Here is a 110,656-nt window from a genome sequence, read left to right on the forward strand (position 1 = left end):
CTAATTCATGTTACAGCCTCTTCAGGGTTTAAAATTCTATCAATATTTTACATTTATATCTGAACTTTCGTATGTACTGATTTCAAAACATCAACCTTCAAGAAGTTAATCTTGGTTAATATCTATCATCAACATAATACTAGTTGCTAATGTATATATAGTATATTCAATTTAATTTCAAGTTGCCAGGCTGACTCTAGCCTCCAGTAGAAATTTTATATACCATCAACAACAAATGGTGTAATAAGGGAAAACTTTGAGTTTGTCCCTTATTACCACATTTTTTGTTGATTACTTCTTACCATGAAACATTTCATAAACAAATTTGAGCTCATTTTAAAGGTCTTTACAAGAGCTATTGCATGGCATCTCGCCATCTCCCCCAAAAAAATCCATATGCTATTCGTAAGGTGCCAGACACAAAAGAAAAGCATCACAAATTACCTCTGGGAACATGGGTAATTTAGGACACTTGAAATAAAACTAAATTTTAAAACATTTGAAGTGTGCAAAGTGTACTCATCTACTACTAACAGTACAGTACACTAAAGTTCTCCTCTTCCTTAGTAGATGATATAGATGTAGAATAAATGGAATTTTCTGTGATTTGTACTTCTTTTCCCTTTATTGATATATTATCAGTATTAAAATCACTTGGCTGCTTAAGTCGCAAATTTACCAGGAATTTAAAAGCAAAGAAAATAGCCAAAAATTTCACCATTTCTTATAAGAGAAAACGTTTCGGAGTCCAGCTCCATCGTCAGTTCAAAACCTAGAACTGCTGGCAAATTTTATAGGCAAATTGACGGTCTAGGCATGGGTCTTCCTCTCGGCCCTACCTTTGCTAATATTTTCATGTGTTACCACGAGGCTACATGGCTGGAAAATTGTCCTATAGATTTTAAGCCAATTTTCTACAACCGATATGTAGATGATACATTTTTACTTTTCAAACATCCCTCTCATGTGGGCCGTTTCTTTGATTATCTTAATCGGCAACACAAATCCATCAAATTTACTATGGAGCTTGAATCCAACAATAGTTTATGCTTTCTTGATTGCAAGGTCATAAAATCCAGTGGCTGTTTCCAGACATCTGTGTACAGAAAATCAACGTTTACCGGCTTAAGCACCAGCTTTTTTAGCTTCTGTTCTTTTTGTTTCTGTTCTTTTTGTTTCTGTTCTTTTGTTTCAAAACATACTTGAGCATCCCCCTCATTCAGCCGTACGTATTCATGCCGAGCAGTGCAACGTCCCGGTGTCCAATAGTGATTTTAGAGTTTTAGCCTCCACAACCGGTGTTTCTGACCTATGAATTTTAGAATCATTATATATTTTTAAACAGAAACCCAGTATAAATGCTGCATTCAGTTCCTATCCTCTACAAATTGTAAATAGATAGTACTTTCTCTACATGTCATCTCATTTTTATTTCTGTTATCTTCGATTTTAGTTCTAATGTCCTCAAGTTTAGGTGAATTGTTTGAATGTGAATTTTAGGTTACTAATTGCTTGTACCTGTGTTCTAGGTTTTGAACTGACAATGGAGCTGGACTCCGAAACGTTTTCTCTTATAAGAAATAGTGAAATTTTTGGCTATTTTCTTTGCTTTTAAATTCCTGATATATTATCATATCCATACATTGCCATATTATTGACGTGATATTACCATATGTGTGTGTGGTTTTATTGCCCATCCTGGTAGTGATGGGCACACACAAGATAAGGGAGGGGGGTGATATTACCATATCTATTACATACTATTGATCATTGACAACAACCTTGTCCACTGCAAGCTTCATATCAGCAGCCATTGCATTTCTTCTATTTCTGTAAGCTTACAAGACTGGGCTTGTAATTTTGCCCCATTTTAATTGAGTCAAAAGTTAATTACTTTTTTAATTACATAGTTTAAGTTAATTACTTTTCATTCTATGTTGCCCTGAGCGCAATTCTATCCATGACATTAAATGAGCAATTTTGTGATGACCATGATGCATTAATTTTTTTGTAAGTAAATGTTATCAAAATGTTAATCAATTTTGTTATAACTGGAGCCTTTGCTAACTGAAGTTCTACTGTAAATGCATTTTTGGGGGTGCCTAGTATTAGCCTGGGCGTGTCCCTTATTACCACGTCTTGCAGAAATGGCTGCTGATTTGTTTTGGATTGAGGTACAAAAATTGCATCAATGAAGTTTCAAAGCCAACACCTGTCTGCAACATATTAACTTTGTTAAATTTCTTAATGTGGCAAATCTTATTTTACTACAGACCTTAGCAGAAGTACCATCAAATGGGGTAATAAGGGACGGGCGGGGTAAATCGGGACAGTCGTCCTACATTCCATAAAAATGTAGCAGCTAAATGAATTGGAATATTGCAAAACTAAAAAAGTTCAACATTTTCCTATCCTATCCTAAAAAGTTCAACGTAAAGTTCAACATTTTCCTATCCATGTAGCATAAAACAAATTAAGAAATCATATATTCAATACTTCTAAAAAATTACTGAAAAAAGTGTGTAAAGTGCCTCTGCTAAGGTCTGTAGATAAACAAAATTTGCCAAAGTAAAAAATTTTACTTACATAAAAGTTACACACATGTCTTGGCTTATAAACTTGATTGACTGAATTTGCATACGTATCTCATTAAAAAAAATGGCAGCCATTTCCGCATGACGCCATAATAAGAGACAGCCCCCCCAGGGTAATAAGGGACGCCCCTAAAAATGCATTTACAGTAGAATCTCAGCTAGCAAAGGCTCTAGTTAACCAAAAAATCAAGTAACATTTACCTTGCTCAGCAAAACAAATTCATTTAACAAAAAATTAATGCATCATCAGTCATCACCAAATTGTGCATAGAATGTCAGAGATAGAATTGTGCACCAAGCAACATAGAATGAAAAGAAATTAACCTTAACTATGATTTAATACTCAAAAAAATATTATGGTTGTCATCAAAATATTCCTTTCTGTTTCATGTATGTTTTCACAAATAGCATATGGAATTATTTGGAGATGCCATATGATAGCCCTAGCACAGAGCTTTAAATGAGCTTAAACTTGTTCATGAAATGTTTAATGGTAAGAAGTTATTAACAAAAAACACTCGAAACTGTCCCTTATTACCCCATTTGACAGTACCATTTCAAAAATGTCACTTTTGAACATTTTTTTTCAGGGATTTTTTATAGCTTCTAATTATCTGATTTTTTAACTTCCTTTATGCTACATAGACAGGAAAAATGTTAAGTTTACACACCATTTTTAGCTTTGCAATATTTCAATTAGTTTTGCTGCTATACCATTTTGCACCATGGCAAAGAACTGTCCCTTATTACCCTGCCCATCCTTTACTACCTCATTTGATGGTAATTACTAAGACATAAAATGATAAACATAATTGAGTAAGAAATTTCAAATAATGATTGATTAGCAAAGGAATAATTTTTTATTATTTAAATGCAACAAAATATATTCCTAACAATAATTTGCCAAATTAGAAAGGCATAATGTTCTAATATTCAGTGCAGTAGCAAATTAATGCAACTCATGTTCAGAGTGGACTGTGGACTGTGGAATTTGGAAGGGGCAATGCATAAGCACATGGCCAATGCCCAAGGGCTGAGTCAAGATCAAAAAATTCATACCTTATACTTATACTAAAGTCTGGTGGCTTAAGAGTGACATTTTTAATCAATTTGTAATTTCACAGCACTACAGCAGTGATGGCACAGTTGCACACTTTCATTATCAATTAGACAGGAGATACTTCATCCAGCAAGAATCTCATGGCCCCAAAAATGTTACGCAAAGTACAGTAAAAGGCTCTCAGCTTAGGAAGTAGATATGTTCCATGCCTAGACTATGGAGTAAAGGAGATTAATATCTGCCAAACATCTAACTGAATGTTCCCATTATTATTATACCAGTCCAGACCTAACCTAAGCTGACATTTTTGGATCAACTTAAAGATTTAAACAACACAAGATTTAAGCCAAGATTTTACACATGATATAGTCAAATGGGGTAAGACAGGATCGCAGCCTTCATGGGGTAAGAAAGGACCGGCCCATTGCATGCATTCTAATTGTACTGAATTTAATTTGACAAAAGAATATGTTAGAGCAATCATTGCCTGTCATTTCAGTGTTTGTTTCAACCCTCTTCTGCAAATAATTAATTTTTGGTTAATTTTCAAAGAAAACCTATGTAGAGAAGAGTCACAAAATAGTTAACCCTATTTGGGAAATAAGCTGTGTCTGGTTACAAAAAATTTTTTGGCCAGGTTTGTGGATGTAGGCAGGTAACCTCAAGTAACAAGCAACTTTTGAGACATACTAGGCATTCCTACCTGCTATCATCACTGCCTGACAACTATTCTAAAATGAGGTAAAAAAGGACCAGACATGGGGTAAGACAGGACCACTAAATGATCCTGTTTTACCCACAAGTGGTCCTATCTTACCCCACAAATGGTCCTGTCTTACCCCACAATTGCCACAAACGGTCCTCTTTTACCCCATAGTTTATCAAAAATAGCTTTTAAATGAATATATCATTGTGCATAGGTATACATGGAGTATTTTGGTCAAAATATTCATCTTCTGCTTAAAATGACCATTCTAACTTGTTAGCTTTTTTAATTAGATAAATTTCGCATACTATTGTGAATTGCATCATGGGGATGGAGAAAATAGGGATGTCTCTTCCCATTATAGTGAGCTGCAGAACAATGTGCAAGAGTGGTTGGGGGAAAAATCATTGTGTGAAACATAAAAAATAATTATCACAATTTTGTGATAGGGCATGGGCTATGTTTGAAGAAGTGCACCACAAATGCAGTTAGCAAGAAAATGCATGACGTCCGACTCTTGAGGTATTATGTATTGGGTTTATTACCAATTTGATAAATTTTCAGACAAGGACACTAATGGAATATACATGTAGCATTTGGCAGTGCTCTACAATGAATCAAAGCCAACCCACTATTACTATGCTTAACAAAGTTTTCTTGTAGCAAAAACTCCAATGTGACTGATATTACAGTTGACTTCCTGCAACACAAAACAGTAACAAGTGGTCATTTAATCAAATAATGTGTTTCTAGATGGATAATATTGAATATCAGATTTATATTTTTACTAAAAACCTTGTAACATAAGAATTACCTGTTGGTCCTTTCTTACCCCAGCCTGATCCCATCTTACCCCAATGGGGTAAGATGGGACCAGCTCACTTTTTTTAATCTGTACAGAAAACTGTGTTGTATGCAACAAGTCTGAGTTGTAGCTTTGAAGCCCAATGCATAACCACACCTTATGATAAGTTTAGGATTTTTTAGTTATTCATGGTATAGATGCTACATGCCTGTTAGTGATTTCGGTCCTGTCTTACCCCATCTGACTATAATGCAGGTATCCATAATACTTTACTGGTCTACTTATAGGACTTAAAATTGAACTTGCAGAGGAGTATAAAAAACTTTCTGCTTTGCCACTATGTGTTGGGCCGCTGGGGTGCCCAAGCCACTGACAGTGACAGGCCATAGTGGCAAAGGAGAACAATTTTTGTTGCCATACTTAAAGTTCATTTTTGAGTCCTGCAAGTAGACTAGGAATGTGGGAAGTATATAGTCAGATGGGGTAAGACAGGACCAAAATCACTAACAAGCCTGTAGCATCTATACCATGAATAACTAAAAAACCCTAAATCTATCACAAGGCGTATTTATGCAATGGGCTTCTAAGCTACAACTCAGACATTTTGCGTCTAACATAGTTTTCTGTACAGATTGAAAAAATATAACTCAGTACTCACAGCAGTGAGTGACAGAGAGCGCATTTTCTTGTGCATAAATCAGTTTTCATTGCGATTAGTACAGTGCATTAGAGCATTAGAGCCCGCTTCTTAAAACAGAAAAAAAACGTGAAATCACGGACGGACAGACAGACGGACGGACATGGCAAGCACAATAGTGCATTTTTTCTATAAAAAGAAAATGCGCAAAAAAAGTGAGCTGGTCCCAAAATTTATTTAAAACCCCACTGAGGTAAGATGGGACCAGGCTGAGGTAAGACAGGACCAACTGGTAATTCTTATGTTACAAGGTTTTTAAATAAAAGTACTAATCTGATATTCAATATCATCCATCTAGAAACACATTATTTGATTGAACAACCACTTGTTACTGTTTTATGTTGCAGGAAGTCAACTTTAATATCAGTCACATTGGAGTTTTTGTCACCAGAAAACTGTTAATTTTTAATTAACACATTTTTTTAAAATGTGTAAAAACTATTTTTCTTATAATTTCTAGTAAATGCCATCACTAAGTAGTGCATAGATGAGTATGGAACATTGAATGTTGTATATTAAAAAAAATTTAAGGCGACATTTCAGTCCACTTGGTTTTATGAGACCTCAACATTAAACGCAACCGTATGATCCATTTAGTCTTTTGAGTGTAAAATATGGATGATATTATATAACTGGCATAGTTAACACGTTGACTCCGAAGTGGTACATATGTGTACCACGAAATGTATTTCTCCAGGAGGTAGTGGTACATAATTCAGGTTGCCTAAAATCAGCCAAATCCAAGAACAAAAAATATAACTCAGTACTCACTGCAGTGAGTGACAGAGAGCACATTTTCTCGTTAACAAAAACTTGAGGTCACGGACAGACAGATGGATGGACAGACAGACAGACAGATGGACATGACGAGCACAATAGTGAATTTTTTCCATAAATGAGAAAATGCACTAAAAAGGCCAAAAAAGGCTGATAATTCAATGTATACTAGTTTATTTGTAGGTTCAGCTATGAAAATTCCATTTATTTTCTTTTTGCAGTATTAAAAATTCAATTAGGAAGTACCCCTATCATAAATTTTAGCCGGTCAACGAAATTGTGAAAAACTAAATCACGGAATTTGTCCGGAAAAAATGACCATCTGGTAACCCTGCTTAAAAACAGTACAAAAAATGAAATAATAGTACAAGATGAAGCAATCCTAGTCAACGTGTTAATTATCATTTTATACTTTACTTTTGCTAGAAACAATAAGAAGTCTGAGAAACTTACAAAAAAACTCCAGTATTTTGGCAAAAATGCCTTATTTGAGATTAAAATTTTCAAATAAATTTTGTGTTTTCCCAACATCTTTGATGTTGGAAAATATCAAGGATGTTGGCCAAAGATGCCAGGGCCAAGGTTGTGAGGGGTGAGGCCAATGCCTAGGCAGAGAGGCCAGTGTCCAGGTTGAGAGGCCAGGGTCACGAGTGAGAGCCTGAGAGGCCAGGGTTGAGATTATGAACTTAGTGCTCCCTTAAAAAGCCAGATCATCAGCCATTCGGCCTGATGCCTGTGTTAACATGAATCTGTAAAATCTTTAATTTTGCTCTAAACTCTAAAGAATACTGAAGAAAACATTTTACTCCACTTTTCTTTAGTTGTACAGAGTTCTCCTTATTACCCATCAGTGAAGACTGAATAGTCTCCTGATATTAATGCTGACATAATATTGAAAAAAAAAATTAATATAGTTCAGGCTATTAAAATGAACAAGTCTAAAAAATACATTTTTTGTAAAACTTATTGGTTTTTGTCACTTTTTGTTGATGCTTAAAAGCACATTTAATTTGCAATTTACTAAGTTTTTTGAAAGAAAGCTGGAAAATCAGGCAAATGCCACCTGGCTTGCAGTTAATTTGCCCACTTCTGTGGCACTCAACCAATTTATTTTATAAAAATTTGAAAAATGGCACATTCTTAGCTGCAATTTCAAAAATTGTCAGTGAAATGATTGCTTCTAACTAGGATTGTTGGAATTGGAGAATAATGACAAATATTGCTGATTGGTCTGACAAGAAGACTGTTCTGCAACTACTGCAACAGCAACAAATAAGCTTTGGTGCACACATTTTGAGTGGCAGCAAGACTGGAATGTTTCTACTTCTTGTTTATTCTGATTACTTCATAGTGATGTGTAAATATTTTTAATAAATTTATAATCTTAATGCTGGATTGCTCACCTCTGTTAAATTTGATAGATTTTCCAAAGATATGTTTGAATAATTATAATTATTATTAAAATCTTGCTAAAATTTAAAGTTACACATTTTGAATATATTTGTAATTTTGTTCAATCATGCTTTGTTGTAAAAAATTTAATTGTACTAAGAGATAATTCAACTACTGGTAAATGTTGATGACGTTCAAGTTTCCTCCTGCCGCTCTTGGCACAAGTTGGCAGATACTGAACTTAACTTGCAGTTCATCAGAAAAGTCTCAGAAAGAGAGTGAAATTGGTGTATTAATGAATAATAATTTACTAGATATCTCTCTGTTATCTCATGTGGATTGTGGAATACTCTAGTTTCTTGTAGACTAGTTGACTTTATTATTATTTTTGCCATTTGTTTTATTGGCTGTGGTTTATCAATGGCAAACATTTTGAATTTTTGTTGGACTGGAAATGATGTCAAACTTGAACATTTGGTTTCCTTTAATATTAAAATTAGTTAACATAACTCATTCAGTAAGTCAGGCTACCTACCAGAATGATAGAAAAATTATACTAACTTAATTAATAGTTTAATATACACAATAAAGCACTCCTAAGTTCTAACATTATCATTTCTGTCTAAAATTTTCAGCTGTTGCTCTGTCACCAAATTGCTGGAGTCTGGACTGCTTATCCCTTCCAGGGTGCATACTGATATTGAGGAAAAAAATCCAATACTTTTTCAGGATTCTCCATGATCATCACTTTTCATCAGTATAATTTTCCAGGACTCGTATATGATAGGTTTAGCATGACTGAAAGACTCAGAAAAAGTAAGCGTGCATATTCGGTATTCTATCATCTCCTAAAGTTGAGAACTAGCTAGCAACAAACGTGTAAATGCATAGAGCAGGCAGACACAGACTCAGAGGAACAAAAATTATACAAATCTAAAAAGCATCAAAAAGCGGCACAAAGTAATCAGCAGGGCAAGCCTTTTGCTTCAGCATATAGAAAAAGTAAGGTCCCAAGCCAAAAGTGGTGATATATCTTGCATTTTTGCCTTGGTTTTGCCAAGTGGAAACTTGCTAGCTAGGTTACCTAGGTATTGTAGCTATTGAACTGTCAGGAAACATGTGGCAGAATAAATCACTTGTGACACGGCCTCATGCCATAGGCCACAGATGGTTTGTGGAGAATGAAATACAGAATTTTGGTTTCTTACTGTACTTCCTTTCAGTCCATCTTCACATGACGTGCTTACTCTTGCTGTGTCTGCCTGTCACATCATTGTTTATCCCAGTAACAGGGATCGACGCTTCTTTTTTTTTGTTTCTTTTCAAATTTGCGGGAGCCCCTGAACTTCTGAAGACTAGTCCAATGTGGCCCTACGACCGAGTTTTGAGTTATAGTTGTTAATCAATTTAATTAATCACTTAATTTTCTTTAATTAATCACTTTAATCACTTTTACTACTTTAATTAATCACTTCAATTCATCACTTTAATTAATTGGCTCTCTACCAACTCATTGAAAACCCTGCCTAACTCAAACTGCCTGCACGGCTCAAACTCTCCCTAGCATCTGTTGAGGAGAACACTCCACGGCGGAGCCGTGGAACACGGCAGGGCCGTGGAACACGGTAGAGCCGCGAAACACGGCAGCGCCGCAAAACACGGCAGCGCTGCAAAACATGGCAGTCGCAGAACACAGCAGAGTCGCAGAACACGGCAGAGTCGCAGAACATGGCAGAGTTGTAGAACACGGCAGAGTCGCAGAACATAGCGGAGCCGCGAAACACGGCAGAGCTGTGAATGATCTTTCATAATAATAACATTATTCACGAAATTAAGGGTTTCAAGCAATGTCTTAATACTTAGTTATGTAAAATGAACATTTAAAAAATAATAATAATGAAAAAAATAATAAATAAATAAAGAAAAATAAAATAAATAAAAAATAAAATAAATAAATAAAATTTACCTATATATATATATATAACAAAATAGGAAGGAATCAACAGTAAGAAAGAAAATAAAAAATAATAAATAAGTAAATAAAAATAATAATAATAATTCCCAACCCAGTTAGTTGCAATATCCATGCCCTGAACTGAGCCTCACATGAGTATGCACAAGTTACTGAAGGTCTGGTCCATCCTGGGGGCCACTGTGCAGAGAGTGGATGAATATTGCAAGATCTTTGGCGACGCTTCAGTAGCCAAATTTTCGCCTTCAGAAGATCTTGCCGACACATTTAGATTGAAATTCTTGCATTTAATATATTCCTCAGTCTTCGGCCAACTATTTAGAAAAAAGTAAGGTTTCCGGTGCGTTGGATGGAATACGATGCAGCGAAGCTTGTCCGGAAATCAGTTGCGATGAGTTCCCGCAAAAAATGTAAACAACATCTTTTCGATTGCGTAGTTTCGGTCACATTAGAGCGGTCAGACTGCTTTATTACATGTTCAGTTGACACTTGCTGTACAATCGGACTGTTTTTAGGGTAAAATTAGTTATTTGGGGTAACACGNGGTACAAATCCCCTTCATGGAAATTAACCAGCGAGCTAATGAGAAGTAAGCCACCAATACAATCGCTCTACGCCGTATTGAAAACCGTCCAACAGCTCTATCCCATGCCGTCTAACCTCCTCACGATTTTCGGTAAGCAACTCCCTACGCCATACCGCTGTTGATACACAGTCAGCACTCCAGCCCGTCCGTTCGTCGCAGCTGTTTTCCCCCGCCATAACTCTACCTCCACGCTTACCCCGTCTCCCCACCTTTTTTCACTGACTGCCGGATGGCTTTTCTTAGTTTCTGCTCACTTGACTGCATTACGCTATGAAAAGAGGATCTATACGAGTTGTAAACTAACTTAACCTAACCTAACCTAATTCGGATAAGCATCAAAGGTCTGCGAGAAAAGCCTCCAGTTAGTCATGCGATAATGGTGGAGAGTCGGGGTAAGTGTGGGGGGAAGAAGATGCTGAGGGATAGTAGGGCAGGGAAACAGTGACGCTGGGTTCACGTCTTGCGGAGTAAGTAAGGTGATGACGCATTACCGTTTGGTACAGTTCACATTTGCGACAATACAGTGTGGTCAGCGGACACTTAGGGTAACAGCATGTAGAAGAAGTGATGGTATGGGTTATAAAGCATTGGAGAACAACGTATTGACCGTTAACTATGTGGAGTAGCAGCTTGTGTGCTGAAGCAGTGTTGGTTTAAAGTTCGTGTGGTGAGATAGGTCAATTGACTACAGCTGCTTAGGTGCCAGGATGACAATATCTATAGCATTTAGATGGTTGATATTGGTTCCAGGGCTGATTTGAGCATTAATTTGCTGGTCTACGGCTGCGCACCCTTGAGATCGACGCTTCTCTAACCGCCAAAATTTCTAAGTGACCCGGAACGCGCCTGTCCGTGTACGCGGATACTAAAAAATATAAAAACTAAAACTAATAATAATGCAAATGCTGGGATTTATTCCAGCACACTCCCCGCCCAAAATCCAGTACAGTCAAGGGGGATGCAGGAGGATCATTTGCCGCTCATCAGCAGGACGAGCTCGGTGATAGGGCGTAGGAAGGATCGAAAGTTTCCCGGGGTGCCGACGCGGATTGTGGCTGTTCGTACTCGACCGTCGGCGCTGCGCTTTGTCTCTATCACCCGGCCAATTGGCCAGTGATTTCTCTTGGTCGTTATGTTTCTCACCAAGACGACGTCTCCAGTTTTCAGGGAAGGCATTTGATGCAGCGACTTCCTTCTTGGCTGAAGATTTTGGATGTATTCTTTACGCCATCTGATCCAGAATTGCTCGGTGAGGTACTGGATTCGTCTCCAACGCCTTTTTCCGCAGGCGAGAATGTCGCGTTCGGTGTACTCTTCCAACGTTGCGGGATTCGGGCAAGATTTCAGTGTGAGTAGCATAGCAGGAGACAGCGGGACGGGGTCATTCGGATACTCACCGACGTCGCTTAGTGGCGTGTTGTTGACGATGGAGGTGGCCTCTGCCAGGAAGGTAGTGAATTCGTCGCGAGAAAGATTTCTCGGTCCCAGCAGTAACAGAGACGCATCCAAAATCTTCTTTACGGACTGAATTTTCCTCTCCCAAACTCCGCCGTGATGGCTAGCCTTGGGAGGATTGAATTGCCATTGATAGCCGTGGATTCGAGCTTCTGTTTCCAAATCGTTCAGAGACACGGTTGCCTTTTCCTGGTTGAAGTTGCCGATGAAATTCGTACTCATGTCGCATCGTATGCGCTTGCACGTTCCACGCAAGGCGAAAAACCGTCGAAGCGCGTTCTTGAACGCAGATGTGTCCATCGCGTGAAGCGGTTCCACGTGAACGGCACGAGATACGAGGCAGGTGAAAAGGACCGCCCATACCTTCTTCGTGGCACGAATACGTCTTGTCGTGTAGCCGTCGGTGACGTAGAAGGGTCCTAGTACGTCTGGACCACAGTTCGTGAAAGGAGGAGCCTCCTGAAGCCTGTCTGCGGGAAGATCGCTCATTTGTTGACTAACGAAGGTTCCACGAAGCCTCCTGCACAACACGCACTTTGCTATTTAGTCTTTGATGAATTTGGAAGATCGGTGTATGAAGAAACCGGCTTCACGTATCGCTCCTTGAGTTAGCACGCGTCCTTGGTGTTTTACCTGTTGATGGTAGTGAAGAAAAATGAGTTTGGCGATCGCGTGGTTTCTTGGCAGTAATATTGGAAATTTTACGGCCGCAGTCAGTCTGAGTGACGCAGGCGTCCGCCTACTCTGATCAGGCCGTCGGCGTCGACGAATGGCGACAGTGGTGCGAAAACGTGATCGCCGGGCAAGTTTCCTGTGCTCGAGGAGAGGTGGCGAAATATTTCTGGGAGGGCACTCTTTTGAGTGATTTCGATGAGTATTTTTTCGGCGGCATCAAAAGATACTGGAGGGCGTTGAACAATGTAATAACCGCGACTTTTGCGATACCTATCTAGTAGAAAACAGGCGAAAGAGGTCGCAATCTGGACTACCTTGACGGCCCTGTTCAAACTGCTCACTTTGTCGCATATTGTCTGCAGACCGCCCGACGGTGCAGAAACGTTGGTGAGCAGACTACTGACCTCAATCAGGGTCTCTGGCAGTTCTTCGTCTGGTTCCGGACGGTTGCGTGCAAGTTTTCCGTGCAACCAAAAAGAGCGAGGACCCCGCAACCAGCAGGTCATTGAGAGGGATGCGTGGTCGTGGATGGACGAGAAGCCATGTCTGCAGGATTTTCTTCTGTTATTATGTAGCTCCAGTGCTGAGCAGAGTAGCATTTCAGTAGCATGTTGACTCTCCTAGTGATGTACATCGAAAAATTCTTGGTTTCGTTGGTGATGTAGCCCATGACGATCTTGCTGTCGGTGTATAAATGCACGTCCTGGTCGTCAATGTTCAGCTCCGTGGTAAGTTGTTTTACCGCGATGGAAACGTCCATTGCGGCACAGAGCTCAAGCCGAGGAATAGTTAATGCAGTGCGAGGGGCAACCTTGGAGCTCGCACACACGAAGGCGACGTGCACTTCGTTCGAATCGTTGCACGATCGCAAGTACACCACGAAGCCAATTGCATCCTTCGAAGCGTCGGAGAAGGCGTGCAGTTCGCGCTTCTTTACTTCGCCGAATTCAGGGGGGCAGTAACCGCGAGGTACTGCGAACCCAGAGGAAACCCGGAACGAGCCTGTCCGTGTACGCGGATACTAAAAAATATTAAAACTAAAACTAATAGTTAAGCTAATGCTGGGATTTATTCCAGCACATTATAAACTTGAGTTTCATCTATTCAAGGTCCATATCTGTAACTGGTCGGTTTCTTTTTTATATGACATGTAATTATTTTAATATTATCTATCTATTCCGCCCATGTTCATCAACAAAAACTAAACCCTTATCAACCTAGCAAGACACTCTAACCCCACCCCCATCAGGCCTGAAGGAGGCCGGGATGGGAAGGGGAGGGAGGTGCCGTGTAGAGGGTAAGTGTGAGTGACTCGTAGTACAGTAACCTCAATCGCGGTCGCTGCGCACCTGTGCTGCTTCCTCCATCATGTCGGCGCCGCCGCCATCACCACTGTCATCATCTCCGCCCTCATCATCACTGCCCTCATCATCACTGCCCTCATCATCACTGCCCTCATCATCACTGCCCTCATCATCACTGCCCTCATCATCACTGCCCTAACATTCCCCAACATTTGATTCCCTTAAATCAGCTTACTACTTATTAAGACAACATTCCCTTTCCAACATTCCCCAACATTTGATTCCCTTAAATCTTCTTACTACTTAAATTACAACAGTTGTATTTTATTTTCAATATTATATATAAAGAACTAGTAACCAAACATGATTATTTGTTTATAATCGGCGAGCCCTTCTCCAAAACACAAATAAATTATAATAAAATAAAAGAATGTAACATTGGTAACAAAGAGGTGAAAGTTACCAATGCTGCGACAAATACCGTATTCAACACGGGGGGTAATTAAATAGGTTCTTGTGCCTGCCGTCATAACCACCTTACGTCGCTCACTTAGAAACTTTCGTTGAATAATTGCAGCAGATAATGAGTTTCTCCTAAGAACTGCTGGCGCTTACACACTTTCTTGAGCGCCGCGTGCACCGCATCACAAAACTCGGCACGTGCAAGCGATTTTTTTCGTTCGCGTTAATTTAACTGTATTATTATATGACTATCTTATTTACCGTATTAAATGACTGTATTATTAACTGTATAATATGACTATATTTGACGGTATCCTCCTAGCAGTCAGTTTTGCTACGTGATCATTTGTTGCCTGTCTATATTATTAGGATCTTCGGAATAAGTTATATGTTCGTTACTTTTTCCCTCGATTCCTAAAGAAGTAAATTAATAAACTATTTAACATATTGTACACAAGTGAGTTGAAGCTTGGTCGCAGTAAATAGAAATCATCTACTAATTTTTTTCCAGCAACTCATCCCACATTTTTTGTTTGAAGTTTTCCCTGCGTGATTAATTAAAGCGGTTGCAGTGTGGTTACCTTCGACATTATTTTGATCGGAATTTTTTGCTGGTGCATTCAAAATGGCAATGCAGTTTACTTATCACTGCAACTAAGCTAATTATGTGCCTCACAGACTCCACTGGATCAGGACTCCAGGACGCATCTACTCATGCACCTACACACCCTAACAAAATTCTTCCCCAGCTTCTTGTAATCCAAATCCGAAGCTGCCGCGTCTGTAAATTGTTACTACCCTAACAAAATTTAGAGTCGCCCCAGCTTCTTGTAATTCAAATCAGAAGCTGCCGCGTCTGTAAATTGTCACTACCCTAACAAAATTTAGAGTCGCCCCAGCTTCTTGTAATCCAAATCAGAAGCTGCCGCGTCTGTAAATTTTCACTGGGTAACAAAATTTAGAGTCGCCCCAGCTTCTGGTAATCCAAATCAGAAGCTGCCGCGTCTGTAAATTTTCACCGAGCAGGACTTATGGATTCACCTTCAGCGTACAGACTCAGACGACTCAAGCCTCGGCTCCTCTTGGCTTTGCTTTCACCGTTACTTCCTGGAGTCACCTTGTGCGGGTGATGATCCCAAGCTCCCTTGCACCCTGTGCACCATCGGGCCTTAACCTGCCCACCCAACCCCCTCACCACCTCTTCACCCCCTCATCTCCACCCTCTCACCACCTCTTTACCCCCTCTTCACCACCCCCTCACCACCTCCTCACACCTTCCTCACCTCCTTCGACCCACCGCCTCTTCGTTACCTCCTGACGAACTCTTCACCTCGTCTTCACACTCTATTCACCCCCTATTATCACCACCCCCTATTATCACCACCCCCTATTATCACCACCTTTACCTTACAACTCTGGAAGTTATTCTGATTAAATCTACACTCAGACCAGCCGATGCATTTTTTTAGATCTATCATAACTGCCCGATGTCCTACGATCACCGTGCATCGTTACAGAGATCGTTCCTAACGCGATGACAGTGCTGAACTAGTGTAGTGTATTAAACTAGTATAAAGATATTAAAATATGAAGAAAATTATGTATAAAGATATTTACATAATGACATGTATTCATTTAAATGATGGATAATGAATACTTTATGAAAATAATTTAAGATGTGGATAGTTTTTTCTCTGAAACGTAATTAAAAAAATTTCTTGTCACGAATGAAGTTAGATTCTTGAGCTATTGGTCCTCTCTATTTCTTAAAAAGAGCGACTCTAAAAAAAGTCACATTGTTCCTCATGTCTCAGATTGTGCAGATTTTTATTTTAGTCATTCCAATATTCGGCGTGAAATAACCATGCAATTAACAACGAACTCAGCATCGTTCGCTTCATCAACAACAGAAACAACAGCATCAAAAGTTCACTGTCACTTACGCCATCATTGCACGCAACACCAGCAACAAAAGCACCAACAACATCAGCAACAGCGATAACAACAGCAGTGCTGCAGGAGCACTTTCCAGTTTCACCTTACTTTGACTTTGCTGCTCCAGACCCTCGCCGACCGTCGTTCCCCTCACCGACCGAGCTCTCCCCTCACTCCCCTCCGCGGTTGCTTTCGCTCTGCCGCCCTCGGTGCGTCCCGCGCCAATGCCGATGCTGAATCCCGGTCTGAAGCCAGCATTGTACCGCGATGTTAACGTGAATTTTTGCGGCAAAATTTGTTTTAAAATTATAGATCAATGTTTCATCTGAGGTTCTTGATTGTTTCATCAAAATTCCGATAAGATTGTCACTTTAAAAATTGAATAGTTGAGGATTTTGTGCAGTTAGGGTTCAGAGAGTTATTTGAATGAAAGTAAAATTGGCATGGCAAAGAACAATCACGAGTGTAGCTGGACAACTTGAATCCAGCATTAAGGAGCTTGGGATCACTTGATAAGTTCAATAACAATTTATTTTAGCCATGCCTGCTCATGTCGGCGGTGGTACTCACATTTCGTTTTGTGATAGTCAAAGAAGCCTGAAATTTGCCTGCGGGAATAAGACTATTATTTGCCGTCTGATCCCCAAGGAAAAATTCCCCATCAGGCTGATCCATCAAAACTTTCTTTGCTATACCATATAAAAATTACTGCGAGCAGCTAATGAACAATTTGAAAACTAGCACCTTCCAAGTATTTCAGTCGTTAACTATTATGAAGCTATCTATATTAAGTCAGCTATTGTCAGGTTCCGCCTTTATGCTGACCGCTATACTCAGCAACATTTGTAACATATACACCACATGAAGAACATTTCACTTACTACATAGATTCATTGCAGTTATCTCATTTGGCAGATTTGTACTAGTACAATATAATCTCATTATTCATGAGATAGCTGCCTCACATTCAACTTGAGGAGTTTAGGGCTCAATTCCAACATTATTCCAATTCTCATATTTCTTTCACAATGTTCAGAATTCTCATATTTCTCGCATCGCGAAACTATAACGCAATTGCAATAAACAGTAAGTAACCAGAGTACACTTGAGTTATAAAATATGTACGATCGTAGTAATGACAACATACGTCATCTCTGTTGCATCGTAGTAACGATCGTAGTAACGATCTCTTTTGCATCGTTTCAACAAACAACATTGAAAAACTCCACGGGGCATGTTATCACGTTTCATTAACTTTGAGCCCATAGAGATGTTTGTTTGTTCTTCAACGATTTTGTGTTGAATCGTGGTAGAAGGTTACATCAGAGTTGAATGAATGCTACACTTGCGTTGATGTGTCAGTGTTGGGATCAGTGATGCACTATAGTTGTTGTTGTTCAGGGCATATTATTTTGTGGGACATACTATTGGTAATAAGTAAAGAATTGAAATTAGTGGTGTTTGACGAATTTCTTGATACTGATTCGTAAATTCTTGAAATTCGTGGTGTATGATGAAATTTTTCTAAAAAAAAGGAAACTTTTGTAGTTTAAATAGTTAAGGTGCCAAAAGCCTATATGAAGATAAAGTTGAGTAGGATGAAGTACAATGCCATTGTACATTTTAGTATGCACCAAAACGAAAAAATATGGCCACATTATTTAGTGCATGAATAGAGAATATTTTCAGTGAAACTAAAGTAGGTGTGAGGGGTCCATCCACATTTCTGTAATAGACTTTTTCTTCAATTCCGTCACTTAGGATAAAACTATGGATGTTTGCATTTATGCTTGGAAAATTGAACTAACTGAAGACAAATTAATATAATTGCATCGATATTAACTTAGGCTTGTATCTTGAGCAGGTCAGATCTTTAGAACTGAACCTTGTCTCACAAGTTCACTTACCTATTTATATTCACTCTGTACCATTATCCATTATATTCCCTCGTATCGTGTCTACTTAAAGTCTGTAAAGTTTACCGTAGTTTATAAATGCAACCTGCCTACTTGAATTTAATTTGCATACCCCCCTAAATATAATTTCGAACCGATGTTCCCTGACAGTAGGTACTCGAATAATGAATTCAAATTGACGGTATGTTTACAATTTTTATTCCAATTTACTGAACTTCGAAGCGAATGCTTATCTGATGATTATTCGCAATGCCGCTAATTCATCGGAAAGTGATAGTTTGGAACCAACAACGCAGGCGGTGACAACTTGTGTGAAAGTCACTCGTCTCTCCACGCGCTTTTCATTGTGAAGTCTTTCCTGATACAAGCTAGGAATTTTCTAATTCTTTTTCTATTGTTTAAAATCATTTTGCACTAAATGTAGTCATGATATAAAGTGAAAGAATTGCCTCAGATTTATCAAGAAGAGGTGCTTCATTTTGCCACTGCATTCCTGGCGAGGTCAAAACGAGCTCCTAACTATGCATTGGGATAACTTGACTTATTATTCATGCAAAGACAAGTACTTTATTTGCTGCAAACCTTGCATCGCATCGTGAGTTCGTTAATCTTAACGGTAAACTGCGAGGCTTCCTTCGCATTGGCTCGTGAAGCAGAAAAATGCATCCGGCGGCTGCGGTTGATCCCTGAGGATATCTCGATCGCGTCTGCGGTATATAGTCCGTAATAATCATAACTATTTTATTCGTGATCTTGTCCATGATCTAGTCCGTGGAATTGTATAATATATTGGCTAGGATATTGTCCGTTTTCATGTTTATGATGATTTAAATTACTCAAATGTAATTTAAAAAATATGACAATTGGACCAGTTTACTCTATCGGTGGCTCTCAGTAAACCCGTGAGTGTGATCGCCCTTGCATTTACAATAACGCTCCAAACAGGTGAACATTTAATCGCATTAATGAACAAACCTCAAGCTGATCGTAAGTGGAACGAACGTAAGTACATAAATAAGACGTCTGTGTATGACGGACATTTAAATTTCAAATCGTCGCAAGATTTGAGATCCTCTTGATATTTTTAAATATCGGAACCTGATGTCTGGGCAAACCAAAACGTGCGCTAGCGAGTCAAAACAACTACAGATAAATTTTTTATTCCAAAATGAAAGTGTATTAGAAACAATCTTTGATGATTGATGGTATCTTGCACAATCACTGCACAGTATGCCACTTGAGTCTACTGATAGCCCAAGTTATTCTGGAGCTGTGAAATAGTTTGGCAGGGAAGGAAGTCGAGGCCGGGGAGCTTCAGGGTGCGGGATAACGGGCGGCCTGGGTGAGTGACCGATGCGTATGAGCAGCGTCATTTGGGTGGTGCTTCGGGGTGCTGGGTGGTGCGTCGGGGTGTTGGGTGGTGCGTCGGGGTGTTGGGTGGTGCGTCGGGGTGTTGGGCGGTGCTTCGGAGTGTTGGGTGGTGCGTCGGGGTGTTGGGTGGTGCGTCGGGGTGTTGGGTGGTGCGTCGAAGTACAGGGCGGTGCGTCGGGGTGCAGGGTGTTGCGTAGGGATGCAAGATGGTGCATTGAAGTTTGGGTGGTGAGTGACCGGTGCGTATGAGGAGCGTCATTTAGGAGGTGCGGCGAGTTCGGTAGTGCATTAGGTGGTGAGAAACAGGAATGTATACGTGTTGTCGCATTGGATGGTGCACTGAAATGCTACTCGGCCAGTGGCTGGGAAGCGCACTTATACAGGCGTCATCTGTGTGATGCGTCATGTGGTGGTGCGCGCGGTGGGGTGCAGCGTGGTGCAAAACCGGTGCGGTTGCGTGGTGTTACATTAGGTGGTGCGCTGATAATTAGTGAGGTGCACTGGAGAGCAGCGTGGTGAATGACAGATTCTGAATGAAGTGATTGCATATATATGTGACATATAGTAGGCCGAATGGTGAGGAACTGTACATGAGTGAATGTCGTCACTTGTGGAAGCGCAATGGTATATCGTTTCGCGGTATGATGAGTAGGTCGTGCAATTGGTTGTCAGTGGTGCAATTAACAATGCATATATCTCATCATGTTGGCGGTGACCAGCTAGCATTTGTAAATGGTTGATCTTCATCCATTTTGGCGACCGGTTCGCGACCAGATTTGCTATTAAGTTAATCACAAATGAAAGTAAAATGCCCCAGTTTCGCTATTGCATCTCATCCCTGCCTTCAACAAACATTGATAATCATAACCCATGCAACAACCATCAACCTACGAATCTTTGACTCTGCGTAGGCCGGACGTGAAGCTTTAAAATACTCGCGTTTTTGTTAGTCTTTGCGACGACGGGCGGCGGATGAACTTGACCGACAAGTTGGCAAGCAAACTCCCGACAAGCACGTCGGTCGGACGGCGTTAATGTCGTGCTCATATCATCCCGTTACTCTAATGGCTTCTGCCTGAATGCACTCCCCCTGCATGTGTAATAAGTCTCTGAACTATCATTACCTCATAATAACTTAATCAACAATTTAAAATGATTGTAAAAGTTACGAATGATACTTATAAACTTAACACTTCACACTATTATGAACACTTTGTTTCTGTTAACTTTACAGCAATATTGAACAGCAGGGTGATGCAGGGGAGTCAATAATTAAGCAATTTTAATTTGGATAAGATTTGCAAACATAGACTTGCTTGTCAACCCTGAGAAGAGGCCCTCACTCAAAAAAAAAAAACTCAACGCTAGAAACGCCACCCACCACGCGCGAAATATACGGAGGAATATGTGATATATTCAACAATTGGCACTCGCATGTAGTATTTTGAAATGTTTTCACGTGGGTGAGAATTTAAATTGTTATGAAACTTATGCTTGCAGTTTTCACTTGCAAACGGTTTATGATTTGTATGAAGGTCTTACCATCATAGACCATAAATTATTAACCTAATATCGTCAATAGTAAAATTTATCGTATTTATTTTGTTTAAAAGTTATTCAACCAATATATAGGAGTTACAACGGTAATAGTAACCGCATAAATCAAGTTAAGTTATAGGATGCGGTTAATTGGCGCACAGGGGGATGTTGATTGATGATTAGAACTACAACATTAATTAGGTACGCTGAAATTCTGTTTGATTGTTTCATATATTTTCCATGCATATTGCTGACTGTGATAAGATCTACTCCTGCACGAACAGTCTTTCCGCCTTCGAATTTATCCCTTAATTATTATCCCTTAATTTATTTATCCCCGTTGGCGTTACGAGTATTTTGGCCACCGATGTTCCTGCCAAAATGTTTATCAAGCCTTTCATATTTTCCTTTCTATTTGTTCTACGAGTGAAACTTGGAACAATCGAACGAGTTCGCCGTAGGAAACGATACACTTGCGGCGAGCAACACTTGCGGCGCCGACACACCTGGATGTCAAGCGAGCTATACAGTGAAACTTCCTTCACTTAAATGCCGAGTAGTTCTCTCATCCAGTGGACCAAATCTCTCGACAGCTTTCGCTGAAAGTTCCAGTTAAAAATGACTCGAAATGAGTATAATTTATGAATTTTCGAGTATGTTTGTTATTATTAGTGAACATTTCTTAATTTTCTCGATGCAATTCTCTGTGAAAGATCGCTCTGCTTTCGTAGCAGCATTCGTTGCCACTGAGTATGTTAATTAAGTACGGGGTGAAATTCGAGCTACGAATGTTTCGTGTGACGCGATGTTCGTACTACGAATATTACGTATGGTGTGATGTTCGCACTACGAGTTAAAGCTCCGTATAGCGTGATGTTTGAACGATGAATATTGCGTATATGATGACTATAATACGGCGGTACGTCAGAGGATGCAAAATATTCGTGCAGTATTCACTGGCGTGAATGACCTGCATAGTGAATAGCATTGCCGTTATAGGTGCAGCTCACTTGAGCCCATGTACTGATGTTAACAAGCTCATTATCTATGATAATTGGAAGGGCATGACTGCGGTCAGCCATTCCAGTGATTCAGCTTGTGAAATCAACAATGATGTCTCTGCATAAATGCATTCCTGTGCAAGATTATGTACTATTCCATACCTTTGACTTCTATTCTAGTAAATAGGTGCGTGATTGTTATTACTATGATAATAAATATATGAGGTAGGTTAAGTTCCACTGCCCAGAGCGTGAATGGAGCGGCCTGGTCACTGGAATGTACAGAATTTTAACTTTTTTTATTCTTCATCGATAATGAAGTTCACCCATTCAATCTCGAGCCTTGCAACATCGGCAACTTAAAGTGGATCGGGAAGGGCTTTTTAGCGTTTTGTTGTAGTGATGGTGCGGTGAACTAGCGAACTTACAAATCATAGGAAAGAATTGTAAAATGAATTTTTCTAATTCTTGATGTACGAGCGCCAATTTGAATTACAAGACGGTATATTTTTCTCTTCTAAAAAGAATGAACGATCTCTATAAATTGTTGTCATTCATTGAAAATTGAAGGGAGTTAACGCCTACCATTGTTGTCACCAAGGTTATCATGATCATTTATTTTTATTGTAACTATTTCTTTACTATCATGTTGCTGCAAACCAACGCACGATTGTGTTGCATGTTACAGCGTAGCGCCTCTGCATTGCTTCGGTTGAACTCAGTTTGCAGGGCACTGAAAAAAATAACACGCGGCGTCAGTGTTCAAGCGGTTGCTTCCTTGTCGCTTCGCCTTTTCTGGGCTCATTTCAATATCAACCAAAATTAACGTAGTACAACGTTTTGTCTGACCCAGAACCTAAAGGATTTCTGTAACTCTAACGTAATTACTCAATTGCCACTGGTATATCTGAATCAGGATAACACTCGTGGTTCGCATTTGTTGCAGCGTGCATGAACATGAATATCAAAGTCAAGGTCCAGACTTCGGACACTGAACTTCGTACACTAACGACCAATCCCAGTATCTCAAAGCTATGATCACTTCTATTCCCTTCTGTGATTGGAAGGAAACTCTAAATGCTGCTCTCTGGTTGGTCAGGATAATATGAATTTTTTTCGCGGCTATGAAACTGCAAGGAAGCCTCGATGTGATTGGCTTACTTTGTAAGTAGTGCCTGCTATCCTGAAGTCCGAATATTTGCTGCAGCTTTGGCAACCCTTTCATGGCCAGACCCCCTCAATTGTTGCAGGTTATAATGGTATTCTTACCATGACCAATTCCTTGCACTGGCCAATAAAGACTGGCGACGTCCAGGTGATGCTATAAACTGCATTGTGGACCGTCGTAGGCACGGAAGACACCTGAAGATGCAGCTCGGCTTGCTCGACATGCAGTGCCTTACATTGAAACTTTCACTAGCGTAAGCAACAGTCAAGTTTTGCTCTCTCTTCGTTAAAATGAATCGCGCACCCTCGAAATCGTACTTTATTTTCTCTTTTTGCGCATTCACCAATAACTTCATATAGTCCCAAAGGTCCACGATCTATATGTGGTTCTGGATGATCACGAATGGAACTAAAAGTGTAGGTCGTTATTGTGCAGTGTCTCGAGAGCTAATTATACCCTAGTCTGTTGGCATATTTGTGTGTGTGGATTGTGGATATGAAGGAACTGTTATTTATATAACCCCGTCAGCTGTTTTTCACTCTGCTTATACTGTAATTTAGATTTGAAGTTTCGTAAATGTTTCGGTTCATAAATCTTGATATGCTTTGACTAGTGCCTATAATTAAAGTTTCGTAACGAAATCGATAATCTAGAATTGTTGCGGTATCAGTGTCTAATTGATTATAACTTGACAGAAAACTCGTCTATTCACGCTTGGAAAACGTGCAATTAGAAATTCGCTGACTCGGCAAGTTGCCGGAACGGATCTGGGAAGATTCCATATCGGTGTCATGCAAGTGTTGTGCAAGTGAACTGAAGGTCGGAGTGAGATTATTCACTTTACTAAATCTGGGCAAATGTGATACAAAAAGTGCTTAAAATTAGTTTGCATTGTCAGAGTTTCTTTCTAAAAGAGAATAAACTTGCATCAATTTCTCTTAGACTATCTTATGACTCTTTGATTATTCCAGCTGTCGGATTTTTTAAAACGGCTTGAAGAAAATCTGCTGACGTATGTGGACGTCGCCGCACGCAAGGCAAAATGTTTTTATTTGAATACGAAACGATTTACTACTCATGTGATTGGCATGTGTGTTCAGTCATAGTACAAGCAATACAACCCTGCACAATATTCACTATTCCCCGTTGTATTTAAGATTATATCCTCGTTGGCGCCGTCATTGACGATTGGTATAGATAGCTTTATTCGTCAATGCCGAGTCGATGAATGGCATCTCGATCCACACACGATCGGTGTGCACTGAATAGCTAAAAACTGAAGCAAGCCACGGGGTCTTTCAAGCGTAGCGTCCTTCCAGAAAGAAAATGTTCGTGAGGGAAACGAAGATTCCTCAGGCTCTGAGGACTGAGCCCCAACACCGGGTGTACTCAACCACCATGCCTCCTCCTCCGCCACCCCCTCCTCGATCCCACTCTGTTCCCTCCCCTGAGTATTCTTCCCCAAGCCTGCCTCTAAGAACGTCATGTAATTTCCCTTGTCGCATTTCCCCTCAGCCGACGCCCAACTTCACTCACGAGGAATTTAACGATTTGGGTGAGTGCGAATCAAGAAGTTGAGATCCTTAGTAGCATTAACAAATCTCTTCCATTTAATAATAATAATTCAATTCAAGATAGCGATACGTGATTGCATAGACACTTCCATCTTGCGAAAATAAATTCTTTAGATTACCTACGTGAACATAAGAACGAATAGCGAGGGTAAATACTGATGGCAAGACTGATATTATTAGTCCTCATTGCGAGGGTAATTGCTCAATGCAAATATTTAGTTTTGTTATTGCCCTCTTGGACTTATAGGTACATCATCGGACTTATAGATACATATGCTTGTCTCTGAAGTATCATGTATTCAAATTGATCATATTACAAATTAACCGTCGATAGGAATGCTTCGCGACTTGCGTGTTATAACGCACGACCATATAATCCGTTGAAAATGAAACGTTTTATGTTAAATAAGGGTGAAATTTTGACTGTTTATTGGAGCAGTTATTGTTTAACGTTGAATAACGTACAGTATTTGTACGGAGATCTATTGCATGCTATTTAGTTGGCATGTTTTCTTCCATATTGATAGGGTGACGATCATTCATTACAGTCATATTTTCGTCATGCGTGTGTTCAATTGATTTTGAAGTTACTATTGAGTATTAGATTGCATTTCTGATCTTCTCTGTGCAAGAAATGTCACGTCCAACGTGCTAGTCTCGGCCCTGATTTCCTCCAGCCGAGCTTCCGTCTTCGCAGGTGAACAACCAGAGGAAAAGCTTCAGTCTTTATCGCGGCCAGATGCGCACAAATAATTATGATGTCGTGAGTTCATCAGCCAATCACCACTCAGGATTCTAACTATCCAACCAACCAATGAGGAGAAAATTGAATGCTCTGACTTCATTGGACGTGCGATCACTACGTTGATTTGTAGAGCTTAATCCTAGTATCTACTAAAATTTTAATATCTGTATGTCACTTTGATTGAAATAACTATTCAGATTATAAATTCGTTGCCTGATTAATATGCGCTTACTGATACTACACAATTTGTCGGTTATCGTTGGCTTTGAATTCCGTCATCATAATTGCATCACATGCAATAATGAATTACGCTAAGGACGCATTTCAGTCAAGCTATTCAATTTAATGATTATCGAAATGATCGAACGCTGCAATTTCGATTCAATTGTAGTTTTTTACCTTATAAAATTTCAATGACTGAGAATTAATTGTACTTGTGTTGGACGCAATAAGCAGCGGTGTGTATGTTTAGTATATGGGCTGTCCATATATAGGCATCTGAGTAGAATATCGTAGCAGGATGTAGCCGCGTGTATGAGGATGTAGCGTAATTGCTACGTACGCACCGCGTGACTCACCTTTTCTACGTGCAACGATGACAGGGCCAAGGACACGCGTCGGTTCGTCGGAGGGACCCTGAAGTTTTGAACGACTTTGGCCCTCAAGATTGCACGCTTCCTGTCGTGGTTTGGTCGTTGCCACATAAAAACTCCCCACGCCGCCATCGGCCCAGTGACGGGAGGTTGACGCCCTCGCAGGAACGCGTTATGGGACCTGAAAGGTCCTTACGAGCTTCCCTGCTCGACGGGTCCTGGCGAGTTGAATCAACTGCAGGTTAAAGAACTCCTCGTACGCGGACAAAGGAAGCTTGCTCGAGCGGGATATTGGCTGCGACTTGAGCGTTCTCCCAAGCGCAACCTCCTTGCATGTAGCTCTATACGCTGCAATCGCGCGCTCACCGAGCTGTTTCAGGATTACATTATTTTAATATCGTGAGTATGACAATGATTGTATGCATGGAAACTAAATCCATCGGTATTAATACTAAATTTTTTCTCATTCTCAAGAAAAAGGTCAACATAGAAGAGTTCTTGTTTGCTACGTACGTTGGTCTGTTTTTTCTGTTTTGGCTAATGGATTTTCTAAGTCCAGCTGTGTGATCCTACATAAATCTTCTTAAAACTTCAATTTAATTGTCCTTCAACGTTTGCATGATCTATTGGCACACTTAAATGGTGATTGGCAGAGGAATTTATAATGTCGCCAATACTTGTCAGGATTTGGCGTTCGTGCTTTACTTACCCAGAAGAGGGGAACTTTGACAGAGATCATATTGGTAGGTGCTCTGACACCACAAGTTTGAAACCAATTAAAAAAAGTGACATAACACGGTATGAGAAATTGTAACTTATGTAGGCACTGATTTATGACTCCTTTGACTGTAATTTTGTCGAAGACGATGATCGGTGTGCATTGTTACCGAGTGTAAACAACTGGCTTGTGTGGCCACCAGAATGCCGGCCGAAATTCGGGGTCGCGGTTTGCGTCACGCACAGCGAAACGCAAACTTTGGAACCTATACGTTCGTTCACGTAAAAGAAATACATCACCGTGAAGTCGGAGCGTTGAGCGATGAGCGGTGTCGTGTCATCTTTTACAGGAAAGGTACTGATCCGTGCTGGAAATTTATGAACTTCTTCCTTCACTCTTGTAATACTTCATTTATCGGCATAACGCAGCACTGTCTCACTTGGTCATCTTCATCACTCGTTTGTCTCCACAGTCTCTGAAATTACTGGACATCAAATTCTAAGTATATTCCTCACACCTTCATCACCAATCAGTGAACTAGCTACATATTTAGTTTTTAGTTCTGGTCATTATACTATCAACAATGGGTTACAAGAGTCTATCTAAAAAATTTTATTTTAACACTAATATGTTTGTTTCTAAGGTGATATCTTCACCGGAGTCCTCGGTATAGCTTTTGTGCGAAATACCTTCCGTAACTTTATCTTCTCAAAAGAAGTAAATAGTGGAATAACAATTGCTGGGCATTGCATAGCTGATACAGCAATTAGTGGAAGTAATTGTGCAACTTCCCAGCACTCCTTTGTACGAAATTTTCGTATGTAATCTTTTTTGAAGTAGTGTTGACAGTAGCATTCTCATCGACACAGCCATTAATCCCTTACACATACGTGTATACCTAAAGTAAATACTTGTAATACAACTTGGCTTGCATACCTTTATTATGGTTGATAACTTGATCTTAGTCCATTCGGCAGGTTATGCTGTTTGTCTACGATAATGTCTTAAAATTCAGCTAAAAATTCTAACCATGTGAAATCCCCCTCCCCCCCCAAAAATAATAATGATAATAATACCTAAGTTCAAATATTTCGGATGTCAGCGCTGGTATTAGTTCTTCACGAATGATTAATGAAGCTAACTTTATTGCTTCCATCATTTGCAGGTATATTTGTTAAGAAGTTTCATTATATGATAAGTTATGACATGCATTCTATTTATTAATCAGTGTTCAAAGCATAAATGCGTACTGTACGTAGTAATTATTCAGAAACTGTCCTTGTATACAGGCTTTCATCGCTACCCTCTCCTCCTCTCCCTCGCTGTCCCTGCCACGGAGGCTCAAGGCCAGCGGTGCGATGCCCTCGGCGGGCCTACACAGCTGGGGCTATTGGGGCTATTGGGGCTGTTGGGGTTATTGAGGTTACTGGCCGGGGTTATTGAGGCTATTGGGGCTGTTGGGGCTACTAGGGTTATTGAGGCTATAGTGATTATTGAGGCTATTGGGGCCATTGAGGCTAATGGGGCTTTTACGGTGGCTGAGGCTCTTCAAGTCTGTGGATGTCTGGCTTTCGTGTGTGTAAGGATAGTTCATTGCGGCGGTTCTGCTCCTAGTGTTATTCGTGCTGCAGGCACTAGTGCCTCAGCTGCATGGTAACTAGGGTAACTAGTCATGTTACCAAACATTGTGCATCACATAACTAGCCATGTTACGTCACATTGTGCATCACATAACTTGTCATGTGACCTCACATTGTGCATCACATGACTAGCCATGTTACCTCACATTGTGCATCACATAATTGGTCATGCTACCTCACATTGTGCATCACATAACTGGTCATGCTACCTCACATTGTGCATCACATTCGTGCTCGGGCAAGATATGCTGGTAGGTCGAAAACATTCAGCTGTAGCATATGCTGTGTGGTCATAGTGTCCGTTATGAACGATTTTATCACGGTATCCTCTTTATCATAACCTTTCTTTATGCTAACCGTCACTAATTTATTCTTTGTTTCGTCACTACTCTTTTCCTTGATCTTTCATCAATTTTCTTTACCTAATTGCTGCTGTTATTGTTTCCTTCCTGTCATTCTCTGTAGATTTCATCCTGCAATTTGTCCATGACTGACAAATTTTTCTCATTTGGTTCTGTGATAATTCTTTATAGTAATCTCATGACTAAATACTATTGCCGCTTGGTTGTAAAAAAATGGTTCCATTGATGCTTCTAAGAAACTTTTGTACGTTTCAGAATTGGATTTAGAAATTAGCATGAAATATCACACGTAACTCAAATGTTTTTTGACTCAATTATGCCCCGTAATAGTAATCAATAATAATAATATTGTTACAGCATATAATATTTAATTATTAATCAGGCGATCTTGTAGACCAACAATATTAGACATACACAATTCTTAGGATTACGCCTGAGTTATGAGCTCGCTTGCGTTTTTTCTTTCTGTCGTAAATTGAATCGAAATCAGGCTACCTTATTTAGCGGCCACTTAGAGCGTTTCTAAAAAAACAGCTGTTTTCTTGTAAAAAAAACATAGCATCGTTATGACTCACACACGGCTCATTCAGATCACAAATTGTATTATGTTGCATCGCTAATTGGTGATGCTTCAAGCTTGTGATAAAAATCCCGAGTTAAATCAATCTGATATTTTCATTGCTGATTTTACTTGATGGTTGAATTTATTGCCTTCAAACTCTACAGCAATATCCCTGACGCTCAAAATGTCGTAGGCTTCATAAGAATATTGATAGATGTGCATTGGCTTCACTAATTTTGATCCTAGTTCACTGCGCACAAAGCAGAATGGGCACTTTATTAATAGGGCAACCTGCCCTACTGCTTCCCTCCCCCTGCCTCACGCCTCTACTTCCTCATGGGCCAAGTTCAAGCTTGAGCCTCACATGGCAGCGTGCCTCAGCTGCTGTGTCACTGACCGACTTGAGGCTGTTTGGTCTGCCTAGAGTGTCGTGACTGAGTCTTAGTGTAACAACGCGCTGGCAAAAATAACGTAAACAATTGATGTCTACAAACATCTAGCAATTCGTTCACAAGGTGGACAAATGCAAACAAAAATTGCGTAACGACAATCACACGAAAATAACGGTGCAGCGCAAAGACAAAACGCTATTCGAATAATGTAACAATAGTACTCGTAACGTATGTATTAGCAGCGTTTACGTTCAAGACGATATCTGTCTATGTATAATTTATCAAACCGGCGTTATCGGTAATCTTTGAGCTCCAGCTTGTCCAAATTTAGACTCAAATGATAAGAAGGAATGCACTTCTATAAAGAATCTCGAATATTAACGGAAATGAATATGTGGCTTTATGTACATGACGAGTATATTTTTTGACCGAAAATCCATTTTTGAAAGTTGATGCAAAAAATGGCATGGTTCTGCCACTAATTAAGTTAAAATAACGAAATGCGTTGACATGGAGAGTACTTTACATTTAATGCGTAAGGGGATAGAGAAAGAAATCTCTCATTCACGAAGCTGAGATTAGGAATTCATAACATGTGCGAATGTCTGATTACTCGGAATTATTTTATATAATAACAGAAGATAGACTCTCTCCCAAGAACTCTAGAGCATAGACTGAGGGAAGAGAAAATGTCGATCAGTTTCTCTCCTTCTAAGGAAAGAGAGAGCATGAACTTACTCTATGGGAAAAGAGATCACCCGCTTGCACTCCAAAGAAAGAGAGCACAGGCTTACACCCCAGAGAAAGAGAGCACAGGTTCACACCCCAGAGAAAGAGAGCACAGATTCACACCCCAGAGAAAGAGAGCACATGCTCACACCTCTGAGAAAGAGAGCACAGGCTCACACCTCACAGAAAGAGAGCACATGCTCACACCCCAGAGAAAGAGAGCACATGCTCACACCCCAGAGAAAGAGAGCACAGGCTCACACCCCAGAGAAAGAGAGCACATGCTCACACCCCAGAGAAAGAGAGCACAGGCTCACCCCAGAGAAAGAGAGCACTTTTACACCCCCGAGAAAGAGAGCACAGGCTCACACCCCAGAGAAAGAGAGCACCCGCACACCGCAGCAGGGCTGCAGGTGAAGGAACTACTGACCTTGGGTGCGTCGCACGTCTGTAGCCCACGACCGGCGGCTTCTTTCTTCACTGCCTCCTAAATATACCAGCCTTTTTATTATTATTGTCGATATGATGAGTTCAATGGCTTTAATTATATTAATGATGGCAGAAATTGTTAAGGTGGCTATACTCGGCAGGAGGAATTTGATTATAACTTTTTACAGAAAAATTTTTCACCATGTTATGCTGTTATCTTTACAGTTTTATGAAAAAAGCTATGCATATAGTTAACGAATGAACATGGTTTATATATTCTTAACTAAATTTGTTAGTAAGTTAATCCTGAATAACAATCAATAGGAATAAAGACCACGTAAAAGACTTAGATACTATTAATACAATTTAACCTAAATTATAATCATGCATGCATTCGCGAGTTATCTTCGCATCAGCATTCCTCTTGGTTCGTTGACCATCACTCACAACTGCGACACTCTAAGTTCGCATTATTAACAAAATTAATAAACTTTCATAACAATATTTCTTTACTTATACTCTTCTCTGTTCATATTACTGGTATTTTCGCAAAAATGTCGCGCATAGCGTTCCGTCTCGTGCTTCTTCTTTGTTTTAATTAAGACACGTTATTATGACAATCCATTTAAAGTACGGTTATCAGCATGCAAATTTCCGTACCAAACCTATCAATTAGTAATATAATTAGCTCTAAATATTTCATATTCCTAACATCAAATCAAGACTTTGAACTTTACGTCGAGTTTGTCACATTTTTTCTGAACTCTGCGCTTATTTTAAAAACTATAAACACAATTGCATTGATCTTTTGTTCAGGCGCCTATGTATTCACCACCGAAGAGCTGAGTACCCTCACGAAATAAAAAAATATAACTCAGTACTCACTGCAGTGAGTGACAGAGAGCGCATTTTCTCGTCGACGAAAACTTGAGGTCACTGACGGACGGACAGACGGACAGACAGACAGACGGACATGGCGAGCACAATATAGTGCATTTTTTCCATAAATGAGGAAATGCGCTAAAAAGCACGTGTCATATTGTCCAAATATTGACTTACTTCGTCTGCGTAACTTTGACACATTCTTCTTTCGGGTCAAACTGTTCAGGATGAACTACACATGGCAGAAGGTGCATCGCTATTTTAGACAATGACCCATTTATTCCTGTGAGTGCAGGTACAGTGCTAAACCCTCGCGTCTACATGCTACATGCATGTCACGATCGCTAAATATTTAATCACGCACATCAGGGGCTCTAAATCAAGCCCCAGAAGCGGGTTTACCACGCCCGGTTTAAAATAGGCGTTCATGTCACGGCCTGTTGCAGTGAATTACGTTTTCCGGCGATCGTGACGTCTTGCGCAGCACTCGAGCTTCCGCTACCGCGGAGGCCCTTCCTCATCCGCTCGCGCTACAGGCGTGGATTCCTACAGGGAAAGTTAATAGGTTTCAAACATTGTTTATAATACAGGTTTTTGTTAATGGATTCAAACATTGTTTATAATACAGGTTTTTGTTAATGGATTTAAACATTGTTTATAATGCAGGTTTTTTAATGGATTCAAACATTGTTTACTAAACATGCAGGTTTTGCTTAATAGCAGGCAAACATTGTTTAATACAGATTTTGGTTAATGGCAGGCAAACATTGTTTATAATGCAGGTTTTTTAATGGATTTAAACATTGTTTACTTAACATGCAGGTTTTGCTTAATGGCAGGCAAACATTGTTTAATACAGATTTTGGTTAATGGCAGGCAAACATTGTTCATAATGCAGGTTTTTTAATGGATTCAAACATTGTTTACTAAACATGCAGGTTTTGCTTAATGGCAGTCAAACGTTGTTTACTACACATACAGGTTTTTGTTGGTGAGAGTCAAACTTGTCTTGCAGCGCCATGCCTGCCTTGCTGCTTGCTTGTCTTGCAGCGTCAATCCTTCGTCCCATTGCATCGTCGCGAAGGAATCATTGCATGATGTATTTGCATCAGTATTGTTGAGGCAGTTGATTTAACTATGAAGAAGCGCATGCCAAATAAGTTAGATTTCTTTACATCATTACACTAAACGTTCATAATGAAACAGTCACGTGAGAACTGATATTGGCGTGACGCCAGTATAGTTCACCGTGTGTAGTTGCTGTACTCGATCGTGAGGCACAGTAAACCTCTTTGCTTACAAAGCACGAAACCGCGCATCTCAAAAAAAAAACCTACAATAAACGCCCTCAACAAACTTCATATCCACTAGTGCAAGTTATGCATATACTTTACACTCACCCACTCACTTGACTTCATTTATACTTACACAAGTGCAAGTTATGCATATACTTTACACTCAGCCACTGACACAAGTCATCGTGCGCACGCATGATCTAACCACTCACACGCACATGCACGCAAACAAGACACGCTCGCATCCCTCAGCAACAGCGGCGCTTAAATAGCTCCCTCCTGGCGCGACCGCCTCCACGAGGGTAGCCCTCTTGCACCATGTGGGGGGCTGCTTGCTATTATTACTTGTGCATTAAAGCTTCTCTGTTGCATGCCTGACTAGCCAATTTTGTGATTGTGATTACTAGAGTTGTGTGATGACCGCAACTTGGGTTTACATGCCTGGGCCAAATGGAATAATATTTGTTTGCTCAGCAACTGTAATTGGGTAACGATATAGTAACTCACTCTGAGAATGCAATTTGTACTGAGTTGCAGTTTAGATGAATCAGGTTATTATTATTAATTATCAACGAACGCTATGTACAAATTATGATGAAATGACAGCTGTGTTCAGTTAAAGCCTATTTTGCTGGCGATATCCGGCCTCTCCTATCCCTAAGTTTAGTTATTTGTTCAAATTCGTGATATCATTCATCATGATCAAATTCATTATTCAATCATCAAGATATCTATCAGGATAAAACTAGATCAGCTTAACCTAGAATGGTTTCTAAATAGTTATAACTTGAATCTTTTAATCGATGGAATGCTTGTAGAACAATTTCCATGAAAAAACTAAACGAAAATTCGAGCTGTGAATGAAAAAATAAAAATGTAAAATCAATGCTCGGGTTTAGCAGATCAAGAGCTAAGCAGCCCTGAGGCTGTGGCATTAATTTGTTTCTTTTCTTCTCGCCTTCCTTGTGCGCAGATGCGACGCTTGCTCACGTGATTTTAAGGTGCGATAACGTTGTCTTGGAATAAAATACCTCGAAATTCAAGAACCGTGTTCTAGAGACGACGATGCAAACACTAATGTTTTTCTGCAGTAATTCACTGTAATTAATCCAAGTATTTATTATGAAAAATTTTGGAGGAAATTAAAATTATTTTAAACTTGCCATCATTAAAGCCTTGAGTCTGTTTGTTTGGGCTGGAACAGACGTGCACTTACTTGTTCACACAATCGTACATCATGACAAACCGCGATGCCTGCGATATCTGGGCAATAGCTGAGAATTTCGTTTAATTAGCAGGGAATAAACGCTTCAAGCATCGCACCCGGAAATACATAAAACCTCGCCTCCGCAACCCTCCACATCCTACTCCCCGCCCCCGACGTGAAGAGGATCACTTAACCGTTAACCTTCAACGCATCTTCGTATTACACGTGCTCTGACTTGCCGTGCTACACTTAACCGTTTACCGCATGCTTTGTATGTGCTAAAACAATGACACACGTCATAGGACATCATAGGTATTTCATGGATCTACTAAAGTTATGTGCTTTATACCCTCTTCATTACGAATGCTCTGTTGAGATTTGTTACCCCATACTTTGTTGAGTTCGTGGTAAAGAATTGATGAATTAATGAAAAACGAGCGGCGACTGAGATACGGTTGTTCACTGGTCGTAGATTTCCTGGGTCTCAAAGTTCCTCGCTGAGTACGCGCTACATCGCATCTGTGCGTCGTGAGTGCATCGAGCAGCGTTAGCATTCAATTAAGTACACCCATGACCTTCATGCAACTGCTAATATTGCTGCTGCTGCTGCTGCTGCTCATGCTGCTGCTCATGCTGCTGCTCATGCTGCTGCTGCTGCTGCTGCTGCCAATGCTGCTGCTCATGCTGCTGCTGCCAATGCTGCTGATCATGATGCTGCTGCTGCTGCCAATGCTGCTGCTCATGCTGCTACTCATGCTGTTGATGCGTATGCTACTGCTGCTGCTGCTGTTGTTGCTCATGCTGTTGATGCTCATGCTTGTGCTGCTGCTGCTGCTGCCTAAGCTGCTGCTGCTTTTGTTGTTGCTGCTGCTGCTTCTGTTGATGCTGCTGCTACTGCTGCTGCTGCTTCTGCTGCTCATTGCGTCCCAGATTTGTCAGGACGCAGCTAAGGGCTGCTGGGTGCTGTGCCAGGCTGCGATGTACACCCAAGGTCAGGAGAACATCTCGTTGACGTTGCACTCTCCTTGCTTCTCATTACAGGCGCGCATTGCGAATTTTTAAATCGCTCAAACTTCAAATCGCTTACAGAGATAACAAGTTTCTAATGAATACATATTGCCTACACGTTGCTTACGAATAGAAATAAAATGGAACGAAAAATTACTTGCCAGTAAAATTTGTATTAAAACATTCAAAATTTCGAATCCTCAATAATTTTTAAAGGATTTAATTGAAAAAATTACCCTCTTGACTCGCGTAGTTGTGAAGTTGCTAGACTCGATCTGGAAGAGAAGTCGAAATTTTGATATTTGCGGAAAACGGATCAGGATGCCTAAGAGTGAGGATGACTCTTAAAAAATTTGGTTTTACTCATCAACTTATTTCACAGTCCATTTATTACAAAGCCCGTCATTAAACAGGATAATTTTTTGGTCTACTGCGGCTGCAGGACAATGATGCTGCGTATTCATATTCAGGCTCGTGTGGGATGATAGGCGTTGTTCAACCATCACTATCACTCAAGTATATTCACTCTCATTATACGATACTCATCGTGAGACAGGTTGTCTCCTGCTCTTAGGATTATCTCAAGTCTTAATTATATGAAATACAGCAGTTATATGTCGTTAATAAAATTTCCCAAACCCCGTACAATTCAATTATTAAAAATGGCTTTTGAGTGGTAAAATACCTACGATGAACTTGCGTAAGTCGTTAAGAATGCAGCTTGTGTTTCATGTGACGCATCAAAGTTATTCATATCATGATTCATCAGATGTCAGCGTTCATGTATTCAAGTTATTCGTTATTGCCTCCGCTTTTATTGTTTTAGAAAAAGCTTCAGGCTATAAATTATTTTGCATCGCACGCACCTTGGAACGATTTTTGTGCCCGAAAACGATGACGTCAATTTGGGGCAATTATCTGTGAGTTATGTTCTTTTCTGTTGATCAAAAAAGATTATTGTGAACACATAAAAGCAGCGGGGCGAAAGCGGGGGAGGTAGGACAACGAGAAGCTGAAGGGGGATGTAACCTTGAAAGATTGTTGACCGCGTGGGGACGCCAACTTGACCCCAACCTCAGGGGTTTTCTGGGGCATGTGTTAGGGGCGGAGCCGGTAGAGAGCATGGGGGCCTTTGACATAGTTGCATTTCGTCGAGTAATTTGTGATGATTGTAAATTATACGATATTCGTTCTACGACTATCGTTAATTCTATGATGAGCGGAAGTTTCACGACAGTTTAAAGTTCTACAATTGTAAATAGTTCTGTAATGACTATTAACTTCGCTTTATCGAGTGCAATAATAAGAGCTTGTTTAAATAACGTTAGAGCAGCTGACAAATTTACGTTTTATCAACGCTTTTCGAGAGCGCGGAATGATGAAAAATTATTTTAACAGCGTGTATCCATCAACTGAAAGCTTGGAATTATAGATCTAAACAATATGTAAAAAATTCATCTAAATTTTAAAGCTTGTCAGAATTTCTAAGAAAAAATTATACAAATGTGATCGAAAAAACTACTAGTCTCCGAAAATTTGATGTTGGATGCTTATCTGATCTGAGATAACTGCTGACGTTGGGTCTGCTCTGTAGTTCCAACAAATGAAACGTAAACAACGTGACAAATGAACAAAAAAACGTCGACGTGCTGACGGTTTGCATCGCGACAGCATCCGTGTGCTGCACTCGGGCAAACCCAAATAAAATTATATTAAATTCTGTTATATTTTTATTCTGCTTCATCATTCAGTGGCCTCCCGTTAGGTCTGATAAAATTCCGAGCGAAGATGAAGCGCATTACTTGCAGGTGAAGAAGTATCATTTATGGACAAAATCAAGGCCATGAGGTCATAGCAACAAGAGCAGCACCGCACAACCTTGCCTGTGTAAGCAGTAAAAATAGCCCACACGCACACGCATAACCATGTATGCGTGTGAACGTATACAGCATTACCATGTACGTGGGAGGGGGGAATGGCATTAACATGTACATGGGGGTATGGCATTACCATGTACATTACCCCCCATGTACCGTGTACATGGGGGGTACGGCATTATACCATGTACATGGGGTATCCGTACATTGGGGTACAGCATTACCATGCACATTACCGCTCTATGTACCATGTACATGCGTAGGGTACTGCATTACTATGTACATGAGAGGAGTATGGCATTACCATGTACATGCGTGGAGTTTATATTACTGTACAACAAGCACATCCGCGCTGCCTGCTTCAACTGCACTGTTATGGCAGCCTGGGCTTTGGCGCTCGTCCTGTTGCTGCTCTCAGAACTTGTGCTTGTCGCTCAAGGTGAGCGCTGTCAAGCGTTAGTGATACTTTGCTTGCTTTAATATAGGGCTTGAAGTAAACTTTGATATCAAATCATCCGGCATCAATAAGATTACTATAAGATTTTATTCGAACTCCCGGGATCCAACACATATACCTCTGGGACGTCATTTATACCCACGAACTCAAACAAAATACTTGAAATATCGCCTAAACTCTCTGCTTCGTACACTACCCTTGAAACATAAGCCTTTTTAATGGCTTTAAAAAGAGCCTCTGGGACGGTATCATTATTTTCGGCTTCGATTGAAACCTTTGAAAACCTCATCTCAATCCTGACATCTTGATTCAATTTTTTTTTAGATTGTCGCCTCAACCACTGAAATTCATATGACAAATTGGCAAAAATTTTATTGATAAACGTGGCAGCAGGAAATAATCACAAGCATTAAGTCCTATAACATTTAAAATTTATTTTGCATATCAAATAAAGGAGTCATTTTACCGGCACGTTGCACTGCTCGGCATGACTTCTTACAGCCGAACGGAGTTGATGCGTAAATATATATCCGGTTCGATAACTCCTCGCTGTATGCTCCGTAAATTTGAAATAACGTTAAGTCCGTCATATTAATTAAGTGATCTTCCGACAAGCTAGGTATCTTGGATGCGCCCCCCAAACTGCCGCTATATACGTAGTTGTGGTGATAAGCTTAAAAAAATTCACAATCCAATTTTCACAATAGAGATTATGTGATCTAATCACTAGAGGAAAATAATTGAGTTAACAGGCGGTTCTTTTCGTCTCATAATATAATGTGTAGTTTAGAGCATGAACACAATTTCGATTTTCATTATAGATAGTATCATGTTGATTGGTCTATGTTTATCTATGCACTTGGCATTGAATTCGGTTCTGTAGAATCACAAAACTGCATTGCGACACAGGCTCGTTCGGGATCGATCCCTTTGAACCTACGTGATTAATATATTTTGAAAGATAAATACTGCATTGACAGCCCAGCCTGCGTATACAGGACTTATATAGACGTGCTTGGCATTTCTTCTGCAGTCACAGATGCGAGGAAGACGATCGCAAATTTTCTTCTTTTGGTTGTAAACAATTTTTGATGGCACTTTGACTAGCGTGTAGTTAACTTGATTTTACTTGAAGCCCAGGTTGTTTAGAATAGTTATTCCTCTCAGCAGGTGTACCCGCTGTTATCTGTTATCCACTATCACAAGATATGTGAACCACGACCTACACGCATTACGTTCCTTACTGTCCGAATCGACAAAAAAATAGCATTTGATTAAAATTTAATTAGTAAATTTAGGTGTCTGCTAAGTTTCCAAATATTTTGAGTTCAAAAAATAAATCACTTGACTATAATTTTTACTTTCTCTTCATGCTTATCATCAATATTAGTATGATTAAAATTACTCGTGCCACGCTGACATTATATTATTCGAACGCAACCTTCACTAAATGTAATTTATCTTACGTAACAGTTACATTATCACTCTTTGCTTGTGGTGTTAAAGTGTGAATCAATCCAATTTATCAAATACAACGACACAAATCGCTGTATATCTGATTGCTTACTAAGTCTGGAGGACATCATTCATACTGTAATGAAAATGAACACGAATTCAATATGATTTTTCATTGTTTAAATGTAATTAGGCGGTATCCACGATATGTAGTCAAATAACATACATTTTTTCAAGCAGCACACAACGCGATGTCTTACCCATGTGGTCTTTGCCTGCACTAATATCTTCCCAACAATAAATAAATAAATAAATTTGCATGCGCTAATATCATCCCGATAATAAATAAATAAATAAATTTGCATGCACTAATATCTTCCCAATAATAAATAAATAAATAAATTTGCATGCACTAATATCTTCCCAATAATAAATAAATAAATAAATAAATTTGCATGCACTAATATCTTCCCAAATATCCTATTGCTTTAAATATTCTATTGCTTTTTGTTATGGGCTTCGTCTATCTTTTGTCTGTCACGGTGGTTGATGCGCATAGCTGGTCGCTCCAGATTAATTTTTTTTAAACACCAATCGAGTTTTTCTTAAGTTTCTTGCCTTTATCTTCTTTGGATTGTCCACGACCATAAACGCCCGTACTTTTTTATTTATTACAGCGATCGTTGGAATTTAGTCATTTATGTACGTCACTTGCATGTTAGTAGGTCAGGCGATCACTAGACTTGAAAATTTCTTCAGAATTTAAAGTAATATTAGAAAATTGGACGGTGATTGTCCGTATTTTATTCCCAAGATTTTATGAAAATAATATATGTTTTTTTCGCATGATTAAAATTACGATTGACATTTTCATTTTGCTTCGGTTTGAGCGCTTTATGAGTGCCTACATAAAGTGTGATTTGATGTAAGATGTGTTCAAAGGACGTGCGCTGATAATGAAAACGTCTGCTGTTTCATATCAAGTCCCTGTAAATACAGTAAGAAAATTATATATGTATAACAAAATTATATATATTTAGTATCTATACATTGATATCCTGTAGAAAAAAAACTCATAGGCGCAGGTGCTGTAACGAGTTGCTGAGCAACAAGTGTTTTGCGTCTGCTGAGAAGTTGTCTCTCGCTTGTAGCAAGTTCATCTTTCAAAAGTATTAATGTCCCATTTACTATTTCTTATAATATTTTCGTACCTGAGAGTTAACTGATTTATTTCCTTTTGAATTTTTTTATGAATATATCCATGTGAACTCTTCGGGAGTATATAACGTAAATTTTCTAGTAAAAGATGGAAATCACAAAAAAAATTTGCTCGAAACATTGGCGAAGTTAGATTTAATTTTGATATTTCTTTGACACAAAGAGCGAATAAATTACCCACTTATTCCATTCAGGGTAAAATCGCACACGTGCCTGCACCGGCAGTTGAGCGCCGGCCATTCTCTGGCCATCTAAAAACTCGGGTGTGGTTTCCATTATACCTTAGTCTACCTATACATAAACCAGTTTCAATACTATCTGTACATGAAGTCTTAGTAAGTTCTATGTGCCATCAGTACACAGAAGGTTAAACAGGACGACGATGCTTGTTCACTTTAGAAGACGTTGTCCGTAGAGGCCACGGCATGGCTATCCGCTCTCCCTTTCACTCTCACTCATGGCCACGGATACAACTTTGCTTTCTCCTGCAATTAAAACTCTGCTCTCTCCCATTGATTTGTGATAAGTTTTGAAACATTGTTTGAGTTGTGCAATTTGTTATATTTGCCTATTTTAGGTTCGAAAATAAGAATCTGGACTAATTTCTTATCCGAATTTGGTATTTTTCTTCACATTTTATCTTGTTTTTAATTCTCGTGACATTAATGATTTTGTTCATTCCGATGCCCAAGACTCCTAAACAAAGCCTTTGTTTTTCTCATTCTTTTCACTGTGGGGAGTCATTTTATCATTTTAAATTCTGGATTTTTCGGCAGCAAAGTAAAAGAAATCAGTGAATTAAGGAAAGCAGCGAGACCACCGATTTGAGAATCTGATCCTTTGCATCACTTATATCCTGAATACATTCTTGACCCTGAAAGCGACAATGATGCGACTGGATCCTGAAGGTATTTTATATGATAATTTGAACCATTCGATCCCCAACAAACATTAAGCACGCTTAAACCCAGGGCATGGAATTATCAATATAATACTTCAAGCTTTTAAATCGCGACCGCGAGACATCTACGTGTTGCCAATGTTATTGCTATGCATGGACCTCATACCCAAATTATTTATGATGTCGTAAATCAATCGGCCAACTACACAAAAGGTTTCCTTGTTTGTCCAGCACCAACGTCGAACAATTCGCTAATTAATCTTCGAACTTTCGATGCTTCTCGAATACTCAGCACTTAAACGTACACACTGAAAATTTTTCACATTTATAAGGGAGGTATAATGGAAGACTTATTATTAATTTTTTCCATGAACTTTTTTCCACTCTTTTTTCCCCTTGAAGAGTTTTGAATCCTTCGAGACCCGACAAAGAAAATTTAATTGCTGGTAAAATATCATCGATAAAGTGAAAGTTAACTGCATCAAATTGCTTTGTGATAGCTTGATAAATTTTCCGCACCTCTAACAACACTTTTTGAGTTTGAAACTCTCTAATATATTTTTAGTTCGTTTCTTTGCAACGTTCACGGAAACTACGCACCAATTCAATAAATTCCTCTTTGTCCAGTATAGGTTTATGGTTGGCCTTGATTTTAACCGCGTGGGTTAGCAAAGCTATTTAAGTCTGGGAGTTTCTACTCTAGATTCTTCGTTCTTAGGAAAAAAAAGAAAGTAATTCGACAAGGAAGCCGTCGTGGGCTTTCACTATTTGGGCTTCCATGTAACCACCATGGAATATGAATTACGAGCTCAGCGGAACGTCTTCACTATTGCCTGAAATGCCTTAAACGTTTTCAATTTTATTTCATCTATTACAGCAAGTTTTTCTATAGGGTGAATTATTCAGAGAAATCTTGCAATTCAGTTAAAATATGAGAGTAAAAATTAGTACTTATAATATTGTGATAACTTCATTGATAATTTATATCGTTTCAACGTGTAGCGCATATACAATAACAAATCTTGAAATTTATTGTTCTATTTCACGGGATTGATAACTTTTACATTGGTAATATTTTTTTCAGCACACCGGCTTACAATGACCAAAATTGACCATGTCCTTCACGGCTCGGGTCCAGGTTTTTTTACGTTTGATGTATAGGCCTCTGCCAGCTGGGAGTAGGCCTTACTAGCATCTGTAGCACTTATTCTAATAGTAAAAATTCTTTACCATGGGCTAATCACTGTACAGATTTGAAAATCAAACTTCTCATCGGGAGCATTCAAGTTCATTATAAAAACTTGAACTTAAGCTTATCGTATGCTTATTTGAACATAAACTTCCTTGGAACAAGCAGTTCCGTGATAATGAACTTCGATAGTTCTCAAACGTCATTTTAACATGAACTTCGGTGGAACACGAACTTACATGGACCATATACCTCCTTAACTTAACTTAAACTTCTTTAGAAGATGCATTTCATTGGAGCATACCACGTCTTGGAGTAATTACCTCTTTGTTCATGCCCTTATTATTACCTATAGCATCCATCCATGGAGCGTGGACATTTCTGGATATTTTCTAGCATGTGCTTTTTCTAGCGCGTACTAATTTTAGATCATGTACTTCATTTGGGAAGATGTACCTTCTTTCAGCATATTCCTCGTAAAGATAAGTATTTTCAGGGAGCCTTCACCGATTTATGAAGCATGTATTTTCTTGTAGTGTGAAGCTACTTGCAGCAAGATTGCATTTTTTATTATGCACGTTTTGTAGCATTTACTTCTTTGCAACATGTACAATACTAATAGCACGTTGACTCTCGTTTTCTAATATTCGATCGTTTCATTTCGCTGAACTGTGTTGCTTTTGCTTTCATCGGGCTGATGAGTGCGCATGTTTTGCGAGCGGTGCTTGAAGGAGCGAATCTAATTAGATGTTTTAAGCCTAACGCACCAGCGCTCTGCCGACGCCGCGGCCTCATTTTTGCAACGCGCGACGCGGCGTGCAAACTAACCCTGCCCATGCCTTCCTGTGAATGCTCTGAAACTGGTGCTCCTGTAAAGCACCACGTGCTCTGAAACTGGTGCTCCTGTGAAGAACTACATGCTCTGAAACTGATGCTCTTAAAAAGCACCACGTGCTCTGAAACTGGTGCTCCTGTGAAGAAAGCACCACATGCTCTGAAACTGGTGCTCTTGTGAAGAACCACATGCTCTGAAACTGGTTCTGCTGTGAAGAACCACATGCTCTGAAACTGGTGCTCATGTGAAGCATCACATGCTCTGAAACTGGTGCTCATGTGAAGCACCACATGCTCTGAAACTGGTGCTCATGTGAAGCACCACATGCTCTGAAACTGGTGCTCACATGAAGCACCAAATGCTCTGAAACATTTACTCTGCTGTATGATCATGAACAATGCTCAGCATTTGGTTTTGACTAGGAACTTTACATGTGGAGTTTTACGTCTGCGTTCGCTCGGATACGATGGTCGTAAGCACAAGTTCTATGTCTGCGTTCGCTAGGATACGATGGTCGTAAGCACAAGTTTTACGTCTGCGCTCGCTCGGATACGATGGTCGTAAGCACAAGTTTTACGACTGCGTTCGCTCGGATACGATGGTCGTAAGCACAAGTTTTACGTCTGCGTTCGCTCGGATACGATGGTCGTAAGTACAAGTTTTACGTCTGCGCTCGCTCGGATACGATGGTCGTAAGCACAAGTTTTACGTCTGCGTTCGCTCGGATACGATGGTCGTAAGCACAAGTTTTACGTCTGCGTTCGCTCGGATACGATGGTCGTAAGTACAAGTTTTACGTCTGCGCTCGCTCGGATACGATGGTCGTAAGCACAAGTTTTACGTCTGCGTTCGTCGTAATTGTTAGGATACGCGGATTTCAATCGGCTCATGGAATTCGTGATATCGCATCTTCTTCTTAGAATTCCTCCGAGGTTTGGAAACCGAGCAAGTTTCGCGCGATCGGCGCTGACATCCGAAGTGAAAGTCGTGACCTTCGTGCTCTCTATCGCTGCTTTCTTTTTAGGTTCCCGGCGACTCTCACTTTCATCTTGGTGGTTTTAGCAGCGCAATAGATTTTGCGATCATAATTATTGACACGCCTAAGTTCTGAGATGACACATACGCACTAAAATAACATTGAAATCCAATTAAGCTACGTGTAACGTTTCTAGCAGCAAATTTTTAGATATTTATTCTATACAATAGTCTACACATGCTATAAATTCCTGAAAAACGCATCTATCGCTTTTATTACGGAAATGATGAAATCATTCGTTCGGTGCTTCTATTGTATTTTCAATTAATACTCGTTTCCCATACATGCAAGTTTGAATAACTGAAGTTCAGTGAAATACGTGCACCATTTAATTTCAGTTTTCCGCAATGATCGAATTTGCAGACAACAGCTACTTCTTGCTAGTGTAGGGGTGACCCATATGTTGCGTGGTCCTGACCTTGGGCATCACGGCTGGCGAGAAAAGGTATAGGCTGAACGAATTGAGGAGAGAGGCCTATTCTCTCCCTGTAGGCCTATTGCTCGCTTGCAAGCCAAAGGAATTCACTAAAGCATTGATAACAGCTGCAAATTGAGCTGCGTAGCCGTGACGTAGTATGGTTTAGGCTGATATATTCGATACAAGTACCGAAGATACAGCGATACAGTCTACTACCTCTAAGTTGTAACTTTTTATTTCTAGAAACCGTGTTTGAAGAGCTCAAACTGCCGATGAAAGTTAACATTGCATTTAAAAACAACGAGTTGTTGCTGAATATTAAATATTGAAGTTACTTGAAGTTATATATTATAATGTATTAAAAAAATTTCAATACTGTTCAAGATACTTGGTAATTTGTGAGAGCCATCCATCCTCAAACCACTTGCTTAAAAGAAAGTGCGTTCACATTTTGGTGAAATTTTTAAATTACGTTCAAAAGGTTTAAAGTTTACATTTTTATCCGACGGTTAGTTTCTTGTGCTTCCCCCACTCGCATATCTGCGCAATATCCCTGTGAGAAACATCGACATAATTTCGATTGATTAATTAAATTGATTAAGATTAATATTGATAACAATATTAATTATTGAATAATGGCGCTATGGTTCATGGAGAATACATTTTTTAAAGGTTCATTCTTCTGGTATGAGGAACACAAGTTTATATGAGTGCATCTGAATTGCTGCAGTTAACCTAAGACACCCGCAGGTAACTGAGACGCTCTACGAGAACAACACTCAATGAGATCCAGTAGCGCCCCGTGCGAACGAGCGCGTAGGCTGCTGTTGTGTTCAGTCTTGTTAATATGTTCAGAATTGACCGATCTTCATCAACACATCGGGAAATAACGCATTAGACTTCCGCTTGCCATGAATCCTGCTTCGGGGACAACGCTGAGAGTTGCTCATATGCACAAACCTTGCATAAGTGAACGTAATCAAGCTTTGCTTATAGGAAAGCGTTCGAAGGTCACTAGAGTAGGGGTACTAAGCGTACGACAAAGATGGCGCCTATGATACTCTACTAATGCTGTTATATTAGGAACTGGCTTTGTAAAGTGAACAAGTGCAGCAACAATATAGCAATCACTGTGTTTCCTCTGCATGCTTCCTATTGCTGCAAGGTCGCGTTAGCCAGTACCGTACTTCTCTTGCGTAGTGATGGTCTTTTACACCTATCAGGAAGCCTCAAATAATTGACAATACCCAGTGTTTTTCCTTGAGCTTTACTGTGAATAGTTATATACCAGAAATAGAAATACTGCCGTGAGAACCGAGTTCGTTACCCAGATCGAAGGTTTGGCCTTGAAATGATAAGAGCGAGGGCCTCAATGATCCTGATGCTCGCAAACTATAGGCGCACAGTTATGTAAACAACTTCTATTAAAATAGTGCCACTTGAGCAAATTTTTCTCTCTTGCTTGTTTTTCAGTGCCGCTCCTGTGCGCACGCGGGACCAAAATAATGTTGATTCCATAACCGAACGTTCAGCTTGCAACGTCCGTTGAAATTTCGAGAAAAGATTTGATTGTCGCAATAAATTGCCGTAAATCTGCTTATGAACTAGTTAATAAACATTTTGAATAACTGGTTCATGTGCTGTAGTAAAACTTCAATATTTATGAGGGCAGCACATCATACGAATTTCTTTGACTTATGAACGCAGCTTAAAAGATTTCAAAGTCAATGCCAGCAGCTATCGTTCTTGGTGAGGGTCAGTGTCCTTACTTGTGACGTTTCTTGAGGCTACCAATGAGACAACGGCGTGAAGAGCTTCCCACCAATGAGGAAGCAGTGTGGTTGCGACGTCACCTGTTCTTGCTGAGCCCTGCCACTCACTGGCTCTCTTGCTGCACGAGGAGTTTTAATGAGTTTGCGGGTAAATTCTCTAAATCAGGGTAAAATAAATCAAAATCCCTACATTTGGCTCGTATATTAGCCTAAAAATTCGGTAACAGTTCTTAAGTGGCAATGCTGCCACGACAAATACTGTACTTGGTTGAAATAATATTGATTATTACAAATGCAGCAGTCATACAAAGTGATGGTAATTTTCATGGAACGCCTTGGGACATCCAGTATAGTTTGTATTGAGCCACAATTGACTTGTGGGGTAAATTTGCCCAAGTTGTCAAATTTTTTAATTGACTTGTCCAATATTGCTAAAGACAGTCACCGAATGTGGGTAGACTTCGGTCTTAATAACAACAGCCCTTTTTACATTAAGTTTTAAATCTTGACATCATAACGTTCAAAATTAGTGCAAATGTTATCAGGCCAAATAAATTATTGATTGGGAATATTTTTTTATGGAAGAGGGACTTACGATTTGTTTCCGAGAGCATCAATAATTTTACCTTGCCGTTTCATAAATAATGATATTGAAAACTATCACTCGCTAACTAGCGATTGATAGGTTTCAATATTTACCTACACAGGTAAATATAACAGTACCTACAAAGGTGAAGGTAAATATACGTTTATAAAATTCGTTTCATCGTTAATTTCCTCTTTATTATCGTTCATCAATGCCGGTGTTAACTCATAACTACAAAATAAGAAAGATCCCATTAAAATGAGAACTTTTTCATGATTCCATACAATGAACTGGCAACCGCGTGTGTATTAGATGCGTCAGTAGGAGCAAGTTGGTTCAGGTTCAGGGTAACTCGTATGTTGTTCAGGGCAAAACGTTTGGCGGTCGCTGATGGTCTGGCCTGCTGGCTGAGCCTGGCTCTGCTACAGGCAGTCGCTGTCTCATCATAGTCGAAGTTGTGTGTCAGGTGTGGTATCAGCCTCTGCACCGGTGAAACGCTTTCGGTTCTTGCGGGTGTTGTAGATTCGAAATTTCTCAGTGACAGTGAAACATTTTCTGTTACTCAGCTGTTGATAGCGAGTGTTCTACAGTGAGAGCTGGTGATTGCTACACTTGGAATAATGTTGACGTAAAGTTTTATTCGGCTTGGCGCGATTTTACAAAATTAATATAAGCTAACTTGGTTTGAACTTGAAAATAAGATTTAACCAGAAACAATGAATAGTGTAAAGACGGACATGGCACCCCCCAGCGGGTTCTTGAGACGTGCAGTTGCCGGATGCACTAATGAAATGCAAACAATTAATTGCAATGCACCTCGTGACAGACTTCCTCCCATATCTGCCATTACAGTGACTCAAGCTCATTCTTCCGTTAGTGACAGTAAAAACCATGTTAGAAGGGTATCTTCGAACACTGTTTGCGATTCGTCGTTAGACCGCAAATGCTTTGAAAGACCACATCCGTACTCCATGCTTACTCGCAACTACGCCGACACGTCTTCTAGGGTTTCATCAAGCTTGCCCAGTATTAGGCACCCAGGTTATCCTCGGGAGCGATTGGATTCTAACGATTCCAAACACCCTGATTCCAATTTTCACATAATTCCACTTCGTGCTTTCCACGGAACTGAACCTAGATATCCTCGCTCTAGGCAGTCAGAAGAGATGTTCTATAATCAGGACCTGAGACAAGATCTCATTGACAAGCGATTGCAAGATGAAGTCTCAAACACTTACTTTACCGCCGATCAAAGCTACGACGAAACACTAAAAAGAACCAATGCCACATATTCTGGCTCTACAGGCGAAGACGGAACTTGTGTAAAGACTGAACGCTCTGCTTCTCCTACGATGAACTCATCCGACATGCATGCATTTTCTCCGCCGCCACCCATGACTTTACAAGAGCCTTCGCCTAGACTGGACTCAACGCAATATTCGACCATTAGCTACTCCCAAACTCAGTTGACTCCAAGCCCTTTCACGTCATCTACAGTGTACTCTCCTCCATCGTCCCCTCCTGATAATTCTTCTAAATGTATCAAGATCGTTAACAAAACGGCGTACCTTTTGGAGAACAACCAGCAGGTGTCGCCACCGCGTTGCGAATCAACTTTCGAGTACCTCTGTCCTGCCACCCCTAACACTCCAAATCATCCTTTCGCATCATCTCACAGCGAGTTGCCTGGTGCTAAATGCGTCTCAAGTCTCGAAACGTCGGCGCCGGTGACTCAAACTGAGCTTCCAAATCGTAGTTCTTGTGATTCAAAAATGCTTCTGGAGTCCGGTCCGATTCTAGACAACAGCCCTGTTCACAGCGCATTGCCTACATCGACCTCCGATGTTACGCCGATGCCGAATACTCCAGAGAAAGGCAAAGGAAGTCTTTATGCGGTGATCGATAAAGTGATAATTGGTGAGTTACGATGATGCTTAAAATATAACCTCAGATAATTTTACTTTTTTAATTGGATTTTTTTACTTATCGTATGCCTCGTTTATGATTCAGATCCATCCATTTCTCTGCATGTGCGGCTATATTTCTCATTTACGTGCAAATTTCGAGAGTTGATTTCGATTCTATTTTCGAGTCGACCGTTGCTCAAAATTCGGTTACCGACTCCTTCTGCAGATCCGCTTTGACTTGAAATTCCATTGTCGACCATGAATTATTAACTCATTCAGTGTCACAAAAATACATCTCCTAGTCAATTGGTTATTTTCTTTTTTTAGTCTTAGATAGAGAAATTTGTGTTGTAGCTGAACACCTTATAACTTTCTATTATTGGAGCTAAGAATTTGTTACATTCATTCTACACTCAAAGAAGTAATATAATTTTTTAAAACAAGTTTAGCGTTTATTCAGTGACCTGTGTCAGTGCACCCCCACGGTCCCCACCTTTAATTTTTTTTTATTCTACAAAATTCATGATGGAAAGTTCCTCATCTTGAAGTACTTGTACAATAAATGCAGGACAATTGTCCCGTGATTTATGATTTCATTAATTTATTTATTTTTATTGGTGTAGTGTTTATTATTTTGCTCATAAATTCCGAAATTATTTCTTATTCCACTCATTAATATTGAGATTGAGTTCATAGTGTCGACAAAAAATAAAATAGTACGCAGCGAAACTTTATTTCATTTTCTGTCTCTCGTTTTCTTTCTCAAATAGGATTAACTCTTCCAGATTTGATCAAACTATTTGATCATCACCGTGTCGTAACAATATAGAATAAAATCTGAAATGCGTTGCTCAGTTATTGAAAGAATCAATTAATCTTTGCCTAATATGTTTCACTTGAAAAACTTCATTTCTTTAGTCGAAGAGAATTACTTGCACTCAGGTTCAAATTAGCCTTCTTTAATTTTAAACAATGCCCTTGTTTTTCTTGGGGGAATTTCGAGCATATTGACTGATCAAACTAATATTTAGCAAAAGCATTTAGAATTATAACCTTTATGCTATTTACTAGACTATATACGTTTTAAATTACCAAAATACTTTTTCTCTGGCGACTTGAACGCAAATTGTTTGCTGTAACCTTAAGCGAATTCTGATGTGAAGATTGATTTAAATACAATCGCTTAAAAAGCCATAATAATTTCGTTTAATTAATCAAGTGTTAAATTCTCAAACCATTTTCGTATAGATGACAATTTTTACCTATCAGTCGTGACTACAATTGCGTTGAAGGTAAAAGTTTCGCAGATGAATTGCACACTATATTTTCACAAAGATTTTTGTTTCACCGCAGAGTTCGATGGCAGGACGCTATTGTGCCGCGTGTGTGGCGACCGCTCCTCTGGATTCCACTACGGGGTTCACTCCTGCGAAGGCTGCAAGGTGAGTATTACTCTACCTTCTTTCTTTTCACCCCACCTTAACTTTTTTCATCCCACCTTAACTTTTTTCACCCCACCTTCACTTTTTTCAGTCCGTCTTCATTTTTTCCACTCCGCCGGCATTTTTCACTCCACCTTCTTTCTTGCCACTCAACCTTCATTTTTTTTACTCCACCCTGAACCACTTTGCCTTCCCATCCCGTCACCGTCAATCGCTTTACCCAATTTTATACGCTTCAATCATCCTTCATTCACTTCAACTTATCTTTACTCTCTTGAATATTCACTTTTGCCTACGTTTAGGTAGGATTTAAATCAATTCCATTAACTCATATGTCATAACCATAAGTCATGTAGAGTTTAAATGAGAACTTTTTGCCACACTCATTACCTAATCTTCTCTGTCAGTGCACTCGGTAAGTATTATCACACAGTATTAACAGTTTTATTAGTGCACTCCCCTTTTATATGCCGGACACAGCAGTTATTTGCTTGAGAGCAGCCCGAATGGATGCTTTTCATCCATTAATTTTCACTAGGTCAAATTTTACCTTTGCAAGGAGAAGAGGCCTCAAGAGCCCTTTATCTTGTAAGTCTAGTGATACAAAAGCAGCGCAGTGTCATGCAGTACAATAGCTGTTGCAGCTGCAACGACCAAGCAATGACAACCTTCGATTGCCGTTGAACGAGCTACTCACAAATGGACCACGTAATCAGATGGTTATCTTGCTAGATGCAAATTAGATCTCCCAATTCGTAGGCGTGAAACCAAAATATTTGTCGAAATTCAGATCACTGTTCTGGTTCATTTTGATCCAGGCTATTGAAGTTGGAGGCAAGTGCTTGTGTGCGTGTGTACGTTAGGTCGACATTCATCTCACGTCACGAGCTTGTTATAGCTGTGACCGAACGATGTGACCTTGACCACAAAAGAGGCTCCTTGGCGGCCGCTGTGATGCTTTTAAAAGTAACCCTATTTAACCAGAGTTTCTTTAACAAAGACATTCACCAGAGTTAATTGTCCACACATATCCTTATGACTTCGAACGGTCAGCATATTCATAGCTTACAAGATTTGCTTGAAGCTAGCAGGGTAATATTGACAACATCTTGATAATAATGAAAATAATAACATTATTTATTTCGGAAACTTTAGAGTACTTTGAGGTCGTGATGCGCCGGTACTATTAAATCTGCGGAACTTCTACTAGATTATATTTTCGAATCATCATGCAATGTCCAAAGAGTTTTTGTTGAACGCGTTTATGTTTCTACCTTCACTCTTACACTCTATTATATTACAGCTGCTATTTCTACGGTGTTGGTCTCCTTCAGGTGTGCTTCTGATAACAATTGTATCGCACAGTCCCACATCGTGTATTCAACAGAACTGAATGTTTTAAACGACGAGTAAAAGTAATAAAAGATGGAATATGAATACTTTTGCAGAGCTAGGGCTATGCAGTAAACATGGCATATATGATACATAGTATCAGAATTTTTTCGCTAAAAATTTTCCTGGATTGATGGGTCGATTTATATGTGATTTACATTGCACAGAGGTATTGATTCGTGTTCGAGTGTAATAAAACGTTATTGAGACGTCCGTTTGCAGTGTGCATTCTGTGTTATACACACGTGGGGTGACCTAGCTTGGTGACCTTCGATCCTCCTTTACGCTTGACGGGCATCTACTTATTTACGTCAGTTAGGGTTATGGGAGCAAATATTTTTTTCTGTCCACTATGATTGTTCCTTGCTGTCCGAGGCTCCAGCATTTCCTAACCTGTGCCTCCAAGTTCGTTGTTTTGAAGTCCACGTCGTCAGGAGCAAAAAAAGTGGACCAAATGGGAGACTTAGAGCAGGTAGGCGAGGCTGGGTTGTGCGGGAGGTGTTTGTGGTAAAGTTCGGAACACGAAATGCATTCACTAGGATTAGGAGAGTTAATTTTTGGTAAATCTTAAATTTTGCGTCGCATGCACGCCTATCGTTTACGAATGTAATTTTGTTCTATCTTCAAGTGACCTCAGAATGAGTGCAAATATTCTTCAGCGCCGTATCTTTGCTGTAAACTTGTTGGAGGTATGTACATTTTTGTCTTCTTGCAATGCATGAAAACTACGTAAAACAAAATGTCATCTATACATCACTAAAGACAAAGACATAGAACATTCAAAACAACTGTGGCATCATATATCCTTGATCCCGTCATGCCCGATGTAATTTATATACATCATGTCAATCGCGCTTTAGAACACATGATGTACTGTGAACGTAGCATTCACGGTCACCAAGGTAAGTAATTTTTACTCCATGAAAATGTGTCGTACGTACAAACTAATCTTTAACTGTTTATTAACTGTTGAATAATTCTCACCGGTCTAGCTTAACTGCTAAAATAATATTGCTGTTGCGTAAAACCTTTTTACGAGAAAACCGATTATTTGTGTCCAATGCGTGTGTTATCGAGAGATATCTTTAACTAATCAAACTTATCACTTATACCAATGACGGGCAAATTCATTTTGAAACTTGCAGCCGTTGTTTTCTGCTCGTTCGTGCAGTATCTTTTGAAGTGTGAGTGTTCTGACTCAAGTGGAGTATGACTTCTTGTCATGATGCACTGTAAAGTATTGCAACGATTTAGTATGCTTCGAACTTGATCCGTTGAATCACCTATTTTGCGCGTAGTACAAGAGCTGCCTGAAGTTCCGCTTGAAGTTACGAGTCTAAATCCTGTAATTACTTGTCATTTTGTTACCGTTACAAACTGTGCCCGAGTTGTTCATCGCTTCTTTGTGTTTATTCTTGACCATAAGTGCTGTTTATCTCTGTTACTAATATACCGTCTGTTGTCTTGCGGATTCTCTTAAGCTTCTTTTGTTGTTGTTCATCGTTTCTATCGCCAGTTCTGCAGTCATTTCTGTAGCTGCTTGTGATGCAGCAGAGCTGCAGTGGCGCAGCTGCTGCTCTTGTTGTTCTTGCTGAGCTCAGTCAAGGTCACCGGGCCAGTGATCCCAACCTCCCACTCTTGCTGTCCCCGCAATCACCCCCGCTACCAAGTGTCCTCGGCCCTCCTCTTCTTTCCCCTTCTCTTCCTATAGCTTCACTTGCTTATGATGCTTTCGATTTTTGCTCCCTTGTTTCGTGCGTTTACCCGTCTCGCTTCATGCTACTCTTGCAGATCCTGAACTGTAGCATTTTCCCGTCTAACTGATCCGAAATAGTGCGGTCTGATCATTGTTATAGTTATATGCTGTCCCTACTAAATTTCCTGCTTTGTACATCCGTTTTTTCTGCAGCCGGATTCTATAAGATAATTTTGAAGCCGAGACCATAGGACTGTATTACATTATAAAATTCTGAACCTTATAACCATATCACTGAACGTCCGAAGTGGAGATTCGTAACAAGCTGGTGAGTAAACACCGCGTATTCACGTGTAGCCTTGAACTTGTAATTTTTCATTTCATTCCAATGCTTGCACTTCAATAGAGCGCTGTATTGCAGCCCTGCTTATTGAAGGATCCCTTCAATCCGATTGGATCCCTTGTTATTTATCCCGTACTATGGATAAGGAAGTAAAACTTCTTACTTAATAATTAAATACTGTGTGTATTGTTCTTGTACCAAAAATGATCTTATAATTTTTATGTTTTATAAGTCGGAGTGGTCACGTGGACTGGGGAAGCGCGCTTGAGGTTGCAGTGGGGAGGTGTGGGGAGAAGTGTCGCTCGATAGCTCGGCCGTTGTACCCTCGTTCGGCCTTCGCTGGGAAAATGAAAGATAAAAGCACTGTAAATGAGATGACCTTGAGACACGAAACGTGAGCTTTTGTGCTCTAAAATTTCATCTGAACTTTTACCGTTTGATTTTTTATTCAATTCGAATGAGTATTGCGGTGCGGATAACATTACGAAATTGCCGGCACGGAGGCTTAATGGTTGACTTATTTTGCGAGTTGAAACACCATTGAAGGAGAAACTTACCTCTGCAAGTAGCGGCTATTGAATATTGACCTTTAGATTATTTGTTCTACTGTAGTTTTAATAAGGGATTGAACTTGGCATGGGCAGCACAAGGTTGATTGTACGGCCTTATCTGTAAATGCATTAGGAATTTAAGAGCAAACTAGTCTCAATTATTAAAATAAGGTTAACGGTGACGATATCATGGAGATTCTTGCTCTATTTTATATTGAAGGAATTGTAGTTGCTTAAAATTGCGTTGAGGCTGGGGTCTCGCTGGGGTTCGCTGCCAAGGCGCATTTGCTTGCTCATGAGGGAAATCAATGATGACTATTTACGCGAGGCTAATTATTAAAATTTAGCTCCTAGTTACTTTAGATCCAGCATTGAAGGGTCAGAAAGTCGCGGAATTTAACGAAATGTCTTGTGTTATTGGAGTTTTGTTCTTTATTGATTCTCCTTGAAATCCACGGACCAGAGTAGCCACGTTTATTTTACTCGTGTTGGGTAGCCGTCAACTTCATCCCGTTGATACCATTTGGAAATTATCACAGAATGATCGGTGATCGGCCGCTGCTCGTTTAGCCGCAAATGATATGACTGCAAAAATTTCTTACTGGTTGCTATCGCTTCATTATAAGGAAAAAACAACGGTTTATTTAGTCCGTTGAAATTTTATTGCTCAGCAAAAAGAAGAATAATGTAGTGCCTGTAGAATAAAAAAATAATTGTTAGCGCGTGATTTGACCTATAGAGTTTTGTTTTATTCTGTTCGAATTAAATTTGGATTATTAAAGCTAGGGCGCTCACCTCTCAATAATAATTCCTGCAAGACCTTGAATCAAAGGTTCATGGCCTCAAGGCCTCGCTCAGAAGCTGGCATTACCATGACGCCAGACTTGGCCTTGGCCTTGACGTTTGAGATGACCATTAAGTGACGTTCTTGGTTCGATCAATTATTGTGGGTAGCAGAATTACTGAATTGTCGCAATGTAGTGCATATCCTCTGTGTTTCTCGTATGAGCAAACATTGACTAATGCTGTCTGCATAACGTGGCTTTGCATGATGACATGCAGCGCATGTACTGGCTAGCATCATGATATAATGTGCGGCGGACATCACGAAGGCCAAACATCGTAGGGCAGAATTACTTTCAGCTTCGAAATATCTATGAGAATAATCTACAATAACCCTGCATAGACGGTAAAAATGGGGATCCTCATTTTAGTTCTTCTGTCTACTATCGTGGACAGAATGTGACTTCTGTCCACTATTGTGAGATCTACTGTATGTGATATTGTAAGATGCCGACCATGCGCCTCATCAAAGCTGATAATTTTTTTACTACTTCATGCCTGTGTTGCGTATAATGTTTGGATTATGTAATAAACTCTGAGAATGAAGTCTCGGAAGTGCTTTTACTCCGGCATCAATGTCGCATATCGAAGCAAGAAACATAATTAATGAACAAATGAGTTGATAGAGTAAAGGAAGTTGTGACTAGTTAATGATGCTACTAAATAATGCTTCATCTCATGAGCGTTTCGTTCTTATTCATACCTTTAAATAATTTCATAGTTTTTTCTTAAAAGTAATTCATCTTTTCGTTATATTTTTACTGGCATCTTTATTTTGAATTTCCACATTACAACAAATACCTATTGCAAAAAAAAATCATTTGCATCAAATTACTTGAGTTATGACTCAAAAAGACTAATTGAAAGAAAACTATTCGAGACCATCATAGAAAATTGCTTTACTTGAATAGAAAACGAAGGTTTGGGAGTTCACAGAAAACTAGCTTCGTATAGCTCAGTGTGTGCTGTAAAAACAATTTTCTGAACAGCAGCTCTTCAGTCAAGGCCAGCAGTGAGCTTAGCGTGGGCTTGATAGCGAAAGCACTGAATAGAGAAAATTTCCTTCTCACTCTCTTAATTAGTGAAAAGCCTATGATCTCGACGACTCCTTGCTATCTTAGGGCCTATATTTATCAATTTAGGGCCTAGATTTTTTAATGTTTCATGCCGTTTGAGAAGCAACAAGAATACGGCTTGAAACTTCAACTGGTATGCCGATAATAAATAATTTAATTATTAGCTTTCATGAAATTTTTCACGACCAGCGCACAATCCTCCTGAATTTAAAATTTGATGTGTGTGCATTGCACATTCACGCAGCTAAATTTAACCGAGCTCCCCATACTGCTGCATTGACTCCCCTACATCTCCCCCCAACTCTCCCCCTCTTGCCCTAGATCATTTATCGACCTGGCAGAGGTGAACGACCTGCCATGTGAGCTGCTCCTCGTGAAAATATTGAGCGTAATGCCCTTCTAGCCAATAAATGTATTTGTGATGCAAATAACCTGCTGTTTGTAATTTCAAATTGCATGCTTCTTATATTTGCGTTCAGTGTCATGGCTTCCTGATAAAGTTTGTTATAAGGATCGGCAATAGGATGCAACTTTTCGGTCACTTAGTTCAACTTCCTTTGTAACATTTCCTAGTTTAGCTGGAAGATATTGCCATATCTGGGGAATTTTTCTTTTGCTCCGATTCTCGTTGTTTTCTTAATCCCGGACTTGTATTCAATTTTGTTGCTTGCTTTAGACTCATCTTAGCGGATGTCTCTATCATTATAACCTTTAATTATAGGCTCTCGTTTATGTTATCGAATTAGATCGTGTTAAGTTACATCCAGAGCCCTCGGTTAGCTTATATTCTCCTGTCATATTACTAGTGCTGCTTCAGTCAAGTTATCAGACCACTAGTGCTGCTTCAGTCAAGTTATCAGACCACTAGTGCTGCTTCAGTCAAGTTATCAGACCACTAGTGCTGCTTCAGTCAAGTTATCAGACCACTAGTGCTGCTTCAATCAAGTTATCAGACCACTAGTGCTGCTTCAATCAAGTTATCAGACCACTAGTGCTGCTTCAGTCAAGTTATCAGACCACTAGTGCTGCTTCAGTCAAGTTATCAGACCACTAGTGCTGCTTCAATCAAGTTATCAGATCACTAGTGCAGCTTCAGTCACGTGAGACTTCATCTAATTTGTCTGTGGTGTCCTCGATCCATCCGGGGGCTTATGTCCTTCACTGCATCCCATGCACCGTATTTCAAGACTTCTGATAAGTGCCCTGATAAGTATATCCCCTTTACTCATGCATCGAGGGGCCTTTTTCGCCTAGCTTGTCCCAGATCGTCCACACGGAATTCCTGTCTTCTCTTCAACGTCAATTTGTGTCACTGCCGATCGAGTACCTTTGTTATTATCTTCTCGGGTCACTGAACCTATCGGCACTTTTTGACTAACGCATTTCGAGACCCTAATTCAGTTAGACTATCATTTCAAGTTGTTTTGCAATGGCAAACAATCACAATAGAACACAGATTAGCCTATTCGGAGTAAACTGCTGCAGTGAACGATTTGTGAACACTTCAGTTAGCTCAAAACATACCCAAATTGTTAGATAAGTTACTCTGTTGCTCATTATTAGAACTCTAATTCCGAGGCATTAGTATTTATGCAGTGAAATTTTTGTTAAGAATTTGTATGGTTTTCTTACTATATATATATATATATATATATATGTGGTTAGATGACAAATGAGGAGTCATTTCTATAATAGTTACCACTTTTATACCGCTTGTTTCGATTATATTCTCGTGGACGAGACGAGTATTAAAAAGTTCGACAGTTTTCTCGTTGCCTCACGTTACCGATGCCGTGCAGCCTGGCAAGTGCCGCTTAGTTGTTAAGGCTTTCGATGGCTTTGTCTTCACTTTCTCATTTCTGTACGCTGCTCTTACTTTCGCTTACAACTACAGAGCGCGTTGAGGGAATTGACTGTCGTAGATGACACGTACTCTCTCTTTCTCGCTCCTGGAGAGATCGAAATGGTGAAGCCTTCATCTCCCATAGATTTGCTTTTCAGCTCCGCAAGCTTCTCAATTGCGATCTTTCAGTACTTTTATCAAGAATAACCGTCAGAAGCACACATGTTTATTGCTTTGGGTGGCACTAAGTGTCAATTCCATGCAAAAAACCTAATGTACTTTTTTCTTTCATGTCATTGACCTGATGCACACTTTTTTCCAAATTTGGTTTATGCTTCACTAACTTATGAAAAAGTATTCGGAGAAGCGTTTGGATGAGATGCAGTATGATTTGAATGAGAGGATAAGATGCGAGGTATGATTTGAAATTGAGGCGAAGATAACCAGAAGATGTGCGAAGATAAGACTGTAAAGACGATGAGCTGTTGCCCAACAATGTCCTGCTCTACATACGTAAATGTCGCGTGTATAGAGCGAGCTCCGACACACACCAAGGCTCGGCCCTTCTTTAGTAGGTCATGTAGCCCGGCGGCCGTTGAACTTGCTGCTGCTGCCGCCGCTGCTGCTGCTGCTACTCGTGATGTGTTCTATGACGAAGAGGGTGGTTCATGCGTCACATTTCAGAACATTGAACCGTAAATATTTATTACAATGAGCCTTGGTATACACACAACCGGGACGGCGATCTATGCGGTCAATAATTTAAAAGAGAACGGGTATGGTATGAAAAGAGGTCGTTTTTTTCACCATGAAAACTATTGATAAGCATTTAAGTGCGATTATATTGATTTGGCGAGCTTTTAGGACCTAGGACTCCGTGTTTGGGAAGGACTGAGAGCTGCTGTCTTCCATACATGGAATTTGGAATAATTTCTTTTCAATGCTGTTCATGATAATGATGTGTACTCATTTGAAATTTCTGCATTAACTCATTTGCAGACAATTTCATTTCCAAATTGTGCATCGGTGAAAATCTTAAACCCATTTTATTTCTCACCAAGAGCTCCAAGGTGGATTCTAGTTGGGTTGCATTATTGAATGGGTTAAAACAATGTTCATGTATGCTCAAATGCATCGATTTTCGCAGCGCGTCAATTTGATGTCACATTTTCGTGGCCTATTTTTCCCCAGCCATGCTTCAGGGCTGGACTCAATGACCCCGCATAGCGAAGTATGTATGAACCCTCAGCTTCACGTTTGTCATTAGTTAGTGTGGTGAGCTACTGAAGTGATATTGTTATTTAACCTCTTGCCTGATTGGTAGCTCATAATTTCCCTTAGTTCTCTGCTTGACTTGGCGTAATGTTCCTTGACATATTCATCGCAGCTCCGTGCAACTTGTCATCGTTTAGATTTCTCTTTTCTGAGACGCTGCTGATTCGAGCGTTCGCTTGTGGCTCTTACGCAGAAGTCCCTGGCATGGTTCCTTCATAAGCACTTTCTCCCCTCGCGTATCCCCGACCCAATTCTCACGTCCTCCTCCTTTTCCCCAACTACGAGCGGTCACTGACATGATGCATGCTATCGTTTCCTGGCCTTCACTTCTTGGAGACTTCGTAAAGCTAGCAACGAGTAAATCCTTGCCGTGTCACTTTCATTTTCGGATGGACTCGAGTCTGCAGACGGCTCCTGTTGCATTTAGTAATTATCAAAACATAATTTAGTTATTAATGATTGCTTTGCAGTTTCAGCCTTCATACGTGTTACCTTTCAGATCCCTATCTGAATAGTCAGTATGGGTATATGTTGACTTCTTAATATTTTGTGGGTGCAATAATTGATGGACTGATTTTTAAAATTCTGTATTTTTATTCATTCTTAATTGTCCTTATAGGAGCAACCGAATCAGCTTTAACTTGGATTTAATTCTACTTGATTGGGTAACATTCAGAACTAATTCTTCCAACTAGCGTGCTCATTCACGACCATGAGAATGATGAACATCTTGTACTGTCATCAAATCAGAAACAGGAAAAGTAAATTGTAGAAGTTCAATGCCCCCGCGAATTTCAGAGAATGTGCTGGAGTTAGCTGGGTCACATGTGTCCGTACCGAATTGAGTTTCTAGCGCGTGACGTCAGTCTGAAGTTGAAGCCTCAATCAAGGTTATTGAACTCTGACAACATGACCGCGCGATATAAATTACTGGGCCATTGACCACAAAGTTACATATCATACAGATCATTGACTGCACAGGTCGTAAATCATGTATCACGCATATCTCTATTTCATGGATCATCGAATTAATCATCGATTAATCGATGCTGAATGAGCGCATTAATCATCTATTAATCGATCCTGAATGAGCACATTGATCATCGATTAATCGATCCTGAATGAGCGCAGTTCAATGCTCCCTGCCTTGAAGCGTCGTCAAGACTCTGACGCCCGTTGAAGGGAGGTACCCGCAACAGTTGCGCTACTTACTTTCACCTTCATCTCGGTGACTTCCAGATGCGTTCTGGCGAGTCAGGAGTGAATAACCTTCGAGGATTGTTCACGTATTCGGACATAAACTTTACTCGCATTGTACATGTGATTTCATATGTAATATGAAAAGCCTGGAAACTCAGTTGTACTTGTCATACCAAAAATCTATAAGCTTGCTCATGTTTTTCAAAGCATTCTTTTTATTCACAAAGTTTTAAGTTTGCTATATAGCTAATGTACCTTCAAATGCTGATAGTAAATTAAGTTGGCAGTTAAACTTAAGAATTGCGTAGATGCACAATTGCTAGCGTTTAAAATGCTCTGTATTTATCGATGCATTGCACCAGGAGTTCTATCCTTTCTGATCCCAGCATCCGCGACGATGAGGTGAATAGCCTGAGATGACCTTAAACACGCGGGAGTGCACGTATGGTCGACGACCTTAGATTGCTATATAGGCTCATTTTTTGCTGAGAGTCATTGTTAACCTTGTATTATATTCACAATCATCAGCTATGCCATTGTAAATTAATAGTCTATCGAAGAGATCACTCACTGACTTGTTAATGTTACTTACTTGGTTTATGTTTGTACTTGTACTTACTTGGTTACAGTAACTTGTACTTACTTGGTTACAGTTACTTGGTTAATGGATAACATTTTGTCAGTTATTGAGTTGAAATTCTAAATAAAAAGCTTCCGCCGAACGTTCTACGTCTACATATACTGTACATTATTTTTATGAACAAGTATTCTTTGTTGGGGATGCTTATGTTGACCTCGGGTCGAACAATGATCCATGATATTCCTATAGAAAGCCAAGATGAACTGAACTGGTTAAACCTGTTAGTTAGCACGAGTTCCTGAATCTTTGCTTGATGCCGTGGCTGCGAACACTTTCCCCTTTCCCTGGATCTAGGGCGGAAGAAAGTGTCGATGTCGGAGGTAGAAAAAGCGAAATCTCACTTCAGGTTGGGCGAAAGTTTCGGAGAAAGTTGTGCTGGAAGAAATTTAATATCTGCCGTCGCCGACTCTATGTATACATTCTTCCGCAATCTCTTGCCAGAGAATTCTGATCCTTTGTAATATGTTGTTTGTTCTTTAAGCTTTATGAAAAAACATTAAACATAGACAAACGTTCTTTATTGCATAATAAAGTATTTTTGTATGATTTCAAGAACTTAAATTCCACTATTAAACCGCCCGACTCTGATTCATTATTTATTGTATGAATTAAGAAGAAAAGTTGTGAAACTCAGCCTGTCCTTTTCTTCGTTGCAGTAACGCGTTCCCGTGTAAAACAGTAAAAAAAACAGAAGACCTCTGAGCAGGTCAGGCCAGCAGATAATTTGCAGGGAAACTTCACGTGGGCGAGACGACTCCCATGTGACACGTGACCGACTCCAGGCCTGCCACCGCGTTTACTATTCATTTTATGACCGCGTCCTCGGCCTTCCTTCTTCCCTCTTGGTATATAAATCCCGACGAGTTCCATCTCAATAAAGATGACATCTCATCCACAATTGTGGTATTTGTTGGATATCTTTACAGGATCTTTTGTATGCACCCGTGAAGGTGACTGTACTTCTTCGTGTGTGTTTTTTTCGTTTAAACCTTCCCATGTGGTATGATGTATCATTAGTAAATTTATTATTAATCCTTCAAGATATGATTTTCTTATCAACTTGTTTGAGAACATGGTTCTTCATACCTCGAGGTATGTGAAGGAAGTGAAAGGGAACGAGGGATATTCCGATGACTGTGGCACCTCGGCCTGACTGAATTGAATACCTTCCTCGTGCCAAGACTTCTGACCTTCTTGTTTTCTTCTTGAGCCTACTTTGTAATGAAAATAATAATAATATAGTGAAACCGTTGTAGAGAAGCCACTGCCTAGAATGACATAGTAGGGTGATCCATATCAACTTTTTTTATAACGTGCTCTCCTTATACACGTTACTTTCGGGTGCACAATTATTCCGTCAACATTTTCCTAAGCTCTCTTACAGATGAATTATTTATGTGCAGATCTTGCAAGTATTCATTCGACTGCTTTTTTAGTCTCACCCTAAATTATAATGACTTGGCAGCCCAAATATGGGACGCGAACAGCGCGGTCACTGACCTGCCGACATCACCACAGGCACGGAGGCCACTATACATCTGGCTGTTCGTGCTGGGTCACCTGGTCCTGAATTTCCGGCTGCTATGATATTGCTGCTGGACCTCTGACTGCTAATGCTGCTGGACCTCTGACTGCTATTGCTGCTGGACCTCTGACTGCTATTGCTGCTGGACCTCTGACTGCTATTACTGCTGGACCTCTGACTGCTATTGCTGCTGGACCTCTGACTGCTATTGCTGTTGTAGCTTCGACTGTCGCTATAGTTTTACAGCTGTTGCCCTAACTGCCAAAGTGGCAACTTTGCTGCTGTTACTGCCGAAAATAATACTGTTGTTTTAATTTGTGTTGCTACTGCTATTGATGTTGCAGGTTTTGTGTTCTGAATGCCATTGATTTTTCTTTTACCAATTCTGTTTTTCGAGTCACTGCTGCTGCTGTTTCCGTTTGCACTCGTGGATCAAACTATTGACGTAGTCCTTGAGGTGCTGATTGATAATCGAAATGAATGTGGCAGAGGTTTATATTTCAATTTCCAACGTAAAGAATCATAGTTTTGCATACTGTAGCAGCAAACAGGAGTGTTAAATTTGGTTATTGTTTGCGATTTGGAGCTGTCGCCATGATGGAATAAAGTTACATGCTCTTGGCTTAATAATTTTTCATCAAATTCCTTCTCCAACAAATTATGCTCTGAGTTTTATTGATTGATTGATGTCCTCACTAAAACATCCGGAATATTTGTCCTGAATTCAGTTTAGTGTTACAGTGAAAGTTACTGCATGCTTACCCTTATTGAGTTAACACATTGCCAAATTAGAGGCGCTCAAAAGAGGTCCCTGCTATTATCACGAGCGAAATAGCAAGTTAACTATCACTAACTAAGTTGGAATGAAAAAACTAGTAACTTTTTTTCAAAAAACCTTTAATTCTTTTTTATATTGAAGTTATTCTTTTCGACATTCATTTAGCCCGATAATCATACTATTTATTATAGATTGACTTGAACGCTGGCAATGTCATTTTTGAATTTTCTTCCAGCAGCGTTCACACTCGAGGCCGTAATAAAGCATGTCTACAATGTCCTGACGCTTAAATCCGCAATTATCAACAAGTTATCAAGCTGCCATTGAGGTCAATACCGTGAGATTATTTTTGCATGCATTGACGCAGTCAATAGGTCCGGATTTGAAGCAAAGTGAGTGGTTTTGAAACACAATTTCGTCTCACACATTCATCCGAACAATACTTTCAACTCGGTACAAAATATGTTTTATTTTATTTTTAATTTGGTATTTATGGGTTTTGTCCCTATCATCATTTAATTCGTTACGTCTAATTTTGTTTTAATTTTAATTTGGTATTTATGGTTTTGTCCCTATTTTCATCGGATTTGTTACGTCTAATTTTTTTTCAAAAATTTGGTCACATGAGAAATTGTTTAGCAATTCTTATTGCCTGTTTTGCGTCTCTGGTATTCATTTCGGTATTGCCCTCGCTCCGATAAACTTTCCTTCCCTCGTCTTGCAGCAGCAGCAGCTGCGACGACAGTGCAACGACCGCTATGTGTGTCAGGGTGCATGCTAGGTGGTGAGAGAGTGGAGGGTTGTGAGGGTGAGGGGCGGTGTCACTGTAAGGGTATTGTGTAGTGAGCTGTCCTGAGTTCGCTCTGCACACAAGTCTACGTTTAGTTCTGCACATAATTCTTCGCCCAGCGCCTGCTACTAGTCCTTGGGTAGTAAATTCTATTAATCGATCATGATTTACGATATTCCATTTGGCTGGAACGTAAAACTACCGTTCTGTAGTGCACATGTCATTATTAGTCCCGTAGCATGATTATTCCGCTTCGCCGCCGAGTTAAATCAGTCACAACGATTTTACCTACATCGAATATTGTCAATAATTCATTATTTGCAGTAACAACGTGTTTATGCTTCATTTAATCTTCCCCATGAATGTCTCAAGTTTTAATGAATGTCTGAAGTGTTAATTGTACTCGTGTTTATAACTTGAGTGAAATTCTATGGGCAGTCCTTCATGCAGTGCATCTTTATGATATCGATCGTTGTCGAGTAACTCCACTGCAAATATCTGTGAAGCTGCAATAGTTCTTTGAAAGTGAATGCTTATTGCAGCACAGATCATTACCCGTCAACAAGCTTTACGTGCTGAAGTTAAGGCCTCTGACACTGACCCTACGCACGAGCGACTTTCGAATTTTAAATCTTGCACACGTCGCTTTTCAACATCCTGAATTAATCATAAACTACGTTTCATTTATCAAGGATGCTAATCTAAATTCACCATTTGTTCAGAAAGTGTTTCTTCAGATAAAACTTATCTATATGTAGTATATGATATTAGCGTATAGTACCTATATGATATTATATTCTCTGGTCTTCAATGAAACCTGCTTAAAAGAACAAATTTTGTCAACCTATACTAACATATGATATTAGCGTATATATAGTATATGATATATAGTAGTCACGCTGAACACATGCGCTTTAATGCAGGATGAGCAACTGGTCGGAGAGAAGAACCAAGACCACCTAAATAAGAACCACTTTCTCCTTTAAATGAAAGTTGGCAAGAGCATGCGTTTTCTCTTCGGTAGAGCGCGCTTGTCAAGCTCTCCTTTTCACGGCTGTCTTGGCCTGGTTTCAGTCCAACGGCGATTTGTGCTAAGTATTTCGGGAATATTTTTATTTACATGGAACGAGAATTCAACTTATTTCAATTTATTTTACAAGCATCACTAAATTTATAAGGTTTTACAGACAGTCTTAGAAACATTCTAGGATTTAAGAGAGCATATATCATTCGTCGCCTATTCAGTAATCCTCCTTGAATTAGTCACGGAAACACTATTTCAAATTGCCGTTCGTTTATGTATTGACAGACTAAATATTCAATTATTTGAAGTGGTATATTTACCAGAATTGTAGGTGAATGGAGCGCTGAAGTGTTGCCGGTGGTTGGCGTCGAAAGCGCGAGTTCCGCGGCTCAGGTCATCGTCCGGCCGTGGCTCGCCTGACACTTCCTCCCTGTGACCTCGTATTGCCTACCTGCTTCTCATTTTACTCAATAAATTCATGACTAAATTACTAATTCAAGGGATTGCTGCAGATTTTCAAGATGTCCACTCCGATACGTACGATGATTGAAAATTTGGGTTTCACTTTTAAAATGCACAGACTTGGACCAAAAAGTTGTTATCAAAAGATGATTAATTGATTAATGATGCGCTATTGGGCTATTGGCAGAGCATAATTACTCTTTGCACATCACGATTGTGCAAAGCATGAATGTTGCATTGCATTTTTCACCGACTACGTTATTGCACAGCATAGATGCTACACGCATCACTGTAGCAGGTGGCGACAGTGCACAACAAGCGTGTTGCAACGCATGGCATGGGCTCGGCATACAATTCGCAGTACAGTGCACAGCATGCACGTGGCAGCACATTACAGTGCACAGCATGCACGTGGCAGCACATTACAGTGCACAGCATGCACGTGGCAGCACATTACAGTGCTAGGCGCCGCGCTTGTGCTAATTTTCATTAGTTTATGTGGGCCGAGCAGCGCCTGAAAACCATTGTCTGGGACCTTGGCTACCTCCATCCCACATAGAGGATATAATCTGCGGTGGATTAGTGCAAGAGCGTTGGGACTAGAAGATGGTTTTGATTCCATACTAACTCTAAAAGTTAATCGTTTGTCAAATCTGCGTTCCGAGTATCTCTTGGACAGTTCGCAAGTTTTTTTGAGGGTCAATGATTGGTTTCAAATGTAATCACGTTATTGCTGTATTTTTTTGTTTACTCATATTTGTAATCGTCATGCCATTTGATAAAATGGAGTATGACGTTTATAAGCAGGAAATTCCTCTCAGTTTACTCCGAGAATTTGAACAAACGGAACATTTTTGAGTTTCAATATAAAAATTAGTTACTAAAATTTACCCATTCCGAAAAGCCAATTTTTGGGCTGTCGTCTAGCTTAGCTGAACATGAACTCATGTGCATAATTTTGTTTACCTAAAATTTAAACTGAAACTGAAAGCATTTTCAGTTTCAAAATAAATTCTATTCGTATTAATATGATTGCCTATTATTTGACGTCCTGATTAAAGTTTCTGGCAAAACTCGCAGCCGGGACTTTAGTGTTGTCTGTTTATCATCGAGGACTGCGTAATCTTGAACATTTGTTGCTCTTCTTGAACTTTGAAGGATTTCAGACTACAATTGTTCACAATTATAGGGCACGAAGTTCTTCGTCTCTGAGAAAATCGTTTTATTCTGTGCCATAAAGACCATTTTTGCAATTGTTGTTCGATGTGCATTTTTGGTATGTAATTGCTAAATTTTCAGGGTGGGCCTGATCGCTTGTTGGTTGAGTACTTAACGAACGTACGATCTAGAGTGTCTGTTTACTGAACACTTATGAGAACGTTGCCACAACTCGACGTGACCTCGTCGTTCATGGCTGAATTATCGACTAGGATGGACGGCCGTGATGGCACTACATACTTTTCTCTCCGTCTTTCCAACCTTTAATATATTTTCGCGCCCGTGGTTGATGCGATTTGATTTCATACTTCACACATGCCGTTTCGAAATGATGCGAGCGTAAAATATGATAGGGACCTTCTCTCTGTGTTTTGAATATTCTGAAAAATGAATGAAGGTTTCGTAATTGTTATTATCCATATAGTTTCTGTACTTTGCACTAATATTGAGATCCGAAAATATTCCGTTGCATGCTAAAATTTCCTAAATTATTGTTACGTGGAACAAGAGATGAACGGCTGTATCCAGAGGGTAGTGAACTCGGGTCACCTTGTCCTCGATAGCAGGCGGGAGCGATATTGAGTTCACAGCCCTCTCCTCTCTCCCTCCCTCTCTTGTTCTCTCTATCCCCATTTCACCCTACTCCCTCTTCTCATGCCCTCGCTTGTCGGACGCGCCTTTTAATTGGGGTCTGTCAATGCTCTGAATTTCTCCCGGTCTATTCCAGCTTATGACTTTATTTTCGTCATTTGTGAACTTGCGGCTTACGCAAGTTCAATAAAATACTCATACTTGAAAACCAACCAATTCTCATTGTATATACTAATTCTCATTGTTCACGAGAGGAAATCATTTTTTTATTATATCGAAATATTGAAGAAATTTGTATATTTTCCACAAATGAAGCATGTTTAGTTGCAGAGCTGGTCGCAGTGTCCCACAATGCGGTCAGCACCCTTTAAAGTGTTTGCACTCGTGCCTCTTCCCCATCACGCAGGTGGATGTTCCCAATGACTGCATGAAAGTTTCAGTTCGGATTTGCATTTTTTTATAACTGGAAAGTGTGCAAGCAAAGTTTATGAGTCCAAGAAAACGTCATTTGCAGACAGCTTAGTTCGTGGTCGTACATTCGCAGTTGCATTTCTTTCAATTTCATATGTGCTTGGTCGGATATTGCTAGACTTTCTGCAGTCTCATTTTTTTATGCAATGCAACCAATGATAAATGTAATCCAAACCATTACTTAGAAGGTAATCTTGCTCAGCATGTAGTTTGTAATGAATAGTGCGGCGACGTCTTTCTTAGATATTCAACGCACATGAGTCGATGTTGTTTACTGGTTTTAGAACAATTTTTTGACTGATCTGCCAAAATGGTCGTCTTGCCAGACCGAGGAGATGAGGAAGAAGAAAGGTTTGCTTTTTGTTGGTAACGGGTATGGATCGAACTCCTATTTTCTTTTTACTAAAATGTTCAGGTGAGGAAATTTTAGGATCATTAAAATTCATGGAATTTGTGGATATTATCGTACAATAAAGTTTAGTCTTTATAGATGTGCATGATATCAGCTTTTGTTATCGTATCGTGTTTTCCTTCAAAATTTAATCTGCCGAATTTTGAAATAAGACAATTTGTGATTTCGTAATTTGATCAAAATGGTCAATTCGAGTCAATAGCCTCAGTTGAGAAGTTATTATCCTGCAAATTAAAGCATAAAATACATGAGATTATCTTCAAACTCTTACAGTCCATGTCATGATTTTATTTTTGATTCGGTTTTAACTTTTCCGTTCTATTTAAAAAACATGCACCGATGCTTGGAGGTGCTTTCTCTTGACAAGAGAGCGCTGCGACATCGCTGTTTCTGGAGTGCAGCAACCTTGGCCTCGATAGGATGCTAGGTGCAATTTTTCCGTAGGCTGCTCATGTGAGGAACAACTCATTGCTGAAACCGTGCATTAAATTACTATTATACAACAAACCATTTAACCTAAATAAATTAACCGATTTTATTAAATCAATTACTAAAACAACTTTCCGTTTGTGATCGTGCTCTTCATGTTCATGTTGTTCTTCGCTTTCAAAACCATCGGTTGTGAAATATATCAATTAATAATATTTCAATTCAATAATAATATATCCCAGTTTCTTTTTAGTTTTATATGTTTATGTATATCTTATGTGTTCCAGCCAATATTAGTACCTACCAAAAACATTTTTATTTCAAAGCTATTCGTCAGTTCTTTCGGCCTTAAATAAATTTTACTTCGTACTATACCGAGTTGCGGCCTTCAATCGTTGGCCTTCGCCGTATTAATCCAATCGTATTAGGAGGTTTCTATTTGTTTATATTCAATTCTCTATGGGTTATAAATGAATTTTTTATGGTATCGTGGTACAATGGTGTCTCCCCAGCTTGAACTCCTATTTAATTAAATGAAAATTTAACTCTTGCATCGTAATGTTTGTGATATTATTTCAGAACTAACGAACGATGTTCGATCACAACTGATGACCAGAAACTCCCATTTGTGCAGCACCGATTGTTCTAAGACGAACAAGTGAGCGTAAGGGACGGCCAAGAAATAGTTTAGTTTGCCCTGCAATCCTGGTCCTCTGTATCGCGGTTTGGAATGTTAACGGTACCTACTGGAAGGCTTGGCTTTATCGTAAAGAGCCATTCTGCCAGGGTCATTGTCAGAGAGTTGGTTGGAGGCTATTTGTGAAAATACCTAACGAACTTTTGCCGCATTATTTCCAAATATATCAGATGATGATTATTTATTTTGATGGATATCCTTGACACCTTTCTCTGTAAGCATTTTATGCAATAAAATGTATCAGAATAAAATTTTTATCGCCATTGTTATCTTTGGTAGCGTTTTTATCGTTAATATCAATAATTGTCCCGAGTTGCTGACTTTTTAGCGCATTTTCTCATTTATGGAAAAAATGCCCTATTGTGCTCGTCATGTCCGTCCCTCTGTCTGTCCGTGACTTCACGTTTTCGTCGACGAGAAAATTCGCTCTCTGTCACTCACTGCAGTGAGTACTGAGTTCTATTTTTTTAATATTGCAATAGAAAACTCTACCGTATACTTGCGTTTTTAGAAAAATGTAATATTGGCCTCATCGAATGAGCCTTAAATATGCAAATATCCAACAAATTTCAGACTGAGACCTTCAGCTTTTCAACTGATTGAGTTCATTTGGCGTAGCGAGAACTGCCTAAAATTTATACAATCTGCCACCAATATCCTCCAGCACACATTTGTTGCAGCCGACATTATCAGGTATTTATACAGCTTTTAAACTCGGCTAACAAAAAACGAGCAGTATCAATAGTTGCGGCAAGCAATACTATTCTGCCGTTTTACCTATTTCAAGTAGCCCAAGATGCAGCGGTGAAATTCTTGACCGGGCTAAATTTCTTCAATTCGCGATAACGGTAAATATTTATTTATTAATTTGAGAATTAAACCACAACCAAATTGAATCATTATCTACTTTAGTAAAGCTGGCTATTCTATAAGGTTTAATTTCCTCGTGAAAATATTTTTTTTTTGCAAACTAGACCCTCCTGGTCAACCTGCCATTCCAATTTAACTTTATTATTATTCATAAATTTAGGATTGGGTATCACATCATAAGACGTGTACATTATTTTTCTCTAAATTCCGGTTTTTAAGAAATTATTATTCATCGTTGTTAATGTTTCACAAAATTGGAACAATATTCAAGTTGAGAAACATTTCTCATTTTCATTGTTTCACCGCTTTCAGATTGCTTCGTCTTTCAGAAATTGGAACCTCTTTGAATACCTACAGAAATCGGAATTGTATCGTCCATTCCGATATGAATACTCGGTTTCATTGCAGTGCCAAAGCAATCGGTAAAAATTATTAGTTAACAAATGTTTGTTGAGTCATTTAGTGCAAATGTATGAGCGTGCCACGTAGACATGTCGCTTATATTATCGGTGCCACGGTCCTCAAATAGGTCATGGCTTAGAAAGAACTTCCTTCTTTGCGATTGAGGTTACATGGAAGACTTACGCCTCGATTAGGATTCGCTTTCCGACCATGCGCTAATGTTCACTTGAGAAAACCAAAGTTGCTGATTTGATTTGACACTTTTTCCTAACGTAGCTAATACGTTAAGTTGCTGATGCGATTTGAACTTTTTTCTAGACAAGGAACTAGACAAGAACTTTCTTAGCCGGACGTCGTATTTTTGCTCTTAATATGCATTTGAAAAATCTTTGCGTGTCTTAAAGTCTATAAAGGAAAAATGTGTTATGACCAGATCCACTAGCTTTTTCCAATACTTTCATAGAAATCATTCAGCGGTCTTAAAACCGGGTTTAGGGCGCACGACTTAAGGAGAACCGCGCGAAACTTGTGCCCAATTTCTCATACGATTTCTCTGTCGTTGAAAGCTTCTTTCGACCTGGCATAAGTCGAGACACCTAGGCTGGTTCGTAGAAAGTAATCCTGACCTGTAGCTCTTTCTCCATACTGAGCTTTGATGAACTTTCTTAGTAATAATGGGATACATTACAATAGCCTGTATCTTGCCTTTCTCTGAGTGAGGTGGCTTCTAATTTTGGGTGGTAATATCTTGAACTTTCAACAATTTCGGCATTCAAGTAGTAATCAAACTTAGGATGTTAGTACGTTTCAAAGGAAGCTTAGTTCAATTGAAACATAATTTCAGTTTTCAAATACAGTTGCATGATTGGTTACATTGCTGCATAATTATTAATTAGACTAGAAAACTATTTCACTCAATTTTGCTTTTAGCCACTACCCAATCTATAGCAGCCGTTTCCCTCAAGACTCACAGCTGAGTTTTATTTTCCAACCTTAACAAGCAGTTCGGTCACTGACCCTCGCATTGTTGTTGCTGAACCGGAAGGAATATATTCCATTTCCTCGTACACAACCATGACGCACCTCATGACGAACCAACATGACGCATCAGCATGACGAACCAAACTTGTTCTTGGTTACCAGTGCACTGGCGCGATGCAGCTTGAACGGAAATGCGGGACAGAGCTCAGCGTTTTTACGTACGGTTATCGCCTTATTTTATGTAAGGACTATCACTATCCAAAATGATTAGATGAAATATTGGCCCGATCACGATGTCCATTCATTCATGATTAGCTGGAGCATATCATAATAAAAGAATGGAATTTCACTAGTCTACTCGAGAATCCCGGATCATTCGTGAACGAATCTCGTTAAAATTTACGGTCGTCTCAAAATTTACAATCCAACATCGGAATAAATTTCGAAATTCCTGATATTGCTCCCCAAACCTCAATTCAGCTCTCAGCTCTCCCGCTTACTCACTCGTCTAGCTTCTCCTACCCACGCACACTCGCAGCACTCGCTGGTTTTGTCACATGGCGGTTATTCACCTAGTCATTCATTTACCCTCTGCGCCGTTGCGCTTCTTATGTTATGGAGTATGCCACTCTTCTCTCGTTCGATTTTAATCTCAGACTCAGACTCGTGATCGAGCTAGTTCACGAATAGTAGGTCTAGGTCCTGAAATCATCTTAGCTACATTAATCCTTTTTTAATAGTCGGTTAAATTAATTGCCTTCATTTGCTGTAGGGTTATTTTAAGAAATTGAGCGTCATCACTTGTGGTGCATTTGGATCAAAATGATATGGGTGGGCACTTGGTTATTATTTTAATACAAAAACTATTTTTTAGTTTTTTATAATATGTCGCACAGTACATTTATTAATAAAGTTAATATGAACTTCGTGTGCGAAAATGAACGATGCTGACGATGGCTTTAACAATGCGACTCGAAATAATGAATAAGGCTGAGTGTCTTCACAGCTCTCAGGCACTGGCGCAATTTTCGGGCTTATTCGGTGAGCGAGCGCGTCTAGTCTCGAAGTAGGTCACTGCTGCTGAGATCAGCTGCGGTCCAACCCGTTGTTGTGACCTGCAGGTGCTGCGTCTGAAGCTGCAGCTTCCATGCTAGTCCTTAGGCTACCTGCTTTGTGTGTAATAACGTTTTGTTCTGTAATTTGAATAACTTTGTTTAGATGTGACAACTCTATGATGGTAAATATTATGCAATTGCTAATGTCTCAATACAGGATCATCGGAAGGTTTGAGCTTAACGTAAAATTAAACTTGCTCTGATCTAGATTCAAGTACTGGCTTCAACCTTTTGAGCACACAGTCCGTCCTTATCTCTTACCAATAAATTTATGACTTAGGAAACATATTAATCTGAAGACTTTTGTCAATAGATGAAAGATCACTTTCTTAATTTAACTCCTTTAAATTTTAAATTTCGTCTGTAGTATTAATGTTTGAAGAAATTATTGTCATATCCGAACTTGTTTCAAACTGCACCTCTGCCAGACATACGACATTTTTATTGGCTTCCAATAAGTAATTCTTCTAAAATATCTGAGCCCTCTTGACATTAAATAATTATATGCTGTTGTTTTCTGGTTGAGTTTTGCTTCCTATTTTGTCTTCAGATAAATTTTATCACGGCAAAAACTGAGTTAAAAAACGTGCGTAGTCATATGCTGATAATTATTGGTGTTGAAATAGCGTGGAGAAGAGTCGTTAAATAGAGTTAGTAGCAGATGAAATCCGTTAACCCAGCAACATTTTTCGTGGTTATGTTCGGTAACGCATGAAAAGTTCATCATGTAATTTGTAAACTGAAAAACCCGCATTGCATGGAATGAGAATACCGCATTTATTTTCGAAAGACAATCCCTTAACTCTTGGTTACTGCGCGCGGCGTCAGTAGGACTTCCCAAGTTCAATGTCAGCATCGAGTGCTCAACCGCCTGCGTGGTCGCCGTCTCTGCTGCTGGAGCAGGTTTGTCTGCCACACACGCACGCGTGTCGTCAGCCCGCTTCTAGGAATGAGGTTAGGTTAGGTGTAGCAGCGCTCGCGGTTGTGGCAATCGCACCTAGAGGGCGTTTGAAGGGCTTGCGTTCGGAGGGCACCTGGAGGACAGGCTGCGAATACAGTTCATCTCAACTCTGCATGGAGGACGCCTTATTCTGCAAATCTAAAAGCTCCTACGTAATTTGAAAGCTTTTTGCCTGCAATGATGTAAGTTGATGGACCTAAAGTTCTTTTTTTTATAATGTTGGCCCTTCAGATAAAATTCTATCGTTGAACTCGATATGTTTACTCCTAGTTCTTTCTCTTAAAATTCATTTGACTTCTGTGTGTAGGATTTTTTATTTTCATATCACAGTCATTTTGTCACTATACTTCAGTTATCGCCGCGCATTAAGTTTCAGTAAGAATTGCGCGTCTTTCTCGTATTTTCTCAACGCCTGTCGACCCGCCAGTGCATGACGTCATTCGAACCATCATGTGGTTGGTAACTAGGCCTGGGTTACTCGAGCCGCTACGCTCTGGCGTAGTTCAGTTAGTCACGATTTAATAATTCTAAAAGATATTACGAGCTTTTCAGAGAATTTTTTGCGATGCGAATTTTAAAGATAACTTCTAATGTTGACTGCTTATTCTTGTTAACGGATATTCCTATTTATTTGAAAGCCTGCACTGCCTTTTTTCTATGAATGATCAAATATTTAATTCACACTTGAAAACCAACAGCAAGGAGGGATTATTAGGGTTCGACCTTTCAGGAATTTGTTGTCCAGTTCAATAAACCAGCGAAAAGTATGTTGATATTCAAACTGGCTTGCATTTCTTGGAAATTCAACTTATGTCTTCCTGAACGGAAATTCCGAGAAAATTAGCCATCTTACTCACTTCGAGGCTTTCATCTCTATTTTGAACACCCAGTCGTTGATTCTGATTCCGCCGTTAATACTGACCCAAGTTGCAAATATTTATCACATGATAATGAACAAAATGCCTTAACATGAATTATAAAACTGGTTGTTTACTCGCGTAGCTGGAACCTGTTCTGTTGAGATTCTGGGGTGCGTTCTTTTCCAGTACCTAAACTAGTCTCCGGCATCTGCAATGTGGGTCACTTGAGGTCACCTCCCAGTCTAGATGTTGAAGATGACTAAAGTAAGCTGCAAGTTCTTGGTAACGTACGCCGGAAGTATTAGTCGTTCAGTAACGTTAGCTTAGCCTTTCTGCTGAGCTATAAGAGAACTTGTATCGTATTCTCGTATTTAGTTGAAGGCCATGTGAGTCTTGTGGAGGGCGACCCTGAAAACTGTGGTTAGCATGGATTACATTGTTGCATTTTGTGAATTTTCTACGAATGGGCATTGTTTCGACGAAGTGAGTATTTGTATGCGATTGATTTACTTCTAGAATGTTTATTGTATCCCGTCCAAATGAATACAAGCAATAAATTTTTCTGATATCCACGTGTTCTTTGCTGCAGGGTTTCTTCCGCCGGAGCATCCAACAGAAGATTCAATACAGACCATGTAGCAAGAATCAGCAATGTCTGGTGCAGAAAACCAACCGCAACCGCTGTCAGTACTGCAGGCTGAAGAAATGTATTGAAGTCGGCATGTCTAAAGATGGTGAGTAACGAAGTTACATTATTTTCAAGGTTAGCAGAAGCACAGGCCGGCTTTGTCAAATTCTCAAAAGTTGAATCTCGGATTTTTACAGAGTAACTGGTTCATTGATTATCCCTTGAATGTGGCGTATGTTTTTTACTCCATATTTTGAAAATCCTAAATAATAAAAAGCACTTAACCGTGTTCGTTCCGCGTTTAATTTTGAGAGCCAAAAAATTATGAACTTTCTCGCTGCTATTTACCACTCTTTGCTCAGTAATTAGAGACCATCCTAGGTACTTCCTTCGCCTGGTCTTGTTTCATGTAAATTTGGCTGGTGGCTGCCGTTTGCTGGACTTGAGTGACTTGCATACTTGTCTTGCGGTCCTCCTCGTTATCGCGCCAAACAGAGAAAGGTCACTCCGTTATTTAGACGAGATGCGGCTCTGTTGAACCGGACCATCTCGAACAAGTGCCTACTAACCTCCACCCAAATGATGGGACTCGCCGTCTGCTAGATTAGTGCGTCACTGTTTGGACGCGGAATACGCCATAAATTTTTGTGTACCTAGGATCGTTTGTGTATTGAGTTTAAAAATGAGTTATGCCCGTAAATTAACAATCGCAATGTCAACTCCCATCATATGGGTACGCCGTAAGTTATTGTATGAGTTTCTCGGCGCTCTTTTTTTCATGACGAACTTGATATTATCCTGGAGCGTGCAAAGACACTTAATAAAGTGGAATAATCGCGAAATAATATTTATTTGAATTCTTGATCTTTTTTTCGATCTTTTTGCTGTCAGTACTTTCCGTTCCTAACTCAATCTGGAATGAAACCGTTGCCGACTTTTAACCGTTCGTAATGTTGCCCTAGAAATGCCGCCAATAGTTTCCTCCGCCGCCGTGGCTCCCATGCTGTCTTTTTGACGAGCTTCTGAAGTGGGCTGTGTTTGCGGAACGTGTGATGCTCCTCCTCGTCCCGGACAACTTCTCGTGGCCTGGATTCTGCCGCGGGGCCCCAGTTTGACCCGAGCCATTTCTCCGTTAGGCGAGAGACTTGGATACACTTAATCTTCTAGTTCGGGTCGCCAACGTTAAATTTTCTTTCCTCGGTTCAACCCTGATTTATGGCTTTAAACATAGTTGACTTGGCTTTATTTTTTAGGCTTCTTAAGCGGGCCACGAGGCATGTTAACAGCTGCTTTGTCACTAAGACTGATGCTGGATACGTAATGCAGTAGTCAACTCGTTCAGACGTTCATATATCTTAATCGAATGCATAATGGCTTTATGGTGCCCAGAACTTTGTCCTATTTACATCACTGTCGGTCACTCTAAACCAAAGCCAGTACATGTTAATTGATCGCCCTGTCACTTGATTGTCCTGGGTTCTCTTTAGTTGTCTTGTGTTGCACCAAGTTTTGAACATTTACATTGAACGAATTATTGGCTGGCGCAGTCGCCAGCTGAGACCTACTTCCATGCGCCTAATGATGGCAGGCATCACAGAAGTGGAGCGCAGCGGCTTCTGCAGAGCATCATAATCACCTAAGTTCAGTTCTGTGTCGTCCCTAGTCAGTGTTCCTGCTGACAAAAAATCCCCTTGAAATGAATGATCGCTCGATGATTTTGAGATATCCTGGCGAGTTTTGTAATAGTATATCCGCTGAGCTATTCCCGAATCATATTTTGTTCGCGTGGGAAGCTTGCTTGCAATTTATTTTGATTTTATTTACCTCTCCTAAAATGAATTTGTTTAAGTGATCGAAGTTTTTAGTAGAAAGTCATTCTTTAATATTGATTATATTAATCATAAGCAAGCATAAATATGATGGAAACTAACGTCGTGACTATGGAATATGGGATTCCGTATTTTTTAAACATCCATGGTTTTTAGCGCATTTTCTCATTTATGGAAAGAAAGGCGCTATTGTGCTCGTCATGTCCGTCCGTCCGTGACTTTACGGACGAGCGGACGAGAAAATGCGCTCTCTGTCACTCACTGCAGTGAGTACTGATCTAATTTTTTCCGTCATTAAGGGACGTTTATCAAAATATTATTCCTTTTTATTATACTTAGCTTTTGAAATTAAATTTTGCAAGCTATGCCGAACTAATTTTTTATATCCCATTGAGTTAGAAAGAGTAATGACTAAAGGAAACTGGAAGATAATAACAAGTATATTGGGCAAAATATCTTATAAATTATGTTTAACTCATTAAAAAGTAATGGTGAGAGTAATCTCGTGAAAACGCCGTGTCAAGGTGCTTATGATGAGTGTTCAGTTCGCGGTTCTTCCTCGTTAACAAATATATAAAGAACTTAAACGTCGATAGTAGCACTGAACGTTCCATCATAAACTGCCACATTTTGCTCTAATTGTTGTTTTGTTGACGTGGCTTCCAGCTCCAGACGATGTATGTAGCACGCTCTAAACGCCAGTGAAATTTTCAGACGCTAAGGTGATTGAGCTCAGCTTTCAAGAATCTTTTTAATCTCGTATAACGAGTGGATTTTTGAAGTATTTACTTTACATCCATTAAGTTGTAATTTAGTTTTTTCCCTGTAACGTCATTTATTCCGAAATTATTCTTTACTATTATCATTGCTTTATTGAAGAAAGTGAAACAATGTGTCTTGTGTCACCATTGCACTTCAAACCTGGCACGTCTATCCTTCAAAAACAATAAATATCCCGTTGATTTTATCATCGATTCTATTCAAATTAACCTGGAATTGTAAAGCTTTATCCATTTAACCGTGAACCCGTTCATCGACCCGCGGATTGTGCGTTCATTGTAAGAATGGGTCGAGGCAAGCGGCTTACGACCTGCCAAGGTTAACCGGGACTCTGCTAGGGAGCAGAAGACCAGGTGACGGAGGGGCGGACATGTCGAGAATCCTGTTGTCCAGGGCGATAATATTATAATTAGACCTCCTCTACACGCATATCATTGCCTTTTTGATGTTATTTACAATTCAAATACCCTCGTGCGAATTTTTTCATGTATTGCCTAACGTCTTTCATGCAATTCTCTCTCTAAATCATCAACTCAATTCCCTGTCCTATGTAAAAATAATTATTGTTCAGAATCTAATTTCTGTACGATTGATTCATTGATGAGGAATAACGGTAGAACTGCCGTTAGCGGATTAGAATTTGTTGAAGTAATGCTAGCCTCTTAGTTCTGGTATAAAAAAAAAATAATTTATCCTGAGATTAGATTTGTAAGTTCGTTGCCTTGCAGTGTCTTGAATTTCTAGCTTCCATCTCCTGTAGATGGGTAATGTTTAACCGTATGTAGGTTATGAGGGTACTTCTTTTGTTTTTTACGAATGTACTAGACTCTTCATTCGAGTGACTAAGGACCCCCATTTCGCTGAACGTCCAACTAAGCGCATCTAATGCTTCTTTTTGTCCTAGTAAATAAGACCACAGCCTGCCGTAGCATGTGCCAAGATAACAGTTCGTCCTCGCCCTGCTCTGCGCGAACGCTGCGTCACGAAATGTAGAGGCTGCGAGGGTCAACGACTTCCCTTGATATAAACACGAACGCGTTGGTCATGCTGACTTCAGGGGCGTTATCGCTCTTTATCTATGTGCGGGCCTCTGTTTGTACCTCCGCTGTGCTCTAAATTCGGTCAATGCAATGAAGAGGCAACTGCTCCACACGACGGATGCGTATGGTTCGGATTTTCAGGTCATCACTTTTTTTATTTTATGTTATCAAAACGACTACTGAGCCAGCGTATGCAATCATGTGATGGTCGAGTAGAAACTTTTCAGTCTATAAATGATAATGGTAATCATCTTGATATATGAGAACTCCTTGTAACTGATTTCTTCCATAATGGTTTTCAGCTCATTGAACCTCGTTATTTACTCATATGCTCCTAACTTAAGATCTCTTCCTTATCGGTACAAAAATTTTGCGCCTTTGAAATTCAAACAACATTTAGGCGGAATAATCAGTGGATCAAATTCCAGAACAAAAGTGAATAAGAACATTTAGTTGATATTACAATGCAACGACAATTTCCAGTCCCAACGGATTTATGTGTTTAATTCAATTACAGTTGATAGACTACAATAGTTGATTTTTGGGTAATAATAGCAGCTTCACAGTGACATCCCTCGCAACTGTCTTGAGTGCGACCAGCGCGCTGCACCTGCATCGAGAGTACAGTTGAACCTTCACTACACTGCGTAAATGTTTCACCTTCTCGATCGTTCTCAATAACACCGTCGTCGGCACCACCCCCTTGCACTCTGGATGTCAGGTTCCAGAGAACAGTTTCACCTTCACACGCGGCGACTGCTCTAACCTCATGCGACTCTTTGCTGCTTCACTACGGAGGAGCCGTTACGCCACAGCGTACAGACGGGCCCAAACAACCAGCTACTGTTTGGCTGCGCTCCGCTGCGCGCGCCGTTTTTCCGCCCGCAATTTGAGAGAATTTTATCGGCGGCAACCACTCTTTAATAACTGCTCCTTTGCTTTATTTGCGTATGCGCGCGATTCCGCCAGTTCTTTAAAAGTCTTGGTATCGTGAAATTGTTCAAGCTTATATTTCGCTCCCCGCCAAAACTGATAGTGACTAACGACGAACTTCTTCGAGTTTTTCCAATAAATGTTAATTCTTGTTTCTTGATCAAGCTCACCATCTAAATCCGACATCCCACTCTTAATTTATCACCCTCTTTTAAAATTAACTGAATCAGTAGTCGTAATTTTGTCGACATAACTGTTCGCATTTATGGTTGTTATTTTTCTACGGGAGAGGCCGGGAACTTGTTGGCTTTAGTTAGCGGTTGTGGTTGCGTTTTCGTTAGATGCAGTTTCTTGGGAGACAGAGCCGTCTAATAGCATGTTACGTGCGGTGCTAAGCGAGCCAAGTCCCACGCATTATTTTCTTTCAAAACCTCGAGGTACTGGAAGCCGTGTTACGCTCGCATGTTCTCGAAGAACGGGATCACTAAGTCCGCAATGGGAGCTTGGAAGACGTGGCGAACTCGTCGCGCTAAACTTGGGTTACTGATGCGTTGTCGGCTGTGAACGGATCGACACACCACGTTGTATGATTTTTTACGACATGTGTAAAGCTTCACATATTTCGATCTGACAAAAGCGAACAAATGAAATTTATGTAGAGCATAACTTGAAATTCGTTGCTAAAAATGGACCTATAGAACCTTACTCTGTCCGAGTAGTTGTTCGGCTTCTTGCTCAATGTTCTATTTATTCTAGCTTCAAGGGCCAAACATTAATAATATGTTGCATTGAGTGTCTTATCGGTCAGTAAACCCAACTCAGAGCCGTGCTCTACCTATCACACTCGTACAATGCATTTCGAGGTATCGCTTGCGCTGATAAGCATTACATCTAGGCCATCACGATGCATTTAAAGCTAGCAGTTCAGTGACCTCGGAATAACATTAATATGAATTTATTTCCTGTTTATTCGAGGATAATTTATGCTTCGAAGGCTGGCGTTGGTATTATTTTACGTTGCCATCTAATTTGCATGTAAAATAATGTCATTAACTAGTAAAAATTAATTCACTTTGGAGTTGGGCTTCTTTTTAAAATCTGGTTTAAAGCATGGGGACAAAATTGAAAGGCAGTACTCTAAGCCAGCTCATCGTAGGAATGACATCGTACGGTAGTGGACAGCTAGGACATTCGCAGCCTTTAAACGTCCAGTTCTCAATCCTTAGAATTGCTCGAGAGGCGTTGACCGAATGCGTCTCAAGAGCAAAGAAAACTGAAACTACCACCGTAAAAAATTAAGGTGCTTGCGATCTTGAACTGACCGAGCGTACGCGACGAGCTGCGCCTGGACGCAACAACCGTGCGGTTGAGTGTTGTTACTCGTGTTTTTGTTTACGTTGCTGCCTACATTGCTAGTTTAGTGTTCGGATCTATCCTGATTACAACAGGGGAATTAATGAGATTTCTGCTTATTCGGGCACAAATATACTCTTATTATACACATTAAGCGGGCCGGGATTTCTGTAGTTTTTGTGAATGATTTTACTGGGTAACAATTAATCTGATGTTGTCAACGTTGAAGTTAAAAATCAATTCTTATGACTTTAATTTCGAATTCATATTTTCCCCTTCATTCGCATTTCAATTACCCCTGATTTGGTTTCCCTTCGATAAATACATGCATCTAACTAGAGCACTTTGATGCCGATTCAGGTCAGCATTATTACTGCACATCACAAGCAAGTTTTCTTACAGTTCACATGCTTGCTGCTGTTCATTCTAACGAGATTGGATTTTTGAGCATTAGTCACGATTAGTACCAATTCTTGCTTGCATTCTTGTTTCTAACTGACGCCTCACTTTACATTTTACATCAGCTGCGCTCCTGGAATTACTTCGTCGCCTTGACGTTACCTCTATGAGGAAAATTTTATACCCTTGGTAAAGTAAAGCCTTCGCGTGTTTCTGCCACCAACTACAGTTTTACACTAATTCGGATCTCTTCGAGTTCATCTTTTCAACGTGCTATCAGAAGCAAGAATGCAGAATTGCGTGGAATATAGTTTTATTTTTTTAGCTTTTTTACTGGTTATGATTTCTTTGGATCGACTCAGAAATTTTTTCTCTTGAACACTATGAGCTTGGGTACATGAACAATTTTACGCAAAATGAGAATAAAAGATTTTGGGAAAATTTGATGTTGGTGATTAGAACGTTCTTATATTGCTTGTTTTGATGAAATGTATTGTGACCGATTAAACTGCACAAGTCAAAGAGTTGAAGTGAGCTAGACAGAGCTGCATCATTCAAAAAGATCGGACTCGAGGCCAGAAGTTGAGTGGGAGAGAGGGTCACGGGGGGCTGAGTGTGAGAGGGGACCAGGGGAGGAGGATTGACCTGGTTAGAGTTTGTAGAAGTGAAGGTTGTTCGGACGTTGACCTGCATGGCTGCTTAGGTTAGCTCAGTACGTTGGCAGACCTGTTCAAAGGAGCTAGTCCCACTCCGCTCGCTACGCCGTGAGGTCTTTACCACTAGTCTCCCGTGACTATATTTGAGCTTCTGCCTCTTGAAAAACTTCATGCTGATGCCAATAGTTTGAAGTAGTGAAAACTCTTACAAATAGTATTAACTTGCAGTAACTATCTAAATATACGATACCTGGAGTGTCATGAACTATTATTATAATTCAACACGAATTCCATCAAGCGCGTGATAGGAAGAGAAACCCAATAGTGACTATTGGCTACTTAGTGCTGGAAGTATAATCGCGTTGAAGTGATTGTTACTTATTTATCAAACATTTTCTCCAAGCTTTCCTGTTTCTCAAAACGAGGGTTGCTTTATTTTATCCTTCAAAATGCCACCCCACGCTCATAACAAAAACTGGAGTTTGTTGACTAACAAAGCGACAACGACCATTGAGAGCATCATCATAGAAGAAGTTAAATTGTTGTTCCCTAGATCCTCCTATGATATCTCGGTTGTCAAAAATGATACCTATGACCAAATGGACGTTGACATCTACGATATCAAAGAAGAACTGGATAATCGTCATCACTGTAAGTATATCCGACATTATTAAAAAAAAATTACAAACTAAACACCTGAAAAAAATTCGTTGTGTGTTATGGATTTTACTGAGACATTCCCATATCGAAAACCGTTGGTGAATTAAGAAATTTTCGTTTTTTTTTACGTGTTCGAACTTCATCCAACTGTCCATTCGTGTTGCTCTCTGGGTATTTGAATCACACCCAGGTATCGGATTTTCATTTATCGCATGAAAAACGAGTAATGATTACTTCATCCTATCGCATGTTGAATCAAGGATGATACGCGAATTAATTTTTTTCGTCAAATAAGATTATTAATTAAAAATCTTAGGTTACTAAACTTGAAACGTTCATTTTTCGACTTTTTCGCTAATTTTTATTGGTCTTCATATCTCTTTCTTGAATTTTTGAGTTTGGGATAATTCGTATTTGAATGTCACTTGGTTTGGTGCGTTTTAGTCGAATGATCGAATCTATACTGAGGTTTGGTTGACAGTTCTTTTCGATATTCTTAATGATCCATTCGCTTTGATCAGCAGTACGTTCATTTATTGTTGTAATATTTTTATATCGCATAACTGTAAGACAAATCAAAATTTTCTTCCGTTACGTAGGTTTTTGGCATTCACCTACAAAAATTATTAAAGTTTCCTGGACATTAATCGTTTTGGTTGCATTTAAATAGATTTTGCTATAATTTAAGTATATTAGCTTCCATAGGTGCAGTTATGAAACTTAACATTTGCATGTTAAAAAATTGTTCCGTGTTTATTTCAGTCCCTGCTGAAATCGAAGCTTTGGTGCATAGGGGGATTTGGGGGAGGTCACTGGCCTCGAGTTTGCCTTCATAGAAAACGGAGGCGTAGCTCCGCCCCTCAGGCCGGGACTTGCTCTCTTAACGGTGGCCATGAACGGAGCAGTCCTCTTGTCCGAGTAAATTAAACATGGGTTGCGAACCCCGAAGACTTGTACATGTACATTCTACGTCTCTCTTTTTTATCTTACTGCTTCTATGTAATTTGCTTCGTTTCTCATCAATATGTTTCAGATTCGTAGAAATTAATCGAAGCGTGGGATCCAATATTATCAATTATTATTCTTTTACATACGGGCCAATCAAAGTTTTGGTTATTTTTTTTAGATTTACGTTCCTATCGCCCTTGATTCTTTGAAGGCCACTGACCGTTTAGCTTTTCATAGCCAAGGAAAACATTAAATATTTTTCTGCCACTGCCAATTAAGTCGTACGAATTTCATTTTTAATAACGCAATTAAATTAAGTCATGCTTCTTAACGGCTGTCTATTGGTTTATTTCGTGAAATTATTTTTCTTTAACCTAGGACTTCAACTCATTACATTCATCACCATGGAGCAATTTTAATCTTGGTAAGAATTGTTGAGCACTGACCTTTTACACTGCGTTATAATTTAGCAAGCTGCTGACCGTGTAGTAGCGCGAAGATGCGTGCAGTTCATCGTGCGTCGTTGATCTCGTTCTCTCTGGTGCTCTTGGTGTGTGGGTCGTTGCTCGGCTGATGCGCTGCGGCTGCTGCTGCTGCTGCGGACCTGACGTCGCGTCGGCCGCGTCCTGTCAGTTGCACGTGAAGACCAGAGCTGTGAGGTGCGAGTATCAGACGCTCTCATGCCATACTCGAAGACAAGCATTTGAATTAGATCATATTTTAATTCAAGCTCTCTTCGTGAATTGAAACACAGCCTTTTTCTGGCATCTCGTCCACTGTCTTGTGATAATTCAAGATAATCAGCTTGTGTTGTTACTTGTTTACTAGTTGTTTTTTTCGTGTGTTTCGAAGAATGCAATTGGAACACGTGTTGTGAATTTGAATTTTCGAGTTCAACATCGTGACATTTTATTGATCAGCTAAAAAGTGTTGTGATCTACTCTGTTGTCGATATACGAGTTGGAAGACTTTGTGATCTATAACGGATGCTGATACTTTACCGGAAGTCGGTGCTGCTGCAATCGTAGTTCATTGATCCTGATCTGCTACTACTAGTACCGCGAACTTCAGTCCGTGAACTGTCGTTCAGTATATTTGTGCCATCGCTTGTCTGAAAATGATTAAAGAAGAGATGATGAGGGAAAACAGATCTATTTTGAAGTGCTTGCTACAGCACGGTCGTGCTCCTGATTACATGTATCCCAAGTACGACAGCCTAAATACCTATCAGAGGAGGAAAATTTCTCGCACTTACCCGACTTCACAAGAAGGCACTGGACGTAAGTTTCTTATTGAACCTACGGCGATAATCTGTACAAAATTAAAAAATAAATTTTATAACGTCTATTGAATTGGTTTCGTCACTATATGAGCTTTCATCGATAATTGGGAAGCTAACTGTTTGTTAGGCGTCCTGGTATTGAAAATTTAGATGAATTATTTTCACGTTTGACGATCGCGACTGGGTTGACTTGGCGGTCGGGTTGTGGGCTGATGTCGATGACCGCGCTAGCGCACGCCATAGCGTTCGTCCGCTGCTTGCTTTGTTGGGATAGAAAACCGACACGGAAACGCGTCGAAGCAATACCCTTCATCGAATTTTGTATGTAATAATTTCTTTATTTTCATAATGATGTTTTTTGTGTGACATGCCTGTAACATTTCTTATTTCTTATTTGCAGCCGTGAGGTTCGGTCGAGTTCCCAAAAATGAGAAGGAACGCATACGCCAGGCTATGGAGAAAGCCTACAGCGAAATCGTGCAGCAGGATACTGACTACGATGATGACTATCTCATCCAGAACATCACCCGTAGCCATCTGCAGTCTTCTGCAATTGCTAATGAGAACATGAGAGAGATCATCAGAACTAGTGAAGAACACCCACAAGTTGCCAATATCGATCCTATTTCGGTGAGTAACTCGTCTAGCCTCCCTACTTCTCACGGTTGACTGCTCCATGTGGTCGATATGTGACTAGTGCGCATGTGCATTCGTTGGCTTGATACACTTTGTCCTTGTTCTTGTGAACATCGCTTGTAACTTGCGAAACTTGTCTGCGTAAATGATGGGCATAGAATGTATGGGTGTGTAATTTTGACTTATTGTGCAATCGGAACTCGAAATTCTTTTCGGTCATAAATAAAAGCCTCAAAAGGTTGACACGATCGTAACGATTTGTTTCCAAAACTGTTCTTATTCGGGGAATTATTCCTTCATAATATTCGGTCCCATTCATATTTCTTGATACAGCACTGAGAATAAGTCAGCTTCAATTATTTGCCTTAATTAACTCATTTCACTCATTGTATTGCAGCAACATTCATCCTGCTCTAAAATCTAAACTCTGTCGAAAAATTAAACCTGGTAGTACTCTATCATAAACTTTGTAAATTCGTCAGCTTGACTCTCTCAGCTCACTCAAACGATAAAAATTTTAGGTTACGATGCAAATAATGTAATAATTGCAACATTGATATCGCTTACTCCCTTTCATACCGTCCTCACTTCCTCTTCTCTATCGACGTCGATAGCCAGCTCAACAATGAGTGAGCATGAGGAAGTACCTTGTCCGTTTCCTTGAAAGCTTAAACTTGAAAACAAATTAGTGGAATAACGTACATTAAAAATATTAGAACTCTTATGAGATATCTTATCACGTACGGACTACTAAATAACGTCAAATATCTAAAAACCAAAAGCTTAGTGGAAAGAGAGCAGCAATTGTTCTATTAGGCTGCTTATATGACATGACGCAGAGGGCGTCGAGAGCTCCGCCTCCTCAAGGTCATTGCTCACGCAGTTCAAGTTCACCGCGGTGCCAGCGTTCACGAGACTCTAACTTCAACACTGATTCATCCTGTACTGCCTAGTTTTTTATATACAACTAAGAATAATGACTCATAATTATAACGCATAATTGTATCTTTTTCAATTTTGTAATGGCATGAACTTTCGAACATGATTCGCAAGTGGAACCTAAAAGTGTTGAATGATATTCGAAGCATTAGTATATGGCTGTCTTCAACGACTGTTTTATTAAAAATACTGAAGAATTTTAACATTTCTTCCCGAAAGACTCACAATGCGTCTTATTTTTACAGACCTCTTGGTTTTGTGAAGATTCACGCAAATTAAGCTAGTATTAATCGTACTTATTTGGCTCAACTCTGATCGAACAAACTGACTACTCTCGTGCTGACGTCACTGTAGACCTTGAAAACCCTTACGTTCAGGGAGACAGCGTGCAACACGTGGCTCTAGTGGCACCTTTGTAATATTTCCTTATTATAATTGTCGAAGATATTTATGCGAATAATATTGGATAGGAAACCTACTGTCCAAAGAAAATGCTATTTGATATCTGCTGTATCTGTTCTCCGTAGCTAATAACAGGATCGTTTACCAAGCCGCGCTGGCGTAAAGGTCGAGAGCTCTAGTTTGCCTCAGGCTTCACGTTAGGCCTATCAGCCAGTGAAAGCAAAAGCGTACTTTTTTGTGCCTTTTCTATGGTTGGAGGTCACTAGTGAAAGTTTCGTTCTGGATTGTGTGGCAGAATTTTTAACTCTGTTTTATGCGGATAACTGATTTTGAGCAAATTCTTATTTATCTTTCACAAAATACCACTACTTTATCTAATTAGCCTCTTGAAATGAGAATGAGCGAAGTTCATTATTAACCTATTTGGCAAGTCAATATTCAACTTATAATTCAGCGCTGCAAATCTTTTCAACAAATTGTTATCTTTAAATTTGAATACAAAATTATGTTATTAGCGCAAACTCAAATAAAAAAATTCTGCCGAAACCGCACACGACTGCCAGCCAATGACTTTCAGTATCCTTGGCAGCAGAGGCAAGGAAGATGCGCTGGCTGTCCTGTGATGGCATTGAAGCGGTAGCCGGCTCCACCCCTAGATCTAATTCTACCCTACAGATAAACTGATAGGTATCATGCAAACAACTCGTGTTGAAATTTATTCGCTTATGAGAATCGTCGTGCGTGATCTTCAGGGGATTATTCTCAGTATTGGATAGTTATGCTTATCCTGGAAATTCCATCACTTGGCATGGCAACGAACGATCTGGTGCAAGGAGTCGTCTTCACCTTGCCCGACCTTCCTGCTCTCAGACTTGCGCGCCGTCATATAAGATAGCCAAGCAGTCCCATCCAATGATTCGTTAGTACAAGCTTAGAATAAATTTAACAAAAACTTGCGTTGGATACAAATGTAAAGACCTTGCATTTAGTCTTGTTTCGTTTGGATTATGTTTCTTCGTATATCATATGAACACGTACGTAATTGTGTAACGAAAATTTGTCCTCGTATTTCCTTCTTCCCATTATAATATCAGATTTGAATTCACGGAAAGACGTGCCACGCATTAGTAAACCATATGACCTTGCAGTAGCATAGCTCTGCCACCAAGGTCAGCCTACCCAAAGCTCGAGTATGCTTGCCAAGCGTTCGCCTTGGTACGTGTGACGGTCATAATTTTTATTGTGGCTTTTTGTCGTTTACCGATGAGGATGTGACTGAGAATGCTACTATTATGATCTGGTGTGAGAGTGGTATGCCTATGACATTTCATGTTACGCGTTACAAACTTTGTTTAATTAATCTAAATGAAATGTTATTGAAATTTTAATCTGAGTCATTCGCCGGAAAAATAACTTTTGTTTTTCTCTTTTGTTTTCAGGATTGCCCGTTGAATCCTTACGTTGGATCAGAAGATTTTCAACAGAAATTTTCTCCCATCGTCAGGGATGTGGTTTCCTTCGCCAAGAACATTCCCGGCTTTGCCGACGTGAAGCACGACGACAAAATTACTCTGCTCCGAGCGTGCGTGTTCGAAGTGCTGCTCATCAGATTTGCCAGGCTCGTTGACGCCAAGAATAGGAGAATGATCACGATCAGCGGATACATTATCAATGCCAGTATTTATGCCAACATCAAGCCATCAAACGATTTCGTTAATACTCTCTTTACATTTGTTGAGAGAATCAATACCCTCAAATTGACTGATGAAGAAATGGCGCTTTTCAGTGCAGCTATTGTGATGAATCCTAAGCGACAAGGACTTATTGACTCTTCAAAAGTTACAAGTTTGCACTCGAGAATCGTGCAGTGCCTCCAAAACGTCATGCAGCGGGAAAGGCCGGATACTCCGTCCTTGTGTCAAGACTTGCTGGGCACTCTCAATGATCTGTGGATATTGAATGGTATGCATTCCAAACAAACTCAAGTAAAACTGAGGGGTTGTGACCCGAGGATGGACGTCAACAGCCATCATACTGATTCTTATGGCTCCCAGTATACTTATTCAGAATACCCAGAGGTGCGTGGTTGCCCGATGAGATTCACTAACACATCAGAGTATGAAGAAAAAATAATTCAAAGCGAAGAACAAACAAGGCCCACGTCCCCAACTTCTTCGACCTTCTGCGCCGACGAAGAAATGAGATCTCCGGGATCTGCTGATTCTGGTTGTTCGACGGATTCAGGATGCTCCATCGAATCAGTCTGTTCGACAGACTCAGGATGCTCCATGCATATGGGGAACAATGAGGGTGTCCGTACTCCTCTTCCATCTGAAGAGCCTAGAGAAACTATGTCGGTACCCGACGATGAAACGACCGAAAGGTTCCGTAAATGCTACATCAAGAGAAAACCTCAGATGGAAGAATGCAAGCCCATCATCGACAAGAATCGTCTCATGTCGTGGCACAAGCCCCAGAAAGACGGTGAAAAGCTCTCTGACAGTCCAGTACTGCGAATGTGTCTCGAGGCACCTTCAACTCTGAAGATGGAAACTTTCAAGGATGTCTATCGTGGAGCTACCGCTCATTCACATCCTCACAAAAAATTTAGACCAACCATGGATCGGTCAAACCTCCCTCACGAAACTCTGGAGTACAATCATTCCTCACCTCGGCCATCCACTACCCCATCTCCATCTTTTAGCTGCTCGCCCTCTCCATCTTCATCAATCTCGTCATCTCCATCAAGAATTTCTTCTTCACCGTATTCATCCTCAGCTTCTGATCCCTCTTCCCCGGCAAATGTTTCAATTCTCGCCCATAGGTTAGCCATGCCTTGTAAGAAATTTCCCAGGACTTCGAGTTTAGTCCAGTCATTAACACAGGAATCCAAATTCGGCACTGGCAAAGCATTAGTTAGTGATACTCTTCATGATTGTATTATGAATGGCCAATCAAAGATTCCCCGACAGCATGTTTTAGCAGCCGCTTCCCCGTCACGATATGATAGCGGTCGCAACAACTCCAGTCCTCTTCGTACCCAAACTTTTATGACATCCCCCACTCATTCAATGACCACATCGCCTCCTCCTCTTGACGATGCCCCACCTCACCATTACTCATCACCTATCCCCACTGCCCACACTTCACCACCACACACTCCTGCTGGTCTCGGGGCATCGGCAATGTCTGCTTGCAATTTCACCAACCCTTACTTGTGCGACAATGCCGAGCCATTAAACTTATCTACCAAGACTCCATCTCCACCGCCCGCTATGGAAATCTAGTTTGAAGAGAAAACTATGTGAGATGACTTCGGGATGCTTGCTGTTCCGTGGTTGACCCTCAGAAGTGACCTGTGATAAGGCAATGCAGTTTCGACTAACCAACCACGAAGAAACTATGCTGCTGAATTATATGAATTCATTTGTACCTCAATAGTTCAATTATTTCGAATGTGATACCTAAATTTTCCATGTTTGGAACTAAAGGTATTTTCGCTGAGGTAGCAGCACCAGCTATGCTGGCGTAGTGCAAACGGGAAAGATTCACCCTATTTTAAGTACAAATTTTACTTCTGACGTCTTTGGCTCTTCTCACCGATAAGGCTGGTCTTGTGACCAATGCCATGTGATGTACCTAGTTCAGTATTCATCATTTGTCCATCGTTATCGTTTTGAGGACCAGAGTTTTCATTCTCATAAATTCCCATGCCTTTCGTGTAGCCCATTCACTCTAGAAGGGTCTTGTGTTATAAGATCCTCTCATATCTCACGCCACGAAAGTTGTCATCTGTATGATACAAATTCATATTTCATTGAATGTTATTGTAGCGTACCTTTAATTCTCACTCGCTGTGCATATCGTAGATATCAGAACACTTCTCTCTTTTGGGTATCTTGTGCGATCATTGTAAATAAATGACTCTCCGATTAAAAATCGCCGATGTTGAGTGCAAAAAAACAACAGGAGAAGTGGGATCCCAATTGGAGCAGCAGAGCTTGCATCTCTCTCCTAATAATTTGCTGGTTGATTCTTTTGCAGTTGATTTGTTAATTTTAGAAAAAAGGCGGCGAAGTGGCTTATACTTCGTAATTACCATTCCCCTTTTTATCTGACTCGAGTGTTATTTGTGAATATTTCTCTAATGGAAGTACTTTACCAACTAAGTAATGTTTCTTTCCTAGATCTCGCAGTATATCAAATGCTTCGTTGTTGTGTAATGATAAAACCTTGGATCATTTTGTTGTCCTCACGTTAAGACTTTTTGTATATAAGTAACATTGTACGAGCTTATTTATTCGATTATTTAAAATTTCCCAAAATTGTCGCTCACGAACCAAGGAAGTATGAAACAGTTCGCCACTCTTCTTTTGTGTTGACGATAAAGCACTTGACTGATTTGAGACTCGTTGTTTTGTTTTCTTAACGATAAATTTGATTTAAGTAATTTGATGGATTTAATATCGCCAGCATTACTTTTTTCATACTTTGTGAAGTTATTAACGATTTTATTCTTACAACTAATTCGTCATGCCATTTACTCTACAATTAAATTTGCAATAGAATACAAGATATCGGCCTTACCGTGTGAAGACGCTCACGTTCACCACGAATTAAAACAATTCTGAGTGTTTAAATTGACTGGTGATCTACGGCTACCTAATGCATGCACAGTTTCTAGCCATATCCATGAATGTGTGAGGCAAAAAGAAACTGTTAGACCATTTACATCAATTTACTGGTCGGACATGTTCGTTGTACTTGTTTCTTATTTGTACATTTGGGGAGTAACTATGATAGTTGAATAAATGTTTTGAAATACATTTCACATTGTTTAATTTTTCATTATTGAAAAGCTCGAAAACTATGGTAACATCGACGCTTGAACCTAACTCTCCTAAAAAACTCATACTTAGATAACATTTGAAGTTAGAAAGAACGAATGAAAATACGCGATCGTAAAAAATTAGGCACGAAATATACATCAAAGTAACCACCCTGCGAATAATAAGGAAATATTCGAGGCAGTCTATTTGAACAAGTTGAAAATGTTTCCTTACCATAATTATGAAATGGATCAAACCTATTAGAATTTACAGAAACAATTTATCAATGAAAGTGAAAATTGCTCACATAAAATAAAATTTTGGATTAACAACTAACCAGAAATTAGAGAACGAACTCGTAAAAGTTCATCCCCCTTCGAATTTATTTTTATGCATCAATAGATTTAAGCCTTCACTGAAATCAATATCAATACATCTAAATGAGGCTGAAATCTAAAGAATTATGTCATTGATGTCTCTGAAAATAAAGTTTGAACACAATAAAAGAATTTGAGTTAAAGTTTAAAACTAATTACAAGATGTAGATTTTTCGGTGGAGCCATCATTGTAAACTCCACGCGCTACTCTTATCCATCAATCAATAGATAAGATGCAATCAATCTGCCATTGTTACGCTGAGCCCATCGACTATAAAGAACATACAATGAAAACCACTCCAATGACAGAGTCAACATTTGCACGTGTACCTCGTGTGTAAAAACCACACGAGAAAGCCTCGTCGTGTACCTCATTGGCAATTACAGCGTTGCATAAGCTCTATGTATAATTTTTCCCAGAAAGTTTGCTTCAGTTTAGCGTTGATTGTAAATTTGTTGTATTTGAAAATTTGTTACTAATTAGCGACATCAAACGAGAACGAAATATTTGCTATTCAAACCCTATTCATTCTGTATCACATCAATGGGGATGAACCGATATTTGGTAATATTTTCTCACATCAATGGGGCTAAACCGATAGTTATTGGTATTTTCTCACATCAATGGGAATGAACCGATATCCGGTAATTTTTTCTTACATAAATGGGGATGAACCGATATTTTAGTAATATTTTCTCACATCAATAGGGACGAACCTTCATTAAGTGATATTTTCGTGAAACAATAACGGTTTTTCTTTCAAGTATCGTGTAGGCTTTTGGGATTATACCTTTATTAATTTTTTCCTCCATGATTTCACAAAACAGCGGAAATCATATCAGCTTAGCATCCCTAGCAAAGTCTTAGAAGAAGTTTACATGGGCAATTGTTCATCGAGGCTGACCACTAACCGGATGCACTGTGTTGCTCCCAGCTTATCAGGTTACGTAGCATCTAAATACAACGAGGGCTCGGTGGTCTCACAGGAGCTTTATCCTGTATGTCTTCCAACGAATCGAACACAAACGATAACAGTACTTGGTACGATCTCCGTACCGGAAATCGTTGCAACGACATGTATATAATCATAGAAAAAAGAGTGGGAATTTAAGACGATATTTAAGTAAAAATAAACGCATCAAAAGACAGCAAGACTGATTTGAACCATCAAGCTGCATGGTGCTCATAGCAACTCGATGCATGAAGCGACATAAAGCAGATTAATGCTGTAAACTTTTATTTTTTATTTGTCTAAGCATCTGCACACCTTGCGTACATCATGGTTACAAACAGAGGAAAATTTTCATACATACGCTAGTTGAAATGAAGGAAGCAAGCAATTCAAAACTCAGCGATATAAAAATATTGAATGTGAAAATTTAAATCACTAGTTTCGTTTAAATCCGTTCATGAATTTTAGAAAATTATAGTAGCTGTTGAATAGATGGCCCGGCAAAATATTAGCGCAGACTCGAAAAAAACTAAAATATATAATTAATAATAATGGTAATTTCTTGCTTAGTCATTATTTATGTTGTCAAACGCATCTATAGCGCTTTGTACATTGAATATTAAACATCCTAGACGATTTATATTTATTCATGATGCTGTTCATCTCCCATTATCCAATTTAGGCAAGTCGAATCTAACATGATGGTCAAAATTACGTTTTTCAGTTAGTTTTTCTGAAGGAAGTATACACGTGCATTATGACATAATCGAAATATCAATAACAAAGAAGCAGAAACATGGGCGATGTCTTTTCACTTTATAAACATAGTCATAATCCCTTATTTCATCCTTGTCACAAAAGAGCAATTATGTGACAGAGAGCAGCAACCTCCCTTTATTCATACCGCACGTGGAATCGTCGTGTTTAATTCTCCTGTCCTTAATGCAAGTGAATTAAATCGACGCTGAATCATTCAGAGTGTAGACGGAAATTCTGGAGATGCGCCCGTCAATAGACAGACGACCTTGAGACGCGTGCCGTCTGTCGACGCCGCTGTCTGGCTGAGCAGTGCACAACGCGGTGGGTTGGATCAGACCCTAGTAACACCACTCTAAATATAGAGTAAAAAATCATTTTAACCATACTTTCAACGCATGTTATTGTAATGATTTATTTGTTATTTTGTATTTATTTATTTATTTGTAAGGTGATTTGAGCCAAAGCTGTGAAACATCAAACCGGAGAATGGTTGGTCTGGAGGTTCAATAATGCTTTGGAAATCAGTTAATAGGAGTTTAATGTAATTTCGGATTTACTAAAATTCATTTTGTGATTACGAAATTATTATCTCGTCTGTGAGAGGAGCATCTTATTTATTAAGTTTCTATAGTCAGTTGAGAACAGAAGCTGTAGAGTTTTGCTGCGATGGTTGTGTTGTGTATATTTGAATACTCTGATTAATCAACAAGGAAGTAAAAAAAGTCTAGAAATCAGTATGGCAGCATACGTACTGAAAGCAGCAGATTTTAGTATAATCCAGAAGTCGTGAATAATATAATAGTCGATTTCACCAATAAATATTCAGAAGTATACTTTTCCACAACTGCACGTGAGCAGCTAGCGCATACAAATTAGTGCCAATAGATCTTGAAAAAAAAACATTGTAATATTTGAACGTCAATCGGTTTCTTTTCATAGTCAATGATTAATCGTACAACAATGAACTGCATTCATAAGTCGTTAATTATTCTTATTTTGTATTGTATTATTAAGATAATTTTGTAAATGATTTGTTTGTTTGTTTCATCCCAGAGTCCGTCTGATACTTTGCTGGAAAGGAGAACAGACATTTCTAATTAATTCATGAAATTTAATTTAATTATTGGAATTAAATAAATTTAAACATGAATTTCAATTGATTTAAACATGAATTTCAATTGATTTAAACATGAATTTCAATTGATTTATTTTTAACATCATTACATCGGTACAAGGACCAGGCATTGAGTGGGCAAAGTAAATCTCCCAGTAAAAATGATGTGCACTTTTTTCCACAAAATGGTCTAAGGTCGCTGTATCATTAAAAAAGTGGAATTCATGAACTATTAATGGTAATCAGACATCAGCCAAATAGCTGAAACCTCCATTCAAAACGTATAAGCAGAAGCAAAGGGATTTCCCTTAAGCTGATGGAATTTGTGTGTCGAAGAACGTAAAAAATTAGTAAAACGTAAATTTTGCACTGTGTTGAATTATTTCATGAGGTTAATAGCATAACAAGAGCGATGTTTTATTCTAGCGCAAGCACCCATATATATCAGGCAACTATATCATGCACTTCCTCCCTCCATTGCTGCTATATTATGTTACGCAATGTAACATAACATCGTTAGGGGGAACAACGTCCAAGAAGTCATTCAAAGGGCATGCAGCGCGGTATTTTGGCAGCCCTAATACATATTTTTTCTCTCGTCGCCGTACGTTAGATGTTCAACTGGAGCATACAAGGTATTTAAATCTTATCCAGTGTTGAATCGCGCAGTTTTTATTGATTCTTGTAATGCAAAACTCATATAAGGGAGTTATAAAGGTTTCCCCAAAGTTTCGTGAAAATAAGATGATTCGACACTTTTATCATGTTTATTGAAGGTGAGTCTCTGCACATAAAAACACGACCATTTTGTAATACGAGATAACAGGTTAACGTGGTATTTAACAATATGGTTCATGAATATAACATACTATATAAATACATCAGACTAAATTAGCTCACCGAATCATCAGAGGAACTGGGGTAAATTTCAATGGGTAATAATCTTGACGAAACGAAGAGCGAATTCAAAGGTTGCGTAGTGTCGTAGGTCTATAGTCGTGCTGTGTACTGAATGACATTGGCTCCTGACGGTACCTCCTATTACAGCGTTAAGGGATGGAATCAGATGTGCACGAGAAGCCTCAACAGGAGTATTATAAATATTGATGAATAACCTGACAAAAGTATTTCTTTTCAACATTTAAATCCGAAAATAAACAGTGTAAGAAATTCATCTGTTAATATGTAATTCAAACTAATCGACTAGGGATGTTTCTAGGATATATGAATCACTACGAAGGAAAATTATTTTATCGCGTGAGATTGACGAGATTGGAAACGACTATCATCAAGTATGAGCTATGCTACAAAGTACTGTACTCAGAGTTTACGAAACAAACTCAGATATAAGCAAAGGAAAAGCGAATAATATTGCTTATAGTCGAGAATATCTAAAATTGAACATCAGATTTTTTTTGTCTCCTCAATTCACGTATACTAATAGGCGTCATTCTTCTTATACATTTGTTCATTAGTGCACGACGGAAGGTCTTGCTATGTTCGTTCTTCAATCACTTCAATTGATATTAAAATGTACCATTGAAATGTGCAGAACTGAAGCAATTATACGCAGGAAACTATTTTCATGTAGGAGGGTAGGAACTGCTTTACTCTTCTTATATTTCCGAACTTAGATTTAAATACGCGATATTTGGTACTCGTTTCTGTGTGTTACATTACGTAGAGATAATGCAGGCTTATGGTAGTTAAATTTAGGGATAGGATACTAGTTCGATGAGCTCGATGCTAGCTGGTTGCGGTGAGAAATATGACCACCATATTTCATATTTAAGATCCTTTCATTGAGTAGTTTTTTCAGCTACCAGCTTGCACGTTACTCGTGGGAGTGCCCTTAATTATTATCCATGAATGTAAAACCACTTCTTTGTCGTGTTCAAAATTATTTCGGCCTTTGGACGTACTCATAGGTCATATTATCATAGTTGGATAGTCAAAATTATCGCAATATTTTCTTCCTAATTTTGAATTGTAGATGATAAGTGAAATACATTCAAAAAGCTATAAAAAACTTGACTACAGCATTGAACATCCAAACTGCATTATATTGTATCATTAGTGCATTCCACCATCAGTGGCCTTCATTCCTGTGAAATCATTCTTTCCGGGAAAATGCGTGTGAGTTATATATCATCATCAGCTAAACTGTCAAAGTAATTTTATTGCATGAGGGACATAGTACTATTGCTCTTGAATAGCTATGGGATTATTTCGATTTAAAGCTATCTTCATAACAGACTCCTCAATAAGATTATTATATTGAAAGTGATCGAACAAAATATTGATCTGTATCATCGAAACTGTAAAGTCACAATAAATTTAAACAAGAGTAATTTTCTATTAATGTAAATTAATACTGTGGCTCGTGATATATAGAACGATGAGAATGAAGCAAAGAGATAAGATTCATAACATCCTGCGAACATGGTGAAGGTCATAAGGAGAGGAGGGTCGTTGGGACTGCCTTTGAGAACGTTTCCGCGCTTCAGTTCCTGGTTCCTTGATACTAAACGTCAATGTTACGTAGCGGAGACCAGGAGTCCTTGTCTCAGAGCCTGCCGAGTGAAATATGCAGGAACTTACGTACGTCAAGGTCGTGGTGGACTTTAATTCAATTGATTGATTGGACTCGAGAAGGTGTCAAAACTGCCACTCCACCGAAAAACAATTATATTTTAGAACGGGATGCTTCACTAATTAACGTGCAATTGGTCAGCAATATTCCCCAAACATTTTATTTTATATTAAAATGAGCTCAGTGTCTGATATCAGCGTAATTTCCACCGAACTTTAAATGAACCAGGAAGCATTGTTGTGTAGTGTCAGATTGCCAGGAGCATGCCTCCGCCCTACCCCCTCCAACTGTTCACTTATAACCAGCAATGTAACTATGAGCTGTCGACGTCACATGTACCGATGTGAACGTGGTGTGGCGAACTAAAATGATCAAATAATTTAAAACAAAGTCCATTCAAGCATTCCTGCCCAAAATCAAAATTCAAATACGAGTATATATGATCTATCATCTAACACTGAACATTGCACAACATAGCAAGTGCGAGTAATGATTAAAGATATAATACGTAATTATAAGTAATGTCTATCAATGCAAGTAAGAATAGTCTAAAAATATAATCATTGCCACCATTCACCAAAATTGTTAAGAAGATCCATCCATCATTATTGGGCATAGGAGGGCCTTAAATATTAAATTAAATTAAACTCAACTGCACTGTCCGATGTGATGTAGATACTTTGGCAACAAATTCAGAAGCATTTCTCATCATCGCCCGCATTTGAGACGAATATTCTAACACTGAATATTATAATGCGTATTGAAGAACTGGGTATCGGGAAAATTCTGTCTCTGTAATTTCTGTCCCAACAAAAATTATATCGCACTTTTTTTCCCCGCTATTGAATATTGACGTAAAGTGTAGACTGTACGGCCTTGAGATCACCAAGGCTGCTGTAGGCGGCAGGGACACCAGCAGGCGCCACAGCCAGCCTGCCTTCCCACACCCAGAGACTAAAAAATCACATTGGGCGCAATGATTTTTGGTACGGCAGCAATGCAATATAAATAATCGGCTGTCGTCAATAATGTACTGAGACTAAAAGTGGGCATTCCATCTATGTGTGAAAATATTATTATGTAAAGTAAGAATTATGAACTGAGGGCAGCGGAAAATATTTAAATGAAACTTATAATACAAATCTGTTTATTATTGTAGTATAATATAAACTAAACTTAATTGCAGCTGTTTTATGCTATTAGACATATATTCGATCTAAAAGAATCAAATTATAGTGATAATTAGTGTCACAACGGGATTTTTATTATGCAGAGTCATTTTAAATGATAGTCCCAATTTGATAAAGTCGCATTTATTCAAATACGAATTCAAAATGAATAATTTAGACACCAATGGATAGAAAAAGATTTAAAATTTTTTAACTTCTCAATTGATGTCCGATACTTTTGAATCAGTCACTTCCTGAGCGTTGGGTAGGACGCATAGGAAATGAAGATCTGTCTCTACACTTCTGGCCACCGAGATCACCTGATCTCAGCCCATGTGCCTATTTCTTATGGGGTTACGTCAAGAAAGCTGCTTACTTCCCTCCTCTACCAGCAACTCTGTTTACGTCTCTCCTCTACCAGTAACTCTGTTGGGTCGCCTGCCGAAGACCACCACTGCCCTGGATGTAATGAACTAACATGATTCCTGCCTTCCGGAACGTAGCCTTCAACACTTCAAGCCGTCCGTATCTAGGCCATGGGTCGAACCAGCCCTCGGTCTAACGGCCACTTGCCGAAGGACGATAAATTTTGGAACAGAACTATGCTATCTGAAATCTAACCTCAGATGCGGCGAACGTAAAATTACGTAGTTTAACGATGTCCGGAAGTCATATTCGATCCGCGGCCTGGTGGTGCACGGCAGGTGGTCAAGGCCGGAAGAGGACAAAGCCGAGTGGTGCACGGCTGATTGATGTAGGTCCGGAGAGATCCAAGGCGTTCGATTCAGGGCTTATTGGTGCACAAAATTGGTGGTGCACGGCTGCGCTCCCAACTCTGTTTACGTCCCGCCTGCACTCTGCTTACGTCCCGCCTCTACCAGCAACTCTGTTTACGTCCCGCCTCTACCAGCAACTCTGTTTACGTCCCGCCTCTACCAGCAACTCTATTTACGTCCCGTCTCCACCAGCAACTCTGGTTGATCTGAAGAACCGTATCACGTCTAGGGTGCACTCAGTAACAGAAGATGTGCTTTCTCATATTTGGGACGATTTTGACAACCGTTTCGATATTTGTCATGCAGCACAAGGGGGACATATTGAACATTTATAAATATTTATGTCTTTCCCTTTCCATTGGTGTATAATTTATTCATTTTTAATTATACTTAAGTAATTACGATTTTATTAAATTGGGTCAATCATTTAGAATAACCGTGTACTGTTCCCAATATATGTTACGGCGATAAACTCGAGTTTTTTTTTTTTTTGCTTACACGTTTCTGTATACGGTACTCACTCATTTATGGGACACCTTTTAGCGATATTACCATCTGATTTAAAAAAAATGATTTCCGAATCACAGAAGTACCACTAAAATATAACAAATGTAATGACTTTTGTAGTAATGGAGTCATTGTAATGAGATGCAATAAGAACTGTTTAGTTACATTAGTTCGTTTCCTGCAACAGGGATAATAAGGAAAATGAAGCAAATGCCATCCCAGGAAAGGTTCCTTTTGCGGAAATTCCTCGGGATGAAAAACACAGTCCGGCAATCCTCAAGGTAGGGCGCGAAATTAACGTTTTTGTTCAAAATCGGAAACGGCTTTGATAGTCAGTTCCGCCTGACGAAGGACGCTGCACTCGAACTCACGCAAGGCAAGGTGAATTTTTTATTGCATCTAGAAATAATTATCTGGCAAGGTCGTGACGTATTTCCATCGAAAATGCGACTTTATAAAATCTTTATAAACAATTCATAAAATATCAGGCTTCTGTGGTGAAATTTGTGAGTTATAATAAGTGATAAGGTGTGCAGGTAATCCGAATAATTGAAAAATATGAAAATCAACTAAACATGTTTGATCATACCTAGAACGTCATCTTTTATGCTGCCTTTAAAAAAGAATTCAGTGCTTCATAATTACGCCAGTAAGTAATAGGTCTGCGGCAGGTGGTAAATTGTACAAGATTCCGGGCACATATAATCGATTAATAATTTTCGCCTGCAGGAAGTAGAGCTGGAGTTATCCAACAGTAGACAGACCTTGAGTATAAGATCATGCAGCGTCCGACTTGGCCGACAAGCAGGTACATCACTGGTCAGTTACACTCGTAGCTTTCTTCCTCTTCCTGTTGCCATTATAAGCCACTGCCCAACCGACCTTCATGCCACAAACTGATGTAACGTGTCGCCTTGTGCCCTAAACTGCCATCTGTAGCTGAGAAAAAATATCCAACACGCTTGATAGTACGGAAGGAAGAGCGTCACAAATGTGACCAACGAGATATTGAATCACGCCGCTGAAGGTTGACAGCTCGCGGACGTGTGAACAATGGCCCTGCAACTCAGAAAACACATCCCCGAAAATACTCGCATAATATATAGTTTGTTGCTTCAATGATTGTCATTTTTAACCTTTTAATCGGTAAATTATTTACAATAGCTTCAAACTTGCAATACTCCTAGCAATATTGTAATTATTTACAATACTGCTTTGCATATAAAATAATGCTTTGTAAATTATTTGCTTTGCATATTTCAACAATGCGAGTTGTCTCAACTTCTATTTCAATGTACGCGCCGAGAATTTTAAGCTTCCATCGTCACCGAAAATCTCTACTGATTTATTTACAAAACTATTTTTCTGGTTAAATAAAATAATTTTTTCCATTTTTAGCTTTGTTTAATTGAGTTGAAACGACAATGAGCAAAGACGTTACGCATCTTGAACACTGATCGAGCAATTTTATGTATAAATAAGTATAAATGTCAACCTTAGCCATCTATTTGCATCTGGCGTGATAAAAATCAACTTTAAAAAAACTGTACCCTATTTATCAACTGTACCTTTATAGTTCAAATACGAAGGCCAAAGAATGTACAGTTTTTCCAGCAAATGAAGTCATTACTAGGAGGGTTAGCCACGACTGAGCCCGGCGCATAACTGTACCGCCGACGATCATGTGAGGGTTGCGTCAAATATTCTACGAACAAATTTTTTACGCTTAAATTGTTAAGGCAAGCAACGCGGCCTTGCGGGCCTGTCCCCTCATCCGCCCTCCACGTCTCAGGGACGACGGGGGGCGCGGCGCCAAGATCTGTCGTGTTATACGCACCCCACGTAAAATTTTATTTGTTTTCCATCAATAATAAACAAAAAATAGCATAAAAATCGAATGGGATGGTGCACACCAGCAAAAAAACGTTCAATGTTGATGGCGCAATGTCAACTGATATTTAATTAGGGCAATTCATTTGCTATTGAAGAGTTATCATCTGATGATATGTAAGATTTAATTAGGGCAATTCCTTTGCTATCGAAGAGTTATCATCTGATGATATGATATATACGATTTAATTAGGGCAATTCCTTTGCTATTGAAGAGTTATCATCTGATGATATGTAAGATTTAATTAGGGCAATTCCTTTGCTATTGAAGAGTTATCATCTGATGATATAAACGATTTAATTAGGGCAATTCCTTTGCTATTGAAGATATTGAAGAGTTATCATCTGATGATATATACGATAAAAATTCATAATATATATTGCTATCTATTACAGAATTCCATTCTCACACGAGTAATAGAATGATACTGTAACAATTATATCCCGTGACTCATCGATATATTTAACTGATCCAATCGCTTCAAGGATTTCAAGAGAAAAAAAAATATTCAGAAGGACCCGTGAAGGTCACTCACTCAAAGGATCCATCTGAAATACAGTATTATATATGTTGTGAATTAATATCATGCACTCTAATTTTCCCAGCTGCATTAAAAAACAATCAAATCATTTTCTCTTAATTTAACTAAAAAAACCAACTAGAAATCCTAAAATTTAAGTTGAATGTTATTGAAATTAGAGTAAAAGTAGAATTTTACAATTTAATAAGCTAAGTAAATTACAGTAGCTACTGGAAAAATAAAAAAAAAACGGAAGACGCGCACACTTGTCTCAGAAATGTGAATCTTATGTCATGAACACTTCCTTCTTGACTGTGTATCATGAAGCTGAGTATGGTGGCGGATATACCATTTTTATCGCCCATATTTCCTCGTTAACAGCGCACAATTTCACATAATTTGCATGCACCCGAGTTTTAATTCTTTTACAGCCTCCACGCACCCGTTTTTCTGATCCATCTTGTCCAAGCTCAGAAATCAAGACTTCAATGCCAGTTAAATTTTAATTTAACATGACTAATGAGCAAATTTCATTTGAATAAAGTACAAAAAAACTGTTGAAAGGAAATATTGTTCCTCCAAATACCCTCCATGATTTCAAGTGACGGAATGAACAGCTAGTAGTAGTAAGCTAGTTTCAGAGAGAACCTTGAGCCGACGTACAATAGAGCAAACCTTGCAGCGCAATTCTATAATATGCACCAACAACCTTCAGCATTAATAAACAAGGACGTCGTTAGGCATACTGTAGCTCAGTTGAAAGTTCTTTGAAGTGTTTAAATTTTGGTTTGTCAATATGTTTATTTTTACTGGTGCGTTCGTCATGGTGACACTTTTTTCTAAGAAAACAGTATGGTGAATGCACGTAAACATACGTAAAATTAACAACAAACATGACCTTGTATGATGAGTTGTCACATTGCAGGTACATCAAGGACGGACTATGAAGGCAATTAATTCAAGGTCTCTCGAATTTTAAACTTGATAATTTGACAGAGATTTAAAGTTCAAAATGTTGAAAACTCTCGGAACACACAAAAGAATGTAAAATGTTTCCATGGAGGCGGAGACTCCGAGGAAAGATTGAAATGAGTTTTATCATTTTTCTTTGTCATCAACGCTAAAATGTGGTGATGTGAATTTAAGTTTGCCCGATTATCTTCGAATTCATTACTATAAACTCTTGACTTGTAGCATCGATGCTGTCATGGAATAAGATTTTAAGTCCCCCGGAAATTCGAAATGCAGATAATAGAACCAAACATCCTCAGAAACCAAGTGAGCCAATCTCCATTTTTGGTAAAATCGGAATCATTGGTTTTAACCCGCATAGCGAGGCTAATTCAAATGTTTAGTTATTAATTAATACAACAAGGTATCAGTGTTAAACGTTAAAGTGAAATGAAAATTTACAATAAAATACATGAACCTTGCTATGCCATAAAAGATATAAAAGGAAGATCGTGGATTTACAAACGAATGGAGTTCTCATTCGAGCACGTGGACTCCGACCTCGACGGGAAGGCCGAGCCTGATCAGCGCTGAAGGCCGCGGTGGTTTGCTGCGTTTTACCAGACAAGTCACGTGTTCCTTCAGAGATGATGTTCTAACGGGACTAGTAATTATATACCGGAAATTTAAGCAAAACCATTACTATGTCGAACAGAAAGTCGGAAGTAAAACAAAGGCCTCGTTCATGTGAGGGTTAATTTTCGAAAGATGCCAAGGTCACGTGGCGAGAAAACAACGTCTAAAAACGCTCGGTTTACTTGCCATAAAAATGTATTAACCCCACTTGATCGAGTACAGTATCAGACTTCATGTTTTCACTGTAGGGTAGAGAAGAAACATCATACTCCCGGAAATTCTTATATCTAAATAAAAGAATTTCAAGTGTATGTACCGGCTTTTTTTTCAACAAGAAGTTCAAAAACTATACATGCGTATATCCCGCGTATCCACACGTTCAAAAAATTTCGAAATTTGTAGAACACCAGCGAAATGAGGAAGAAAAAAATTGTCATCAATTGTTTAATCATGCTGTATTTTTTATTGCTCAATGTTTCACGCTTTATACTCCAAACAAATAAGATGCTCTAGCGTAAAATTCCTATCAATTCCCGCAGATTTGACAAAATGAACTCCACCGTAAGAGTTGAAATTTTAGACGTTGAAATTTGTAGAGTTACCTAGGCGATCAATTCCGAATAATAAATATCAATCGTCCACGAGAGAGAGACGATATATTTAACTGAGTTTGCTGGATATACTTTTGAAATAGGATCAAAAATTCACTAAATTCATAGGTAAATTTCTTATTGCACAGAATAATGTATAAACAGCAAGAGAAGGTCAAGCAAAGCCTGCGTTCGTGCTGCTGCTCAGCTGCAGCAACAACAGCGCCCTCGGTTGACAGGGTGAGGGGATGAGGGGACCTGAAGGTCAGTGGCCGCATGATGGCATCACTTCCCCTCACTCACACTTCCCCTCTTGCCTTCCCAGCGCCTCCTCTGCCAGGTGCCGTACTGCTCAGCTCTCTAATCGTTGCCGCTTTGCATCCACATTACTCATCCATCCTTAAAACTTCCACAAATGAAGCAATGCTAAAAAATTAAAATTCAACGTGAAACAGATAAATGAATGAAATTGCGTCAAATTACTAGAAGTTTTTCGCTGTTGTGATTTTCCTGAAGCAAAAAATGAATGCGTTGTAATGACGCATCGCCTGGTTGTATCCAAGGGCTCCCAAGAGGCTGCCCTCTCTCTAACCCTGCCCTTGCCCTCATCAAGCTGCTCTCTTTTGCCTCTTCTTGCTTTTCTTTATCAAGGTTGAAATTTATTTATATATTACCATCACCTTCGCACTTAAGATGAAATTTCCAGCTTGAAGACATCATCATAAACATAAGGACCTTTTCATGCAAAAGAGAGCTTTTTTTATTAAGCATCAGAGTTTCCGTTCAGATTCACTTGGAAAATTTCCAATGAGAATAGAAAAGGTCGCCACTCGGACAGGACCGTCGACCTCGGAAAGCTCATAGCTTTGTGCGAGGCTCCCCGACAGTTATTCAAATAGTTCATTTAAAAAAGTATTAAATAATGAAGATACATACAGAAGATTGTCACGTCCTTTATAGTCTTTTAAACAATAACACAGCTTACATAACCATACATAGCTTATGTGTTGAGACCGAGTGCCCATAATCTTTTGCAGCTCAGGTATCTTAATTGAAACTTTATTACTAATCTTTTGGTCGTCATTTTAAATTATTGTCCCCATGAACCAATAACCCCATAAAGATACACATTATGTTCATGAAGATGAGTCATAAATTGTGTTCCAAGTGCTAGGAATTTGCTATAAAATCCAAATAAAGTTTTTCCAAACAAAAAATTGTCACAAACTCATTGCAATCAACTGAAACTTTATCTCTTATTTTTGCTTGGCACAAACTCTATCATTAGAGACTTTGTGAGAATCTATCTTAAATTTGTTTGGATTTTAATAATATTCTTACAAAATTTAGACAATATATTACTTGCATTTTGAATAGCGCACTAATCTTAATTGAGTTTCATACCTCAAAACATTAGTGTTGCCACCACCCTGGTGCTACCCTCACACCTCCACCCTGGTGCTACCCTCACACCTCTACCCTGGTGCAGCCCTCACACCTCCACCCTGGTGCAGCCCTCACACCTCCACCCTGGTGCTACCCTCACACCTCCACCCTGGTGCTACCCTCACACCTCCACCCTGGTGCTACCCTCACACCTCCACCCTGGTGCTACCCTCACTCTTCTCCACGCAGCACCAAGGTCAACTACCTGGGACATCGATCGCTGTTCGGGGAATTGCGTGTGCGTTTTCTTCTTAAGCGCACACCACATGTAAGTTTTATTTATACACGCACAAACGTCAGTTATAACTCAATTCCTACACGCACACATAAGGTACGTACAGTTCGACCTTTGGTCAAATCAGGTGCGTATGTTTCATGAATGTTAGTGTCTGCCTTAAGCCACACATCACCAAAACAAAAAATAATAAAAGAAGCAACTGAAAATTACTTATCGATTGAAGAAGAAGCAATAGAATTGAATGCGAATTTGTTACAAAATGTAATTAATCGGACCAAAAAAATAGGGACTCGTGGTACGACAATCAAGGACAATAACATAAAATTAAATCTGTAAGAAAAAGCCAGGAAAAGTCCATTGTTTGCGAATGATAAATTCTTCGATCGAGAAAACAAATCAAAAACGGATTTTTTCTGAAACAAACATTAAAAATCATCTGTAAAACTGCTGATGAGTAGGAATGCTGAGTCAAGCAAAATTTACGTGTGAATGACCGATGGAAAAATTACGTACGTAATCATCGCGACAATCGAAGTCCATGGCAGCAGAAGGCAATTATTCTTTATTCTTTTCATTTTTGAAAGAGCGAGTTACTTTTGCCGACTGCGCAATCGACTTTTTTGTCAACAAAGAACAGAAGGAAAGTTGGATAATGGCTGAGAAAGGGTTTACGCAACAAAAAAAAATGCCTATAGGCACGCTTAGACATTTTTCGTTTTCTCACATCGAAAAATGAATAAAGGCCAGGGGTGGGACAAAATGCTAATATTTGTATAATTAAAACGCTTTTGTCAACCATTAGAGTGAATTGAATTTCATGCATGAAGAATAAAACAAGCTCTTTTCTCGTTTACGAACCTTTGAATAGTGAACGCAAATAAATCTCAAACTTACTCAGGTCCATAAATTAAGCCTATTTTCGGACATAAAATTGATTGTATTATTTATTTAGACGGCATTTGATACCCGGAGCCAGAAAAAAATGCAACCTAAGCAGTACGCTAAGATTATGTACAGTATTTTTTACATACACATCGGATTAGTAACTTGACTCTCCTTTACAAGCAAATCGTGAAAAAGTTTTCTCACATACCGAGACAAATTTCACTGGCGACGACGTTGGCAAGGAAGAGGAAATCGAGCGCCAGTCTTGAAGGCCTTGGCTCCGACCAATGTCAGGGTCACGTGAAGTGAGCGTAAAGGTCTGTCTTTATTGTGTTATAACTATCCTAATTGTTCTTAACACTTTGATTTTATTCAATTTAGGTATATCATTTTACTCCCCATCTGCGTTTAGGTAATCTGTTGATTGATACACTCTACTCCGTATGCTAATATGGCTTCTACAACTGGCACCACTGAATTCATCAATATCAGTACTACTATTTGTTATAATTTTCTTTTTGCACAACTTTTGCATTAATATGGTGCTATTGTCATATACTAATATGGCGTCTTTGTTATACATAAATATGGTGCTATATTGTCATTCATTAATATGGCGATATTGTCATACATTAATATGGTGCTATTGTCATACAATATCATGGCGATATTGCCATACATTAATAAGGAGATATTGTCATACATTAAAATGGTCCTATTGTCATACAATAATATGGTCCTATTGTCATACATTAATATGGTGCTATTGTCCTACATTAATATGGTGCTATTGTCATACATTAGGTCAATCACATATGGTGCATAATCACATCTGACCATAATCACATATGGCGCATAATCACACCTTTCGCATAATCTTTTTTTTACGTTTTATCAAAAAACGTCTCTCAAATTACTTTGACATTGTTTTATATAATTTACGTCGTATGCACTCTTAAGTACGCAAATAAATCACATGGAGATACTTCTTTGGAATAGTTTCTTTTGTCCTTAATAATCAGGCAAAATTTAAGGTTTTTATTTCGAATTAATGGATATCTATGAAGTATTAAAATAAATTCATTTTAAATTTACCCCTTGACATTATATGCATAACTGGAAAAAACCAGCCGTTATTGGAATTTACTATTTGCCATTAAATAGAATAATTACAAGGATTTCCAGCATTTAGCCATCTATACAAATTTTACATTTTCTTCTTTCCATTTGTAGACAAAAATGGACTTGCAGTAGCTAAAAAGGTTTACGGGGACTGATTTACATACAATTGATTCAAGAGTTTATTTGTTACAAGGATAGCCTGACACACTTTAAGTGTGTCAGTGATTACTGACACACTCTAAGTGTGTCAGTGGCAGTGACCTCGCAGAGACCTGACCTCGCTACGTCTGACCTCAGTCGAGATCATCTCTAGCGTGCGTTCGAGGGCACACATAATTTGCTTCTCTGCATTAAGGATCAAAAAATGTAAAAATTTCTCACCCGAAAAGGTTGATTGATTTTAAAGATAGAAAAAATGTGTTGATTTTAATTCAAATTTTTAATTGAATTTCATTAGATTGTAATTAACTTAATTTGAATTTTAAATTAAAAAAAAAATACAAATTTCACTGTTCATTACATTTTTAATTACTTATTCTAAAGTCTGTGATTATATTAGAAAAAATGACAAAATGAACTTTCACAATTGTTTCTTCACGATTTCTTTCATTGTAAATGTAAACGCTCGCTGAAATTCAAAACCGACATGTAAGACTGCATGCTTGACTGATGGACTGCCGACGATTCGCAATGGTTTGTTCTTAGAAGAACATGAAAAAAACTTAGCACAAAGTAAAGTGGAGTAAAATAAAGTAAACCAAAAATGTACACAAAACCATGCTTTTGTAATATGGGAATATTTGTATTGCTGTAACAACTATTCTCTTCAACATGCTCATAGGAGTTAATTGTGGTATTTGCTTCCGTAAATCAAAGTTAACGAAACCTTAAACAAACTTACGCTACTAAAATGTGAAATTTTATATGGCGTCGTCATGTTGCAACGGCTTCACTTTGAAACGATTTATCAACCCAGTAAATTTTTGACTGAAGCTTCCAATTCTTGAGAAAGAAATCAAGTCTATGATGAAGATGTTTGAGTTCCTGATTACTTGTCATGCATGTCAAGGCTTATCATACGTTGCTCATACATTGTTCATACATGTGTGCGCAACACAAGCGTCATATATTGAAGGCATACGCGGCCTCTAGCACCAACTCTTACACGTTTCCCCTTCCGCCGTCAATATTTAGCTTCTTCCTACGTCGAAAAAAATTAATTGCGAAAGAAATTTGGGCTTTGAGAAAATATGACTTTGAGAAAACATAACTCAATCGAAAATTAATTTCTTGCCGATTCAGTGTGTAGCTTATTACCTACTTATAAATTATTGAAAAACAGATTCCACCACGCCGTTCATTACCTGCATTTCAGTTATTGTTTTTGTAGCTAACAAAGTACAAAATTTTGAAGTGAATTTCTACGCTCAGATTTCGTAGTGAAAGAGAATATACGGCAACTTCTGCCAAGTTTTCAAGCTCAGGGATATTCTGGTAAGATTGTTGACGATGAACACAGGGACATATATAAAGAAATGTGTTGAAATGTCACTGTGATAACATGTCACTGTGATAACATGTCACTGTGATAACATGTCACTGTGATAACATGTCACTGTGATAACATGTCACTGTGATAACATGTCACTGTGATAACATGTCACTGTGATAACATGTCACTGTGATAACATGTCACTGTGATAACATGTCACTGTGATAACATGTC

The 110,656-nt window shown here is 39.3% G+C and overlaps 1 protein-coding gene across 2 annotated transcripts; it reads left to right on the top strand.

Moving 5' to 3' along the window:
* Positions 1 to 23,682: 23,682 nt before the first annotated feature.
* On the top strand, positions 23,683 to 92,400 carry LOC108681006 (nuclear hormone receptor E75). 2 transcript variants are annotated; one of them, XM_018169941.2, is made up of 5 exons: positions 23,683 to 24,970; positions 50,556 to 50,644; positions 75,679 to 75,823; positions 85,998 to 86,227; positions 89,014 to 92,400. In XM_018169941.2, exons 1-5 carry the CDS (start codon positions 24,742 to 24,744, stop codon positions 90,859 to 90,861), a joined length of 2,541 nt encoding a protein of 846 aa, XP_018025430.1. In that variant the 5' UTR covers positions 23,683 to 24,741; the 3' UTR covers positions 90,862 to 92,400. The 2 variants fall into 2 exon arrangements, with proteins under 2 accessions (XP_018025430.1, XP_018025429.1); XM_018169940.2 differs by lacking the exon at positions 23,683 to 24,970 and adding an exon at positions 47,716 to 49,212.
* Positions 92,401 to 110,656: the final 18,256 nt, after the last annotated feature.

This window comes from Hyalella azteca, unplaced genomic scaffold (assembly GCF_000764305.2).
Source record: "Hyalella azteca isolate HAZT.00-mixed unplaced genomic scaffold, Hazt_2.0.2 contig9872, whole genome shotgun sequence".
In the NCBI taxonomy this organism is placed as follows: Eukaryota; Metazoa; Arthropoda; class Malacostraca; order Amphipoda; family Hyalellidae; genus Hyalella; species Hyalella azteca.

Excerpts from the sequence above, each read along its gene's own strand:
- LOC108681006 (XM_018169940.2), top strand. The coding sequence starts at position 48,012 with ATGAATAGTGTAAAGACGGACATGGCACCCCCCAGCGGGTTCTTGAGA. Across the intron at positions 49,213-50,555 it reads GATCGATAAAGTGATAATTG|AGTTCGATGGCAGGACGCTA; the intron begins GTGAGTTACGAT and ends GTTTCACCGCAG. Across the intron at positions 75,824-85,997 it reads AGTCGGCATGTCTAAAGATG|CCGTGAGGTTCGGTCGAGTT; the intron begins GTGAGTAACGAA and ends TCTTATTTGCAG.